The following is a 142,743-nucleotide window of genomic DNA, read 5'->3' as shown; positions in this document are numbered from 1 at the left end:
CAGAGCAGTTTCTCACCTTCCTCATCCTCACTCTCCCCTGACTTGTGCTGCCTGATGAAAATTAACAGAAGAGGGTGTCACAAACCATGCCATGCCATCAGAGGACACTTGGGATCTTCAAGAGCTGAGCCCAGACAAGCAAGGTTTGTGCTCCCCTCCTGAGTATCTCTTACTCTGTGAATGAAGGAAACAGAGTCAAGGAGGAGTAGGAAGGTGCTCTCTTTAGGAGAGGCAAGAAGTGCTAGAAGCACAGCTCTGCCCCTTTGTGGGCAGACCTTGGTGGCTTACTCTGCTCTGCCTGACACCAGTGACGTGTGGCTGTCATCAGCCTCTCTGGTGTGAATGCAGAAGCTGCCAGCCTCTTTGTGCAGGTAGTGCTGGCAAACACCACCTCCCAGAACCATTTTCTTTCTAGGCTGTTTAAGACAGTGGGGAGTGACATAGTCAGGCACCCAGTGTTTATTGTCAACCCAAAATAGGTCATGGAATATATCTCGTGCACGTTCTCCCACTCAATGAATGACTGCAGTCATAGCTAGAATTAGCTGCTCATGCCTAATGTTAAAAAAAGTCAGCTCCCAAACTGGCAGTTCTGTGGCATGCCAGGGTGGGTTCAATCAAGAAGGCCACTTGAATGGAGATGACCACCGTGCATCCAAAGCAGCTGAAAAGGAGCCACTGAGCTTGGGGATGTGCCCAGCTAAGGTACGCGTGCAGTGGGGAATCTGGCGGGGGGATTCTCTGACCATAGTTATCCTGCTGTAACTCCCCTCACGATACTTACTCTGGGGAATTTTAATCTGCAACATTATGCTTATTAGCTTTTGCAAGCAGGTGAGTCTGGAGGCCTTACACAGGGAGCAGCAGACTGTCCCCAGCCCTCACCTCCCTTCATGATGGCACTGGCAAGAGGCAGCTTTGCATTGTCTTGCCACATCCAGAGCAACGAGGAATGGAGTGGACATAAACCAGACACAAAATCCAGGGGAAATCATAGCATTTCATAGAATCAGAGAATGGTAGGGGTTGGAAGGGACCTGTGAAAATCATTGGGTCCAACACCCCTGCCGAAGCATTTGGTAACTGACTTCTGAGCAGGTTTAAGTGGTGAAGTTTCTTCTTCAGAGCATGATACAGAATACAACAGGATTAGGGGTTGTCCAACTTTGGAAATGGTCAGTGGCACCTCCTTGGACAGCAGCAGCTCACTGTGGAGCCTTGCACCAAGGCACAGGTGACCAGGCTTTTCCAGTTAAAGCATGGGCAAGACACTATTTCAACTCCTTCTAGTAGCCTCAACTTGGAAATTTGAGCACAAGGTTAACCCATAGCATGGAAGCTTCAACCTAAGCAATTTAGGTTGTGGTACAAGAGGAAGCCCAGTCTGTCCCTGGATGCACCACTGCTGGCTCCTGCAAACTACTGACTACTCACATCCACCCACAAGAACAGGTTGGCAGTTCTCTTGCATCCTGAGCCTTGTACTCACCACTGTGATCCTGCCCTTTGCAGCTGTGCTCGTGTTGAGGGGTTCCAGAATCTGAGAGAGACAAGGCTGGGCTACGAGCCTCTGCGTCTGCCAGCAGGTTGAAATCCATGGGGCAGGGATGGGTGGCAGAGTAGGAGGAATCTGAAAAAGCAGCAGGGTGATTAGGGAGATGAATCTGCCTGTGTGACCTCTCCCCACCTTCTCCAGGAGGCACTTGCCAACCCTTGACGGAATGTCTAGGAAAAGCAAAGGATCCCTGTGTGATCCTTGGACACTTTGAGTTTTCTGGCTAGAAAATGAACATTCCAGGCCTTCTGCTGAGCTTCCCTATAAATCAAAAGTCATCTAGTGACACTTCTATTTGCAGCCTTCAGAGAAAGAGCCTCCAATTTATAGGTGACATTCAGACTGAAATAGCAACGCCAGGAGCATGCTGTGTAACGGAGATCTGAGGAAGTGGTTCTGAGCCAGCCAAGGGCTGTTAGCACCTTCCCCAGACATCCTACCTCTCCCATCCTAACTGCCGAGCTTCCCTCCTCTTTTTCCCCTGCTTCTCCACAAATGAGTCAAGCTCAGGTAAACCTGCTCAGAGAGCACTAATGCAGAGGTACATGTACACATCCCAAAAGAAAACCACTGCTGTGCATGGCACTGAGAGGAAACCACATCTGCCTGCACAGTCACTGGCATAAGCAGGGACCCAGGCAGTGCAAGTGCACTCCTTTGAGGTACATAAGGACCTCTGGAGCCCAAATTAACATGGGAATCACATTACACACCCTTGGGTGCCTGCAAATGATCTTGGCTGCAGCAATAGCTCACTTCCAGCCTTAGGTCATTCTGCATGAAGGTTCCCCATGTCCCCTGAAGTGACTGTCCTGTGCTTGTAAACCACTTCCCCTGGCTGAAAGCATCCCAGCTAGGAAGCTGGCAGTGCTGCTTTTCACCACTGGGACTCCGCTACCACCTCTTTCCACACCTCTCTGTCCCAGAATCAATTATTCTCCTCATAATCTTCCAAAGAATCTCCATATTCTTCACCTGTATTGCCCAGAAGAGATTGGCTGCGAGCACCACTTTGTTCTGGACCACACTGAATGCTCACGAAGAGGCAGGCATGAAGCATTAAGTGCTGCAAGCCCAGCCACATCACCTTATAATGGTGCTGACCCTGTGATAGCCCCTAATATGACTTTCAGATCATAACTCTGATGTGTGCAGTCCAATGGACTGTCAGCAATGCAGGTGTAATAGTTTCTGAAGGCTGGACCAATTTGAGAGGACCACAGCAGCTCCTGAAACTCTGATCATCTCAACTAATACCTCATCTTCCCAGCTAGGGAGCCTCTCACTCTAAAAGACAACAGCAGCTGATGCACTCTGCCGGGATCTGGGACCCCCAGGCTTAAAGGGGTTTGGACCAAGTGATTGGAACTTCCAAGTCACAAGTGGAGGTCAGTTGTGAAGAATGGATTCTAGGTGGTGGACTGCCTGGCCCCTCAAATCCATGCATGTCAGGGAGGGAGTCTGCTGAAAGTAGTATTTTGTCTGGACTGTGCTAGCATTTGGACATGTAAACAAGAGATTAATCACATAGCTCTTGCACCTCCTTTGGAGGTGGATGACAGTGACTAAGACTGTATTTTCAGAGCTGTCTAAAACCTTCTGTCAATTTGAGCAGGGCTGCTGCCAGGGCCCTTGGCAAGGCTGACACCCATACCTGCAGCGTGCTTCCTAGGCTGTGGTGAGAAGGCAGGAAGCCATTTCTAACAGTTATCTGAATGGTTTCTGCAGCAGGTTTTGCTCACAAAACCTCAAGCAGTTTCCCTTGATCTCCCCTTTACTAGACCTCCATTCCCAGCCTTTCCCAGGCACTAACAAATCTGACTCAACACTGGCCTCAATCCGTACTCCCAAAAAGCAGCATCCAATGAAGAGACCTGGTGCTGGTTTCCCAGACCTTCGCCTTGCTCCAGGCTTCTCCTCTCCTGTGGGAGAGAAGTGGTGGGGGCTCCATCTTTGCCATGAGGCTAGTTTCCATCTCCACCTCACAGTGAGCCTGACCTTTGATGTCTGCCGGCTGTGTAAGCTCCTGGCAGCAGCAGGGCACTGCCCTGTTGCTTTTTGCCATGTGTATGTACACGAAGTGATGTGACAGGGGCCGTGTTTCCTTTAATACCTTTGCATGGAGTTGGGGGAGTCCATCTGCTGCTGATATTGCCATGGCTTTTAGCATTACTCTCGGAATTATGCAGAAACGCGCAGTGAATTAATTCCACGGATTAAGTCTTGATTAAGATGTGTGTCACTTTGCTGTCTCAGAATTTATTAAGAGCCCTTCTTGAGGCTGCGGCAGATGGAATTTCTGCCCAATGTTTGTAGATGATAATTTCCCCTCTTCTACAGCCATTTGCATATGATTGCATCTGTCAAGCACAATTTCCTCTCTTCTAGGGCTTGACTCTCTACTGGACCAGATTTAAGGAGGAATTGCCTTGCTGTAACTGAAGGACAGGGTCCTTGTGTGCAGGGTCCTGTTTGCTTTGAGACTCCTTTTTGCACATCTTGCACTGCTTTCATTTGGGCAAACTGAAGCGGAGATGGGAAAACCAGAGGAGAGTATTTTACAGTTGGTTCCATAGGTATGAATGATAATACAAGGTACAAGGCTCAGGGGAAACCAGTCCCAGTACTGAAAACTAAACTTTGTGCCTCATCACTGCTGGCACAATGTAGTGTGCTTGTCCTGCCTCAAAGATACAGCAGGCACTCTAGATTAAAACCAGTGTTAAAGTCTGGTCCATATTCAAATTGAAACTGGGACGTGCAACTCGGAACAAGGTTGCTCTCTGAACTGAATTTAAACCTAGGAGGATTTCAGAGAGGAGTAATGACATACCTACTGCATGTGCCCTGCATGGTGGCATAAAGACAGGCCTTCCAAGCTTGCTGTGAGCAGGTCGTGGAGAAGCAAAAACGACGAGAGGGGAAATCTGCTCAACACGATTATGAAGGACCACAGGAAAAGTCTATGAGGGGGACAGCACAAGAGCTCTGTACCAATTTATTTACCCAAAGGCAACCCCATGCCACTGACACAAAAGCCTGCAGGTATTACTCTAGATTATACATCCCTTTTAGATTTAATTAAAGGAGCTTTCTTCCACACTGCTGCAGGCATAGACATTAAGAAAGCCAACTCTAAACCCTCATGGCATTTCTGCTACATCATTTGCCTGATCTCAGAGTTACTGCAACTGGCACCTCAACAACGTCTTTAGACAAAATCAGATTTACCATCTCCATCTGAGTCTTCATCTCACTTTCTTTCAACATAAAAGAATTGTTTCTTTTAAGGACAGTTCCTGTACTAGTAATATGCAGCGAAGCTTGCTCTGGCACCTGTAACTCCTTCCATGGGTGTATGTAATTGCTCTCAAGACAAAGGTCCCCCAATCTGTAATAAACATGTCTTTTCTTCCAGTTGCTAACCTTGCTTCCAGAAGAAAATTTTTCACAATGGGAATAATCTCCCAAGAGAAGTAGTGGATTCCCCTACATGCGTCAGTTTTAAGACTCAGCTTGACAGGGTGCTGCGCCATCTCATTTAAACTACACTGTCACCTAGAAAGGTTGGATCAGATGATCTGTGGGGTTCTCTCCAGCCTGGCATTCTGTGGTTCTGTGAAACGTGCATCCCCTTCCTGGCTCCTGTGCGAAGCTGCCAGCAGCCGCTTGCTCAGGACCTTTCAACCAAACAGGGAACTCCTGTCCCTGCTGCATGGGCACAGTGGAGAGCAGGGGGAAGACAGCAGCTCTGGCTCCGGGCTTTTTCTCCTTTCAAATTCACCCCCTATTTCTGCATCATTGTCAGGCTGCCCAAGCCAGAGCCATTTAGGCAGGAGGAGGGCAATCCTACACAAGGAGGGCAACATTGTTTACAGAAAAAAGAGCAAGAGAGGTGTGACTCCTCTCAGGCTCTCAGCAACACACTGCTCCATCACCCAGGTGCAAAGATACCTTTGCTTGGTTTGGTTGTGAGTTTTCTGTTTTGGTTTGGCTTTTTGTTTGGTTGATTTTGTTTGTTTGTTGTTGGGGGTTTCTGGGGGACAGAAAAGAAATATAAAGGCTGATTGCAAGCCAAGTAATGCAAATTACAGCGATAGCTTTTCATAGAGTCATAGAATGGTGGGGTTGAAGGGACCTCTAGAGATCATCTAGCCCGACCTGCTAATGCAGGTATGCCTACATCAGCTCGCACAGGAACCTGTCCAGGTGGGTTTTGAAAGTCTCCAGAGAAGGAGACTCCACAACCTCTCTGGGCAGCGTATTCCAGTGCTCTTTCACGCTCAAAGTAAAAAAATTCCTCCTTCACTGAAACCTGTGTTCCAGTGTGTACCCACTGCCCTTGTCCTATCACTGGCCACCGCTGAGAAGAGCCCAGCCCCATCCTCATTACTTCCACCCCTTGTTGGGATTTGTATGCATTTATAAGATACCCTCTCAGTCTTCTCTTTTCCAGCCTAAAAAGCTCCAGGTCTTAGCCTCTCCTCATCCAAGAGATGCATCAGTCACCCAGTCATTCTTGTTGCCCTCTGCTGGATTCTCCCCAGTAGTTCCCTGTCCTTCTTGAACTGGGAAGCCCAGAACTATGTGATATAGATGTTGCCTGCTGAGACCTGCTTTCAGATGGACAAGTGTGTGGTGCTCAGCACCCTGCATGACTGTCAGGGAGCAGGCCAGTTGATCTGGAGAGGAAAAGCTGTCTGTTGAGTTGTTTTAATGTTTTTTGGCTCCCCACTGAAATGTAGACATGCTTCACAGGGGACCTGATAGTTGGGGTCCCTAGGCAACAGCACAGGGACCACCGGTGATCCACAGGTAGGAGGTAAACTCAGGTACCAAGCTCCCCCCAGCAGACTGGCACAGCCCTGGAGTTCTGTGAACTTCCCTCATTGCCTGTGCCTCCAGCCAGGGCCACAGTAGCTGCAGCCTCTGCTCAGAATTGCTGATCTCCACAAAGGATTCAGGGTTATCCCTTGGGCTGAAAGGTGCTCTGCAACCAGTTGAGGGGGTTGTGCCTTTTCATTCTTCCATCCCCTGAGGTGAAGGTATGTCTTCCTGCTCGATCAATCCCACAAGTCAAACTGCTGGGAGTAACTAGATTCGTGATGGCAACTGGCTGGCTGTTTCACTCCTCTCAAGCTCATGTTCCCAGTGGGCTGTCTTGCTTTTAGCAGAGATAAACATATGGGACTCTATTCAACTGTACACTTTCAGAAAGATGATCTGTCTTGGTACTTTGGTCCCCAGCAGGAGCTGAGCTAAGGTGGAGCAGCCCCTGCCTCTTCCTCTGCCCCATATCAAAGGGGAAATGGCTGAGGCTGTGCACCTGTACCCTCCTGGGAAGTGCTTTTTTCCTCTGGATACATGTGTTTGCTGAGGGGTTGGTACCATCAGAGTCCCTGTGGGCTGGGATTTCAGGTGCCACAGAGAACACAGCACACAAACTGCATGGCAAACCAAGAACCACACTGTCTTTGCCATCTGACAGGAGTGCTGCCTGTGAGGGGGTCCTTCTCTGCTACTAGAAAGTAAAAAAGATGGGACCAAGAAAAGAGTTAATCTGTGTTTCTTCAAGATTACAGAAGTAAAATTATGGGGAGACCAGGGTCACCCACTGCTAAACATCTCAGTGCAGCTTTAAGTCTCTAATCTTAATGGAATTGCAGCAGGAACCAAGAGCGACCATTAATCACTGGAAGATAAACAGCAGCAGCCAACCAGTGACCCAGAGCACGGAGCCATTACAGGACAGGAGAGCAAGCTGCCTGCCTCTAAAAATTTCAGGCTGTGCACAGCCCCAGGCTGGTTAAGCAGCGCTTTCGGGTGCATACTCAGAAATGGATGAGTCACAGGTTATAATAAACTTTATTTCTCAAATTAGTCCTTGCAAGTTGGGCACTAAGCCCTGAGCTCCATCACTGGGTGGTTTTGTGATGGTGTGTGTTGCTTTGAAGCCTGAAACATGGTCTGGGGGGTTTGCCTCCCATCCATAGGAACTGCCAAAGCTCTCTCGGTCATTTTGAGACACTTATTGCTGCCAGAGCAAGTTGCCTGTTTTGGCTGGCACTGCCCTGCACATGCTGTGGGCTGCAAGAGCATCATTGGTGGTATGTGGTGCCATGCTAACTGCAGCAGCAAATGTTGCCTTTCTGAGGAGGGGGTCCAGGCTGTTTCCACTCTCTTCTCTTTCCATACATGGCTCCACAGAGAAGTTCCTGATAATGTGAAACAGAGAGAGGAGGGGGAGATAAGACACTATGGCTGACTTGGCTTACGATGTAGGTAAAGCCATTCAGCTGTTCTGGGACTCCATCCTTCATCTCAGAAATTATGTTGATGAGCCTATCTGAGCTGCTACAGGCCATGAAGCAAAATTCCTTTAAGTGCTTCCAGATTCTTAGATAAGAGGTGCTAGGGAAATGCCCAGCCTTGCTGGACACTGCCTAATGCATTCCCCAGGGGCTGGTGGCAGCTTGCAAGGTGAGAGCAAGCCACTCACTTCCTCTGCTTCAATAGAAGCCTCCAGCTGCAGAGGAGAGTAATGTCTGAAACTTCTGCTCTGGGCAGCAGAGGGTTAATGAATTTCCTGTATTCCGGAGGATTATCACAATGGAAACATCCCAAGGATTGACAGCTCCATACCCATGTCCGCAGCAAAAAAGGTCCACAATGGAATGTGTCCTGTTCGCTTATTTGATGGGCTGCACCGTGCCCCTGCGCCAGGGAAACGCCCTGATGTAACCATGACCTGTACATAATGCATTGTCCTCTTGGATAGGTGCAGACCCCACTGAGCTAAGGCATGGGGGGTCTGCAGAGACAGAGAAATGCGCTTGGGCTTGGCTTTAAGCAAGGTGTTACCTCTCAATGCTGCCCTTAGCCCACCTGGATAGTTTTTGAAATGGTGCCCAAAATTTGGAAATGAAGAGCTAACCCTAACACAGAAAGAAAGTCCTGACAGACTTTCTGCCAAGTTCCTTTTTTTCCTAGACTAGATGTTCATACTTCTTGCATTCCTGTAAGCACTGCACTGCCGGTCTCGCTGTGTCCGGCTGAGTTTCCGGTATCCCTTGGACACTCTGCTTCAGCAGGCTTTCAGCACCTTGGCTCTATCAGCCAGAACTGGGATTTTCTTTCTGACAGACTATGCAGTTTTATTAATAAATCCGTACTTTGTTATAGCTTCTTTTGTTTGTTAGGCATCTGGAAGAAAATAAATCAGCAAAGGCTCTGTTTTGCCCAAACACTTTGCAATCGTACAAAGCTAGTGTGGTTGAGGCTTCATGGTGCAGGCGTGCTGGGAGTTGAGAGTGTGGTCTGCAGTTATGGGGAAGAAATGTCCTTCAGGGAAATTAATCCCTTTGCTTTGAAGAAAGGAGAAAAAAAGACTGATTTTGGTAAGAAATTCTACCTAGGAGAATCTTGCAACCTAAACAAAGGACCTGCTAAAGCAGAGTGCTAGCACTGGCCTGGGCTGCGTGTACCAACTCAGCTTGTCCCTGGCATGGCCTACTCCTGCAGCCCCAGCAAGCTGGCTTCAAAGCCACCCATGCCAGCGCTGCAAGATCTGCCTGCACAGCCACAGCATATGAGGGACTGTAATGTTCCCTTGAACTCACAAACTGAGCAGAAGCAGAGCAGAATTGAGAGGCACAGGCAGCCTGTCTGCAGCTTGGGTGCCCAGCATGCAGTGCTTGTGCAGCAGCAAAGGGCAGCAAAGCCTGGCACCAGCAGATCAGTATGCATTGCTGTATTTGTTCAGGTGAATCTATGAATTTGACTAACTATCCCAGCAAAGGAAACTGACCTAATTCCTGGGGTGGTGGCGCTTGCAGCAGCATGGCAGGGTCGTTTCTGTATCTCTGTGGCCATAAAGTTGGCCCATTTTTGGGAGGCTCAGATAGGAAGATCAAGGACTGAAGCTCTGTGACTCTGGCTGCTGTCAGGAGTTCTGTATGCAGATGGAGGGCAATGTATGACTCAGACATTACCAAAGATGTAAATTACTCTCACAATTAGTAAACAAGCTCAAGAAAGCCCCTAATCAAGTGGGTGATGTAGAGGGTTGAAGGTCAGGAAGGATCTGGCCATGCCATCGGCATGTCACACCATTATGGCTGACTGACCTCAGTGCAGTGTAGAGCTGACCACATCCACCATCCGTCAGCACTTCTGCTAGAAATCCTTTCTGGAGAAGTTCAACTTGATCATAAACATTTGTTCTGTGTCAAAACTTGGCAAATCCAGCAGCTAGAAAGTTTTTTTTTCCCTTTTTTCCTTTTTTTTTTTTTTTTTTTGGAGGCGGGGGGGAGGTAGTGCTGAATCATTGTCTTAAACCAGCCTGGCCAGGGGATTGTAGGGCTACACAGGGAAAGGTAGTGACTACTCAGGGAGCCCTGACAGCCCTACCAGCCACCATGGCCAACAAGTGTCCCTTTCGTTAAGGCACCGAGGGCCCAGCAGCAGCTGGCTCACTCCAAGGCATGTGCTGTCCCATAGTGCAATCCCACAGCGCCGGAGGGAGCTGATGTCTGCTGTGCCTGGCTGTAAGGTTTCCTGATGATTTGTCTTCTGTTTTTGTGGGGTTTATTGTTTTCTTTTTTTCCCACCAAGCAATTTAATTTTTCTTTCCTTTTTTTTTTTTTTTTTTCCAAAAAAAAAAGCTCTCTGGCAGGAAAACCCTCGCAGGACACAGGCTGCCATGAATAAAACAAGCAGATTATCTCAGCCCGCAGTATTCCTCAATCTCCTCTTCCTCGGGATACTGCAGCTGGTAGGGCTGGGGCAGAGGGAGGGTGGCTCCAAGAGAGATGCTGGAGCTCACACTCCCCCACTCCGCCTTTATGGACCTTGCAACATGCCCTGAAGGTCAGCCTGTTTACCCAGACATTGTTTGAAGGGGCCGAGGGAGGCGATTAGCCCTCCCTCCCCGCTGCAAACACTGCCAGGCGCGATCCCGCAGCGTGTTGCAAGCCGCCTATATCGGCAGGATCGGGCCCGCAGATCGCCTGGCTTTCGTGCGGTGCTCCCGCAGCGACCCGGGCAGTTGTGCGTACCGGGGGTAACGAGGAGGAAAGGCGGCTGGGCGAGCAGAGACCGCTGGCAGCCCTCTGTGGCCCCAGGCTCTCACCCAGCTGCCCCGCTCTGGGTTGTGGCACACCGCCCCATGTCCTGACATTCGTGGGCACAACAGACATCGCAAGCAACAAAACAAGAGGTTAGAATTTCAAGATCCCGAAAAAGCACTATGTTACAAAATGCAATACGTGTACAAAATCCGCCTTCCCTCCACCCGCCCAAATCGTTCGTTCTTCCATCTATTGGAAGCTGCATCCCAAGCGGAGCCTTGTGAGGTAGACAGTTCGGGGAGGTAGGAAAGGAAGGTTCAGAGCCCTAATTACTCATCCAGCCTTGTCCTCAGGCCGTCTCGTGAAAGTGGTTCCGAGAGAAAAGAGGGTACAGGCAACTGAGCTGTCTCAAAACACTGCCGCTTAGGTCACGTCACCTCCCTTCAACCACCCGGCGAGCCTGTCTGCTCTGGGGAGAGGACCTGACCCCCAGAAATACCTCTGGCTTCACACATGCCCCTGTGACAGCCTGCAGCAAGCCCCACCGGCAGATCCAGGGTGGTGGGAACAGCCTCCCACCGTGGCCTAAAAGCACATCTAAGCTAAAGCACCGGATTTTTGGAAATGTAAATTAAGCGGCATCCCCCTTTTAAATGGGATGCAGAAGTGCATACTGTCACTTTGGAATTTCTCCCCGGTTAGTTATGGATCCATACTCAGACTAACCTTTATGTAAAGATTTAATTTTTTTAATTACATGCATATAATATACACATGGAAGAAGCAAAAAAAAAAAAAAAGTAACCCAGACTTGTAGAACTGGAAGCTGGGAGTATAGTGGCACCAAAAATAAAACTGATGGAACAAAATGGGAATTTCATGTGGTTTTCATTGTCAAGTCTAAGCTCAGAAACAAACAGGAAATAAAATTGGCTAAAACAAAAGAGATTTCTTTTTAAGCATGTTCAAATCTAAGTGGGGAGCTGCTTTACTTTGGAGGGATTCTCTGTTTATGTGTTTTTCAGAAAGAGAAGTAAATAAAAATGTTCACACAGATCAACTTGATTTACAGTTAAACCCTCATTCTTCTTACTGGTCATTTATGACAAGCTTTTTAAAGAAAATTAGGTTTGCATAAATGGCAGCACTGGAAAAGGTAGAAAGGCAACAAAATGATGTGGGAAAACAGTTCTGCTTGAGATGAGGTTGTGAAGAAAACAAATGAGAAAGAAGAAGACAGGCAAAAGTAACTACAAACTCTTTAGGCATTCATTTTATTTAATCTTTGTGCTCTTTCAGTTTTGGAAGGCAGCTCTCCAGGCACCGAGTCTTCTAAGCCCATGCCATGTCACTGATGCTGCCCAAGTAGCAAATAAATGCATTTATTTGGCAAGAGTAGTCTGCAGGATCAGGGCTCCATGAAACAGAGCAGAATATGTGCTAGATCCTGCAGATGGAAGTGTTTCTTAGACTCTCAGATTTGAGATTGTGGAACTTCTTTGATTGGGGTTTACAAACAGTTGTCTCAATCACAGTAACTCTGATGGGGGGTTTTAGGGGTTAATTTAATGCGGGCAGGATCCAGCTCACTAGATCAGCTGAGATCCTCAGCAGCTACAGCCCTGTTAATACATCTCCAAACACCTTGAACAGCTAAAAAATCAGATAAAATTAACATTAGATTCTGCAAATTCAGCTCTGGTTCCCCTCCTCTTTTGCACTAGTTAAAAGGTTTGTTTAAATGTTTATTTTCTGGTGGAGTTGGCATTTGGGAGAGAGCAAAGAGTACAGATTGAGGGTCAAAGACTAGGGGTTTCTTTCTGACTCACATCAGATAGCTCTGCCAGAGCTTAGTTTCTCCTCAGCACAACAGGGATATTTCCCTTTATGCTAAAGCATCCAGAGATCCACCTATAGAAAGGCTAGGTAGCTCCCAAGGTAAGGTGCAGCTCTTAGAAATGAGGGCTCCGAGCTTGAACTTGTACCCTGCACATCAGCAGGAAATTTCCTATTCAGTGTGCAGAGGACTGGCCCTCTTCCCAAATCCTCTGGGCAATAGTCTGGCATAGGTGGGGAGAGAAGAGGACCTCCCTTGCTCAGTCCATGTCTCTTTCTAAAACCTAATAACAACAGAAACATTGCTCATCTTCTGGCCAGCTAGATTTCCTAGTTGCTTCCTGAAAACAATTTTTAATATTTAATTATTGCCAAAAAGCAGGAGATCCATCACTAACCATCCTGTAGGAATTTGTGGCCCTGGCTAGATTGCCTTACCCGTCCTCCTCTCGGATGGGAGGGAGAGATGAGGATTTCAAGCAAAACTGTTCCTACAGAAGCAAATCCCTCTGTGCTGAGTCCAGCCCCAGTCCCTTATGCTGCCAAGCCTCCAGGAACAGCCTGTGGACTCCCTTAAATGCCCCAAGGAAGCCCAGAGCTAATAACCAGCTTCATTCAATTCCCAGTCACATTATTATCCAATCTGCCAGAGGCATTAATATTCAGGTGTGAGGCAGGAGGAGGGCAGGGGTGCTGGTGAGGGGGGAACAGTACACAAAGGAGAGGAAGGGAAGCACTGCAGGCTAGCCTCAGAAATCATCTTTCTCTAGCCAGCCCATTTCAGCCAGGAGTTGACAAGAGAGTTTTTCCTACAGCCTCAGTACTAACTTTTATGCCAGTTTGCAGTGGCTGTTCCCCTACCAGCAGCAAATGCCCAGGTTTGGTGCAGCCTGATGCCCTTGCCCCCCTGTGGCCCATGGAAAGAAGGTGAGCTTTGCCCCCTCTGCCATCAGGCCCTAAGTAAATAGCAATCTCCCATTTTCAAACAGCTGAGCCTGCTCAGAGATGCCTTCTGTTTCTGACCCTCCTCCCCATATAGCCCTACAGTATCATGCCGCTGCCTTCCCAACACAAGGTACACAGCATGAAACCAACAGTTCTCCCCATCTGCGACTTCATTCCCAGCCCAGGTACCTCCCCTGTCCCTAGAGCCAGGGCACATGTGCCAGGTCACGAGACAGACCTCATGTCCCCAGCTCATCTCATCTTCCTTTTGGAGCGGTCTCCTAGATCAGGTTTCTGGCTTTTTCTTTTTGGCAGACTCCAAAGTCAGCCTCACCTCTCAATCTCAAGGTTTTCGGTAGCATCTGACAGAGAGAGAGAATGCCACTCTCTGCCAACTCGCTGCAAGGTACATTAACCAATACTTTTGCAATGCACTCACAATTTGCAAATCTATTAATTGCCTTAATTAAGCCCTTATAGAAATGTAATAAATATGAAATGAGGTTTGTGACAATTTCTCTGACAGCGATACTGCGTTTTAAGCCAGTGCCTTGGACAGGCGGCAACTCAGAAATACAGGTGAGCTTTCACAAGAGGAGTCTTGGCTGCAAGTCACTCAAGCCTAGTTAACACCAGTAATAAGAAAACTACCACTCTCAGCCCAACCCCTTTCCAGGGTGTTGGGGAACAACATTTTCCCATGAGGGCTCTCTGTAAGGGAATATTTGGCATGGTGTGACCATTTGCTAATTAGAAATAAATAAATAAAAACTTCAACCAAAACCCCACTTAAAAACTCTGCTTCATGTCTGCAGACATTTGTGGAGACTGAAAGCAGCAACCAGGCTCTGCTGGTCCCCTAGGAGCCAGCATGTATCTCTTTGTCCCTCACAGCAAGGCACCGTTGAAGCCTGCACAAATACCCATCCCTCCAGCTTGCCAACAAGTCAAGGGGCTGCAAGGGTGCACAGGAAGCCAGGGAGGCCCTGATCCCACTGCCGAAAAAACATTCCTTTTCCTGCCTTTGGAAAGTGGGTCAGGATCAGGGGTGACCCTCCCAAAAGGTAAAGGTACCTTCAGCTGTTGTTTTTAGCATCTCACAAAATTGCACAGGGCATAAAGCCATTTCATCCCAAACACTCTCCAGGCCACAGATAAGGCACGCGGGACCCACTCGATTTCCGGGGGGATGCCATATTCCCACCTTTGCCTTCAGCACTAGTCTCCGATTTGGAAGTACCCGAATCGTAGGCCCATCGCTCAGGAGGCTGCTTCACTCTGAGACGAAGGAACAGGCAGGCAAGTGAGGGACTGGTTCCGATTCCTGCACTCCCAGCTCTGCATCTCCTAAATAGCCGGGACGGGTGGGAAACGCCATGTGGAGCCCGAAAGCTCCAGCTGTAGGACTGCTACTCCGAGCGGCCCAGCCCTGGACAGAAGCGGGAGCTGCACCGACCTCCTCCACTGCCTGAGAGCGACAGGGGGGGCCGACCCCCACCCAGCCGCTCTCCTCAGCTGTCCAGCCGCGGGGGCGCCGGCAGAGGGGCCGACAGGTGTGCCCTGCTCAGCGGCACCGGGCCCGCCGCCCCCCCTCCCAGGGCCAGCAGCTGCGGCAGAGCGCGGGCGTCGGCCCCCGCCCCGACCGCCCTCCCCAGCGAGAGCCGCGGCAAAGCCGTCTTTCTTCTCCACCCTGAGGACGGGGGCAGAGGGAAAGACAAGAAGGTGCCGCGGTGGCGGACTAGCCCTTCTCCCGAGGCCGCACTCGTTGAGCGGGAATAGCCGGGGAAGCGGCCTGTACCTGACTCCGTCGGGCGCCCGCTGCAGTCAGCCAGGCTTCCCGAGCACCCGGCGGGGCGCCGGTTTGCAACGTGCCCCCGGCGCCGAGGAGGCGACAGACCCCGTGTAAGCGCCCGGAGTTCCAACAGCGGGCTCTCACCACAGCCTCCCGGCGCCGAACGGCCGCGCTCTGCCGGAGCGACTCGGAGCCCTCGGGAGAGCTGCCGTGAGGGTCAGCACGCCCCTCGCTCCTCCACCCGCAGCCCGGCCAGGTCTATTATTCCTGGGCAGACCCCTGGGAGTCCCGGCCGCCGAGGCGCCGCAGCCATTGGCGTCCCGAGGCAGGTTCGCCCCGTCCGCGGCGGCCGGCTCGCCCTCTCCCCGGCGCTGCAGGGAGGTCGGCTCTGCTGTAAACAACAGCCATCCCGTTACATAAATATCATTTATCCAACTGTCCAAAAGCCGTCGGGCTGCCTTCCTTTTCCTCAGCGACGGCTCCCCGCGCCCTTCTCCCCCGGACCCTGCAGACAGCTGAGCCGCAGCGCCGTTATTTACAGCGAGCCCCGGCTAATTTAAACAGCCCCGGCACCGCTCGTCCGAGTGGAAAATGACTAAGTTTAGCAACGGCGAGAGGCTCCGGACGGAAGGGGCCCGCGGCGGCCTCGAAGGGACGCCCGGTGCTGCGGCACTCCCGCAGGGGCCACGGGCCTTGTGGAGCTGGAGCTGAGGAGGCGCCGCGCCCCACCGCTGAGCAGACGGCGGTGCCAGCGCCATAGGGTAGCTCCGCCACAGGCGGCCCCGGCAGCCCATCTAGCTGGCAGGGCAGGACTCAATCCGCCCGCTCTCCCCCTGCCCCTGGCTGCTGCCACCCCTTGCCCCGTAGGCGACGGCGGGCCCTAGGCGGGAGCAAAGCTACCCCGCGCTGCCGGGCACAGCGCGCCCAAGCCGGGGATGCTCTTACCCTGTGCTAGCGTCGAAAGGGCTGTGGATGGACGGCGCCGCACGATCGGGCTGCTGCCGAGAGGCTCACGGGCAAAGAAGGGGAGAACCTCGCCCGGGAAGCCGGGCACGGAGGGCCACTTACAGCGACTCCAGATGCGGGCTCAGCTGGGCAGCCTTAATCCTGCGAGAGGGGCGAAGCTGGCCCGCGGCCCGGGCTGCGCTGCCGCTGTCAGAAAGTAAATCCCCCCGGCTCCCCGGGCACTCTGCACTTCTCTGACGACCCGCGACTCACGGGGAAGGCGGAGGGCACCGGCCGACTGCCTCCCATTCACGCTGGCCATTCACTTTATGGCGGGTGGCCGGCGCCCCCCGCCAGCTGCACCGGGCACCCCGCTCCTGCCCGCCCCATTCCAGCTGCGCGCCCGCCGCCGCCCGCCCCGTCCAGCGCTGCCCGCCCCTCGTCCTGCCCCTCGTCCCGGCCGCCCAATCGCAGCGCACCTCAGTTACATCCCGCCTCACCCAGGGCCCCGAACTCGCCGAGGAGGGCGACAGGCCCCGCCCCAGCCGCGCTAGCCCCGCCCCGTCCCGCTGCAGCGTGGCCATCGCCTGGGCCGTGACGGAGCCGCGCCGAGGCTGTGTAGCGGCGGGCGGGTGCGTCCCGGGCGGTGGGTTTCCGCTCTGCCAGTCCCGAGGGCACGCAAGGGGCGTCTGTGTATGTACAATATATTGTTGTTACCGCTGCCGTTACTGTTGTCTGCGTGCGCTGTTCGCTGCTTGGCGATCCGGTACCTTGGAGCCTCCGTAATGGACATCCACTCCTCTCAGTGCCGGCGCGGCGAGCCTGTCCGGGCTTTACAGTTCGTGCCACCAGCCAGGCAGGGGGTTTTGAGGAGCCCCGTCTATAGTTGGCTGCTGGAGGCACACCCCTGCACGACGGAGATGCTAGGTGATGCTAATTGCGGGCTAACACCACACGCCCGCGTTCCGGCTCTCAGCCGTACCGGGAAGCGCTTCTCGAGAACACCGTGCCGCTTGTCCCCGGGGCCGGGAAGCTGCCAGGTGTACGGAAAACGCCGCGCTCCCGCCCGCTGATGGCTCTCTGGGAACTCACATGCTACTTGTAGCTGAGACTGCAGCCTGGCTCCAGATGAAGTTGATGGCAAAATCTCGGTGCAGTAGTGCAGGGTGCGATCTCTCCCTGAAAAGTCCCCAAATGTTCGTCCCGCTGCAGCAAACCTTGGACGTGTTTGCACACGCATTTCGGTACCAGCAGTCACGTCCCTCAGTGCTCGCAGAGAGACGTTTGCAGAAGTCAGGCTTAGCCTCTCCATCCAGCCCTGGGATGCCAGAGCCTAGGGGAGAGGTTTATCCCTGCCTGGCGCTTTCAGAGTTAGACGCATGATTCTATGGTCTGATTTTCTTAAGGTCATTTCCACGTCGACCCGCTTTCTGATTTATGATGCCAAAGGTCACCCTCAAGCTCTTCTACTGACATGTTTTAGAGATTAGGAAATAACGTTGTGAGAATAGGAGTGAATTGTACTCTTGGGTGATTTACGAGACATTTAGGGAGCCTGCTAAACACATAGCGTGGCATATAGATATGTATGGGAAGACAAATGTGTACGAAGAAACACAGGATGTAAAGAGAGGTTAAGCAGACCCAGGCTTTATGGATTACAGTTCAAAAAAGCATGCACAAATGCGTTAATTCAGTAGAAATACAGGGAGTTGAAAAGTAGTCACAATGCTGACACACTTGTAAGAAATGACTGTATTTTTTAATGGTAGTTATCTGGGGTTTGTGTTACCTTTACTTTAAAAAAATAAATAATATATTTTTCTTGCCAAAAATGACAGCAAGCTAGACCACATCTTTTTCCAGACCAAATTTTAATCAATTCTGGCATAGGCTTGTCTCCATCAAGAGAAGCATATGCAGTATAGCAGCACTAGCACTTTCCACAGGCAGTCTCTATCACACCAGGCTGCAGGGAAGCTGAAAACCCTATTCAGAATCTGCAGCAATGAAAGAACCTTGGTTTGAGTTGCATGTCTCTCCCTCAACCATCAGTAGCCTCCAACAAACACAGTTGTGCTTATGCTTTCAAGTAATAACAAAACAAAGGTAATGTTAGCTGTTTCCCGTGGGCAAAGGGAAATGTGAACAGTGTAATGTCACAAGCTTGTTCCCTGTGAAGCCCAACATGAAGACTACTCTATTAGACCATCCAGGGACCTGCACTAGGTGTCTTTCATTAGGGCAGCCGTGGTGTAACTGGGTCTTTTGGGGAGGGAATGCTCTAGCATTTGTGATTGGAGTGTAGTAGCAGATCTTCCTGGTTAACACCCAGACCTTTTAGCTATAGTGTATCTTATCTTGCCAGCTGGAGAATTAACTGCTGAGGAAGATACCAAGATCTTCACCTGGGTTCAGGAGACAGATGTTCCTAATTTATATAAAATAAAAATGAAATAATAGAAAAGCAAACTAAACTCAGAGTGACCTGATTCACATCTTGGCAGAGAGATGGGATATGCCAAGGAGGGAATTACTCAGCATCTTAGACATGTTTCATTTTTGACCAGTCAGGAGGATTTTGTTCTCAGAGGAAACTCTGTCTCTGCTACATGCTATATGGGTCCACTGCTCACAGAGAAGAATTAGTGGAGTTGTTGATTGTGGATCATAGTTTCCATCTTTATTTCTTAACTGATCTTTTAGCCATGCTGCATCCATGCCATCAAATGCCTTGAAGATCAGGACTTGGGCTTGAATTCAGCTTGGCTTCCAAGCCAAAAGGCGGTCTAGAGAGCACAGGGTAGGTTTTTTGGTAGCCAGGCTCCTACTGCAGCATGCTCTTCTGGTTGGCATTTGCCAAGTGCTGTGGGCTTCATGCCCGGGTGTATCACGTAGCTATAGTCTAGCCAAGAGGTGATGAAGATATGACTAACTGAACCCGGGATGTTTCTGCCAAAAAGGCATGGCTTGGCTCAGCCAAGAAAATACAATGGAAAGCATTACATTGGGATGTTCATTGGGAGAATTTCATGTCACTGCGAAGTGCAGGAGTGTTCCTGAGACACGGGCTAAGCAGAACAGCTGGCACAGTACTGTAGACTAAGGTGGGTACTCTGCAGCTTCAATATTGTACTTTGCATAATTTCCAGAGAAGTATTTTAATATTTCTGAGCATCTCCACGTAGCTTTGTAGTGTCAGTTGTAGGTCCTGACCCAAGTGCAGGTTGCACCAGATGCAGCACATCAGTTCTCATCAGGAGAGCTTTCAACTGGCTTTGGGCTAGCCTCTACCTGATCTTGCTCTGAAAAGGAGCAGCTGCTTAGAACTACTGTGTTCAGCATTCAGTAGCATTTTTTTGGATGCTCAGCTCTGGGGAGAGTGACTGCAAGTAGTTTCTAGCTGTGACAGATGCTTGTACCTTCTGAGTCAATTCTTTCTGTCTACACTCTTTCTGGTAAGCCTCTGAGAAATGGCAAAAGCCTGCAAGAAGAAAGGATGGAAGCTTAACCTTTTTTTGACTATTTAAGCTCCCAGAAAAATTCTAGTTTGCATGTGCCCATAGGTCTGATATCTGAGCTTGTAGATGATCATGAACTGGCAGGGGCTGAGCAAGAGTAATGGACCATGCAAAGCTGGTCCCGTCCATTGGTACAGGTTGCAGAGGCAGGGGTGGTTGGCAATATGGATTTGTGACAGTTTCATCAAAAGCTTGTAGGAGGCAGGCTATTACATTGTCAGTCTGGACCTACATTAAGGTAGTTGGTGTTCCCCGTGAAGATGTTGCTCTTTGCAAGGAGCTGGATGCTCAGGTGTCTGGATGAAAGCAGGTGAGTTGAACAGGTTGCTTGATCAAGACTTGAGGGGGTAATTGTGAGTTTGCAGCCCTTCCATATGCTCCTTATGGGCTGAGGAGGAATACTCAAGATGAAAACTGCTGAATAGCTGCATCTTTGCAGTGAGGATACAGTCCAACTTTCCTGAACAGACAGCAGGAACCTGAGGGATGTACACAAACTGTATTTGTCTGATCTTTGGTTGTATTGTACCACACAGTATATAAGAACTAGTGCATTACCTTGAGAAGGGGACTGTCCTGTGTTCTGGTCCTACCACCTAGATCTGTTAGTGTAAATAGAGTGCTCCAGCTTGCCTACACATGATCTGCACAGGCTTGTGCACTGCTCTGGCAAAGTGCTGCTGGATCAGACAGTTCAGGCAACCCAGGTTTCCTGGCTGCTGCTGAGCTGGGGATGTTGGTGCCACACTGTCACATCAGCAGGATTTTCTGTGTGGCCAGGGTGGTGCTGGGCTGTCTGAGGGCAGACTAACGCAGTGCTGTAGTGTGAGTGAACTCTCTTCTCTCCAGGCAGTGCAGGGCTGTACTGGATTTTTTTTTCTCTCCAGACAATGCAGTGTTGGATTGTAAGTAAAAATGCAAAGCACACTGCAATGTTTGCTCTTTATTAATGCACTAAGATGCATTTGGGTGAAGCAGAAGGCTCCTGGCTGGCTTGGTTTCAAGCTCCGTGACAGGCTTCCATAAATAACACCTTAGCAGGGTTCTGATTCACCAGATCAGGCTGGGTAGGAAGCCTGAGCTGTGCAGCTGGCACAAGAAGGGACAAGAAGACATGGAGAGGGCCCCAGCCCCTTCTCTGGGAGGGCAGGCAGGCTTCACTGACATGGACTGACCTGTGCTGTGTTGTGTGCAGTAGCCTGAACTCCCTTCCCTGACCAGGGAGTGGATGAACAAAGTGGCAAAGACAAACACCTGTGAATCTCCGAGTGGCTGGCAGGTACCACAAGGGCTTTAGCAGCTGCTGGAACAGGGCAGAATGGAAGAAGAAAACACCAGCAACTAATCTGCTTGTTCTGCAAACCTTCACTCATTGCTTAGGTGGCTTTTGCAGTCTCTCTGTGATAGGTATTTGACCTTCTGTTTTATAGCCGAGGAACACAAGCTGAAAAGTGCATGTACCACAGCTGCAGCAGAGGCTGGAGTAATGCATCTTTCTTTGAGCTCATGGATAACCCATTGCAACATGCTGCTTCTTGTTCCACTGTTGGGGAATAAATGTGCCAGCTTAATTCAATTACAGCTTAAATTCCAAAAACTTTCTGCATGTCAATTAAAGCCCAGTTGAAAAAAGTCCCCTTGGCTCCAGCTGTGAGAGCTGGGAGGAAAGGACACATTGATTCTTGATCAGGCAATATTCAGGCAACTATTTGTTTGGAGAGTGAAGAATATGGTGACTACTATCTCCAGTGTCCCATCCCACAACAACCTCTTTGGAAGCTATGCCCTTGAGAGAGGGACGTGATTATATCTGGCTATCTTTTAGGGTGGCACTAGAGTCAGACTCAAGATTTGGGTTTGGCTGGCCTGGGAAGAATCCTGTTGCATATTTCTTTGGGCTTTTGCCCAAGAACTTCCCTCCTTCAGATGTGCTTCATCAAATGAAATTGTGATTAGGACAGTCAATGTTTTTTGACCTTCACATTTCCTTCACCTTCAATATGATTTGTTTTCCCTACAGACACTGCAAGATTTTGGGGTAGCTGCTGCTTTGATCACTCTATTACTCGCCACAATAGGTCCCGAGGCTGACATGGCTGGTCTACAAAGAAGCTAGTGCTATAAAACTGTTAAGTAACTGCAAGGACCTTATGTCTTCTGCCCAAAGTTCAGTAGGCTGAAGAATAAACAAGCAGAGTGACCCCGGCAAATTACTTCCATTAAAGTACACAGCATTGACACCCTGATGTAGAAAGCAGATGAGAAAGTTGGACCAGCACAAAGAATTGGTTTTGCTAAGTGCTATACAGTTGCCAAGCAGTGATTGCCTGTGCTGCAAAGAGTTGACTAATAAACCGTCTTAAAAGAGCAATTAAACCAAATTGTGGTCCCTGGCTGCCAGGCTAGCTGGGCTGGATGAAATGAGGCTGTAGCACACAGCTTGTAGCCCAACTTGGGCAAGGCCTCCACTGCATTCAGGTTTGAGGAAAGGTACCAGGCAGGACCTAGAAGAAGGAAGAAGCTGTGTGCACACCTCTGGGTGCTGTTGTGTGTACTCTCTTAACAGCTGTATGCTTTGTTTAATTAATTTGCATTTTTCTGCCAGCCCACTCATGGCCTGCCCTCGGGAAGCTGTTCTAGCAATGACAACAGTAAAATTGACCTAAAGAGGTGCCTACGAGGAAACAAACTGCTTGCTGGGCACCGCGTCCTAGATGGCTCCAGAGAAGAAACTGGGAGAGGCTGTAGCAACAGGTTGGGAAAAACTTCCAAAGCATGGAGGAGAAACACTGCTGCAGCCACTGCTTCACCTTTGCCACGGGAGACGGGCGGTCCTTTCCCTCGCTGTTTCTCCTCCACGAACACCCCCAGGCACGGCACTACAGGGCCCTTTCACGATCACCCGTCATACTCAGGGGGGCTGAGCTAGGACCCGCTCCCTCACAGACAAACACCGAGCCACCTGCGGCATCGGACCAACCTAGCCCAGAGGCTGTGCCCAGGACACCCCTCACGCCCCTGGGCGCAGCGCCGGCTCACGGCCCAGCCCACAATGCTTTGCGAGGCTAGCCCTTCCTCCGGCTTCCGCTCAACCATCTCAAGCGAGGCCTCACCCTGGGATCAGAGGACTCCTTCGCGATTGGCCAACGGTTGCACTAGTTCTACCCTCTCTTCTCTGATTGGCTTTCTACCGCTTGTCACTGGAGGGTCCGCCTCCTCCGGTTTCAGACCGTGACCCCATTGGGTATTTTTGGGGACAACTGGCCGCATCGTGCACGGGTTGGCTTTGTGGGCTGTCTGTCGGCGCAGTAACCAGGCAGCGGGTTGTGGTGCGCATGTTTCCACGTCAGTGAGAGCGGTGCGGAGCCGGTTTCCCTTGCCAGTGCCCGGGAGGACTCAGCGCTCCGAGGCCTCGCCGGGACTGCAACTGCCTCCCACCGTCGCCACCGCTGGGAGGGAGGGCGGGACACAGGGAGGGCCAAGTCCTCCCGCTCTTGGCGCCGCCCGCCTGACCGGTATGTGAAGCGGCCACCGCCGTGTGGAGCAGGAGCCGCCATTTTGGATGCGGGGGTCAGTGCTGGGCGGCGAGTGCCTGTCGCGATACTGTCGGAACGCGGGGGCGGCCGGGAGGGAAGCTGCGTCGCGGAAGCCTTGCGATGCCGATGGGGCGCGTGGACAGAGCTTGGCAGTCCCGGTGGCGGGCAGAGGGTCAGCGGCAACCCGCAGCGGGGAGGAGGCGGCAGGGGTTGGCAGCCTCCCTCCGCCTCTCGGCGATGACGCGACACGCGTTACGTCCCGCCAGGGGTGCCCGCAGGGCGGGGGTAGATGGGTCGGGCTATGGGGCTGCCTAGCTCTGGGCAACGCAGGCTGCAGGCATAAGGGAATAGCACAGTGAGGGTTCGGAGCCCTGCGGCTTGTGGCCCCTCCGCTGCGCCCGGAGGGGCCGGGCCGGGAGATGCCATGTGTGCACTGTCCCTCCTCAGGCATCCGCTTACCGTGTGGGAAGTTGGCTTCTTAAAAAGCCGTGGAAACAGAGGCTTTCCCCAGCACATAGCTAGTTTCTTAGCTGTTGCAGAACGAAGGCTCAGATCTAACGTCGAGTGTATGGTATGAGTTCTACTGGTACCACGTTTCTTAGTTTCAACGGTATAAAGTAACTGAAAGACAGACAATTCCTATCTTCATATTTACTCTGCATTTTGACATGTAAATGTCAGTTGCCTTCTCTTCTTCTTTCCCAGGCTATCTCGCTGTTGCAACCAAGTGTGGAAACTTGCAGGAAAGTCTGTTGCACCTTGCTTTCTGGTGTGCCTCTGCTGTCATGTCTTGTTACTGTTGCTTGCCTTTTAAAGGGTGCTTCAGATTGTCCAGAATTTTCCCATCACCAGACTGCACATTTCCTTGCCACGCTTACAACTTAATACATTTTTGTTATTTTTGTCCAGTCACTGGGAATTAGCCTTTAGAGAAACATCTTGAGTCCTCTGAACTTTGGCTGCCTGTGGTGTTTATTGCAGAGTAGTTATTACATGGAAAAACTCAAGCAAGTTAGATTTCCTGGTGCAGACACATGCACCTTCTATGTGTGATTTAGATTGCAGGAAAGGGAATTTTTCATTGTCCTGTAGGAACTGTTAGTGATTCATGGACTGAAGTGAGTTGTGTGTTCTGTTTTGGTGCAGATTATTATATCAGGACTGGAGAAGTCAAATCTAGGTCAGAAACTATATAGATCATGCATTATCATAAACAATGCAAATTCAGGTCAATAGAAGCTACTTTGAAACTGTACCTTTCTTGCATATGTAGTGATTATGTTGTTATTTGTTATTTCTGTATATGGGAGTAGTTTCACTGAGTTTGAGTCAATTACCATAGCTGAAGGCTAAAGTTTTTGATAGGAAGAAGTAAGTCGATGGACATCTGCCAGACTCTTTCACCTGTGATACTGACTCTTGCTTGTTTCCAGAAGAATTGCAGACGTTTTCCTACAGGGAAGGGAGTGTTTCCTTGAAGTGTATCTGACACTTAGTGGTACCCCAGGAAAATTCTGGGTTTGTGTGCACTGTGGTGTTTTGAGGTAATGAGTTCCACATTAGAGCAATGGCATGTTGTGTGCACATGTGATATAACATTGGCAAACGTAAATTTTCTCAGTGTTTTTATATGAAGGTTTAGCATTGGACACTTACTTTGGCACTCTCGGATTGCTGATAATTACTGTCCATAGAACGTTACTGAATGATTTGAGAAGCACGTGAATGTTAGATTGGTTTTTTTTGTGACATGCTTAGGCATCTGCCTTTTTCCACTTGTAGTGTTCCTAAACATGTTAGCAGTGAGCCTGTAAATGCTATCAGCATCCCTCTTTCTCATGGTTGTCTGGACAGCTGTGTGGGCTGGGTTTGGAGCTGTCATTTTCACTGTGCTGTTTGTCAAAGTTCTGAGGGCTAGTCTGCAGGTCTAGGCAAAGGTATGAACATATTGTGAGAAATAAACTAGAATTTATTCAGGATTAACTGAAGAGATAAAGATCTAAAAGGCGTTTAAAGTTTACTAGATGCCTTTCCTGTTTTTTTTCCCTTCTCCCTAGCTCAAGACCACAGAACTTAATCCATTTGTTTCTGGACTGAGTCCACTATTTTGTGTTTGTTCAATGGTTGCTTTCAAGAAAGACATTCAATCTTGATCTAAAGACATCAAGAGGTGTTGGAACCATGACTTTGCTAAGGAGATTATTTCAACTTTTATAATTATCTGCAGCATTATTAATTCTGTTAACCTGTCCAGCCAACAGTTATATAATATTTCACTCTTCAAACCACACCTTTGTAACATGAAGCCTGAGGTTTTTTGTACATTGAATAAACATGTAGTGGTTTTGCTTGACTGCCTCCATCCTCTGGTAAACCCAACTGATCGTTCAGTGCTGGTATAGCAAATCTTGCAACTCTTCTCTCTGCAGCTGCAGAGTGTTAATTTTGATCTTAAAAACTTCTTTCAGTGTAGTACATCTATGCTGAGTTGTTGTGTGTGATGAAGATACAGTTGAAAGAATTCATACTGAAATTACCTGGTAGCTTAAAGGGCTTTGGTAAGTGTAGAGTTTAGAGCAGCTGTTTCCACTGTTTCAAATAAACTTAGAGGGATGGATGGTCCTTGTGGTGAGTTTAGCTCACAAGGTGCATTTCTGGAAGTAGCTGACCTTCTCCTGCACACAAAGGTTCTTTGTGTGAATAAAGGCAGTTGACGATGGTTTACTTTGGAATGCATGTGTGCTATTGCTTCGTTAGCTGCAAGCTTAAATGTAAAGCAGGATTTCCCCTATCTGTATCCAGTGTTTGTGGACAAGTGGGCTGTATGTGTGATGTTCAGAGATCTGAGTGTTCATGCCTATCTCCAGCACGATAGTGTATTTCAATTGCATTGGATCAGTAAACTTTTTTACTTCTGAATAAACTTACATTTAATGGCATCTGCAGTGAGGAAGGGAGTGCATTCTCACCAAGTTATCTCAAATAGTTAGTGATGAAAGAATGTAACTGCAAAAAAGTGCTTAAAGTTTGCAGGATGTTAATAGCCCTTCCAAGCAGCATGGGTTTTTTGCACCTTGCTTGAAAGGATCAGCACATTCCATTTCCCAGCAGGTTAAAATGAAAAGGTGTAATTTGGAGGTTTGTGTTTGTCATCTTTTTATGTTGCTGTTTGGAGATGGCACCAGATAGCACTGTAAGACACTCATATTCCTGAAGGACTGAGTTTAATAAACTTTTCTGCTTGATTCCTTTGGGTTAAAAGTATAGGAGAAGAAATAGGAGTCCTGCAAGCAGATCCAGTAGTATGCAGAATAACCTGTAAGCTTTGGCATCACTTTAAATATTGGCAGAACTATTGAGTATCTGTGTATGTGCAAGGCATGTGATACATATGTCTGGTATTTCTTTATACACTTCTCCAAATCAAGCTGGGCGAGTCTCTCTTTCCATGTCAGTTTGCTAAATGCTTGGAATGGCTCTACAGAGTTTACATGCTTGATTTTGTTTTGTAACAGTGAAAACAGGAAAACCAGATTTGAATGTATGAAGTATTTCCCAAAAGTACTTCTGTGAATCAGTTTTTGATCTCTGAAATGGAAAAAATATGGAAAATATCGGAATTACCAAAGGAATAAAAGATAAATAGTAAAGAATTTTACACAGAGGAGAAAAAAATCTCCCATTGATGCCTTGTAGTAAAACAAAGCCAACACACTAGTGTAGGAAAATATTGTGAGCAAGGATGTTTTCGTGCAGTATTTTAATGCATTCATACAAATATGCAGTAAGTTACTACTGAGAACAGGCATCTCTCAAGCACTAGACACATGAGTAGGAAGAATATCTGTGCTGTTGTATGCAGCTATAGAGGGAGGATATTGCACTTTGTTTTTCAGGACAAGCTACTTGGCAGAACTATTTGTTTATTTTTGTGAATCTAGTAGTGAATGAGAGAAACTACTGATTGGATCTGTCATGGCAGTTCCTATATTATAAAATATTTTGGTTTTGCCCCTAATTTATTTTGTAGCACTTAGAAATACTGTATGTACAATTAATCCAATTAATTAAGGAACAGTTTTGTCATAAGATTATTCATCCTGTTGCAAAAAAAATCCCCAACAGACTAAGCCAACAAATCTTATATTGGCTTGATAATGTATCTTGTTATCTCCCTTGACAGTGTATCTTGTTATAATAATTTGCCGCCTTTCCATTACATATGGAGTCCTGAAGGAAATTAGTCTCTTGCACACAGAGGATATTTGTGTATTTGAAGTGTTGTTGATAATTTAAACATGTTAATCAATGTGGATCTTGACAGATTTGTGATGTATGCGCTGAAGTTTCTTTGGTGGTGTTTCTGAGGTTTGGAGTAACCCAAGCTGTTATAGCTTTACTTATGCTACATGGGCAAAAATCCTTCTTGTATTCCCTCTGTTCCACCACTTGCTTTTTTGCCCTTGTATTCCATCCAGTTTTGTTTCTAGTTTTGCTCATTTAATTGTGGGGTCTTACCCATGACTTTTTTACTTGCCGACTTGCTTGAAAGCTTTTTTTTTTCATGAAGCAAGTGTGAAATCAACATCTGTTATAAATTACTTAATTTTGTCAGAGTTTAAAATCTGAGAGAGATTTGCTTTGGCCAGTTTATTCCAGCCACTGATACTTATTTAACAGAGTACAAGACTGACTTTGTGCTCTGCGTAGAACTTTGTGACTTTGTGTAAAGCGCCGGAGACGTGTTACTGCATTGTCATGGATGCCTGTCCTGGTACCCCTGACCTTAGCTGTCTGAACTTACATAGACTGCAAAAAAACCCAAGGAAGTGCCATAGCAAAGCTGTCTCTTGCTTCACAGATGCACTATCATAACTAACTCTTTCCTTTCATGGTCTTGAAAATACACTCTGGAAAAGCATCTTTCTTTTGTCTCCCTTCTGACAAAATGATGTCTGCCTGCACATAACAAAGATCCAAAAGAGTTTCCTGCATCTCTATGGGCCTCCTGCTTGACTAGGGCCACCTTGATATCTTGTGTGAGGAAGAGCTGGAGATTAATTTCAATTACTTTTATTTTCAGGACAGTCAGGATGGTGGATAAGAACATATACATTGTACAAGGTGAAATCAACGCAGTGGTGGGAGCCATAAAACGTAATGCCCGATGGAACACTCACACACACTTGGTAAGTTACCTTGATTCGTTGCTCCCTGTTCATGCTGCGGCAGAAACCAGCTGATTTTAGAAAAGTCCTTCCATATATTTTTTTTTTTTTTTTTAAGCACTTGTTGGAGTAACTTTTCCCACTGTTTTATGTTGAGCACTATCGGCTTTTGTGTGCTAGTGGCTGCAAGAGGTACAAAGCTAGACATCTTCTACCTGTGTACCCTGTAAAAGCAAACCCCCCACGTTGTATTCAACATGGGAATTCACTTCTTTAGGCTTTTTATTTGCCTGGTATTTTGCATACATGTGCTATTTTGCAAAGCACAATTATTTTATGTCTCTTTTGAGCCCTCTTGGAGAAGACAGTCTTCATCATGAAAGCCATAAAATAAAAATTGGGGAAGTCATTACATAGAATATTTAAAAATTTTTCATGTAGTATCTTTTTTTTTTTCCCCTTAGCTCTGTTTTGTCACTGCTAGCTGTGTTCTGAACTGAAACCTGTAAATAGTTTCAAACCTGTTTTGTGAAAAGCCATGAATACAGTGTTTTTATTTCTAATGATCCAAAGTCAGTTTAATGGCTTCCACAGTGTAAATATGTGCATGTGGCATACTGTATCTGTGGTGCACTTTAGAATGTCACATGTATAGCAGATGGCTGTCATCCAGTGCAAATGGTTGCAGTTTGTCAAAGGGCAGGGCCCTTTTTCCTTATAACACTCATTTCTTCATTAAAGCTTGCTGCCACCCAGTAGGAGGTGTGGCTGCTGGGTGTACTCAGCTTGGAGAAATTGCTGATCCTCCTTATTTTAATATTGTAAAGATAGGCTATAAATTTTGCACTGTGATTCTTTCTTCAAGTTATTTTAATGGCACCAAATGTCATTGTATTTCTGTTCCCATTACAATCTGCATAGATTAACATTATAGCAAATCCAGATGAGCCATTTCAATATAGTATGAGGTAGCTTTGCTCTGAAATTTATTGAACAGCAGAAGGCTAATCAGAAACACTTCTAAGGGCAATAAAACCAAACCAAAATGCTCAGTCTTGAACCTGTGCTTTGATATTTGAGCTGTATGACATTGGGGAGCTCTATTAGGGAAATAAAAATGCTTCTCTTGATTTTGATAGAGTAAACAGGCTGACAGTGATAAACTCAACCCACAGTACTTATTTCATATGTAGGTAAGATCTTTACACACCCATTATTAAGGTTTCAGGAATGTGTTTGCCTCATTAATGACTTCCTATATATATAACCTATAGGATGAAGAACGGGATCCCCTGCTGCATAGCTTTAGCCTCTTAAAAGAAGTGCTGAATAATATAACAGGTAAGCTTATACAGAAATCACCAGGTGTGTGTCCCTGCTAGGATAAGTGCAAATAAATGTACAGGTCTACTTGTTTGTCTTATTTACTATCCAGAGGTCATATATTGAATAACAAGAGAAGAGCAAAACCAAAAAATATATAATTTTAGACAAATAATACAAACATAAACCAGTACACAAATACCACTGCTGCCATTATGTGCATATATATGTATGTGTATATATTTTTTTGTGTGTATTAAACACACGCATTTTTATATATAAGTATGCATGTTTCTTAAATTGAAGCTTGTAATAATGTATAAAATCTGATGTATTATTATGCATAGTCTTTCTGTGCTTTGTTTACACTTTCTTATCTGTGAATGATGGAAAAATCTGTTTAGAAAGTAGCCTCCCATTATCTGTTTTTACATTCTTTGGTTTGTTGGTTTTCATCATCTGTTGCCTCTAACAAGTGAAGCACAGACTACACTTTCCATTTGGGTCTCTTGAGCCTTGATGTGAAAGGCTTACATTGTGATCAATTGCACTGAAAAGAGCTGGAAATCTATAGTGGTTGCAGAAGTAGAACACACTGCCATGATGTATATCCTGACAGTTGTCTTTTTCTCCCCAACCCATCTTTTTTCCCCTCTTCTCCCACATTTTGTCTTTTTGTAGTTTCAAGAGTGATTAAGTGTAACCTAAGTATATGTTGAGAGTCTGGAAATGAAGCTAATCCTAAGATGCAAGTGGTATTCTGATGGTTCTTCCCAGGATTTGTCTTCCTGATTCTAATATTTGAAAGGAAGCTTTATTTCTGTTCCCTTTATTGCAGCAAGTGCTCAACTTAATGTTGGGTAATAGGTTGGACTTGATGGTCTCTGAGGTCTTTTCCAACCTTATTGATTCTATAATTTTAAGTTTGAGATGGACTTTCTGCATTTCTAACAGTGAAGTATGCCTATTCTTGTGCCAGCATTGAACTGGGAATCCTATATAAAGTATGTTCTGTAGAAGTACAGTAGTGCTGCTTCCAGGTGCTGACAAGAAGTGCTGAGGATATGTGCCAGTTCTAAGTCCTTACTCCTGCCTTTTTTTGTGGCTGCTTGCAAGTGTTATGCTTCACTTTTCTTTGTCAGTTGAACTTCCCGTGGTTGTGAGCTGGACTCTTCTGTCAGGTCATGACATCTTAGACATCTCCTGCACAGCTTGCATTTCTGGATGTTATGCTTGTACCAAGACTACATGATGGTCTGGATTTATGTTTCTTTCGTAAGTGCACTCTTCTCCTGTAGGATATTCATGAAGTCAGCAAAAGGGGTTTGGGAAGAAATTTTCCTTCCTTTTTTTCATATGAGAGAAAATTTTCTTTAAAATAAGAGTTCTGGAGTTCTTTGCCATTATTGCAAATATCTCTTCTCATCAAGAAGAGCAGGGAATGTCAGGATGCTCAAATAAATGCAGTATGAGTAAATGTCAGGGACTGGTCATTTACCTAGAGTAGCTAGATAAGCTAGATACAGTGTTCTGTTGACTTGTGGAAAAAATGCAAGCCCACTATCTGCTTGTGTTACAGAAAGCAATACTTAATGTATTGATAGATTTAGGGGCTTCCCGAAGTCGTCATGTAAGTGTTGTCCATGCTGAGGTTATAATGCTTGTATGATGATGGTAGTGTGTTGGTTTGACTACATGGGGCTCTCTTAAACATGTAATTTCAGCCTCAGTGACTGCTGTTTACTGACTAGTGTCTTGAGATAGGACATCGTTGCTGTGCTCCATTTTTTTTTTGTCAGTTTTAGGGATGGACTGGTTCCCAAGCAATACTTTGAATGATATGGTCTCCTGCCTCATCTTCCAGGCAATGGAAAGTCCAAGCTTAGTTTTTTTGTGGGTGGTGGATTTTTTATTTTTTATTTTTTTTTCTTTAATTTTTTTTTTTTCCTTAGACCTTCCTTTCATGTCTCTTTCATTAGCTCATGGAAACGCATTTCTTTTATATTTAAATTTATTCAAGCTGTAATCTTTGACATTTGAGTTAGCTTTTAGTACAATTTTGCATTTATAGTAATATATATTATGTATTTTCTCAATCCCCCAAGAACCCATTTTAATCTGTTCCGGATGCAAATTTCAGGCTGCCTTGTCCCATCTCCCCTCTTGCTCTCGCCCTCCCTTCCCCTCCCCCATGGAGCATGTTTGATCAGGTGTGGCAGGAATATCCACTGTCAAGCTGCGCCCTTTATATTAGTCAATATTATCCTTCCTTCCCTCCCACTCCCTTCATTCTCCTCTGGGCTTTACCAGTTGATTTATAATTTTGGAATTCTCATCGGAGTCTGTAATACAGTTTGTTCATTATTTAACCAAAACCTGTTTAATGAGCAAAGAGAGGCAATGTAAATGTTAGGCATGTTGCAGTGGAGTACCTTTTGTTCTCCTCTGAGCTAGTGGGTATTAACTCTGTCTTGACTGCGATGCTGAAATACCCTGGCCAAGGGTATAAAGATGCACTGTATGCCTCCAGTAGCTAAACATTCCTGTTCCAAAGTATTGCTCCTCAAGAGTAGCTAAATTACATAACATATTTTATTTGGTTTCCAAAATAGTGAAAGCTTGCCTGCAACTAGGTAGTGATATGCCATCCCGATGTAATGTCTAAATGGGTTCTTGAAGGAAGCATCTAGAGAAGATGCTCTTGCTCAATACTAACCAACCCATGATTATGGTAAGAGTACCTAGCTAAGGGGCTTGGACCAGAATTGTGTGAAGTGATGTTGCTCTTTGAAATTCTGATGGAGAAACTTAATTTATGGCAATTCTGTGCAGACATAAAAACAGTCTAATAATTCGAAAAGAGCAGTGTGTCTGCTTGAATTCACTGTCTTTTTATTGTATGCCATTTTTACAGTTACATGGGTGCATGTATTTTAATTTCTCTTGATAGTAGTTGCTGGAATAACAGAAAGGTAAAACAGACATTCTGTTGTCTTGAGTGATGCCTAAGTTACTCCAGGATAAATTTCGTATCTGGATGCAAGTTTCAATAAGATAAGCACTCTAAGCCCAAGTTTGATGTGGTGGCTTGTGTTGCAAAGGCTTAGAAAAAGCAAAAATTGGTGTCCTGAGTTGTGACCATGTGGAAGCAGTGACTATCAAGCTTTGCCTGTGCATGCAAAATTGAACTGCAACTACATCTTCAGAAGTTATTTTAAAACTGATGGAAGCCTTCGTACAAACCTGTGTCTAGGGTCACTCTCGCCACAATTTTCGTTCAACTGCTTTTTAAAGTGAGCTGAGTATCTGGAAAATGTGTCTGGATGTTGAAATATTTGTTCCTTTCCTCACTTTTATTATGGATTTAGGTCGACAAAAGGAAGCTTCTTTTTGATGTTCTCTGATAAGTGAGCATCTTCTCTTTCATGAGTGTTTCCAACTTAGGATGCTCTTGAGCTCACTAGGCAGAGGTTTTATAACCATGTGTGGAAATAAGAGTTAATCATATGCCTGCATTTCCATGTTCTACTGAGGATTAAATTTTCTTAAACCTTGGTGTGACTGTTGAAGTCTTCAGATCATTTCAGTATGATGTAGAGGTAATGAGCAGGTGTGTCTGTAGTAGTTCTCCTCACTGTGGAATTTGTGCATTGCTCTGACCGGGGGATGAGCCACTAACCAGTATTTTTGTGACTGAGGTAACAGCTTACTGGTATGTAGGATCACTCTAGGAAGGAAAATGACTGAATACAACTGCCGTGTACCAATCATCACTGTAGTGGGAGAAGCAGGTGTTTGTGGAAAGTGTGTGCATCGAGAGTCTATTTAAATAAGGTTTAAACTAGGTAAACACACCTGTGAAGAGGTACTTGTGTATATTTTAGGTCCATGAGTACCAGACTTGAAGGTTTGAGTCCTTTTATCCTCTGGTGGTTCAGAGTTAGTGCATTTAAACAGAAGCTGCAAAGTAAGCTGTTAGAAGCACTCTGATTTCATGCACATTCATGACATTTTAAATGAATACTTGTACAGTGGGTTCAGAAGAATCTTTTCCTGGCTTATTTCACACAAGGAGCTGCTGCAAATCTCCATCTTTAGAGGGTTGGCTGGGGCATTAAGAGCTGGCTAAAGGTCAAATGGCTGTAACTGTAAGAAAGCCTTTGCCCAGTGTACTGACTTAATATACTTGTTACTGTAGCCATCAGTTTTCTGGTATGTAGATTTGATTGCATATTCATTTTCTTGTTGCTGAGCTCTGGAAGTTCAGTTATAAAACAATAAAGGAATTTTATCCTGATTTGGGGTTAGTGTCTGAACTTTTTCTGGAAGATCTAGTTTTAAGAAGTGAGACATTTATAGTAAATATAAATGTGTGGCCTCTTCTTAATGTTATTGAATAGAATCTTGAGATGTTTATTGTGGTCTGCTCAAGAAATCAGGAAAAATTGTTGTGGGTTTGTTTTAAAGATGTTATTAATATCTTGAGTTTCTGCAAGAAGTGCCTGGACTTACCATGAAGTAATAAATACTAATGATCTGTAAGATGTGATACTTCCCTTTGTTTGCATTGAAGGATTGGATGTTATCTAGGGCAGACATTAAAAAAAAAAAGCCTAAGCTTTTTTCTGTTGTCTGTTAGCCCCATATAAAAGATCTAGAAGACTCACTGATGTCCTGGATGGTGTCTGTTCCTGTGATAACTCAAGCCATTTTTAAATAACAGGTTTCCTGGTTAACTTGGTATTTTTGAAGACCAAGCAGCTCAAGCTAACATCTTGCTATTGTTGCATTCTCTGTAAAATTTTTGAGAAGAATTGAAAGGATGTAATAAAGTTAGGAAATTGATCAAGTAAGTTTTTTTTCCCTAACTTGAACTTTAGAGCTTCACTCTAATTAGTGGATGGCAATACAATGCTAGTCCATATTAAGTAACTTGACACAGTGTACAGAAGTGCTGATTTCTGTCATCTTCTTACTGTAAGAAATAAAAAAGATGAAGGTGTCAGTCTTAACTTGATGCTTTGGTTGTAGGCTGAATCCAGACTTCATTTTTGCAGTTTGCTTAGACAATGCAGTAGAAGTAATTTTAAAAGCAAGTTTCAAGTCTTCATGTATCCAGGCATCCATGCAAGTGCACAGAAAATGTAAGCCAGCGTGCAGTATTTTTGCATTGAAGCTGCAGATAGTTCCAGATGCTCTCTCTGAGAGAGATTATTTTTAATCTCATTGTATCATTAAATGTCTGTCTTATGCCTGAGGTATTTGAATTTCCCGCAGGTAAGAGATTTCTATTGATGGTTTTGGCATAGATTTTCTTGATGTTACTGAAGAAATAATAAACCAGAGTTGTCCCAGGTGGTTGCTAATTTTGTATTTTCTGAGGAATTTTCCTGGAGTGACACTAATGTGCCATAAGAGTGGTAGCTGTAGCTGTACTGGGAAACCAGGGATGTGAACTTCTAACAACAAAATTGTCCTAATTTTACTTAAGATTTTGTTTATTTTCTGCATAAAGGAATAAAGAGGAGGAATGTGCTTGATGGAGACTAACAATGTTTGTGAAGCTTATAGATGCACCAAGACAAGCATTATAACCTTTTCCTAGGCTTGTCTGTTGTGTGCAGGACATAATTTGTGCAGTGTATGAAGAATCAGTTATGAACAGGGTCACTCTGAACTCTCGTGGATTCTGTTGAATTGTTCATTGAGCCCTTTGACATAGTTGCTGCATGAAACCAGCACTCCTGCGATGGAGAAGCTTGTCATTGAAAGGTTGTGTAACTAAGTCTGAACAGGCAGGAAGGGCTAAACTATGGTTGTGTATGATCCTTATTTTGAGGGTTCTTTAGCTCTAGTGTTCATCTTCTATTTTGTATTTCTGACTACTAAGAAACTTACTGAATAAATCCAAAAGATGTGGAGTTACTTTAGGAATATCTAGACAAAAAATACCTTCACCAACTCAGTAAGATGATCTCCATACAAGGTATTTCTGCATTTCTCTTAAAGTCAGGTCATTTGAACTGACCCTTCTTCAGTCAAGTTCCACCACCCTTGCAATACCACCTAATCATTGCTTTAATACAGTTCCTTGGGCTCAATGTAAGACTAGAGCTTAGAGCTTAATGGTGTTACATCTGTGCATGGCTAATGACTGGCAGGTACAGGCAGGAGGTGGTGCTGTTGGAAGGAATTGTTTCCTGACCCCTAATCCTTCAGGACCCAGGGATTTAGATGGACAAGCACTCCTGGCTGTTGCTTGGCAGAGTTCCCACAGTGGGCTTGTTCTGTAACACCAGCCTTCTGTTACCACTGCAGGGCTGGGCTCTGAAGAACTGCCACATGTGCACGGTGTGCAACTGACTCTCTCTTGTTCCACGCTTGTTGAGCAATTACTTTCCCACTTGTTGGGTACTCCATTATTTCCTTCAGTTACTGCTTCTGTGTGAAGTGGAGCCATAAAGGAAATGGCCTAATGTACATACATTACAGGGCAATAAATTGCAGTTTGATTTGGTAGAAAGGCAGTACCAGATGCTCTGTTGAAGTTAAGGTTCATCCTAAGTCATCCATGGAGTGTGGTGTTTTTTTTATGGCAATGTCTCTGTTTTCATCAAGACTAGTTAAAAGGAATTGTGGCTAATTAAGAGATCTTAAGGCTGTCTGCATTATAGTAAAATCCCTCTGGAAGTAGGAGTGTACATGAAATTGCTAAATTCCAGTAGAAGTTCAGTAAATATATAGCTCTTCTGTCTGTCACTTTTCTTTCAATTGTCTTCTCCCCTTGCTAAACTAACCTGTTAAAAGCAGCATCTGAGGAGCGATATACTTCAAAGAAGCAATAACTTGTGTCAGAAAGTGCAGGCGCATTATTTATGGAGTTGCTTAATGTTACAGGACTACCAAGAAGTATTTGTCATATTGTAGAAAAAAAAAAATTCTTCCAGCATGTTATGGACCTCCTCATTGTAACTTCTTAAAAAAAAAAAAAGTTGGATAGTCAAGATCTTGGTGGATGGTGGTTTTTAGTTGTTGGTTGGCTTGGTGGTGTGGTGTTGTTTTTTTTTTTTATAATTTGCCTTTAGCAAGTGATGCAAACCAGCAAATTTATCCAGAAAAGTTTTGGTATATATTGCTTATAATATAGTAGCTTAAAGGTAGGGTTTGAAGTCTTGAGGTCCGCTGAATTCTGAGGTGAAAGAGATGTCGCATCATAGATGAGTTTGAAGTGCATTAATTCCAGTGTTGGTGCTATCAACAGATAGTTGTGAATGGAAATCTGTGAATTTGTTAATACAGTGAAGATCAGGCTAAATTGTGAGTGAGTTTATATGTAAATCTTCTAGGGACACTGATCAGTAAGTGTTGTCATAAAATTGTAGGAAATAAAGGTCTTCTTGAGGAGCAACCTTTATCAACTAGTCAGTTATTGCAGAAAATTGAAAGATCTACAGTAATACTGTATGGTATACTGTACCCATGTGAAATGCCATTGGAAGTGTTAAACCAGCCTGCTCCTGCTTTGAACTCTCAATTATGTTTGGACATTTCTTGTTTAGTCTAAGGACATGCATAGACATAGGCTTCTCATCACTTGAACTTGGTAAATTGAATGTGTCCATGCATGGTGCAATTGTGAAGTTAAAACTTGTCACTTCAAACTACTTTTCTATTCTGTCATGATGTGAAAGAAGGAGGATGTGTATGGTTATGTGACAGTTGAGGAGCAGCATGATGCATGGCGGGGGGGGGGGGGGGCGGAAATCCCTCAGTGTGAGATGGATAGAAATGTAAAAGTAAAAGATGTTGGGTGAAAACTTGCGATAGAAGCAACTTTTGTGGGTGATTTGGCTTTATCTGTCTTCTTGAAATGGATAAACTATTTTCTCAACAGCTTGGGCCTAATGTATTTTGCATTGTAATCGAGGTTACACAGTTGTGATACCCCACAGCTGCACTTGATTAATACTTGTCTGAGTATACTAAAAGCTTCAGTGATGGTGGCACTTTATTTGATCCTATGTCTATACCCTAATATAAACACTTCTGGAAGTTCTAATTTCCATTGCTGTCCTTGTACCAGCAGTAATCTGAAACTTACTCCTAGCCATACTGAAACAGTAAAACAGAATAGTCTTTTAGAAAGTATATGCTGCCTTTGCTTGGTGCAGGAGTCTGAATCCTTAGATAACTGTAAATGATTTTTTGGTGAGTGCAGTTTTCAAAACAATGCTGTTCACTTTTGATTGTGTTTAAATGTGATTCTGTGAGGAAGATTTTTATTAAAACCTTTGTGCCCCATTACTTACCAGAAAATTGTCATTTTTCTTGATACAGTGACAAAGTCTGCCAAGTTGACTGTTGACATTTAATTTACCTCTTGATTAACTGCTTAAATAATTTAGGTGGCAAATTGTAAATATAAGGTAATACTGAAATAAGTCATGATGTGCTTGTTATCTCACTCATGGCATTTTGAAGAACAGTCTATTAGACCTGGGTATAGCCTAGGGAGGGGCTTTAGTCTAGAAATAAAATGAGTGGCAGCAGTAAAATATGTTTGCTTATGTAAGCATCTTTAGTAACTGCACTTAGGAACTTGGATGTTCTTCAAAGCGGGATTAAACAGTTTATAGTGGCCTATAATAGTTCTGTAATAACTCTCATGGCAGCATGGGAGGAGACATCATTAGTTGTTTTTCACTTCAATCTGCGGTTTTCGTATTTGTTATTCAGAAATACTGTGTTTTTCTTTGTATGCTCTAATTTTAGTTACAACATTTGTTTTTTTCAGTGTCTGAAATGAAAATACATTTGGGCAGAGTGAAGATCCAACAAGCACTATCAAATTGTACTTCTGTGCTTCTCCCCTCTTAAATATATTCTCCCTCAGTGTGAAATTAGCATTTCAGATGTGATCAAGCTGGTACACGGAGAACACAGTCCTGGGAATATTTACTTTGGTGGCATTGTTGATGATGAGCACAAAAGTGTAGGAAATAACCTTTGCTCAAGTATTTACCAGTCTGTTAAAATATGGATGCTTTTCCAGTTGAAACAGGAGTATTGTGATGATGTAACAAAACTAGATTTGGGGGTTTGCAAAGAGATAAGGTCTAAACCCCAAACTTTTCTGAAGGTGTATGTGATGTGGTTTGTTTTTTTTTTTCCACATGATAGAGGAGTCAACATTTTTACCATGAAGGCTTCTGCTACATAAGGGGAAGAAATACCCTTATTTGGGAAATAACAAAGTCACCTTTCTTGGGGAAGAGGCTTTGTCAAGTGTATTGTAGAGGAAGAAAGCAATAGGACAACTGTAACAGTAACTGAACAATAGTTCAATAATTGAAAAACCAAAATTTTTCAGAGAAAAAAATAATGCTGAAGAAATATGACATGGGGAGGATACCATCACAGGCATCCTGGAATGCTTAATTTAATGGTTGCTTGGTAAAGCTTTGTGTCAGAGACAATATGACCTTAATGATTGCAAACTGTTTTCTTCCTTCTGCTTTTACTAAAAATCTATTAAATATCTGAAAGTAAAGTTCATTCCTATTCATTTGCCTTTAAGTTGTACCTTCTTTTTGGATGATGGTTCTTAATGCTGTTGAGTTTCGCAGCTCATACTGGTCCTTGTTCACATGCACAGGACCCATGTGCTGCAGCGGAAGGTCACACACTGCCTTTCACTCTGCTGGAACAGCAGGTGATGGTACCAGCTGTTCACATCCCCATATTAGATGCCTGAATTTGAGCAGCTGTATGAGGCTGCTAATAAACTCCAACATGTAAGACAGTTCATATTTTGCCCACATTTCACTTGATCCTACTCAGCACTAGCCAGTATTTTTTTTTTTCCACATCTTTCAATGCTACCCCTAAGATGCTCATTTTCCTTCTTGCTGTGCTTGTCTCCCCTCAATATGATGATGTGCCATTTAGATAAATGAAATGTGTTCCAGTGGGAAAGGGCACCAGAAACATGCAAAAATGCAGGGTTAAGGAAGCAGGACTAATCCTTCTAGCAAAAAGATGTAAAAAATTTTGGATTTTAGTGCTATAGTGAAAATAATCCAGACTGTTCTAAAGGATGTACTTCTCCTTAAGCAATACTAGTTTTGAATACAAAGATAGGTGGGTGGGTGTTTGTTTGTTTTAGAAGAATGGATCACAAGTGCTTTTGTTCTGAGGAACCTCTATCTGCATTCAGCCTGCTGAAGAGGTCTTACGTGAATCTGCTATTAAAAGAAGGTTGCACTGTTTTTTAATTCCATCTTGAGTAATAAAATTGGCCTGACCATGAGTTTCGATATATCCACAGTTCATTTCAACTTGTGCTTTTTATTTAAAAAGCTTATTTGTGACCTGTTAGGACCCTCTGTTAAGCCAGTTAAATAAACGGTGGAAAGGTTGAAACTGCCTGTGTGTGCTTTCCAGAAAAGAGGAGGAGGGAGCCAAAGGAGGGATATTTACAGTTTGAAACCCTTTCAGCTCCTTGGTTCACTTCTTCCTCTTGCATCACTGATTTAGCTCACATCTATGTCTCTGGAAGACTCCTACTACCTAGAACTGAAAAATAGCTTGGTTCTACTGATGACCACCAAAGTGATGACAAAGTCTTCTTTCTGATAAGATTCTGAAATGTGACTGTGGTATATTTTTCACTATTTCTAGTAGTTTTGTTGTTTTGGTGTCCCGTCCCATCCCACCCCCCTGCTATAGTCTCAAAAATGCCCTTTGGAGTAGAAGCCATATTAAGGTAGGAGCTGTGAAGAGTGCCTTTTAAAAATGAGGAGATTGAGGTAGGAAAGAGTTGATTAGGCCCTTTGCTCAAAGGCTCTCAGGGAACTTAGAAATTCAGTAAGAGCCAAGATAATTATCAGAAGTCAATTGTCGCCTTACAAAATTCTGAAAATAAAAGAAACTATCTGTGCAGTCAGGATTAGAGGAGGTAGCTTATCAGAATTATAAGAAGAAAGTGTTAAAATAGTGTAAGAGACTTAGCTCAGAAGAAATAAAGCTGGCTTTTCATTAGATCCACCACTCAACTGATTTATTTTTTTTTAAATTTATTTTTTCCTTTCCTTTCCCTCCCCGGATGAGGAGTTGGCTTTCCCATGGCAGATTAGAGCTGTAAGCTTCTCGTTTAGCATCTAGCCTTTTTTTAGGCAACCTTACAATTTCTTTCTAGACACCCAGTATTAAGTGGTTGAAAAATCCAGTGATTTATAACTGCATGATTCAGATTTCTTTATTTTATTTTTTACTGTTCAGGTGTCTCTGTCAGCCATAAAGAAAGCACTTGAAGTAAATAGCTGTATCAAATGAACTACCTCTTGTCCCCACAACTGCTTCCAAAATAAACGGAGAATAATGCATTACGTGTTTTATCTCCTTTAACGCTAAAGGCAAGCAAGAAAGGAAGCATGGATTAACATATAGTGATTTCTAGGAGCTGTTCTTGCTCAGATTCCTCTGTGCTTGGGCTGAGTGGCAGGGACATGTGGCTCAAGTGCATCTGGAAATATATCACTGGCAAAATTTGGTCGGGTAAATATAGCAGGAGCGGGTTGTCAGGGTAGGAGACAGATTGTTCTGGGAAAGGAAGTGGTGTCTGTCTCTTGTCTGAATAACAATTTCCTGTATTTCTGAGAATTACCTATCTCTTTCAGTGTAGCAAAGGTACCAGCAGGATCAGACACATTTGCAGTGTTCTGTTGATAGAAGTGTCACCAGAAATTGTAAAATCAGTAGAATTTGCTATGGAGAACTGATGCCAATACATCCCATGGTATTTAAACAGTAGTGGCAAACACTTGGTTCTTCTAGTTTAAGCTCTTTTGGAAAATATGCAGGGACATCAAGTGTGAAAAGTTATCTCCCAGAGTTTCAGGGCATGGTAATACTAAAGAATCCTGACTTTTGCTTAGGTGCATAATTTTTTCTAGGAAACAAACAAAACCCCCACCAAGTCCATATTCTGGAATTACTTTGTTTGGTTTGATAAATGATTTGGTAACAAGGGTAGAAAAAGCCATTAACAAAGATTTCCTCCAGCAAGAACTGATAGGTGAAGGCATAAAACTTCTCGAATGGTTGTGATACTGAGTCAAAGCAATGCAAATTTTTTTTTTTTTTTTTTTTGAGAAAAATGAGCCAATAGCATTGGAGTGGCCTACAGAAACCTATGCAAGCATAGGAGGGTGTAGGCTATATTTTACAGAGAGAGATAATCATGGGCAATGACAATTGAAAGCTTAACAGATGCAAATAGTACAAAATGGAACAGTAAATTATAAACTTCTGAAGTTTCTCAGGGGACGTTGGAGATGACTACAGATTAGAAGAAAACAACTCCAACCAAAGCCCTGCTTAAGCATTGGTAAAGTATTGCATAACTTCATCTGTACCATTTGCAGCATAATCTTGATTCAGTGGGCTGGTTTTTTTTTTATCTGCTTGCTCAAGGATTTATGAAGGGCGGAACTCCTGGAAATTTTGTGTATGGTAGCTGCCTGTGGTTAGTTACTGCCTGTGCAGCTTGTCCTGAGAGGTTGCACATTGCTTCACACTGTAGTGAGCTCAGACTGCTGTCCTGTGATGTGGCTGTGTCTGGGGTGGGGTTAGCAACCGACAGGTGCACAGCATACCACATGAATGTGGAGGCAGAGAATTTGTGTCCAAGGGCATCGGGGGTAAATAACTGTAGCTGTAAAAACTGTTACAAGAATGCTAATGTTTTCACTGAACAGTGAAAATTTGCCCCATGGACTTCCACATAATCTTCAGTTTTTATCCTCAGAAGTCCGAAGAGATAAACTGATGTTGGAGTTTTCTTTAGCGTATAGGAAAAAAATCAGCAGTTTCATGGGATATACAACTGATTCAGACTAGAGGCTGTCCAAAACCACTCTGTACTTACAAGCAGTAGGATAAAATAAGGGATTCTGTGATTTTTGAGTAAAACCTGCATGACTGAGTAGAGAAAACTGTTTTGTCAATGTACATTGTTTTTGGAAGCCCTCAGGATTACTTCATTATTTCTTCTGATTACACCATGTCCAAATACTGTGCTGCTTGGCATGACTTAGAGGGATAAAATCTCCTCATTTCTCATTCACAGCACCTAATCCAGACTTGTTACTCTGTTTATTAGCTGTGTTACATAGCACATCTGATTTGCCTTGCCTAGGCCTTTCACCATGCAAACCTCAGCAGAAGAAATGGTGCATTTTTATTTTTAAAAACAATATGTCTCTTATCTCAGGTGTTCCAGCTTCCAGTAACTGAGATTTGAAGTCTCTCTCTTAAGTGTCTGTTTCTCTTTCAGACTGCCCAGATGTTGTTCCTTAGAGGCCTTTTAATTTAGTTCTTTATTGCATTTGGTTTATTTTATTTTCTTTGCATGGCTCACCCTGGAATAAAACTGAAAGGGCTGAACTTTGTGTTGCAGGTAAAATTTCACATCAAAGGACACTTGCATTGTCTGATAGTCTGGTACCAGTAAACTGCTGTTTGTTTTTCTGTGCATCAGCTGTCAGTGTGTATGGTGACTACTTTTTAATCCAGAATCTAATAACAGAAATTAAATCAAGCATAATATGTTATCTTTGCTTATGTGTCTACCAGCATTTAATAGGAGGATGTTGTTCCTTTCCCCAATATTTGTATAAAGTTCTGCTGTGAGGACAAGAAGCTGAGATTGTCTACAGTGCATTAAAAGTGTATTAAAGGAATCAGGCTGCAATATTAACAAGAATTGCAGTTACATAAATTAGAAAGAAATCCACAAGAGCCAAAATACAAGGAGAGTATGTGTAGGGCTTTGAAATTGTAAAGAATTAGAATTGTAAAGAAATTGTAAAGACGTATAGATGTGGTGCTTAGGGAAATGGTTAAGTGGTGGACTTGGCAGTGCTGGGTTAACAGTTGGGTTTTACGATCTTAAAAGTCCTTTCCAACCCAAATGATTCTGTTACATGCAATGAAATATGGCATAGTATAAAGAGGCATACAAGAAGGATGTTAGTTTGAATAAGCATAAGAAGCGGGGAATCAGTATAGTAGTGGAGTTTAAATTTCCCACAGTGTTTCTGAACATTAATAGCAGAAAGCCAGAGTATTCATAGGCTGAGAAAAGTAATCTATTTCCTTTGACTTGTTAGTGAGCCAGATGACTGTCTTTAAAGTAACAGAAAATGTACAGATTTCTGTTGCTTTAGTTTTTACCCACCTCTTGCACGGAGTGCTCTGCAGTGTTGCAAAGCAACCAAAAATGGATTCAAAGTTGAAAGCAGGAAGAATAATAGTAGGTAATTTGTGCTAGATGAAATTGGAAGGGAAGGAACAAGATAAAGATTTAGTAATAAGTGAAAATCAGAAAAATGCTCAGACACTGCTGCTGTGAAACAACTATAGAAGGTTTTGGACCTGATTTTGAGAGGAAGGTGACTAGAATAGGAGTTTTTTTTCTGCAGGGATTCCTTCAGGACACTATTCCACAATAAGAATTGTTCTGGATGTGTCTGCATGACAATCTATTCAGGATGGCTGTAGAATTACACGTGACTCTGATCTGGCTGTGTGGATAGGTGTCGTTGGATAAATAGAAAGTATTTGATCTCTGTAAGTATATCTACTTCATGCAACAGTCAGTTGCAACTGCCTAGGTGATACTGAAATCTTACGGTATTCAAGCCGTACTTACTGGCAGTAAATGCTGAATTGTTAACCTGATAATCTCAGCTGATTAACTGTGTGTCAAAAATAATTGTTTCCTTTGGAACCTTTAAACTGTTTTACTGTTTCAGTTACTGATTCTGGGACAAGAATATGCAAAATAAAATAATGAAAGGAACAAACAAGGACATACAGAATCAAAGTGAGAACATAGTTACTTTGTTCCTGACCACCCCTTGAACATCTTCAAAACGGTAAACTGTATGAGAATGAAGATGATCACCGCCTTGTGAAATACCTTATTGTCTGGTACTTTCTGAGCTTCATGTTACTTTCCACTTCATGAAAATCACCTGAAGCATTATCTTAGTTTTATGTTTCAGTTAGAGCCCACAAACTCAAACCTCACAGAACTGTATTAGCTACAACAGGCTATTGTAAAATATTTATGCTGCAACCTCTTTTTTTCTTTGAGAGAAGAGTCACCTATGCTTAGAGACAGAAATGCAGTGAAAGCAAGGCAGAACTTGGAAGCAGGACATAGACCTTTCAAGTATATGTTATTCATGCATAATTGAGGGTTTATACTTGCAGAGGCTGCCTGAGTTTCTTTTAGTGTGCAAATAGCACTTAGGGCCAGATGTAAAGACCGCAGAAAATGCTCTGCAAAAAGAATGCCTTTCCAAAACTTTTTTTAGCTTTGTCTTCCATTGCTCTCATTCAATTTCCCCCTTTTTTTATTACTTTCAGGGTTTTTTTGGATTGCTTGGTTTTTGTTGTGTTTGATTTTTGTTGTGTGTTATGTGTTCCCATGTAAGCCCATTAAGACTCTACTCTTTCTGTCAAACTTTACAATCAATGTCATTTTCAATAGGAAAAACTCTGTATTTGTCTGCCAGTTCTTCTCACTTCCTGTTCTTAATATCCCTTGCACAGTCAGCACTGAGATTTGGTGGGGCTTAATATAAAGGGGCTTAGAAAGGCAGGTGCTTCTGGATTTGAATTTATGAGACTTCCAGACATGGAGTGTCATATGTGCTTTATTTTTGCCCCCCTGTCTTCTTCTGTAATGCTCTGTAGTCTGTAGTAGGTTGAGTTGTAGCATTCATTAAACCATTCCTCGCATTCCCTACTTTGAAAGCTTATCAGGACTGCTTTGATTTAGTTATCTGGAACAAAAAAAAAAAAAAAAAAAAAAAAAAGGGCATTTGTGAAGGTTGGAATGGAGCTCTGGAGCAGTAATATATTGGGAGTTCAGATTCAAGTCCCAGTTGTATTATTCCTAGGGATTTATTTGCCTGTGTACACACAGGAGCAGAGTGATGTGTATGGAAGGCTTGCAGGAATGCAAATTGGACACATTTTGTTTGGACCTGTAGGGGATTTTCACTGCTTCATAATTTTTCAAAGGTTTGTTATACATCAAGCAGCCACTGCCTCTTCTTTAAACCTTTAAATCCTCCCTATTTTTCCTGTTCTAAAGGTCAGATTTTTTTGACAACTGTGTGCAGGAACAAGATTTGTTAAATCCCTTCATTTTTATTCATACAAATATCAGCATTTAGTGAGAAAGAGTCACCCTAGGATTCAGAAGCACCTGAAGCTCAGTACAAGCCTTCTGAAACTAAATTCAATTCAGAAATGCACCTCTTCAGGACTGAACCTGCCGTATGAATACTGACCCTTGGCACAGCACAGAGAATGCACATGCATCTCTGTGTCATTGAGTGGGCTGGCTCCACAAGGTGACTTGTGTTCTCATAGCTGTGAAGCCATGTCTTTAATCTTGTCCTGGGTGCTTCCTGGGTGTAAGGCTCAAGGCTGAGAAGCTGTCATATCTGAACATACCATATTTACTTATCTAGCACTAATGCTTTCTGGTGAGACAGAAAAGTACTTTATTTTGAGCCTTTTTTGTTCTGATCCAGCCAATGAAGTAACAGTATTAAATCATTTTTTTACAGTTAAATACAACACAACTTTGAAAAAGCTATGTGATGTGCTGCTGATCTTTGGGATGTGATTGAAGACTATGTATGCCCTTTTTTTTTAGGGGTGACTGGTAATGTTTTGCTTCTTGGAGAGCTAGTCAGAGGCATCATTAAGTAGCTGTGAAGTCTTCCTTCATGCCTTTCTTCAGTGTGGGTGAAAAGAAAAGGTTTAGGAAAGAGAAGCTCTGTTAGTTTCAGTTGACTTAAAATAGTTGACAGATGACATCTGGCAGGTCCTACTGTGATGTTTTATGCAATACTGTAAACAATTTTTGGAGCAAAATGCTGTACTGGCAGGGTGGAAGTTTTGGTGTGTAATTGTCCATAGGAAAAATAATCTGTTAACATAGGGATAATGGTCAGGGGTTTTGCCTTTTTGTCATCTGCTAGACTTCATGGGGTTGCTGTGTGTTTCCTTTGTTTAAGCCTGCCGTAGCAGTTGATAATTTTGGAGGGAAGTGCAGTAGACAGCTGCAAAGGCTGATCTGGACAGAATTCTGAGGTCTTATTTCATCACAACAGGATTCTCCACAGCTAGTCTATCTGCTCCTCAAGGTTACCTGTGATGTTTATGTCTTCTAGTACAGTTGAGCCAATTAAGAATGAGAACTGTGTTCCCCAACCATTGTCACTGTGTCTGTATAAACTTATGGATTGTTAGATGTGCAGAAGTCATTCTGCTTACACAGCACATTTTGTGTAGAGTTGTGTACAAAGCAGTTTTGTAACTTTGGTACGCTAAAAGTTGCCAGTATTATGTACAACCTCAGGCAATGCCGATACGCAGTGTATTCAAAACCTTTTCTGTTCAGAACCATTTCCATCACGGCTAGCAAGACAGTACACTTCCATGGTAACTTCTATGATGTTTTTCCTTTGAGTTTTTTGTATATTGATGAAAAAGCATGGAGTGGGGGGGAGGGTTGTCAGAGCTGTTTTCATGACTTCCCTCATTTACTGTACTTAACACACCTGATACAACACAAATGGTTAGTCTGTGATATGGTGTTAGGAAGAAGAAAGAACATCTGTGATAAAATCTTTAATGTTTTTAACTGTTTCAAAGATACTTCTCTGGAGATGTTCTGCAGGTAGACAAGAGTTTCTCTGCTGCTTTAGGTGTTAATTGCTTAAGCAGGTACAAACTTTGCTCATTGCTTCTTGTGAAGTCGTCAGCCTCATAAGAGTGGCAAAGAGTTGTTTTGGAACCCTAGGAACTGACTTCGGAGGCTGTGCTTGCTCATTCTGTTTAGAAAAAGGTCTTGATCCTGACTGGCCTCAATGCCAGGATAATAGTTCCATTATTGAGTATGGTGTTCTGACACAGAAAAGTGATGGTCCAAAGTATTTTAGTATGCTGCCTGCTAGCCAAATGAAGTCCACTTAAAGTCTGGCTAATTAAGAACTGTTTTGGCAGGCATATATGATGTGTGTTAACTCATCACTTCTCCTGTGCAAATGGCTTCAGTCTGCTAGGTGACAAAATGTGGTGGGCAAGGATGACTTGAGCTTGATACCAATACTGTGCTTAGCATCTTACTGCTGTGTTTATATCTGTCATACTTGAATTGGGTAAAGCCCATGTTGGGTTCCACCTTGTCCAAGATGAAGATTGTGTATGGGGGCTGAAGAAAAGAACATAGTCTGTTTTATCAAAATAACAAGACAACTATCACCACCTTGGAAAGAGACCTGCTGTGTGGAGGAAGTGTGTTCAGACAGTGTTGCTAGAATAGCTTCAACAGATTACAATGGAATCTGTTGAAGATTAACCTTAGTGCTTTATAGACAAGCCAGACCTTCAGAAGGGTTTGACCTGACGAGCAGTTTTAAACATAAGGTCCTGGTTAGTCAGACTGAGAAGGAAGTGAAGTGCATAAAGCTTGGCCTTTTTGGTGATTGCATTAAGAGGCTTTGGTATTTTGGAGACTTTTATTTTTTTTCTTCTCAATGACTAGTTTAAATGTGTTCCACTCAGCTTACTGGAGCCTCAGAAAACCAGTGGGGAAGGCTGTTTGCGGGGCATTAAGATAACAGCTAACTGAAAAGACAAGAATAAAATTAAAACAAAACAAGAGGTAATTGCCTTTTGTGTAGATAACCTGGCCTGCAGAATCTTGATTGTGCTGATAATATAGGCCAGATGTGACTTGAAATAAGCCATGAGAAAGAGATTTCTACATGGATAATGAGCTGTCTGAAAGCATAAAGGATTAATATGTTAATTTGTTAGACAGTGGGATGCAATTTATTTCAATGAGATGCGCATTTTACTGTTGTCTTTGCTGGAAAATGTTTGGCATGACACTCCCACCCAGCGCCTCTTGCAAGACCAATGGGAAGGTTTCCTTGGTGTTTGTGTAGCAGCCAAGGCTGATAAAAACCGCCTGACCTGACTTGTCTGCAGCTTCATCCTGGCCAATTCTCTTAGCTGTTTGGAGATGATTTAAGTCTATTGAAGGTGTTCAAAGGACGTCTTGTAATTTTCTCTTCCTTTTTTCAAATATCAGTCAGACTGATGAATCCCTTCTATTGCCAGTAACACACCTGTAAAGAAGAACGTAGTGTATAGTCTCTAAATTAGTGCTAAAAGCCTCATGGGCTGGTGAATGACCAGGTGTTAGAAAGGATAGTACTGAATTTTCTTTTAAGCCACCTACATAGCACAAAAAGGTCACACTTTTAAAGGTTGGGGTTTGGTGGTTTGCTTGTCCTTTGTGTTTTGGTTTTTAATTAGCTTTCTATTATCTGAAAACTTGATTCCCATACTTAAATTACTGGAATGATGGCATAATTCCTGCTACTGCTTATGTTACCAGCAACACAAATGTGCAATTCTGGTGCCTACATGGGCTTGGGAGTGACTTGTAGGTGAGGGCAGAAAGGTAGTATTTTGGAATGAAACTTTACCTTTGTAACCCAGACTGGAAGGAGCACAAGTCTGCAAGCTTCCACATGACTTGGGGCAAATTGTAGTGGTTAACAGAAGTCATTACAATGAGCTGCCTTGCAGTGACTGATTAGAGGCTCTAAATCTGGTTTGGGGTCTCTGAAGTGTTAACAGAAGCTTTGTGTAAGATACAAAAGCAGCTTCTGAACTGCAGCCTCTGTATTGCTGGATTAGCTTTGGCCAGTAGTTGCATCTTAGCCTGGAGAAGAGGAGACTCAGGGGTGACCTTATTACTCTCTACAACTACCTGAAGGGAGGTTGTAGGCAGACGGATGTTGGTCTCTTCTCCCAGGTGGCCAGTACCAGAACAAGAGGACACAGTCTCAGGCTGCGCCAGGGGAGGTTCAGGCTGGATGTTAGGAAAAAGTTCTATACAGAAAGAGTGATTGCCCGTTGGAATGGGCTGCCTGGGGAGGTGGTGGAGTCGCCATCACTGGAGGTTTTCAGGAGAAGACTTGATGGGGTGCTTGGTGCTGTGGGTTAGTTGTTTGGGTGGTGTTGGATTGGTTGATGGGTTGGACGCGATGATCTTGAAGGTCTCTTCCAACCTGGTTTATTCTATGTATTCTATGCAAGAGACTAAATGGCAATTGGCCTGCTGCAGGGGGTTTTGATAGTAAGGTAAATCAGATTGCTAATAATTCCAGTTGTGGCTGGTGAAGCAATGGTGAACCAAGATCTCTGTTCTTCTGTAGCACATTTCAACCTTAGCTGCCTACTTTTGCATATCAGAAAGGAGATGTGTCTGTTTGCTGTGCTGTGCATCCCCTGCTTCTGGATGGTCGTTAGTTGCAGCAAACAACAATTCTAGCATTCATGGAGGCTCAAATCCAACTTCATTATTCTTTGCTCATATTGAGTCTTCTCTCACAGTTTATTTAATCCCTTGATTGTTTAAGCAGTCAGTATTTGGAATAGCAAGCATGGAATCTATCAGGCAGATTACATGGTTATTGGTTTTGGGTTTTACTGTGTTGTGATGGAGTTAGACTTGGTGGTAAAGAGAGAAGAATTGAACTGGCTACCTAAAGAATTTCCTCTTTAACAAAACTGGGGCAGTTTCCTTTTTAAAATGAAACATTTAATGTTTTGAAGCTTGTTTATAAGCCACCTTTGGGAGGGGGGAGTGAGGGGAGAGGCTTTGATTGCTTTATAGGAAACTCCAGTTTAAAGACTAAAATATAGGATGAATTTGTGTTAGAAAAGTAGTAAGTAAATACTGCTCAACCATTAGAAGTAAAAATGTGTCTCATCTAGTAATGCTGCCTTCCTCTTCAACCCCAAGTAATTGCAGCATGTCAGGTTTGAGTGGACTAATACTAGCTTTGCTTCCTACTTAAAACAAAGTTTTAAACAGAAGGCTAGGATTTAGTTTCGTCTGTGACACGCAATTCCGTACGTCCTCTGAATGTGTAGAGTGTTGAGTATAGAATGGATTTCAGAGAATTTGTCAGTAAGGTTCTTTACACTGAGATAAATTAAAAATGGTGGTGTAGGGGTTTTGTCTTGAGATGAGTTGGGTGTTAAGGGAAGATGACTTTTTCAGGCTTTGAAATGAGAAGGAATCTGCATAGCCTAGGCACAAATGGCATAAGTAGATTTTTAATAAAGAAGTTCTCCTTTAGTGACCAGAAACTTCTGCAGCTCAAGATATGGATGGTTACAGCAGTGATAGTCACCTGTTCACAGAATCAACCAGGTTGGAAGAGACCTCCAAGGTCATAAAGTCCAACCACCCAACACCATCTAATCAACTAAACCATGGCACTAAGTACCTCATCCAGTCTCTTCTTAAACACCTTCAGTGATGGTGACTCTACCACCTCCCTGGGCAGCCCATTCCAATGGCAAATCACTCTTTCTGTGAAGAATTTCTTCCTAATATCCAGTCTAAACCTCCCCTGGCACAGCTTGAGACTGTGTCCTCTTGTTCAGGTACTGGTTGCCTGGAGAAGAGACCAACCCCCAGCTGGCTACAACCACACTTCAGGTAGTTGTACACGGCAATAAGGTGTATTGCATCCCCTAAGCATCCTCTTCTCCAGGCTGAACAACCCCAGCTCCCTCAGCCTCTCCTCATAGGGCTTGTGTTCCAAACCTTTCACCAGCTTTGTTGCCCTTCTCTGGACACGTTCCAGCAACTCAGCATCTTTCCTAAACTGAGGGGCCCAAAACTGGACATAGTACTCAAGGTGTGGCCTAACCAGTGCTGAGTACAGAGGCAGAATGACCTCCCTGCTCCTGCTGGCCACAGTACTCCTGATTCAGGCGAGGATGCCATTGGTCTTCTTGGCCACCTGGGCACACTGCTGGCTCATGTTCAGCCTACTATCAACCAGTACTCACAGGTCCCTCTCTGCCTGGCTGCTCTCAAGCCACTCTGACCTCAGCCTGTAGCACTGCATGGGGTTGTTGTGGCCAGAGTGTACAACCCGGCACTTAGATGTGTTAAATCTCATGCTCTTGGACTCTGCCCATCTGTCCAGCTTGTCAAGGTCCCTCTGCAGAGCCCTTCTACCCTCTAAGAGATCAACACCTGCTCCCAACTTGGTGTCATCTGCAAACTTACTAATGGTGGACTCAATCCCCTCATCCAGATCATTAGTAAAGATACTTAACAGGATGGACCCAACACTGATCCCTGGGGCGCACTATGTGCTGGGTTAGGAACTGGCTGGAGGGCTGAGCCCAGAGAGTGGTGGTGAATGGTGCCACATCCAGCTGGCTCAGCCCTCCAGCCAGTTCCTAACCCAGCACATAGTGTGCCTGTCCAAGCCAGGAGTTTGCTATGGGGGACAGCCCTCCTGGGCCCCTTTGTTTTTAAGGGATGTTTCCCAAGGTACCTTCTGAGTTAGTTCCTTAAGTAACCTGAAGGCCACCCTCCAGAAGTCCAGAGTGAAGGTTTTCTTGCTGCCCCTCTTAGCTTGACTGTATATTGAACACTCAGTTATCTCATGGTCACTAGACCCCAGACAGCCTCCAACCACCACATCTCCCACCAGCCTTTCTCTATGTAAAGATATCCTCCATACACTCTAAGAACCTTCTAGACTGCCTTCTCTCTGCTGTGTTAAGTTCCCAACAGATATCTGGCAGGTTAAAGTTACCCACTAGGACAAGGGCTGATGATCTTCAGACAGCCTCCCCCAGCTTACAGAATAATACATCAACCTCTTCATCCTGGTTGGGTGGTCTATAACAGACTCAAATCAGGATGTCGGCTTTGTTGGCCTTCCCTCTTAATTCTCACACACGGACACTCAACCCAGTTGTCCTTAATCTCTAGTTCCATCGCATCTAGAGCCTCCCTAATGTACAGGGCCATCCCTCCACCCCTTCTTCCTCCCCTGTCTCTCCTGAGGAGCCTGTAGCCATCAATTACAGCTCTCCAGTGTTACAACACTGGAGGTAACCATTCCTATTCCTGTTCAGATGACCCCTATGCCGAAATCTCAGGTTGGTGTAAAGGAAAGTGTGAACTGGTTGTAGCTCATACTTAGTTCTGAGATTTTTGTGAACAGTAAAATAAATAATATTGCAGCATAGCAAATCATTCTGCCCTTAGTTCTAATTAACCTTTCCTAATCCAGGAAATTATTGTAGTACACAAAAGTTGATTAAACCTAACCTTCAGGATCTGCCAATAATGCAGTCATGTGATGTGGTGAATGGAATGTGGCAAATAGCTGATGAGTTACTCTGAGGGGCATTGGATATGGGCCTTGTGCCTCCAAAAATTAGACAGTCTATTAAAACAGTCATGCGTTAAATAATACATCACCGTGTCCCTTTGTGTTTCTTTTTTCTCATCAGGTGTCAGAAACCATTAGGATCAAAGATTTCTTTTTCAGTTAGATAATAGGCATGATAATAGGCGTTATGAGGTGGAGGAGAGGTGGTGGCCAGCAGTCCTGACACTGATTAAGGGTACCTTCCTAATTTCCCTCCCCCCCCGCTCCCCTTTTTTTTTTGCTAGACAGAAATCAGTGGTTTGTGGGCAATAAAATTAGGTTTTCATGCCAATCTTGTAGTATCAATAAGTTGTTTTCTAGCACTAAATGCGGATTGGTAGGTAGAATAACTAAATGAAACGTGAAGTGTGAGATGAAGGACAGTATGTAAAAGAGGAGATGTGTATGTACTTTTGCCCCCAAAATTCAGACTCTACAGGTGGTGTTTTGGTTTTTTTCCTGCTCTTCCTTGAGTTTTTAAAGATTTTTGTAAATTAGATACTCAAATGCAAGTCATGCAGAGAGCAGTACAATCATGTGTTTATTTATGCATGAAAATACCCAGCTTCCTGTTATTGTTGTGCTGTTGTATTACGTGCAAGTGCTTCCCCCTGTACCCCAAGCCCCTTCTGTAAGTAATCACTTTATCATAGTATCAGTCAGGGTTGGAAGGGACCACAAGCATCATCTAGTTCCAACCCCCCTGCCATGGGCAGGGACACCCCACAGTAGATCAGGCTGGTGAAATTTTATCTACACTGCACTTTCATCTGTTTTAAGGGAGAAGGTGAATTTAAAGTCCAGTACCTTTTCTATATAATACTATGTATAGATTACTTTTCTCCTGTTTTGAAATTCCATTTTGAAAGTTAGTATTGAATAATAATGTGTAAACAAAACCCCAATGAATGTCTCATTCTCATTCATTAGGTTGTTTCTCTTCCTCTCCCTTAGAGATGAGATGATGGAGCAGGTATCGGTGGGTCATCAAATTGTACGTTAATGCTTTCCCCTAATGTCCAATTGGTTTCTCAAGAGGACTGAATGCCTCTCTTTCTTGAATACATATATGGATCTAACATGAACTGAGAAATGGATAATCTTCTACTTCTTCTTCATACATCCAAGCACCACTTCTTCTGAATCATGAAATATTACTGCTCTGACTTCACAACTAGGTATTTCTCATACCATGGTTCAGCTGCAGTCACTCCTAGGGTAATGGGAACAGAGCAATTGGGGAGATAATCGACGGTCTCTTTTCTGTTGTTGGAGGGTATACCTGGATAAAAGTAAAATGTACATGGAGTGGATACGGGAGTCTTTTTTTTCCCCCATCTTTTTTGTTTTAAGTAATAACTTCAACTGTGAGGCAGTTGTTTTCATTATGAAAACAGTTACTCCTCTATATGTGCTCTTGGAGGAAGAGATGATACAGTAAAGGAATTCATCTCCTGGGAGAAAAACTCTCATATACTACTCAAATTATGGAACTATGATCAATCTTCAATATTGTGCAGTCCATTAGTTCTCAGACTGTTGATTACAGTATGTTGAGGGTCTTAGTGCAGTGAATGCAGAATGATACTCAACAGTGATTTCAATGGAAATATTTCTCGGAAGTCTGGTGACGAATGCTGTCGATGCAAAGTGTTTGCTACTGCTTTAATGTATTTAATAATATTATTTGTACTTTGGTAGTTCTCAGAAGCTCCAAGTGTAGTTAGACTAGTTGTTTTTAAGTGTTGAGTGTGCATAAATATTAGAGTTGAAAGTAGCACAGAGCAGGAGAGGAGGCATTGCTGCCACTTTACAGATGGGGAACTGAAGCACAAAATTAACTTTCTAGGTTTCCTTAGGAATTCTGTTGTACACACTCCAAGGAGTTACATCTGTGTTTATTGTGGATTTAATCTGGTGTGAAACTGCAAAGCTACCTTTTCATATGTGGCATGTTGAAATAAATTGAAATGAAATAGGGTTTCTTTACTGGAAGTTTTTACTTTTTGCTTCATTTTAACTTAGCCAAACAGAGAGCTAAGAATAGGAGATTAAAATGAGATTTAGACATATGTGCTTCTCCATTCCCCTCTTCCCCTGAGATTGTAATATGCTTCTGGTAGAGAAAGGAAGTCCATTGTGGGCAGAAGAATTTAGTAACTTTTTTTTTTTTTAATATTGGCTAGAAAGCCTTTAATAATCTCATTAGTTCCAGTGGTGTCAAGTCTTCATGACAGCGTATGTTTGCAGTCAGCCATTTCTATCCTAATATATTTCTGTTATAAAGAACAGATATTGTTCTGTATTATATTGTGGTGGACTGCACTGAAATTTTCTGAGCTGAGCCTGTTGGACATGATTTGTAGGTACAACTCTGTGAATGCACAATGCTAGAGAATCAAGTCTATGGATTTGAGCTCCTAAGCAGATGAATTGAAAAATAACAGTTCTCTCCTTGACTTCCTCTGCTTTTAAAGTGGAGATGTGATGGTGGCAATTTCTTCGTTACTTGCAGATTTAGGGCACCATCCATTTTAGACATTGAGCATGTTGATCAAAGAAGGAAATGAGGTACTTCTCATGGCTGGAAGATGAAGACTGGACTCTGCAACAGCTGTGGCTTCTGGAGTAATTTCCTGCTGTCCAGCTCGTGCTCTGTATTAGAAGATGACTGCACTGGGCAAAGTTGACTCATGAGCTAAAAAAAATCTAAGGTCATCCTGGCATAGGCTTTTTGCACTTGTGGTGGGAAGAAAAGTTTTGTGGCGCTTTGACATTATTAATGATAAACTTAGTACTGGAATGGCTGGATGTGTTTTATTGGGGCCATGTTGCTTGTTTTGAAGCGATTGGTGTGAGCTAGAAATAGCATGGTGTAGTACTTCCTCGCCTGCGTTTGCTCAGTGCTGCCGTGGGGCTGCAGACTCAAAGCCCTAAGGAGCAATCTTGACAAGGTGTCTGTGTCTTCTTCCTGATCGATGAACATGCTAGATGAATTATAGGGAGCCCTATCTGACAAAGACAAAATCAAGCAATAAAATAGAAGCATCTAAAATTATCAATAAAAGTTCTAAATGACTTTCCATTCATTGATTCACATTCAGCCAAGGTCAGGGAAGATGTGACGGGGACAAAAAAAAAAAGGGCACCTGCAAGATTTAAATTTCAGGACTATCTTCTGAACCTGCAAACCCACACATATAAATTATTCTTTCTGAGCTACTTAGTGGTCTCTGTAGGGTGAATGAGGCCATTTTGTTTCTGCTGTAATTTTTCAGTTTGTATATTACATTTGGTGTAAAGTGTATTTGGAGAGAGACTAGTCTTATTTTAAGAATGACTTCTTTCTTAATCTCTGAATTTAGACTTTGTAGTGGGAATTCAGGATCAAGGTGATTATTCTTTCTTCTTGTTGGGTTTTGGTTTGTTTTCTTCCCCCCCCCCCCCCCCCCTTTAATTTTATTTCTTCTGAGAGTCTGCAGAGGACTTTTGAGCCTTTGTCTAATTGTTTAGTGGTTTTGACCTTAATCTCTTACACAGAAAAGGAGGAGGAGGTTGTTTTTGCAGCTATTGCTGTTCTCACTGGCCTGTCCTTAATAAGTGTTTGCAAAGATGATAGCAGCTTTGTCATGAACAGTTAAAGCTGCCTTCTAACGTAGGCATGCATTTGTTAGGCTTTGGGGACTGATGCGTAGGTTGGACTCTAATCATATCTGGTTGTCAAGAGAAAGCTCTATCTGATTTCTGCGCCTGATCAGTCACTGACTGATATGACAGCCCATGTGTCTGAAGTGTTGAGCAGCAGGTAAGTGCTGACACTTTGATTGGACAGGCCACAGTTTGGGGATTGACAGCAATGTCTGCAATGACGTTGGAAGAGCAGCCAAGAATTTACTTTCAGTGGACAAATGGGATTAGTTACTATGTTTAGCTGACATTAAGCTATAAATTATCTGAAAGGTGGAAAGAGATTTTGCTCAGAGTTCATGTAGAATTTCCATTTACTGAACTGACTGCACTGGGTCTAACTGTTTACACGAGTCTTCCTGTGCTGTGTTTTATGTTTCTCATGGATGTTTATAGTACTTAATTTGTTTCACCATGCAAAGAACCCAGTTAGGCCTAGTCATCCCAGGTGCTGTGTAAAGCCATAAATTCAAGACTCGAGGAATGTTACACTACCCTTGTTCTGAAAGTAGTTAGCTATTTGCCTAAAATTAGGCTGATAAGTATGTGTTGAGCGTGGTGGTGTTTTCACTTATTGATAATTTAATATTTAATGCCTATTTCATTGAAATGTTAATTCTTAAAGGTGCTCACACCCACATGTCTATTACAGTAATTCATAGATTCTTTTCAGAAGTGGGAAACACTCTGGCTTGCTCAGCTCTGTGGAGAAGGTAGATTGCCACTGGTGTGGTGTAGACCTCTCCAGTCTCAGATACCAGCTTGTAAAAAATTTTCAACACTGAGTTGCTTTTTATCTGTAAGTGCAATAAACATTCTCAGCAATCCTCAGCTTGAGTTTTGGAGGATTTTATTCCTAATATTCAGCAAAATTAATTACCTCTTTTAAGATAAAATATGCAAAGGAAGTACAGCAAAGCTAACATCTTGAAGATGTAATAAGAGTTGGCCTTTGGGGAGATGTTTATCACAGTCTTTAGATGACAACAACTTTCTTTTTCAGGTCATGGATTTTTGCCTCTTAATTCATCTTTATGCAGTTAATAAGTGTAGAATTTTTTTTTTTTGTCTAAAAGGTTTTATTCACTTAAGTTACTTTAGTTGTCAAAATTTGCTGGTATTGCTTCTTAAATTTTGTTTATTTATAACTAGCTCTGAGGGGAAACAGGGGAGATCCAATCACTGAAGAATAGACTGTAAATATAAAATAACTATTAGTTATCAGTTTTAATTAAAAAATTGTTTTGCTAGTTAATTTCTATCTTTTGTGGCAGGACGCTGTTTGAGTGGTTTGGTGCATTAACGTGTTGTATGTGGCTACTTTGTCAATTGTCTATTAGTTGTGCAGCCACAATTCATTTTTAAAATGAACCTTAGGAGAAGGAGTTCACAGTGCTGCTCTACAAGTTCTGCTGGCTGTCCTCTTCTGTTGCAAAGTTTTTGCACATGAAAAGGGACAAATTTTGAACATTGCTGTCTTACAGCTGAAAACTGCTTTGCACACATCACAACTTTGGGTTGTCTGAACAGCTGATTTTCTGTTGAAGTGTTCTGTTTTCATGTAACTTTCTCTGTTGAATGTTTTCCTCAGTCTTTGTCATGTAAATTTAATTTTGTGTGTGCATTATGAAGGATGCCCCTTGACTTGAGTGAGAATCTTTGAGGGGGTAGAGCAACTGAGTAGGAGAGAAAGGATAAAAGGTTATTTGCTTTTACAGTACACAGGTATCACCTCCTTTCTGTATGCTTTTTTTTTAATGTATCTGTATTGTTGATGCTGGTGAAAATTTATTTCAGGAAGAGTCTGTTAATGAACTTTAAAACTGGCATGTTGCAGGCTGCAACATTTGTAGTTCTGGCATTAGTGCACCAGATTTTGTAAAGATTTTTGATGCACTGATTAATGTGGTATTCAAAGTATTCCATATTCTTGATGAATACTAGGATTTTTCACTCAGTTCTTTCCAGTTACTCGTTACTTAAACTTTTAGTTGTTCAGACTGACTCGAAATTAGAAACCACCAGCATGTGTATCCTTGTGTATATTTCCTGTGCAGAACTTAGTGATTCCACCTACAGAGTAAAATTTTAGATCCCAAGAGTTGGCTTTACACATCTTCACAAGTGTAAAGCGTACTTGCTTTCCAGCTTCTAGAGTTAGTTGTATGCAGATATTAGCTGTACCAGGATTTTCAATATTTTGACTTGGTAACTTTCTGATTTCTTCCTTTTCCATATGAAGTGCTTTTAATTGCTGTTGTTTTTCTTAATTTCCCATGTGACTTACCATCTATCATAAATGATGCTAACAACGTCCTGCAGTCCTTTGGCTATTTGAATTTTGTATCCATGTCTCCTCTTTTATTTGAAAGAAGTTGATACTGCTGAATTTGTTTTTCAAAAGCAGGAATGAGAACCCTTCTATATTAGTGAGGTGAACCAGGCTTCTTCGTCATCTTTTTAAAATCTATTTTATTTTTAAGCCCTAGTACTTGAACAGTACTGCATAAGAACAATCATTCATGCAAGTGCAGTCATCTAATGCATGACTATTTAAAATAACTTTGAAATGCAGATAATTGTAGGTGTGAGAGGCAAGTCTTTTCACTGAGTTAGATTTTTCTCTGCAAACATTTCTCGCTTAGACTAAAAGTCTTGTGGATGTCAGCTTGAGACAGTAGATGAGACTTAATATAATCTACTCATGTAAGTGGTAAATGAACATTCCCTTTTGTTCCTGTAGTTAGGGATCACTTGCCCTTTTTTTTTATTTAATGGACAAAGGCTTCCCTCTGCAGTTTGAGTTTCACCCACTACCTCACGCTGACAGTAAATAGCCTGCAAAAAATGTCATTTGCTGGGAGATTGTTTTTCTGTTTATTGGAGGTGACATGAGCAGTGGGGCAGCGGCAAAGAGGCCGTGTTGCCATTGCTAAATATACATCCCTGACAATCTGATAATAGGTTCCAGGAAGTTCAGTGGAAAATTAAAACAAAGCAACATTTATAGCTGATTGAACTTGAAAAGCAGTTTTCATGTTGAATGGCAAATATGTGGACTTCAGCATTCCAGGAGACTGATGCAGCTCCACTGGATGGGCCTGACCTTGTGTGCAGAATGGACTGTGGACACAGCAGCAGGCAGAATGGCTTCATCTATAGAGGACTTCATGGGGAGGAAAAATTTGCTATGGTGCACAGAAATAGTTCTCACATATGCCTATATTTATACAGTGTCCACAGGTCTGAATAGCATCTTTCCTATGAGGGTTTTTCAGCGTGTTAGCACTACAAGAGTGTCTGGTACTGGGACTGTCTTTGTCCTTTCCAAAGTGCTAATAATACCTTGCCATCTATCCCTCTTCTGAAGCTGCGAGGAGAGTTTGCTTTTACTAGTTTGGTAAAGTAAGGTGAAAGTTGCCAAATACATTTTCAGAGGTAGCAGGGGACTTGGGTGTTAGAGGGCTTGATTTTCAGTGTCTTGCTTTCATCATTTAAAAGACTGTCCTCCACCAAACCATAAAAACCTAGAAAACAAACAACTTAGAAGATGTTCAATGTGTAATAGTATTTTGATTGTTTATAAATACCAAACTGGTCAGGAAATGAAGCTTAGAAGAAAACTAGTTTCTTTCTTATAACATTGTCGGCTAAGTTACTCCAGTTACAGCTTTTACTGCTCAAAAAGCAAATTACAAGTAGAATGGTTACCTGTCTTTGAAACCTGTCTTATAAAAGCATATTTGATGAGGACTGCCTTAAGAGAAATCAGAAAGAGAATTTTAAAGTGAGGTACTACATTTAATATTTTTTTAGTATGTATTTCAGACTAGAGTAAATTGGGCTAAAGTAAATGTGAAGAGACAGCTAATGACTCCTATTTGGTCACAAGAGTATAAGGTTTACTGCTTTCTTTTGGCTGGTACTCTGTCTTAGAGTCTGCACATTCACTATTAAGGGCATGCATAGATGAAAATCTGTCAAGTGGTCTTAGAAGTCTGGTGGATGTTATTTTGCTGTTGGACTAACCATAATGGTGTTTGAAGATAGCTTAATATGAACTTAAAACTTTCAGACCTGAAAGGTGTTTTTGGTTCTTGTAACAATAATTTTGAATAATGAGATTGGAAGTTCAGCTTTGTGGATTTTTAAGTATTCCACTCAATGTATCTTAGCTTGTCAGCCTGCCATTCTAGAGTTAAAAACGTGGCTATATTGCATATGTCATTACTCGTCATGAAAAATGTGTCTAAGAATCTGACTATATCTTAATGTGCATTTGAAATGTAAAATGTTTCATACATTCCACAATAGTATGGCCTGCTACACAAAATTCTAAAGCAACTGGAATGGTTTTGTCTGCATGGCCTGGAGCATATCTTTACTTTTTAAGAGGTGCACGGAGACTTGAGTTCTTTGATCACTGAGGGCCAATGGAGTACAAAACTTGTGCGCTTTGCATCTTGTTGAATTTTTCTCCTTTGTCCTTTCATTAAAAACAACCCAAAACCTCCCCAAACCAAACAAACAGGTGTAAGAGTATGAGCTGTGCAGTTCCTTGCTGCCAGATATTTCTCATGTGAAAGAACAGCAGATTGTTTACAAATATAGAAAATGTCAACTCCATCTCTGCTCCACTCTGATTCTGGAAGGTTTGGACAGTGCACTTGGTGGGTCCCTTCCCATCTGCTCAGTTGCATATGATGCAGTTCCACTTCAACTCTGTTTGCTGGTGTTTAGTTTATAAACTTAGATAAAATGACACGGTTCCCTCACATCACTTAGTGTAACACGAGTTCAAGACTTTCTGTCGTATTTAAAGCAGAGGTCTTTCTCTGTTCTCTTGATTATGAACCACTTGCTTCCCAGCAGTTGTAGCCTATTCAGCCACCTATTGTATCCAGGCTGAGTTTTTCAGGCTGCTGTTGTGCCTGGAGGACCTGCTGAGCTGTTAATAGCTTGTAACAGGCCCACACTCCAGTTTAACCCAATCTCGGACTTCTTTTTGTTTGGTGGTGTTTTTTTTTTTTGTTTGTTTTTTTTTTTTTTAAATTGTTTAGGGTCTAGAGTTTTTCAGCGAAAGCAGGGATACTGCTGACTCAACTTCCCTTCTTCCATCTACTGTTTTTCCCAGCCAGTCTCCAGGATGCAGCTGTTTGACTCTTGTAGATTCTGTGGTGCTGTGAGCTCTAAAAGGCTACTCCTTTTTCAGCACTCAACTACATCTAAATTTGCAGTAGGCTAAGACTGACTTCAGGAATTTTGTGTTAATGATTAGGGTTGATATTCTTACATGCCAATGAAGGTGGGGCCAGGGCTCCTCACTCTGGGATCTTTGTTGATGCTATGATAAAATGCATCATTCTGTCAGAAAATCAGTTTATTTACCTCTGTCAGTCTTCTTTTTGTGTTTCAGTGTAACACAAACATTATAGGAAGGGTTTTCTCTTTCTTTTGAACTAATCTTGCTTGCAATAATCACTCTTGCCAAGAATAAAGCAGTTCAAATCTGTTGGGAGTCTGACATCCTTTTTAACCTCAGTGCCATGTTACCCTTTCAGATTCCCCTGCTGCTCCCATCCTCTCTGAACACAGCTCACTTTAGCTGTTAGTTCCACAAACTCATTTAAAATGAGTAATCTATTATAAGTAATGAGGTGTGTGCTTTTATGTGAAAGAAAACAAATCAGCTGCTGCGCAAGCCTTTCAAATTCCTGAGTGTGCTTGGAGGTGTGGGTTACAGGAGACGCAGATAGCAAGTGAAAACAACTCTATGCTGGGCTCAGCTGCTCAAAGTATTTGTGGTGTTGTGTGTTTATTTATGAGGCTGTCTTTGCTGGGGATTCGCTGCCCTGTGTAGTGGTAGGGAAGACTCGCAGGCAGAATGAGGAAGCCCTCATTAATCTTCATGCTCTTGTTTAGAATTTCTTGTGCTGCCTGCTGCGGCTCCTGTTGGAGCGAGGACTGGCCTCTTGCAGTGAATTGAAATGGCTAAGATTAATATTAATCCCTTTAATACTGCAGCTCATGATATAGTCATTAGGTGACTTGGAACTAATCCTGCCCACCTAACTAGTGTGATTTATTAAATACACATGGAGGATTTAGTGTGAATACAGCTTGGTGGAATAGGCATCAAATAAATACCACTGTGTATCTGTGTTAATGCTGGCAGATTGGGACACAATTGCAGAACAGGCTAGGAAGAAACAGGAGTGCAGGGGTACTTAACCGTACGGTTCAATGGAGTTTACCTTTTGTTTGGATTTGTAGTAATGATTTTTCTGGCTGCACACAGCATGTGCCAAGAGGTAACCACAACCTGAATGACACATAAAAACTAGAATTAAGAGATTGGGGGCAGCATGGTTATAGTTATACACTGCCCTCAACAGCAGAAATTGGTCGGCTTTCTTGCTTTATTGTGAGGAGATGGAAAATCTTCTGCTGTGATTGTCCCAATTCAGTATGCCCATTAACATAGCATCTGTAAATATTCAAGGTATAGAATAGGAAGATGGGCAATTAGGACTAAGATAATGAGCATTAATCAGCTATTCCAAAATAACAGTTTCCTGTTACTACGGTTTGGGAAAATAGCTGTTGTTTTTTTTTTCTCCTGTGCATGATAGGGGTCTCTGTGGAGTTCTTTTTGATAGGTTGTTTACTGGTTTTGGTTAAGAAAGACTCGTTTAAAGAAACAGTAAAAAACAGTGGCCTGTGCAAGGGGTGCCTGTGTATATAGCTCTGAAGAGAAGACTTCCTGACATCAGCCCTGGTGACATGCTCATTGTAATATGCTAGGGAGGAGAGATCATGGATATCAGTTGATCAGTTTCTAGATGCTGGAGGTGGAAGAGCATGAGACTTCAGGAAGTTATCTAAATTCAAGTTGATCAGTGCCTCTTAAAGCTGACAGTCTGCAAGGTGCTGCGTAGTGAACAGTACAGCATTACTTGCTTATCCTTGAAGAAACCTTAGCATGCTGAAAAGGCTACACAAAAGCTGTCAAGGAAAGATTAAGATCTATATGCAAAGATTTTTAAGCTCTTTATGCCTCTCATTTGCTTTTTGCAGTTTAAATCTTTTTAGTTAAAACCACAGAATGTTAAGCTTTTATTGAGACTGTTTCTTTTAAGATGCTTTCAGTAGCTTGTGCATGGAGAAAGGATAAACAAGGACCCAACACAGCTGGACCAGTAGTATTTACCAGAGTAGGAAGTAAACCTGGTTGTGGCCAGATTAGTCCTTCCCATATGTGGTGCAGAGGGGCAGATTTGTTAAAACCAGAGCTGCAGGCTGGAGAGGCAGAGCTGGGTGTCACAAAATCAGGAGTTACTTAGTAGTAGATTTTATTTTTTCACTTATCTTTTTAGAAAAAAAATTGGAGTCCTATGTCTAAAGAGTATTTGAACTGAAGAGAGATTATCACTATGGAAGGAGGCCTTGCAGTCGGTCCCACTGACTTCTTCAACATTAATTAAAACAGAAAGTTGCATTTCGAGTTGAAATGCTTACCTAGGCAGAGATTTTGAAGATGTTTGTTCATTATCTCACTAGTGTTTAACACAGATTAATCTTTCTGTGCAATGGCACAAATACTGAGCGCTTGCTAACTCTGGGCCAGTATCTTCTTCAAAGTGTCAAAGTTTGATACAGTGGTCACGTTAACCCTAAGTTCTTATTAACCATATTTATTCTAACCAGCTGTTTTCTTTTTACTTAAAAAGAAGAAAAAAAGTTTCTGTACCTGTTATCTCTTCCCACCTTCAAAGACGTCCCTTTTTGGACTGAATGTTGCCTGAGTCCTCATCCAGTTCTGACTGTACTAAGATCTATGTTCCTGGGACATTAGCCTTTAAAAGGGTATGTATGACAACTCATGGTGTGGTTTTTTGCTTTTTGTCACTTGGGATTGGAGTATGAAGCTGTCTGGCACCTTAAGCGTGATCTGTTTTGTTTTGAGCCATGTAATAGAAATCAGAAAATGCTTAATTACAATGGCAGCAAATAAATTTTTAGTGAGATGAGTTAAAATGTCTGGTTTGTTTCAGAGAGTATGGGACTCAGCTCGCTGTTCAGTTGTCTTTATCAGTCAATGTGGGAATACAGCTGTGACATCTCATAAGAGATGCAAGGTCATGCACTAGTTCTTCAGAGACCATATACAATTTCTGATAGAATAAATCTGGTTGTAGCAGAGGAAATTCAAAGTATGCTAAATATGAAGCTTGCTGAAATGTATGTTTTGGTCTTGTGTGTTTGGTGGTTTTCGTTGTATAATGTTGTTGGGTCTGAAATACAATTGCCCGATAGAGAATGGTAAGATTGTAAAAAGAATTGCTGTCCTGTTTAGTGATAAATCAATTTATATTGTTTAATTTTAAAGAAGTATTATTTATTTGTTGTTTTACTGAGTAATAGTAATAGATCCCTGGATTTCTTCTCTGAAGTACCTTCTCCCCAGACTCACCCCGCGCCGCCTCCTTAGCACTCTGCAAGTTCTTCAGAGGCTAACAGGACAGTGCAAAAGTTTTGTTTGGAAGTCCAGTGTGTATAGGAGAATCCACTTATACTCTGAAGTTTTATGTCTTCTGGATAGCTGAGTTGATTGTTACTCTGAAAACATACTAGAAAGCTAAGAAACTGCTAGGACTTATTCCAGGAAATTAAAATGTTAATGTAGAGCAGAGCAAGATACAGGATTATTCCTTCTAAAGCTTAATAATGAGGAGGCAGGGGGTTTTGTTAGCTTACCTGATGGCTGTTCATGTATTAGTCAAATTATTTCTGAGATAGCTGCTTCACTCAGAAATTTTTACTTTAAATACACAGCAGTTGTGATTTCTGTTAGTGTGTGTGTGCTGGGTTTCACCATCCTGGGGGTGTGTTTGAAGAGCCCTCCTTCACCCAGGGGACAAAAGAAATCTCATCTAGGTGGAAGTGGTTTCTCCCTCTTGGGAGGAGGGGTCCCCGGGTCTTAATTGGTCTGTTCTGCTCCCCCTTCCTGTCCAGCAAGACTATAAAGGGGAGGACGTGGCAGCCATCTTCTCTCTTTGCTCCTGCTTCGCCTGTTTGAAAGGACTCACCGCTGCTGCCTGCCGCCTGGTTCTGCCATGTGGTCGGGCCTGACCTCCTCCCTGCCTCATCCACGCTTCTCTAAAGGACTGAAATCCACATATATCGAGGGAGATACAAGGCCATCCAAGTTTGGTTTTGTATATTCTCCTACTCCTCCTTATTCCTTACCCTTGTAAATCCCCCCTGTTACTGCTATATATATATATATTTATATTTTGTTAAAAAATTTATTTCTCCTACTTCCAAACTGACTCCAGACTGGTTTTTGATATGTTAAACTCCAGTTAAGGCTTAAACCACCTCAGTGTGAAAAGTGTTTTGCTTTGTTGTAGTTGCTTGCTGTCCAGATTGTCACATTTATATATGCTAATGTTTGTTCAGTGGTTGCAGGAGCTACTAAAAATACAGTGAAGCAGAAGTTGGTAGTGTTTTGTTGCTTGTTGGCTTTTCTCAAAGTTAAGGTAACTTCCATCTTCTTTCTAAGAGTTACCTTTAGTAATTTAGAAATTCAAAAGAGCCAGACCCCAAATCAAATGCACTTTAAGAGCTTTCCCAGATAGCATAGTTAATAATTATTGCTATCTTGAATTATAGTGCAGTTTGTAATTGGTTCTGAAGTCTGTCTTGCTAGGCAGCCACACCAATTCATGCATAAAAGTGAACGAATAAAGACTACAGATCCTGATATGCTATTAAGTAATTTGCCCCCTCCTCCTTGCATATTATATAAGGAACCTTAAAAGGAACAGCTGAATAAGCTCTCTAGTTGGTTTCTGGGTTTGATGGCCTCAATCATTGGAAGTCATGAGTAAAGCCTGAATCATGAGACCTTAATTAATTTTGGAGTTATTTAAAATAGTTTGAGATTCGCATCGAGGTTTCATTTTTCCAAGTGGTCCTCTGTAAATCTTAAGGATAGACAATTAACTCACTAGTAATCAAGGGATTCTCCTTGTAGCTAAGTCCTTGTTTTCTAGTAGCATGGCTGTTCAAGGTAGGATTGTAAGAATTACAGGATGGCTGAGATTGTAAGGAACTCTGGAGATCATCTGGTTCAACTCCCCTACTTAAGCAGGGCTCAGGACCACATCCAGGCAGGTTTCTAATATCTCCAGGATTGGGAACTGCACAACATACTTTGAATTATTGGAAGTTCCCTACCCACACCACTGAATCTGAGCTTCTTCCACTGTCTCCTCATTATAATCAAGTTTGTGACTGGCACTTAATATTCTTTTAGGGGTTTTGTTTTCCATGGTGTGTGGAAATGGATTTTGTTTTGCCTGGGAAACACTGAGGGAGACTTAATTGCAGTCTTCTGTTATTCTCTTTTAGGTTGGGGTAAAGAGAGAAACATCTTTTAGAGGGGTCATGAATTTTTAACAGGAGAAATTTCCTTTAAGCATAGGGGGAAATTCTTTATGAAGAGAGTTAAATACTGGGGCATAGGAAGAGAGTGCAATCTCCAACCGTGGAGTCTCTTTAAAGTTTGGCTGAACAAGGTCTTACGCAGCCTAGTACAACTCGAGAGCAGTCCTTTGCAGGAGCAGGAGATTGGACTAGATGACCTCCAGAAACCTCTCCCAGTCCAAGTCTTTCTGGGATTCTGTGCTGGTTGATTTTGCAATTCTTAATCTCCATTGTGTAGTTATCTCTCATCAGCTAAGTGCTGCCTGTTTGTTTAAAACATAATCAAGTTGATGTTTAAAATCCCTGTGCGCACACACATGCTCTTCCCTGTTCACTCTCTACATGTCCTCTTTTTATGTACTCAGATGGCATTGATGTCTTCACTGTCCACTCAGGTGACTTCTGTGCTGACACATCTAGTCTGAAATGGCAGAATCAACTCTGCAAGACTACAGGCTTAGTTTTCCAGTATGTTCCAAAAGATGTGAGAGCAGGGGAGGGAAGGTTTACTTCCATTTTGATTTCCCCCCATCCCCCACTATGGCACTTCATCTCTGCTTGAAATGTGAAGTGGATCTGAAGGATTCTGCTGTTCCCTAGAGCATGTCATTATCTGTTTGAAGGAACCTAGCAGGTGAAGCTAATATAAAAGGAGCATTTCTTTTTCTCCGACTCTCTCAAATGCACACAGTTGTGGATGTTTGTACTCAACAGAACCAGTGTGAAATTTAGTCACAGCCACAGCATGTGTTCCAATTTTCCAGGGAAAGTTTCTCCCAGCTGTGGGTTAACCCCTTCTGCACTACTCTTTCCATTTCTCCTGCATTTTGCAAAATTGCAATGAGCAGTTTCTGTCATCAAATAAACCTTGACAGCTAGAAGCATTAGATCGTACTAGGGAAGGGGATAAGATTAAGTACAGTGTTGATGGGATGTATGCAAAAGATTTAGCTTCTCTAAAAAAATGGAAATGCTTGTATTTAAGGAGACAACTTGTACAATCCCTGCACCCCTCCATTTTTTCCCTTTGCTAGTGACAAATCTAAACTGAGATTAAACTGCTGCCAGTAGTATGCAAGTGCATCTTACCTACTGCGTGCACTGCTGCTATACTGTTGCAAATGTTCTTACCTTAGTAAAGCTGCATTCGTCTTAGTGCTTTTGCCATTCTGACTCCTAGCCTTCAATTATATTCTTGAGAGATGATACAGATACCATATTGATGAAGGATAAAGCGTGTGCCTTTCTTTAAAGCAGTCTGTTGTGCTTAGAGTGAGGATTTTTTTCCTGCTCATAAAAGGAGTATGCTTACCGGTATATTCTTGCTTCAGTTTTGCAATCACTTTTTAAGAGAGCTATTGTAGCAAGGGATAAATATGCTTGACTTTATTTCTCTGTATGAGGAAAAACATGTCTTGAATTACATTTTTGAGTTATCAGTGTATCCTTGTGTAAAACAAACAAACAAAAGCTTCCCATCAGCATGCTGGTATAAAATGAGTGTGCTGGCTTTCTTCTCAAGAGGGAATGTATTCTGTATTTCTAAGTTAAAATCCTAATGTTACTGTGGTAAACAACCCTAGTTTTTAATGTCTAGTAATAAAGCAATTCCAAATCATACAATAGGATTTTACACCATTTTACACCATTCTCTGACAACTGAGTCATTTTACACCATTCTCTGACAAAAGCAATGTCACAAATATGGAAAATAATGCATACTCAGCACTGGCCATAGTAATCATTGTGAGGCAGAGGATGAACAAGATAGCTGCAGAGGAAACATACTAGGGAAGGGGACTCATCAAGGTTGGACTTGATCTCAAAGGCCTTTTCCAACCTGATTTACTCTACTCGGCACTCTCTTCAGCTGCTCTTTCTCTTTGGCCATATGAAGTTATGTTGTGGCTTCCTTTGCCTGCTGCTGCTTTCACTAATTTCTCTATTTGGATTCTTTTTGTAGTGTGATTCAATACTTCTCAGAACACAAAAATGACCTCTTCAGAGGGCCTGCTGCCAGATCACAGCAGTTTCAATTGGAAACTTAAAAGATGAAGCAGGTGCTGGAAACTCTTCTCCCTTTGGTCTGATTCATTGAGTGCCAGCCTTCAGCTGAGGAATGGAGAGGGGAGGAGAATTGATTTTGTGACTAAAATCTTGGACTGATTAATATTTGCAGTGCTTCAAACAGTAGCATGAAGCTCTGTAAATTAACTGAATTAGTGGAACTTGAGGTGGTTATAGTGTCACTGGAGGAGTTGTTCTAGATCTGAAATTGTGACTCAGGACTAAGGTGCTGCTTGTTTAATGACATAGTATCTTCAGCAGATGCTTTGTTAGACAGGAGCAGCATGCGCCCATATTTTTAGTTTTCTGTAAGTCCCTAAATTTGGTAAACTATGATTTTATATGGTGTTTGTTCTTTCTTTTGATTTGTTTGGATAGTTTTGGGTTTATTTGGTTGATTATTTCATTTTGAGTACTGTGTCCAGTTCTGGGCTCTGCAGTTTAGGAAAGATGTTGAGTTGCTGGAACATGTCCAGAGAAAGGCAACAAAGCTGGGGAGTGGTTTTGAGCACAAGCCCTATAAGGAGAGGCTGAAGGAGCTGGGGTTGTTTAGCCTGGAGAAGAGGAGGCTCAGGGGAGACCTTATTGCTGTCTACAACTACCTGAAGGGAGGTTGTAGCCAGGTGGGGGTTGGTCTCTTCTCCCAGGCAACCAGCACCTGAACAAGAGGACACAGACTCAAGCTGCACCAGGGGAAGTTTAGGCTGGATGTTAGGAAGAAGTTCTTTACATAAGGAGTGATTTGCCATAGGAATGGGCTTCCCAGGAAGGTGGTAGAGTCACCATCACTGGAGGTGTTTAAGAAGAGACTGAATGAGGCACTTAGTGCTATGGTTTAGTTGATTAGATGGTGTTGGGTGATAGGTTGGACTTGATGATTTTGAAGGTCTTTTCCAACCTGCTCTGGTCTGGTCTATTCTATTCTACTCTAGAATAGAATAGAATAGATTTGATTTCAGGTTGGGTTGGGTTGGGTTGTTTGGTATTTGTTTGGGTTTTGGTTTTTTTTGTTTTGTTTTGTCTTTCCAGTTCAGTTACAGCCTGAATCTGCAGCTTTTGCTTAGAACACTGATTTAGAAAATCAAAAATATTTTCTAGGGATGGTTCTGGAATGAGTTCCTGCTTTGTATTCAGTTATTGCTACTGCTAACCAATAGAAGATCTGGGAAAGGGAAACTTCAGTGAGTGTTAGAGTGGCTACATTTGTAAGCTAAAGTGTCAAGAGGTGTGGGTACATTTGGGTTTTTTTAATGGTGAATGAGTGCTTCTGCTGTGGAATTTTTCAAGGGCTAGTGTTAATTCAAATAGAGCCTTGTGAGCTCTGGTGTTTCTTAACCTCTAGTGTGTAACAACAGTAACAGTTTTGGTGTAACAGCAAGTGCTGAGCCTCGAATGAGTTTATCGGTTGAATTTGGACGTTTGATTCCAAACCTCGATTTAGCAATTATGGTAATCTTTGAGTGCAGGTCGTTTACTTCTCTGGTTTATCACTCAGCATTGACAGGTGAGAGTGGTGCTAGGAGGAGAAAAGCCCACATCTGGTGAAGAGATGTCTGAGGAATGGTTTTTGTAATGATGAATGAGCATGAAGGATTAAAATATTTCAAGAAGTTTATCTTCAGGCAATGCTTAGATATTAGCCTGAGCTTTTTTGGAAATCTAATTGTGATGTTAAAAGAAGTTTTGCAGAAACTTCGTATTCCAATGTCTAAATAGTCTGGACCAGGACCTGTGTGCAAGTGTTTTCAGAGAAAATACTAGCTTATACATCATTTCCACTTATTATTGGAGAGCAGTGGAAATGTGAAAGTGAAACATCAGTTGTATTTTTCTAACTACCCTTGACAGGAAAAACTTTTCCTTCTGCTCATCACTGATCCTCTTGTCTGTTGCCTTTTTTTTTTAGTCAAAACCATTCTTTTTTAATACAGTGTGATAAAACATCCATTATTTGTAAGCTGATTGAGCATAAAGTATTTCATTATAAAATGGTCATCCATCACTGGAGGCTGGGAGCTGCAAAAAACATTAACTGTGCGCTTTTGGCTGGAATGCAGTTTCTCCAGAATAATGCAGCTTCTGTGTAAAGTATGCAGCATAAAAAAAATCTACTGTTCAGGAAAACAGGTGCTTGCCCTTGCTCTCCCAGAGCTTTGGGATTTCATCCCAAGTTTTTGGAAAGGCCCTCAAAGTCCTTATGTTACCTAGAGTCACTTTCTGGTTTTAGGCACTGGCCTCAAAGCTGAGCAAAATGCTGCTCTGTGTCGTGTGGTTTCATTCTGACAAGGCTGTGACAATTTACTAGCTGTTTAACTGCTGCCTTTCAGGAAATCATTATTTTCTTCTCCTCACTTGTGAGCTCCCCTGAAAGTTAGGTTGCCTTTTTTTCTTCTTTTTTTCCTTTTTAAAAATAAAATTCATTAATAATGACATCCCAGAAGGTGCGTGGATAAGCAATGCCAAGTTGTTTCTTAATGTCCCTATTGATTTCTTTGGTACTTCACAAAATGAATACTGATTTTCTATGTAATAGATTATTAAGATTATTTTGATCTTACCTTGTACTTGTCATATTTCCTTAACTTAAATATGAACGTGACAAGTAGTTTCCTTCACCGAGAGTCTTAGTTAACTTTTTGTTTTGGGGGAAACATGGGATGATAGGGCAGGAAGCCTTTATTAGATTGCTCTTACAATGAGCTGCTTTTTTGAGATTATTTTCAGGTAGTGTAATGGCACAGCACTTAAAAAGGCCAAATGTGTCCCCTTTTCTTATAAGGAATCGAAACGTAAATGAAGTGACTTGCCCAAAAGCATGAAGAGGAGACAAATGGCAGAGGCTGAGACTAAACTGGTTTACTTGCCTGTGATCAAGGACACTGCTACTATGTGATGCTCAATTTTTTTTGCACATATGCTTATATCCTGTCAGAGCAAATTCTATAGGTCTAGGCTTGAAAATCAAAAGACAAATTTTCTGTCTTTGCTTTTTACCAAATCTTGGGAGCAAATGCTGTTGAAGTATAATGGTTCCATCCCACAGGTCATGGCAGCAGAAATGCTAGGGGTCAGAGGTTAAAGCAGAGTTATGTCCACTGACCTGTTCAGTGTGTGTTCTATATTTGTTGGGGAGCCAGGCTGTGTTGTGCCCTAAGGGAAGGAGAGAGGGATTGAAGAGGCCTACATGAGTGTGTGAACTGAGGACTGGCTTGAACAAACAGCCCTGTTTATCTGAGTCAGTTGAAGTTTTGTGCTGTGCTGTCACTTTTAGATCACTCTTGCTAGACAGCACTAGTCAGTGATGGCCTTTATAGAGTTAGGACAGGATCACTCATTTGAGCTTCAGAAGCACTTTAGTGGTTCTGTCTGTCATGGGCATGATCAAAAACATTTACAACAGACTAAAATAGATCTATTTGGCACTTTCTTAAAGACTGTAACCAGTATTTTACCTTGATTTCGGTAAAGCATTTGACACTGTCTCCCACAGCATCCTTGCAGCTAAACTGAGGAAGTGTGGTCTGGATGATCAGGTAGTGAGGTGGATGGGAACCGATTGAAGGAAAGAAGTCAGAGAGTTGTGGTCAATGGGAAAGAGTCTAGTTGGAGGCTTCTATCTCGTGGAGTCCCTCAGAGGTCAGTACTGAGACCAGTACTATTCAATATATTCATCAACGACCTGAATGAGGGCACAGAGTGCACTGTCAGCAAGTTTGCTGACAACACAAAACTGGGTGGAATGTCTGACACACCAGTGGGTTATGCTGCCATTCAGTAAGACTTAGGCTGGAGAACTGGGAAGGGAGGGATTCAGCAAGGGCAAGTGTAGAATCTTGCACCTGGGAAAGAACAACCGCATGGACCAGTATAGGTTAGGGACTGACCTACTGGAGAGCAGTGAAGGAGAAAGGAGCTGGGGCTTCTAGTGGATGGAAGCTTGACCATGATCCAGGAATGTGCTTCTGTGGCTAAGAAGGCCAATGCCATTCTGTGGTGTCTTAGGAGTGTGGTTAGTAGGTTGAGAGAGGTTCTCCTTCCTCTCTACTCTGCCCTGGTGAGGCCACATCTGGAATATTGTGTCCAGTTCTGGGCCCCTCAGTTCAAGAAGGACAGGGAACTGCTTGAAAGAATCCAGTGCAGAGCCACAAAAATGATTAAGGGAGTGGAACATCTTCCTTACGAGGAGAGACTGAGGGATCTGTGGCTCTTTAGTTTGGAGAAAAGGAGACTAAGGGGTGACCTCATGAATGCTTAAAAATATGTAAAGGGTAAGTGCCAAGAACATGGAGTCAGGCTCTTCTCAGTGATGCCCAGTGACAGGACAAGGGGCAATGGGTGGAAGTTGAGGCATAGTAAGTTCCATGTAAACATGAGGAAAACTTTTTTCACTGTGAGGGTGACAGAACACTGGAACAGGCTGCCCAGCAGGGTTGTGGTGTCTCCCTCTCTGGAGATACTCAAACCCTGCCTGTATGTGTTCCTGTGTGATCTGGTATAGGTGATCCTGCTCTGGCAGGGCAGTTGAACTGGATGATCTTTGGAGGTCGCTTCCCCTGCTGGTCTGTGATTCCCTTCCTAAGGTATAGTGCTAGTAGCCAACGTACCAAGATGTTACTCATACTGCTTTTACAAGCCTGCTGCTCAGGATACTTGTTATCTATCATCTGTTAAATGACCATTTTGGAGAAGCTGATGTGTGACCATGGAGTTGTTAATGTCAAGCCATACGGTACCTGAATCTTTATTTGGTGTTTACAGTCTTCCTAGGAGAGAGATGAACTGTCAGTATACAAATGGACTGTTTATGTTAAAAAAAAAGTGTCTAAATTGGGAATGTTAAGGATGTCAGCAGAAAAAAAGCTGTCCTGGATTGCAGCTGATCAGTAGCCAAAGGTGTTGCAGAGGAAGCTTTTACTCAGTCTGGTGCTTGAGAGTATCATGTTGCCACATGGAGACAGTTTAATTCATAGGCTACCCATAGTTGTTTGCATTGTGAAATAATAGTGAGGCTTGATGAGGCCCTGGGCAGCCTGGTCTTGTTGGGGATGTCCCTGCTGACTGCAGGGAGGTCGGACTAGATGACCTTTGGAGGCCCCTTCCTGCCCAGACCATTCTATGATTTTAGTGTAAGTAGGATTTGTATTGTTGTTTAGACCTCCTGATGTGATCATCAGCATTCTGGGTAAGTTTTTAGAACTGGCTAGAGCACAATGAGAAATCCAAAATGCCTAAAATTCATTAATTTCTATCACATCAGCTTCTTCAGACAGTGCAAGTAGAACAAAATCTATAGTCTATAACCTTACAGGTTGCAGGAAAAAAATTGGCTTTTGCAAGTTTTCTTGGTCAAAACAGTGGTTTAAGAAAGCCAGTTATGGACCTTGACAACGAAGATCATCTCTTGTTGGAGAACAGCTAGTTCAGGCTGAACCCCAAATGGCATCGGTCTTGCTTCTTGGAAGAGGAATCATTCCAAACTAGCTGTACATTTTTTTTTTTCTGCTGAAGGCAAATAATTTCTGTTTAAATAAGTATAGATCCCCAGAGTCTGGAGGAGCAGGCAGAATAGGAATCAAAAAATACTTCACCTTTCATCTTTTAATAAACTTTGCTCTTTCCTTTGGGATGGTACTTTGACCCTAGTATTTAATGTGGTTTGTTAATGGAGGCTGATTTACTGTCTCCATATTTAGATGTGGTAAAGTAGCAACATTTATCCTCCCAGCTGCTAGAGAAAGTAACTGCTTGTGTATTCCTCTGTCTGGGCTGCTGTAAGGATAACTAGCTTCTTTTGGGAATGTGTGGGATCCCTTCATTTCTTCACATAGGTTTGCTGGGGTTTTTTGTCATTGATTCTTCACAGTCATTGTACTGTTTTACAGTTGATGCATGATTCCAGGACATAGAAAAAACTTACTTATTGTATCAGTTCTGAACTCCAATATTATTTCCATCATGCCTATCTTGTTCAGTAGTTACCCAGGTTGCATTGCATTCACAGATCTCTTCAGCTGCAGGAAGTGTAAATGAGTGTTAAATCTCAAGCTTCTGCTTCCCTTCATGAACTGTTGGCACCTTGTGTGAGTAGATTGCTCTAGCACACAGCAGTATGCAGAAATTAATTTCTTTACCTATTCTCAAGTACCTAATACTCACTTGTTTTCATCATTCTAGGAAATCAAGGTACCTTTTAATGTAGGTAGTCTGTAGGGGGGAAAAAAAAAGCTGCCTAATATTTTTGCTGTTGCAGTGTCTTAATGGCAACATCTAGATTGACTGCCACAAACTCAATCTCTTCTTCCTTTGCTTCTGTTCTCTTTTCACTCCCATGGGTTTTTGAGATCTGGACAATTGTGTTTTGCCATTACACTTGGGAATTTTATTTCCTGGCAGTAACATGCTGAAGTACAATGTTTCCTAGATTAGTTCAGGTTGGATAGAAAAATTTGTGTAAATCATAACAGGGAGGTATGTTAAACCTTTCAGAAATTTTTGTCATTAAAAGGTTCTCTTTCCTCTGGGGCCATCAGCTTTTTCTTCATTTCATTCTTTGGATTTTGTGTCACTCACTGATGCTGTTTAGATTCTCTGACAACACACAAAATGTCTCGGCTTGTTTGGGATTTGTTGTTCTTCAATTTACTTTTAATTTTTCCCCTTGGCACTCATGGGTTTCCCTTGAGGAAGGGGTAAACAGAACAGGGTAACATCCAGATAGCTAATTGATGATTAAACTGTAATCTTTTTCTCAAGCCTCTTAGAAATAGTGAAGCTTTCCTTTTCTCAACATGGTGAATTTGCAATGAGAGAGTGGTGGACACACAAAGCTGTGGAGAATTACTGTGCTTTAAAATACCAAGGAAGAAGTTTTAATTTCTCCTGGGCTTTTAAATTGCCTATTTAGTTTGGGCCTGGTACTGTGCAAGATGTGTAAAATATCAGAGTGAAACAAGTCCACTGACTGAGTAGAGTTCTGTAGAGTGTTACAACCTAATTGCTCTGCCTTCGACATGTGCCAATTTCTTTTGGAGAAGAAAAGGAGTGCTTAAACATGACATACATCAAACTTGTGCTGTCAGTAAAATGGATGGATCAGTCCATCCTCTGGACTTGGTAGTGTGCAATGCAATTCCCCATAGGTTTCATTTGGCCTAGTTGGCCTTGTTAGAGTGGCCATGCTTTCATTCTCGTATTAGGAGGGAACCTTGGGAAACCTGGCCCTAATTCACAACAGCAGCAAGATCAATAACTATCAGCGTTTGGGCAGGGGTGGGTGAATTTGTCATGGGATGACTGCTTTTTGCTTTGGTTTAGTAATTTAATTTAGAGTTGAATGTCATAGGATCAGAGGAGTGCCTGTGGGTTCTGAAATTCAGGGTTCATCAGAACTGCCCATTATTGTTTGCTGTGGTTTTCTGTAAGAAATACTTCAAAACTATTTCAGCTGGTTCTAAAGGAAGACAGAAGGTGAAGCTTACCTGCATTTTACTCACCTTTTTGTTGTTGGATGGTGGGTTGGGTTTGTCAAGATGCAATTATTCCCCACTCTGCTGTCTCCTCAGTGCTACGATATAAAGGCAGAATTAAACAACTTTTACTTTCTTAATAACCTGCTACTCCAACAACTTTTTTTTTTCTGCACTTAGCAATCTGTATGACTGGTGTTTAAAAATTCAAAGAGAAATAAGTAGTTGTGTCTATACTTTTAAGTCCGTCTGGATAGAAACCATGAAAGCTTATGTTTTGTGTAGCTCCATACTTCCTGTTGATGGCATTTATTTTCCTTGTGAATGAAATGAGTATCTTCTATTTCTCATAATATCACTCCCTCTGAAACAGAATAGGGTGGCTTGGAATAACAGCGGAGACACAGCTGGAGTTTCCAGTTTAATTTTGGATGAATATACTCTTGCAAGTACCTGCTCATGAAAAATACCCAGGGTTTTTTAATGGGCAGTCTGAACAGCTGAATTTGAAGCATGGCATCAGATGAAAAGCTGGATAACTAATGGCTAACACTGGTGGGATTGTCAGAGCTCCTGCTTCACTGGTAGAAATGAAGTATTTTCTTCCATAGGAAGTATTTAAGTGCTGTCCTGACCAGAGAATATCAACAGTCAAATGCTCAGTATGCATTCTGTCATTCTTCTCCAAAATAAAAATCTCAGTTCTAAGGGGTGCTTGAGATCTTGGCACTTTGGAACAATAATTTGTTGAAGTCATGTTTAATGAAAGGGAGAAAAACACATGAAGCTGGAGTGTGACAAATGAAAGCATTTGTGCCATTGTAATGAAATTAGGCAAATAGAACAGGCTTGACAGCTCTGGGTTCCCCCTGTCAAACTGCATTTGTAATTCTAGCCTTGCATTCATGTGTAGCTGTGAATGGCACAATTTCCCTCTTGATATGGTGGGCCTGAACCCCTGAATGACCAATTCACAGAGAATTAGCTCTAAGGAGTATATTTTACAAGCATACTGAGAAGGTTTGCAGTTAATTCTCAGGTCTCCTTCACTGGCTTGACTGCCCCTAATTTTGGGCTGGTGTTGACTTAAATCATATGTAAAGCTTTTGATAACGCTTCCAGTCAAATATTGATTTCAGCAGTATGCAACACTTGCTTCCCTACATCCTTATGGTGAACATGTATGCTGTGTTGTGCAGTTCCAGCAGCCTTTTAAATCAGCTTGCCTTGCAGCATTTCTAGAAATAGACATCTAGACTCGTGGCTCCTCAGCTTTTCCCTAGCTGTCAGAATACAGTTCTCTTAATCTGTTAAAACCTTAGATTTTTAAGTAGCACTCTGTTCTCATTTCAGATGAGAAAATCTCTATAAATCTGCTATGCATTGCACTGTGTTGCAAGGAAAGAAAAACAAGACCAAAACAAATCTCCTTACAGGGAGAGATGGAAGAGGATTCTTTACACTTGAAACCTTGACTGTACTAGAACTGTGCAGAGGGCAACATGTGCAGGAACAAGCTAATTGGGATCATCTGTCTTAGCTGTTTTACACTTGTTCCCCTACATCAGTTGGCTTTTAGTGAACTGGAATTAAATGTTGGACAAAACTTTGAAGCTACAAGAAGTTGGGGCATGTCTTTCATTGCAGGTGCAGGAGGCATATATTCCAGTCAGTCTGGAGAATTTGTTTGTGAAGTGGTTAAATAAAGACCTCTTCCAATCATCAGATGTAGAGCTGCTGGAGTTGTAGTTTTGCTGAGGGGTGTAGAATCAATATGCATGTACTGTTGTTGGCCTCTTATCTGACTGGCTCTATATAAAGCAAATTCAAATTTTAAAGGAGCAAATTACTGTAGTTCTGTTTGCTAGATGTGTTAATCTCGAAATTAATTAACAGATAATCATGGGATTAACAAAAAATAATATCTTGTTTCCCAGTGATCCTTCATTGTAATCTGGGTGAAAATAAGACAAAGTTTAATCAGTTAAGACTTCAGGAATATTTTAAAAAATATAGAGTATGGTTTATTCAGTACTTTTGGATGGCTTCATATAAGGCAGCTACAGTTTTGCCCTTTTTACTTAAAACTTTTCTTCTTTAGGCTGGAGGTTAGGAGGAAGTTCTGCACAGAGAGAGTGATTGCCCATTGGAATGGGCTGCCCGAGGAGGTGGTGGAGTCGCCATCACTGGAGGTGTTCAGGAGGAGACTTGATGGGGTGCTTGGTTGCATGGTTTAGTTGATTAGGTGGTGTTGGATGATAGGTTGGACGCGATGATCTTGAAGGTCTCTTCCAACCTGGTCTGATCTATTCCTTTCTATTCCGTTCTTTCTATTCCGTTCTATTCTCTCTTAACTTGCTGAGAGACTTCAGGGACTTCTCATCCTTGGGTGAAAAGGCAAAATGTTTAGTTGTTTGGTAGATGGACTGAGACTAAAATGCTTATGCAGTCCCATAGGCCAGAAAGGCAGTCTTTGCAGAAAGCATGTTTTTTGGTGAGGCAGGAAGCACTTGCTGGTACCTCAGTTTTCTGTGGCATAGACTCATCGAGCTCCTAGGCAGGAGCTGTGAAGAGCTGGACTTCTCCGTTACAGTGTTGCCTTTTATCTTTTTCTCACTTTGAGAAGAAATGAGAATTCCTGTTGGTTGTACAGTTCAGCATGCAAGCAGTGAACATAATAAGGCATGCTTGAAACATTGCTCTTGTCTGAGCTCGTCTGTGTTGGAGGTGCGTGGGATACAACTGAGACAGCCTTTCTGAAGGCTGGGCGTCAAAGGCCAACAGCTGCTGCATAAGAGGAGTCCAGGTCATGTGGTTTGAGTTGCAGTTGCCTGTCCTGGGGACAAATGATGTTGAAATAACTTGTCATAAATAATTTTTTCTTGTTCATTTACTCTGATTTGGAACGCATAGCCGATCCTGATAAGAGTCATTCAGGAGTAAAGAGTTGAACTGCCAGAGAAAGCAGCTTATGTGAGCGTTTTAGATCAGGAATGTGCCAACAGTGTGCTAACAATAAGAAACCTCTTCCAAGGGGAACCTGCTTCTGTGCTTCAGGAGAAAGGGGATGCCCAGCATCCCCTTCAGCTTGTTTGCTGAAGTGTCAGAATTGCTGGATGGGATTGCTGAAATGGGAGTTAGGTGCTTCAACATGAATTAGTTGTTTAAATATCTTCATAGACATGTGTGTTTAAGCACAAATAATCCATAGGAGGAATGGAGGAAAGCACTGTGGTCTCAAAGGAATTCTGTCATATTAAAATTGCCAGCCTGAAGATTTGGCTTTCTGATATGCTATTTAAGATATTCTTTCCCTTTTCAAGCTACATGCACTGCTTTGGATTAGCTGAGCATTTTTGGGTGTAGTGTTGGTGCTGGTATCTTTTTGCTTCCCTGGGAGTTGGACTATGTGATCTTCAGAGGTCCCTTGCAACCCTTACCATTCTGTGATTCTGAGATTTTGTTTAAGGGAATTGTATAAAAAGAACAGGGAATGCTTTCCAGCTACTCCCCAAAGCAGCCCAGGCTGTATCATGTTTTAATATAGTTTTCCCTGGCTTTGAATAGACAGAAAAGGAAGGCTGCTTGGAGAAGTCCCTAGTGAAATTTTGCTCTCCATGCGTACACTTGTTCAGTTTTCCCCCTTGTAATACCTGAGGCTGAAGTCACGGTTTCAGGGCTGGTGGGTTTTGGGGTATGTGTTTTGGTTGGTTGGGTTTTCCTCAGAGTTGAAATAGTTATCTAAGCAGAGAACTACCTGGTGTTTTCTAGTTCAAACACTGAGAAATGTCTCTTGCTAGGAAATATACCTGGAGAAACTTCTGTCTCAGCAATTCTCAAGTATCTCACTGGTTATGGTGTCCTCACTTGTAATGCCTGAATCTGAATCCAGCAGAGCAAGAACCAGAGAGCTGAAAAATCAGAGCTGCTTTTTTTTGGAAAGCTTTTGTAAAAGTTAAGCATGTACTGCCAGGCATTCAGTATTGACTTTACATGGCCTTTGCTTTGGCGAAGGAATTACTAAAGTTATAATTGATTTTACTGAACGTTCTGAGTCTTTTTGCAGTTAGTGTCACTTTGATGAAGATACAACTTGCTAGGCAAAACAATTGCCTTTAAAGATTATGACTGGGCCTTACCAAAATACTGTGAAAAGAGCATTAGTGTGTTCTTGCTGTTCTGTGCTCTAGATAAAGTTTGAGCTCTGGTAATAAAAGTTAGCATGGAGTATACCTTGCAGTTCTAGTTACTCATCTGAAAGAGCTGGCAGGTTGGTTCTGGGCACTGTCACATTCAGTATATAAGACCATGAAAATCTTTTGGCGACAGAGCTTCTGAGCTAGCTTCACTGAGCAAAATGAGATTTGAGTTAAAAGGACTGATCTTTGATTAACTGACATGGTTGCAAAATTTTTACATGGTTAAAAACTTCCAAATAGCTTTAATACCATTTTCAGAAGCTGAGCTGGTACTTCAGCCAATTAGAGTAATCTGCTTCAAGACAGGATATAGCAAGAATAGCTACAGCATGAGTGTTTTTCTGTGCTCCCAGTCTTCCTATTGAAGCAAGTACTGCTACTGAGATAGAGTTCTGCATTGAAAAGGGAGCTGGTGACCCCTGTAATTCCTCACTGCCTGCAAATGTTGCTGGTCAGAAGAGCTCATTGTAGTAATGAAGTGAATACTCCACAGATGCAGACAATTAGCAGTGTGCTTCGTGTTTCACTGAAATTTAGATCATTTAGACAGTAGTCCTTTAGTGGGTACATCTTGCAGTAAAAATATTCTCATCTTGTTTAGTATGGGGGTTTTCAGTTTTGGTGGTTTGGGTTTCTTGGTGTTTGGTGGTTTGTTGGTTGGGTTTTTTTTGTTTTTAATAGCACAGCATCAGCTACCTGGTCTGAAATAGTTCTACGGCATGTAGAGGAATCTAATCTTCTAAGCTTCACAACTTTAGCTGAAAGAAAAAGCCAAAACTTCCCCCAGTCTTATAAAGGAAATGTCTAATTTTTGTCTTGAAAATGGGTTGATGGAGAGCAGAACCTCTATCCTCTGCTAGCAAGTTTGTCTCATTTCACCAATGCAGCTGTGTACATTTGTTGAGGTCCCATTTTTCTTACTAACCGAGGTGCAGTTTTTCCATCCTGGATCTTGCTGGGTCAAAGAAAACTGGGAGAATTGACAGGATTTTGTTAGTGCTGAGTGTTACAGAAAGGATCAGTTTGAGGGAAGAGGAGCTTGAGTGTTGATCCATAGTATCTTACTATGTTTAATATCATGCAAGTGCTTGTAACTAGACAAATGTTCTATAAAACACGCTTTCATCAATGTTTATTTAAGTATGTCTTACAATCATCTGCATTTCCATGAGCTATTGAGAGGTGATGTAATTGTAATGTCACACCCGGATATTATCTGATAAATTGGAGGAGTTGATCTTGAGCCAAAGAAATTGAATCATCACTTTCCTTTTAACCTCTCGCAAGTTAGTAGTCTTGGCCTGATTTGAACCAGTGGCTGAAAGGCAAGAGACTGCATAATGACTCCCAACGTTCTTTTCTTCAATTGCAGTTTTGCAAGAAGTTAACAGCAAAACTATTGCACTTTGGTATTAACTATTTAAACCCCCCAAAATGGCATTATTCCTGCTTTGCATCCTCGCCGTAATTTGTCACAGTTATGTTAACATGCTTTTTACTTTGATACTCAATGCTTTTCATTAGAAACTATGATGAAATGGAATTTCCCTGATCTTAGATTCAGTAAGGTTTGCATATATTTATTTCAATGAGTTATGCTGGTAGACAGAAAAGCAGCAGCTAGTCTAAAGAGTTAGGAATTACAGGGTTTCTTTCTCCCCCACCTTAAAGAAGCTCATAAGTGCAATATTGGATCATCAAAAATATAAATGCCAGTGTTCCTGTGACACTATTAGCTGTTAGACTTGTTAACTTTTATTAGGAATAGAATGTAGCTTTCAGCAGTTTGAGCCAAGTATTTGTCCTTAAATGTTTTTGGTCCCAGGATTATTACAGTTACTTTTAATGCACTCTTCTTTGCCTGTGTACTGGCTGTATTGTGGCTGCCTTCACCTGCTTCTTAATGCATTTTCTCCTAAATCCTCCTCAGGACTCATCTTAACTTGATTCCTTTATTCCTTGTGGTGCTCTGGGTTTGGTTTTTTGGTTGGTTGGCATTTTGGTTTTGGGGGGTGGGGAGGGGCAGTGGTGGTGCTGTCACTTTCCCTAGTTCTGGCTGTTCTTTTATGTGCCTTTTTTTTTTTTTCCATTCCTAAATCCTCCATTGATAATCTTGAAAAGTTCAGAAAGCTCCTTAGTTGTCTTTCACCATCTTAACAGCTTAGAGCATCTATCTTCTTGTATTGCAGCTTTAGAGAGGATACTTGCTGTCCAAAGCAGCAAGTAGAGAAGAGCCCTTTTTTCTCCTTCGATTGAGAGGTTTATACAGATACTCTGAAAACTATACAGAAGGATTTTTAAATATGTCTTGTGGTTTTTTCCTCTTTTCCAAGCAAATTTCTAGTGTTGCAGAAATACAATTTATGTTCAAAGAGCTGCAAGAGATCCAACTAACCCGGTTGTATATTTGTACTATGCATATAATTAGCATGAGGCTATATATATAGTAGGATGTTACAGTAGTGAGGGAAGGTGGGCAAGGTCTATGTAGTTAACGTAATCACACAATCCCAGGAGCACTAAGAAGATGCAACCGTATCTGCCAGTTAATTAAAGCAGGAATTTAGGCAGCAGTGGTTCTGTGGTGTTTATATAATGTTCTTTTGAGTATCATCAGAAAGTGAACTTCACAAATCATTGCTCTATATACACGTGTGCATGTGTGTGCGCGCATCTGTGTGTATATATTTAAAAGCAACCCTGACCTTCCCACTAGCCTCCTGAGACTAAGCAGGCCTCCTTCCTCTGAGATTAAGCTTGCTGTAGATTCTTAGAGAAAATGTATCCTAATGATTCAAGTGTAATTTAATGGCTCTTTGAAATTATTTTTATTTTAACAGAGCTCTCTGAAATAGAACCCAATGTCTTTCTTCGGCCTTTTCTGGAAGTAATCCGTTCTGAAGACACTACAGGCCCCATCACTGGATTGGCCCTCACCTCTGTGAATAAGTTCCTGTCATATGCACTAATAGGTATGTTATGTGGCATCCTGGGATTTACCAAAATGCCAGGCAAATGTATCTCCTTGAGACATGTCTTTGGCCAGGATACACGGATGCCGTCTTAATGAGGAGATTGTGGAAATAAGAAAGCTATCATGAAGGCTGGGGAAATGGGCAGCTGCACTTTGTTAATATCATATCTGCTGGTCTTCCACGGCGCTGCAGCAACGGATGAAAACAAAGCCAAAGCTTCTGGTCTGCCCTGACTGCCTTGTGTGCTTATGGCCTTCTGCTGAACTGTGGTGGTCACCAACTGCTTTTTAATACAGTCTGAGCAAAAAGGCCAGGGAGGGGAGAATCCCATTTTGCATTGTTCTAACATACATAAACACAGTAGAATGTGTTTAGTTTTGTGAACTAACATTTCTGCTCTAGACTGAGGATGTTTTTTGGCCTGGTCCCAGACCCTGTTCAGTGGTGTGCCAGTACCCTTTGCTTGTCTCAATTGTTGTGGCAGAGACAGTTTTGCTGTTGCTCAGACTTTCAAATGTGCATGTTCTCCTTTATATTTGTGAAAGAACAATAATGTGCATGTGGTCAGTTCCCATGGCTCAGCTGGCTTGTGGTAACTCATTAGCTGGCTTTCTGTCTGCCTTCTCCGTTGTTACTGGTGCTTGATTTTTTGGGGGGTGTAAATTCTGTTAGTACTTTCTGATCATACCTGTGTGAATTACAAAACTTGTTTATATAGTCTCATTCAGAGAGAATTCTTTTACTTGTCTTGCTCTCCTCAAATTCAGATTTCTCAGTTGTTTTCCTCCCTTACATTGTAAGTGAGCACTGTTGAATTTTTGATGCTGTTGTTTTAAAGTTTTTGTTCATTGCAGTCAACATAAGGTAAATTAGAGAAAGAAAGGGCTGAATGTAGGGTATTTCTGTGGGAAAGACCTCAAATTAAATTAAACAAAACTGAAGACTTGTAGGGGGGAAAAAAAAAGAGTGTAATGGAAATGTAGTGTATCAAGACATCAATTAGTGGGCAGTATTTGGTATAATTAAGTGGCAAAAAATAATGAAAATGATGCAATATTGATGTCACTTCATAGGTCAACAAAGAAATCTTAATAAATTAGCCTGTAAACATGCCTCTGAAGGACTAAGCAATGATGCAAAGTGTATTAGTTTCAACATAGAGTGAGGGTTGAACTCTTCTTATGTGGTTAGAGTGGGATCAGAACACCAGAATGGTATCACATGTCCAGGCAAATGTCTGTATAGGCAACTGGCTAGAAATTCTTGATTTGAGGCAGAAAGAGGGGAAAATGTGGTTCAATGTTCCAGTGTTTCTCTAGCTACTTGTTATTTAGAGTATCAGTTAGGTCACTCCAGCAAGGGTACATTCCTGTAACTGTTGGTGAGCATGTGTCTTTGAGGTCGATAGTGGAAAAGACCCTCTGCCTGCTCTTTGTTGTGGAGAAGAATTTGTAATCTAAGACATCTGTTGCTGCTTCAGGTGACATTCACAGCGGCCTTGTCCTTTCTGCTGCTCCAGATACCAGTGAGGCTGGGATTAGTGGTGCTGACTGAACATCTGGCTAGGGTTGTGTTGTTAAATTAGAGCTTTTTGGTTGTATATTTCTCCTTGTAATATAAGCCTAAAGGTAATCTAAAGACTGCCTAGGAGATGCTTAAAGCTGTCCTTAATATATGAATCTGTTTCAAACTGTATGGCTCAAGCAGGGACAGACTCTAGCATAACTACAGAGGGGAAATTTCAGTGTGGCTGATATTTGTGGTGCATTTTGGAGCTGCATAATTGACAGGTGAAACCAGCACTTTTTTCAAAAGCATCATTAACTGTGTCTGTTCTGTGAGTGGATGGCTTTTGCTGTACACACTGGGTCAAAAACCAGTGGGCAGTGAAAGAGCCAAACTCTTCTGATCTTTGCCTAAGATGGCTTTCTCTTCCTATTTCCAAAGTATTTCTTTGCTAAACCTTAGGCCGTTTCACTGTTTTTCTTACTCTGTCACATGTCAGTAGGTGGCTATCTGTCTAGTTTTCAGGCCAGTATTGCTGACAGGCATTTTTAAAAAATAGTTAGAAGATAATAACTCTTGAATAGCCTTTGAGACATCTCATCTCTATTAGTCTGAGATGCAAAGATCTGTTCTGAGACTGTTGGATGCTGCAGTCACTATAGTGTGCAGTCACAGCTCGGTTAGATAAAATGACTTGATGCCCACCATGTGTGTGGTTTAGTTGGAATAGTTTGTCTTACAGAGATGATCCTCTGCTCTGCAGTAAGTACTACTGTTTCAAGAGCTACAATCAATAAATTACACAGCAATTTTTGAAGTACAAGAAGAATGTGCAACAATGCTAAACTGTGGTTTGTTTGTTTTTTATCCCTCAGATCAGTGATTTCATTATTCAGCAGTTTTGCACTAGCTAGCTTGTCAGCTTTTTTGAGGAGCTCAAACCTTAGCTACAGGAAGACTAGAGGCTGAATTCCACAACTGTATTTTCCATCTTTTCTTCAGAAAAGGAATATGCTTTTCCTGCTGTTGCTAAAAACTATACATCTGTATGCGAGCAACTGTTGTTTGACTTCCAGTGAGAGGACTTGCTGTTTGAGGAGTTTGAAGCTTGTTCTTCCCTCTAGCTCCACTATCTCCTTAGTGATTTATTTTAGTTCCATTTAAGGCATTACTGAGCAGGCTTTTGGCTTTCCTGAATTTCCCTGATGGTTGAGAGCCTGGATTTTCAACTTTCTGCCACTGATTGTGAGAGTACACCCCACATGGAATGTGGACCTCTAGAGGGGGTTTCTAGACCTTTGCATTGTAAATGGCAATTTTCAAACTGATATTTTGGTTCATACAAACTGGGGGTTTTGTTAGTGATTCTGAGCAGGCATTGACACATCTTCTAATACTGGTTACTCACAAGGGAGCAAAGAAGCAATCTCATCTTTTCTGTATCTTGTTTCTGCAAAGCAGAAGTATCTTTGCTTTTAATTGAACTCAAGAGGCTTTATAAACTGACCTGAATTTGTGGAGCTGTTCCAGGAAGCCAGGACTGAAGTAGTCAGGCATGATGTGTGTTGGGAGATAGGTATGTTTATTTTTTAGATAGGGGCTAGAACAGCAAAGCAGTAATCATAGATCTGTTAAAGCAGCATAGGCTCTACTTGCATTTCCTTTTCACATGAATAATTTCTCTGTGACTATGACTAAATGTATTGCTGTCCTGGTTTCTGATGTAATGCAGTTACTTTTCATACTAGTAGCTGCCATAGTGTTGTGTTTTTGATTTAGTATAATCCTAGAGCAACTCACCTGTACTGGAAGAGGTGATAATAGAGTGAACTGTGTTCTACCTGTGGGAGCCTTTTCTCCAGCAAGTGTCATCTTCCTCTTGATGTCCACTTACCTGCTTTCCACTGTAGTTGTTGAGTTTAGTTAATAGTAATGCTAATGTAGGTCCTGGCACTGTAGCACCCCTGGTCCTTGCCAGGTTTAATTGAGGCAATTTAGAATGATCCTACATCATTATTGGTGGCTTGGTTAAGCTCTTATTTCCATTTGTGAATAAGTGTGCATGGGGCAACAATACGTGTTGGCTGATTTTATTGCCTCCGCTTTTATTTTATTGCTTTTGGTAAAAGACTGGTAGCTTCCAACTGTGTTATGAGCCAGACAACTGCCTTTGACAGCCAAACCTCTTATTTAATGCTTCCAAGTATCAGAGTTTGGCATCCCGATGAGTGCTGCTGCCAAAGCAGGTAAAAACTGACCTACTGGTCTTAGAACAGTGTCCTGGGTAGCTTAATGAGCTATAACTAGCGAATCAGGAGAGGAACTTAGTCTCAACTATGAAAGATTATTTTGTGTGTGTGAGAGACAGAGAATAATGTCAAAAGTAGGCCAGCTCTACCCTTACTGGGGATGTGTAACAGATGGCAAAATGCTATTCCTATGCAAAGGTATAGGATTCTGAAGTACACGGATGGCGTTTCAGTTTTGTGGAACTGTGACGTCTTTCTCGTCCTGCAGCCTTTCAGAATCCTCACAATGTGGTGGTCTTGGAACTACAGTAAGGGCAGCTTTCTTTAAGGCCTAGAACTTAGTCCCTTACAGATCTGAACACAACTGGAGTCAGAGGGAGTCTGCAAAGTTTCTCTGTAGAGTTCATGAGGTCTTGCTTGATTCTTGTGTCAGCTCTGTTCTTGCTGGAGTTTGAGGCCCCATTGCCAATTAATGAGGTATTAGCCAGTGTTTAGGTTGTCTCTTTTCTTTCCTAATGACTGTTTAGGTAGGAAGGTAACAGGATTCTTGCCCAATGATGTATTGTTTAAGTGAGAATGAAATCAAAGCTGGAGGCAGCTTTTCCAAAGCCACTGTAATGTGGCACAAGATACTGTTACTAGCAACAATCTCATCCTAAACATTCTCTCAACTGCACCATTGTTTGTAGCTACAAAAGTCTGAAATAGAGAGAAGGATCCTTGATGAATGATTGAAGTGAGAGGCCTGCAACTCCGATATCTGAACTGTGGCGTGTCTGTCCACTGTTTTCTCTGGGGAAAGCTACTGGTCCATTCCTTCCCGAGCTCTTATTCCTTGGGAGGGATACAGAACAAGAGACAATTTTTCCTTCTCAATCTAGTGGAACCTGTTTGGCATTTTCTCTTCGTGGGAGTAAATTTGAGGCTCCCTATTTTTAAGAGCTGTTTTCTCTTCATTCCCAGGGAGCAACTGAATGCATTTAACAGCTGATTGTGCTGTATTGTAGGTAACAGGACACAGTCTTATGAGTTGATGTGTTAAAACATACAGAACCAGTAACAGCTGAATTGTAATGATTTTCTTTGATAGGTTACTTCTTTTTGCAAATGTAAATATACTCTTGATAAAGTGTTTCTGAAAGCTGCCTCTTAAAAAACCCCTTCTGTTACTGAAGGGTGAGTTTTACTCCTGCAGTGTCAACTCACTGAGTCACACAAATTAAGGAAGCAGATGGCAATAAAGTATCTCTGTGTAGATGTCTCCCCACAGAGGTGGTAGGCTGTAGGTGGCCTTTCTCTGTCATGTATTTTTGTTCTTATTACTCAGATCCCAGCCATGAGGGCACAGCGGAGGGGATGGAGAACATGGCAGATGCTGTCACCCATGCCCGATTTGTGGGCACAGATCATGCAAGTGATGAGGTTGTCTTGATGAAAATCCTGCAGGTAAGTGGATAGAAATGGTAATTACCATAATGGTTGCTGCCCATTGTGGAATATATCTTGTTACACGGAGATGAAGAGAAAGGAGCAATGTTTTGGCTCTGTGGGAGCTTAGTGACAGACTTTATTTTTAAACAGATGGCTCATATACCTGTGGTAAAAGCTTTTCCAAATGAAAATAATTAAAAGTCTAAATGAAATTATTTTTAAATTAAGGGCTTGATAAAGAGGTAGGGCTGAAAATCCTACCTTGTATGTGGTCTACATTAGTGAGGAGTAAATTAAGCATATGGCTCTCTTAAACTTGTTTTTCAGACAAAGCTTTTGTAGAGCCAGACCTGTGAACTATGCACCTCTTTGGTCTCTGTACTTTTCAGCAGTTAGCTGGTTACTGAACTTCAATATTGGGTTGCATGCAATATATCAGACCATTTTTAGAAGTGACTTGGGAAATTGTTCTTGTCTCCTGGTCTGTTACTTGAGGACAGCATTCAGTTTGAAGTGACTCCTGGAAAACCTTTATGACAGTCCTTGAGGAAGCTAACCTTCTCTCCAAAATGTATGCAAGTGTCATTGTACTTCTGGGACATATGTATGCTGTTCTTTGCAGGTTTTGAGAACCTTGCTGCTCACTCCAGTGGGAGCCCACCTCACCAATGAGTCTGTGTGTGAGATCATGCAGTCCTGTTTCCGGATATGCTTTGAAATGAGGCTCAGCGGTACGTCTGTTCGTACTTCCATACTTAAGAAATGCTTGAATTGCCTCAGCGTTAACTAGACCTGTTGTAGAACACGCAGCCATGGAAAGCTGCTGCGCTTTATATGATTGTGCCTTTCTACAACTTCATGGAGGAAGATTCGTTAGTTCACTGCACAACTTTTGACTGCTTTTTTCCCCAGCTGTGTGGCGCCACCGTGTGATTCCAGCCCCTCTCACAGTAATGTGGTGTTGGAACTGGTTTTAATAAATTTGCCGTAATCTCTGTAAACAAGGCTCGGAGGGGAGTCTGCTTGAAGAAGCCTCTTGATAATATCACACTGAGTAATGACACCTGTGTTATTTGTTTTTGTCTTCACAGAGTTATTGAGAAAATCTGCAGAGCACACTCTGGTCGACATGGTGCAGCTGCTCTTCACAAGGTAAACCTGCTTGTGTTTGCCTCAGCATTGCCGAGATGGCCCTCTAAGGACAGAAAGATTCCATGCTTCCACTTAAGGGCCCTACAGAAAAATCATCCAAAATGGTCATTATTTAGAGGTGGAAAGGGATGAAGGATTTGGCACTTTTCTCTTGGGCTGACCCTGTCAGACTGCAGGGAGATCAAGGTAGGGATGGTTGCCTGGTTTAAGATGTCCTTTGAGGAGAGATGGACAGCCAAGTAATGAAGAGCTTTAGGATAGGGAACCAGTTTGAGGACATAGAAGGCAAACTTCACTCTAGAAAAAAAGAAGTGTTCTAAAAATATAGCTCTCTTCAGGAGAGAGAGTAGAAAGGGTGAATAGCCACATGTTGATTTCAACCTGAGAGCTTTGACCTCACATATCAAAGATAATTTTAAACTCTTGAGATCATGTGTCTTGGACAAATGTTCTGCCCTTTTCATCACCCTTCAGGTAATTAAGATCACTTTTTTAAACTCATTTATTTAACTGCAAAACTACTTCTCTAGGTAATGAAGTAATCATAGACTTTCTCTGGGTGTTGTAAAAAGGAAATGTGCAGATATAGAAGTAATTCCAGTAGAAAAGGATTGTAGTGAAACTGACAACTTGTGAAACACAGCTCTTATAATATTTTTTTTTTTCCATTATCACACTCCATTCCAGAGGGATCTCAATTATTTGTGTTTCCCTCTGTGTACCCTGTGTCATGCAGTGCACTGGGTGAATGTGGGGCAATCAATCTATGCAAAGAGGAAAGGCTGCATTACCTTTTTTCTCCAAATACATGTGTGAATTTTGCTTACTGCTTATTCATTTCTTACTGTGCATCCTGTCCTCTGTCCTTAATCATGAGGCTTGGAGACACCATCACTCTCTATGCCCATAAACATTTGGATAGAAAAGCAAGGCAGAGACAACAGCAGCTGGTTTGGCCATTTTGCTTTCCAGAAAAAGGGACAGCTAAAGCTGTGCTGCAAGGCTTTTATTCCTTCAGCAAGCAGAGACACAAATGTAGTAAAAAGAACAGAAGGGAAAGCAGGGTGTATGGACCTGTCAAGCTGTATGCATTTGTCATTTTATAGCATAGGTGAGAGCAGTCTACCTCCTTTACTTCTGAGACAGGAGCTGCTCATCTGAAAGTATTCAATTTAAACATGGATCCATTGTGCACCATAATCATGTATGTACAATGCAGAATAGAAGATAACTGTTGGGGTTTCTACAAAGTCAGTGAAAGAGTTTGCTAAGACCAGTGATAACATGTACCCTGCAAGAGTGCTGGTGTGGATGACACTCTGGCTCAGCAGTTGTTTTTAGCAGTGTCAGAGAAACCTGTTTTGAACCAATCTCCTTAGTCCACTGCTGAGAACATACACAAAGGATAAGAAACTGTACTTGCATGACCCTTAACATCAAAAGTCAACATAACAAAACTGCTATTAGCAGTAATAGCATGTGAAGTACCTGTCATCCATGCTTGGGGTTTTTTACCCCTCAGCAGCTTTTGTCAGGAAAATAAATGAAGAGCATCTCTTTGTGGGTTTCTAGTGTTTGCACTAGAAAGACCAGTCTTTTTTTTTTTTTTTTTTTCCTGCCCCCCCTTCTTGTTAACCTCAAAAAGCTTATATATTTTGGCTTGTTCTTTGTCTTTCAGGTTGCCTCAGTTTAAAGAAGAGCCTAAAAGCTACATGGGAACGAACATGAAGAAGGTAAGATTTGGCTCTGTGATGGCTGTTCTGCTCTTGTCTCAGGCTTGCACCCATCTCTATATTGTTTGTTTTCACACTTGTGTTTCTTCATTCCCTCAAGTCCCTAGCAGACTGAATGAGCATGTTTAACTGCCTAAATTGAGAAAGCTTCATTAATTTAGTGAGATTAAGCCCACATAGTCCAGTAGTGAATCTTGTTAGTGATACTGCTGCCTTAGTCAGTCCCAATTCTGGGAACATCTATCAGCTGCTGCGAGTTAGAAAACTCCAGCAAGTTATGGGACCTGATGGTGATGTCCTCTGATCATTTGCTGTTTTCTACTCTCTCTCCAGATTCTTTCTCATCTTTCTTCATTTGTTGCAGGTGTAATACTTAGCTCTCAGGATATATTTGTCCAGTTCTCCTTATGCAGAAAGAAAACTTTTTGAGGCTGGTGGAAGAGCATGAAAGCATTATGGAATTGGACTGTTGTTGAAAAAGCTTTGGTGGCTACTAGAAGGGGCAGAATTCTGTAGGGCAAACCCTAGTTCACATGGATGATGCCCTCTCTGTTAGCAGCCAAATCCAAGTGAACTGGTCATTTTCTCCCGTTCTCTAAATGCACAGTTTTCTGAGGGTGGGAGGTCCAGGTTTGTTCAACACCACCATCTCCCTTCATACAGTAAGATTTTTAGCATCTGGAATCACTATGACAAATAACCATAAATGTGACCTTACCTGATTATTAGTGTAATAATTTCTTAAGTGGAGAGAAGTCTGTGTGAAGACCTCCATATACACTTCCATGCATATATATTCTTTATTCTCTCTATATAAAGATTGCAAATAAAGATAAAGCATTATACTGTTAAGAGCAACAGAATTGCAAGGGTGTTAGAGAAGAAACTTCCATCTTTGAACTTATGCTGAATATACTATTTATAATGTTATAACTTTCACTGTTGGGTTTTTTTTAGTGGAAAAACGTGGCAACATTAATTAAATTTACATTTCAGAGCCAGCATAGCAGCGTTTTGAGAGACTGAGGGTTTGCTTGTAGAAATCTGAAACTAGCTTGGGGCTTTACTTCTTGTGTAGCAACCACAGTAATGATTGCTTGTTTCCTTTGCTGTGGGAGAAAAGTGGTAATACTTGTGATAGTGGTAGGCTGGCCTAAGGAAAGCTTACTAATGTACTGCAGGTGTCAGAATTGCCGTGGTGTGTGCATAGAAGGTGTGAAGTGAGGGTGAATTTGAGTTTAGGAAGGCTGCCCTCATCAAGTGATGGCTGCTTGCAGCTCGGTTAAGTGATGCTCTGTCTTGTCTGATCTGTGCAGTTACTTTGTGACTGTCTCTTTGCTCTGCATGCCAGGAGTCTGCTGTCCAGTCTTGCACTCTGCCAGGTTGTTATTCTCTTCAGGTTTATTTTGCTTTGTTTAAACCATGCATTTGCCTATCTTTCACAGATCTCTTCATATGTCCTCAACAAACTGGAGCTAAGTAGTGGGGAACAGCCCAAAGCCCTGAAACAATTAGAGAGGGTATTGCTCTTTAAGAACCTGAAGGTCTCTCTCTCCCTTCTCCCTTCTTACCTTACTCCCCTTTTCCTTCTCTTGTAAACACCACCTGAGAGATAGATGTGTGCAGCAAATCTCCCTCCACTCATTTGACACAGCATGGCTTTTGGGGACAATGCATGCAGTGATTGCTTTGCAGTGTTGTGGCTGCAGCTGGGGCAGGCTTGGGAAGGAGAGAGACCCTTGGTTTACTGCAGCATTCAATGTCTTGGTGCGTGTCACCTAAGACACTATCACAGCATCCTCTGAAGGAAACAAGTGGGAGTAGGAGGGCAGGGAAAAGATTTGAGTCCTCTACGACAATGAAAAACTGAAGAAAAGAAACACAAAAAATATAGCTTGCTCTCTGAAGGCTCAAGTGTTGTTTGTCCTAGCTGTTCATATTGGTTATAGCTGTAGCGGCATACCTGAGGAGTCTCTTGATCCAGCATGCCTTAAACAGTTTTACTCATGGTGAATTTCTGAGCTTTGTTACTTGGAAGAGAGACACGGAGGTCAATACTTTCTAAAGCTATTTGAAGACTGCTGCACATTTTCAACATCTTAGGACATGTTTCTACTGAAATTAAATATGGTTCCCAGCACAGTATTTGCTGTTGGAGGGTGAGTGGGGCTGAACTGAATTGTGAAATGTGTTAGTTCTTACTAATTCCCCTAGAAATTATTTGTAAAGAAAAGTTGTAGGCCTGCAGACTGCTGGTTTTGGAGTGGTTATAGAGACCCTGGGATACTCGGTTGGATGGGACCCTTTTCAGTTTTCCACGTTGATTCTTAAACTTTATGTAGGTTTAATTTTTGTCTGTCATTAGTGCTATTTGGTCTGAAAGGAGCTGAACAGATCATTTAGAAATGCATTTAGTGGTCTTCTGTCCTGTGTCTGTGATCAGGGTAGGTTGGAAAGACAGTGTCTATAGACTTGCAGAGTTACACAGAAGAAATGAGTACGAAATGTTTCCTTTGCAGAAAGCATTGTGACTAAACATTGGGTTCTGCAGTGGGAATTAGGAGGAACCTAAATCAGAGTTCTCACAGATTTTGGAGGTGTATTATGTTCATAGTTGTCATATAAGCATTTCACCGGGTAATCTTCACTAGTTATTGCAGTACAGGCAGGTAGGTAAGTGAGATGATTGGACTGTATTGATGTCTCCAGGACTTGGATCGTGGACATGTTCTCTCTGCATGCTTTTGTGTCTTGAACGCTACTTGGTGTGCTGACCGGTTCTATGCTGCATTTAGAATGAGCTCATGTTTTAGTATAATCACTTTAGTTACTAATCATTGGCCCCTGCGCTTTTCTCTTGAGGCTTACAGTATCTTATGGAAAAACAAACGAGTGCAGGTAAGGTGGCTTGTAGAAAAACGAGATCTCACAGACCCTTTAAAAAGAATCTTGTAGTACATACATTTTTCTTCACCTTCATAGACTTAGTTTTATTGTTAAAATCATCTATCAAAGGAAGCATTTGGAGTCTTCTAATTATTTTCTTCTTCTGCAATTCAGTGTATATATTTCTTTATGCAAAGGTAACCCAGATACGTGTAATGGAATTTGTACTGAGTTCTAAGATGAATTAACTGTAGCTCTCGGCTCCCTCTTTACTCTGATTTTTAAAGGGTGTATTTTAAATACTAACTTCAGGTGGCTCTACTGCAGAAGTACAAGCTTGATCTAATCTGAGCAACATTAATAATTATAAAACTAATGCAACTATAGTACCGTGGAGCATTGGAGAGGAAAGCAAAGCTTTAGATTATCTTTTAAATGCCATTTACCTGTAGTATGTAGTCAATAAGGCAACCCTTAGGTTTAAAAATCTCAGCCTGTTAACATTCAATCAAGCTTTCTAGTGAAATCAAGAAATTGTCTTGGCAATGAAGCTAAAAACTGTGATTTTTTTTTTCTCACATTTTTAATTACATAAAAATCAAGAACTCATGGGATTGTTACCTTTTCATTCAATACAAAATACAAATTAAAATACTACTTTGCTGTCCTTTGATACATGTATTGTTTGAAAATTCCTAAACTGTTTGTTAAATGAACATATCAACCCCTTGGCACTGGTGACATACTTCTAGTAAGCTTCTATTACTTCTTCTAATACTTCTCTTTGGTTTTGCAATTGAATTATTTTTTTAAGCTATGCAGTTGTCGTAGTAGCTTGCTACCTGTTACTTATAGGGGACAGAAAAAGAAAAAAAATAATTAAAAAATCAGTGGAGAAGAATGATATGGGAGGCAGTCCCAGGTAATTCCCATTTGTAATTCTAATAAAAGAATACCTGTTTGTGTAGAATGTGGAATACTGGATAGTATGAGATAGGAAAAAATCTGCTGAGCCATCTCACTTGTCAGTTAAATTGTCAAAGAAAAATACCCAAAACAAAAATTCCAGAAAACCGAAGACGACCAACCAAAATTTGGGAAAACAGAACACACAAAGCCCCCCCACAAACAAAAATGCACCACACACACAAAACCAACCAAACCCCCCAAGCAAAACCTCAAAAAAAAAAAAAGCCCTCAAAGAAACAAACAATAAACCAGCCAACAACAACAACAAAAAAAAAGAAAATAAAAAAGGCATGACAAACCAAAGCCAACCAAAAAAGCCCCCCACAGTCAAAAAACCAAAACCCAACCAACCCACAGCAACAGTCCCACATAAATTTAGATTCTTTCCTGAATGTGTTGTTCTTTGATTAAATATTTCACATTCTTTAAAAATTGACTGAATCTTTTTGCTTGCTTGACTGAATGGTTGGTTGGTTGTTGTTTGGGGTTTTTTTGACTCAGTCTCTGAAAGACAGCACAGGTTTGTCAAAATGATAACAGATGGGCACTTATCTTAGAAATCTCAACAGGAGAAATCTCAGAAGGTTGGAGCACCTCCCCTATGGGGATGGGCTGAATGAGTTGGGCCTGTTCAGCCTGGAGAAAAGAAGGCTTCAGAGAAGACCTTATAGCAGCCTTAAAGTACCTGAGAGGGGCTTACAAGAAAGCTGTGAAGGGTCTTCTTTACAAGGACTCATTCTGATAGGATGAGAGGGAATGGATTGAAGCTTGTGCACAGTAGATTTAGACTAGATATTAGAAAGAAATTCTTTAGAGTAAAGGTGGTGTGACACTGGAACAAGTTGCCCAGGGGAGTGTGGATACCCCCTTCCTGGAGGTGTTCAAAGCCAGGGTGGATGAGGCCTTGACCAATCTGGTCTAGTGGAAAGTGTCCCTATCCCATGGCAGGTGGGTTGGAACCAGATGATCTTTCAGGTCCCTTCCAACCCAAACCATTCTGTGAATCTGTGAATACAAAGTACAGAACAGTCACTAAAAATGGGTACTGTGTCTGAGGAAAAGTGCTTTTTTGAAAGGACTAGTGTTGAAGTAAGATGGTATTTGGTGTTGTGTGAAAGGAGAGGTCAGAGTGAGCTAGAATTCCGTCTGGAAAGGGGAAAGAGATAGAAAAACAGTAGCCGAACCTAGAAGGTTTTTTTGCCTTTGAAGAGGAGTAGTAGCTGAAAGGAGGGCAGGTGCAGGAAAAAAACCCCACTAAAGAATATAGGTGTCTTCCAGAGAATGTAAATCTGATGCTAGGAATGTTACAGCCTAAAATATAACTTAATTGTGATGAACTTGCAAAGAATACCAAGTAAGCACAGGTAAGGAGACTTGCTAATTGGCTTACACTACATGCAGGGTACCTGTTCAGTGGTTAATTTTTTCACCCCAAATTGAAGAGGTCTTAAGCATCAGAAAAATTGACTGCAGCTACCAAACCCAGAAGTTCAATCCTCTCTTCAGAGGGAAGTTGTTTTTAGGTCTGCTGCTGCCATTGTCTGTGTGACTAAATACCATATTCGTTTTAGGAAGTTCTGGAGCATCTCTCCACGCCAACAATAATGGCACATTGTGGCAAGTGCCACACAGTCTGCATTGCTTCTGCTGTGGTTCTTGTTTTCCCAACCAAAGATCTGTATAGGATCCTGGTCGAGAAGGATGTCAAGGGTTAGGTTAGACTTAGATCTGAAGAAGAGTAATGACAGAAAACAGGTGAAAGCAGAATGTGGTTTGTTTCTGTACCACAGGGGTGGTACCATGAGTGAGCAGAGTGTTAGAAAACACAAATTAGTAGTGAAAGATACCTGAAGGAACATGATCGTGACATACTTATGAAGAGGCACGTGACAGAACTGCAGACTGAAGTATGGGACTAGGTGCTGAGGCTTCGTCCTCAGCCTTAGTGTATAGAAGTTGACATTTTAACTGAACATAAAACATAACCAGTAGTTGCTTATTTACTTTAATTAATGCCCTTTAGCAGTCTGGAAACATTGGCAAAAGCAAAGAGATTTGAGATGTGCCTGTAGGTCTGAGAGAATTCTTTATCATGGAGTCATTAAGATTGGAAAATACCTCTAAGGTCATTGAGTCCAACCATCAACCTAAGACCACTATGGCCATTAAACCATGTCCACACATTTCTTGAGCACTGGGATTATCCTAATGCAAAGTTGTTGATATTGATAGGGAGGCAGAGTAACTGCAGTAAATTGTCCCTTGATTTGGGCATGGAGTTTTGGCTGATAATGTGGATACTGGGGAGTCAGGGGCTGGTTTGCATGGGTTTGAGATGCTGAATAATTTGTGTGATAAATTAAGTGCTATTGCCTGACTTTAAGGGTTTTGAGACGGCCTTTTGTGGGTTGGCTTGCATAATGATTTGTGCTGTGTGTTTCTGCTGTACTGATGTTCATACTGGTTATTGGTTTTCAGTTGAAAATGAGAGCTGGAGGAATGAGTGAATCCTCAAAATGGAAAAAGCAGAAGAGATCACCAAGGCCTCCTCGACATGTAACCAAGGCCTCTCCTGGGACAGAACAACCAGCTGCCAATGCCAGTAACACTGCAGGTAAGCTGAAATATGTTTCCACAGACTAGACTGTATCTGTTCCAGAGCTTTTTTGGAAGCTACCGTTATTTAATTTCTCTTAACATGTTGTTTTGCATTAGACTTTTTTAAATCTCAGTTCTCAGTGAGTACAGCAATAAAACTTCATGTAGCTTTTCAGGTCCAGGAGAAAGAGTTTGAAGGAGATGGAGTATGTATTGATGGAGGCAAGCGTGGTTCTGTGTCTAACATGATAGCATTTTTCTGCCTTCAAGGTGCCTCACAGGTTTATGGGGACCTGGGGAGATAGCTGAGATTATGGGCAGTGGAGGAGTTGAAGGGTGCAGCAGGTACACGGAAGAGACTGAGAACAAAACCACTTGACAAGAGGAGAGCTAAGCGGAATGGAGCGGGAGGGGAAAGCTTCCTGCAACAGGAGGACATATTCTTTCCTGTGTTACTGAAGGATCCACTATAGTGTGTGGATGTGGTGGTAATGAAGGAAGACCAAAGTGTGGCAGAACTGAGGGATGTACAGGAAGTTATGTATCAGTGCTGGGTGAATGAACAGATGTCTTGCTAGACATGTGAAGGCTGAAAGCATGCACCCACGATCCATAAAATTTGAACAAAAGTTTATATTCATTAAGGACCAGGGAAATATGGGGTGCACTTAAAACTCTTAATGGGAGAATAGAGGCCTTGATATGGTTACAAGACATGAAGAGTTTGTAGGGAAAAAAGTAGAGGCAACAGCAGAAGTACCTGAAAAGGGATTGTGCGCAGGAAAATAACAGATACATACGTGAATCCCTTCTTCATGTGCTTTGATTCAGCCCGCAGAAATGGTATAGTAATTAGTGCTGTAAGCTCAAGAATATAATTTTGGGGGCTTCCATATCCTATTGTTGTATAGGAGTAGACTAAATAGTTAGAACTGTTTTTAACCTCCCCTGTGGATAAATGAGTCCGTCTAGCTGCAAAGTACTTTGTGTCTTGTGCACTCTACATTTTGACAGCTCAGACATAAACTTTAACAGTGAAAGGAAGCAGACAGGAAGATAGAAACAATAGCTGCATAAAATACCCAGTTCTGACACTTAGTCTGTCACAGAAAGCTATTCTGTAAATGATCCCAAGTGTGTTTCTATACAACAGCATGATTGGTGAAAACTAAATAAATTGTAAACGTGATCAAATTGCATATAACTCAGAACATCCATCCAGATGAGAACTACATAAATCACCATTACATTTAAATTTTCAAATAGGTATTGAATTCCATTAAACAGCATTATAACTCCTGTGACATTTTAGGGGGAAATTTGAATTGCATTGCAAAGTATTAACACTGACCTTGTAGTGCTGGGTAATACATTAATGATGCTTTTTAGGCCAGAATCATAGGTTTAGGAGGTGAAGAAGAAAATATTGCAAAATGGATTGTACATTCCATTACATTTCTTAAAAATTAAGTCATGTCCTACTACTTAAGACATTTCCAAAATTCAGGTCAGCAATAAAATACCACTGTGCAAAACCATAGAAGTTTCATGTGTGAATTCATAATGTAACTCTGGCTTGTGCCTTAATTGCCATGCCCTGCAGTATGTCTTCTCTTTCTAAAATAATTTGGGTTATGTTTTTTAAATTCTCCTCAGAACCCTGAGAGCAGTACATATATGTGGCTTGGGGGTTTGTTTGTTTGTTTTTTCCTAAATCAAAACTTAGATTCTTGGAGCATTGTCTCATATTTAGAAATTGAGCAGTTAAGGATTTTTACTGTTTCAGACCCATCTGAATTCCATATTTTTAGGAGAGTTAATGAAATAGGCAAGTTAAAATTCTCACTTTGAAGGAATGACTGATTCTCAATGACTGACTTTAAAGTGGTTGTGGCAATTGTATCAAAGAGTACAGTACACCTTTTTTTGACTATTTTCAAAATCCTCTACTTATGGAAACCCTCTGCACCTTTGTCTAACTATGTGAGCTACCTTATTTACTGAGTCTGTAGATTCCAACTATGGTGCTTGATTTGGAGAACTGCTAGTATGTCATCTGGTCACCTATTTAATTCATAAACACCTAGCAAAAGAGAGCTTAGTTTTTTGATGTTCTCTACATTAATGTGTAACTATCTGAGACTGAAGTAATGATCAAAGAAAATTTTGTTGCTGTATTCAATGTATGAATTTGTGTCTGAGGGACGGAATAATACCAATCTCTTTGCTTCTGTTTCTCGTCAGCAAGTGGAGTTACTTTCATAGATGCTCCTTCTCCCAGCTCTTCTGGGAGCTCAGAAAATGTTTCATCTGTGGTCAGCCCTGCTACAGACAGTGGTTTGGAGTTGTCCTCACAGACTACCTCCAAGGAAGACCTGACAGACTTGGACCAGGTCACTCCTTTGGGACTTAATGCAGGAACACTTTCAAATGAGGCCAAAGTTACTGAAAATCAGAATCAGCCTGAACTCCAGGTACATGGATGTAATTTATAAAGAAAATCTCCAACTCTAGATGTGGATTTAGCACACTTACTCTTTTTCTCTCTCTCCTTTTAGTCATATTTCAAGGCTTAGGGTCAGATTAGAGCATTCTTTGCTGTAAGTGATTTGTAAATTCATGAACATTCATTCTTTTTCTCCGAGACCATCCCTGTTGGCTTAGAAATGATAACTGTGCAGCACAACAATGCACTTACTAGCTAGTTTTATTCCTGCCAATACTATTAACTTTAATTAAAGGAGAAACATGCATGAGATCTGCAGAACTCATCTTTTTAAAATAATTTTACTTGAGTTTGTAAAAGTTCACCTATTGGCATTTGTGCACACGCATATATATATTTCACTGTTGTGAAATGCAACAAACTTGAAATGAGGCCTTTGCCATTAAGTTTTTCCTCCTGTTATCTCCACTTTCCCTGCTGAGTAATACTGTTGAGAATGTGGATCACAGCTGCAGATACTCTGATATTAGAAATGCAAAGAAGTGGTAGATAGAAATAGTGTGCTAAAATATAAACCGAGGCCTAACCTCGCTGATAGGTTATAGGAGTGTTTTCAAAGTAAAATCCTCAGTCTCACAACCAGAGTTAGGTAAAGTGGATGAGAACTAGATGGGAGTGAAAGGGCAAAGGGCTGCAGATTATCTAGAGGCACTCTTCTCTTAAGCCTTATTTTCCTGCTCCTCTTGCATTAGAAATCTGTGTATTTTTAATAGTTCTAAAAGGATCGTGAACAAATAACCCTTCCTTTTTGCTTGTCTAGTGCTTGTTAACTCTTGTTTTGCTTCTTTCATTCTTAAATGACTGATATTAATGAAGAATGAAAGTCTGAGGGAGGAGAAGATCCAGTCAGCTTCTGTCGAGTCTATCCCTGAGGTCCTAGAGGAGTGCACCTCTGTAGCAGAACATTCTGACTCTGCCTCAGTTCATGACATGGACTATGTAAATCCCCGAGGTGTACGTTTTACTCAGTCTTCCCAAAAAGAAGGTGAGAGTTGGGCAGTGTTGCTAGAGTCCTTCCCCCTTTCCACTATTTTGATTCACTTTCTGCTGAGAAGGTGATAAGCTCCTTCCTACTCCTCAGTGGGTCTGTAACAATTTAATTTCCAACGCTTGTTAGGCACCTGCAAGAAGTCAAAGTGACGTTCAGAGCGCTAATCTCTCTTTTTCCTTTAGGAGCAGCACTAGTCCCATATGGGCTACCATGTATTAGAGAACTGTTCCGCTTCCTTATCTCACTCACCAACCCTCATGATCGCCACAACTCTGAGGTGATGATCCACATGGGGCTGCAGCTGCTAACTGTTGCGCTGGAGTCAGCATCCATTGCAAACTGCCAGTCCCTCTTGGGGCTTGTAAAGGAGGAGTTGTGCCGGCACCTATTTCAAGTGAGTCTGTCTTAAGCTAGCATGGCATATGGCAGTGGAGAGTCAGACCAAAGAATCTTTGGGAATTTAGTAGTCTGAGGTTTGGCAAGTCTCAGTCTTCTGCTGCATTACAGTGAGAATTCGGAATCACACTAGTGAAACTGTTGTTGCAAAGCCAGAGAGGTTGTCATATGCTGTTTTCTTCAGACCAGGGCCAGGAAGGATGAAGGTGACTTAAATGAACTATTACTGTGGAATAACACTGTTGATGTAATTGGTTTTGTGATAATTATGGATGCAAGTTCCCAGTGTAGTAGTAGGCAGAACCTTTGGAGTACCAAGGTATTAGCTGCACAAAGGACATCTCAGAGGCAGGTCTTCTCCCCAGTTCTCTCTCTACTAAGGGTCTGTGGACTCAGCAAAATAACAAAGCTGTAAGAGAATAAGAATGCAGGAAGGAGAAAGGAATGAAGTATATTCATCCTCACTGAGGATGTGAGATCAGGGTAGAATAAGGGTTGAAATACCATTGCCATGGGAGGCAATGTGTGGATCTTGAAGGTGTTAACAGGTGTTGCTTGCAATGCCAAGCACATAATGACTGGCCTTTGTAACTCTTAACATTTGGATTTGTTTCTTGTTCAGTTGCTGAGTGTTGAGCGGCTCAATCTATATGCAGCCTCCCTCAGAGTGTGCTTTCTTCTCTTTGAGAGCATGAGAGAGCATCTGAAATTCCAGCTGGAGGTGAGTTTGAGTATCACTAAATGCCTTGTAACAAGTTTATTTGGCTTCGGTTAAATACATGTAGCTAGGCAATAAGATACAGTTGAAATACCAATTTGCTTTTGTGTAAATGACACAGTGAGTTATGGGTAGGCCATGTAGGCCTTTTCTTATTGCATGTTGTCTTTGAAATTGGTGTACTGCACTACCTGCCTTTGTACTGTTATTGTAGAAAGATAAATCCAGGTGCACTGAACAGTACAACTACTTGAAATCTTTTTACAACCTCCTTCAGAATGAGCCATTGTTAAAGATGGAGTGTCAGGTGGGAAGATGAAGCTGAAATCTATTTCTGTAGTCCTCAAAGCTATTCACTGTTCTGCTTTCTTTTTTCTTTTCTTAAACTGAGCTGCCATGTGTTTCTGCCAGATGTATGTCAAGAAGCTGATGGAAATAATCACTGTGGAAAACCCGAAGATGCCCTATGAAATGAAGGAGATGGCTTTGGAAGCCATTGTTCAGCTGTGGAGGATTCCTAGTTTCGTGACTGAGCTGTACATTAACTATGACTGTGACTACTACTGCGCCAACCTCTTTGAGGAGCTCACCAAGCTGCTCTCCAAGGTGCTGAACAGCAGGGGCGGGGCTGGAGCAGGTCACTCAGAACAAGGGTCAGCATAGATGCAGAATTTCAGAATGGGGAGTGGCCAAAAGATTTGGGGTGAATAGACTGTAGAGATTAATAAAGCCATTTAACAGAAGAGGAAAGAATAGCTATTATGCTATAATCATGTCAGAGCACTGAGTATATGCTAAAAAAACTGTGTGAGGAAAAAATTAGGTGTTCTGTTGAATGCTTTAGGCTTCCCTAAGCTGTTGGGGAAAATTTCTTCCCCTGTTGTGATGGGAAAGGTATGAAAGTTGACTAATACTTACATTTTATTTCCCAGAATGCCTTCCCAGTTTCTGGACAGCTGTATACCGTCCATCTGCTGTCTCTGGAAGCACTGCTAACAGTGATAGATAGCACTGAGGCACATTGCCAGGCCAAAGTGCTAAGTAACATACATCAACAAGAGAAGGAAGTTGTCAAATCCAGCCCAGAAACCATGAACAACACCAAAGAAACAAGCAATAGTAAGATCACTTTCTTTGATGTTTTGATATTAAGCTTAGACTTGTGATAAACTTGCAGATTTAATTTTGGTAGCTGATGTAGGCAGCTCCAAAATATATCTTTTTCAGTCTTCCTGTTGCATCTTTTATGACTACACGCTGATGTTAGTAACTTTGCTACTTGTAAAATTTATGGATGCTAAAATGTGCCCCTCGTGTGAAACTTTATATAAAGGCCATGTGACATCTGGCTGTCACACCAGGAGAGCATGCTGTGGAATTCATACAGAAAAAATACTGAGGGTGCTGAGAAATCACAGTTATTTGGGGCCCCTCCATTTGAATAAGCACACGCTCAGTTTAGAGTCATTGGTTTAACATTTCTCTGTTGCTTCTGTTGCTGTCTTTTCCCTTGGCTTATGGGTTTGTTCATGTGGGGGGGTGTTAACTTTTACATTTTTAACTTCTTCAGATAGCGAGAGAGTACTCAGTGAGGGAAGATCTTCCAGTGCAGTCTCAGAGCCAGCTGGGGCATGTCCTCCCACCAGTGGCTGCCTTATGGCTGACCAGATGAAGGAGGGCTGCATGGAATTGGAAGCAGGAAATGAAGCAGGTAATATAGTATTCTCTATGGCACCCTGACACTCTGAGTGTGTATATGCTGAGAATGGTCCTGATATTTGCTGACTGGTCCTGCTGTACTATAGACCCCTGTAGCCTCTGTGTGTGTGTGTGTATTGAAAATTAGAAAGATGGATATGGTGAATATCTGATTATTATGTGTGCTCTATGTGCTTCCCAACTGTTGCATTTCTTCTGGGAGGGTGTTTGATCTGGTGGGTCATCATGAAGCAAAAGTGTGTGAAATTCTTGCAAGTGCTTGTTGTAGTGTGGTGGTTTAACCCAGCAACATCAACAAAACAAACTGTCACAGTGCTTAGTACTTTTAAGGTAGTCACAGGCTCTCCAGGAGATCACTAATGCAGGTATTCAGAATAGCCAGAAAATTTAATATGGTGGATGTGTGAAACTGCCCATGACAATAAACCACTATGCAGTTGTGCTGAGGAAAATGTGGATGGCAGGAGTATAGTAACTGAATAGTAGGAGTGTGACTGGCATTTACAGGGCAGCACATTGTAGCAAGGCTCCATGACTGAAAGCTTTGATGGGACACTGTAGTGGGCTGAGTGCTACTCTGGGGATAGGTTTAACAGTAATGATGCTTTGTCCCTCTAGCTGAGAAGCATATCTCCAGGAAGCCTACTCGATTTTCCTGTATCCTTCCAAGCTCCCAGGAACTTATGCAGATTAAGAAAAAAAAGAAGGTATGATTTGGAATGTATTACAAATGGATCTATGAGTGTTCTTCTTGTTTCCCATCCCATGTGGGTTTTATATAACTTAGAGATGTTGAGTTCTGGTCTCTCCTGGTAAGAATTAGTCACTGAAAAATCTGCTACCTTGCGAAGCCAGCAGTCGTCATTAGGTGTTCTGGTTTAGTTGTATTAGAAGTTGGAAGAGGTCTTGGGGACATTTTGTTGCACAATGTGTAAGCTAGGTCCATCTGATTTCTGGGTGGGAAAGTTGCTGACTTTTCTTTGCCTTATATGGAGATAATTAGGGACTTCCATCAAAAACCTCAGGCTCCCTACTCATCAAAGCTGTAAATGGGGCTGTACCAAGAACAGAAATGAGCAGTCCAGCCTGGTATTCTGATTTGTTTGCCTTAAGGATAACTGAAAAGATTGCCTGGATTGTGGCAAAGCCATGCTTTGTATAGATGTCTATTTCTTTGTACAAAGAAATAGACATGTATGACATAGACATAGAAATATACATTATATGGTCTAAACAGAGCATAGCTTGGTTCAGCTTTTCCATTCCCTGAGTGGTTCCAGTCTAGGTCTAGTGTTTACAAAGGTGCTCCATGCTGATGGCTTTGTATTTATCTGCTGTCTTGTGTCAAACCTCAGGTATTGGCCTACACATTCACCTCCATGATGGCCAATGAACCCAATGGGTTACATGAGACTGTGTTTTGTGGGGGTGTTTGTGTTGGGTCTGTTGGATGTTTTTTGTTCATAGATGTTCTTTTTGCAGATTTTTGTTCTCTTTGCACAACAGATACATGAGGTAGTTGGGTTATTTAGGAAGAAAGAGCTTACTAAATTTCAATATGAAAATGACAGACATTCTGTTTAAAACATGAGTGGCTGTAGTAGTAGGAGCCAGCTGATGGAGTGGAAAAAGAAATTAATGTCTTTGAATCACTCATTGGTGGTAAAAATAAAGGTTTTTGATTTGTGCCTGACTTCTCTCCCTTCGGGGTAGGTGTTTTTATTTCCCATGATTCTACTGGCAGTAGTGCTCATCATGTTCATTTGTTAAAGCAAGTTCCAGCTGGTCTTAGGAAAAGAACAGTGCCTTACGCTACAGCAGAGGATGGAAGGATGTTCATATGTCTGCTGCTTTGCCCAGGGAAAGTCCTTTCCTGACTGTAAATCTGCTAGTGTTTTCATCTTGAGCATATAAACAGGGCACACAAGACATTCAGCTTAAGTAATGACAGCAGCACGTTCTGCTTTCTCCAACCTCTGAAGTGCTAAACATTACCACAACTGGAAGGAAAAAAGATAAATAAAATTATGCATCAAGTGGAAAGTTTTCTTTGTTTCCAAAAGCAATGGCCAGAAGCTCAGAAGCACAGGACTGATGTGATTATAAATGCAGTGCAAACTGCCAGCAGTCTGGTCTCCTTTCAGGTGGTCTTAGAAATATAAGCAGTTTATAGAATACCCTAGGGCTTGCATTACAGGGTTTGCAGCTAAAGAGAAATGCGTCATACAGTCCCTTCGGGCATGTTATACTGGTGCAGTGCAAGGTAATTTTGTAATGCACTCACTAGCTCCATGTGCACTCCAGGCTGTTTCAAGGTCTGTGTTTCACAGCATTTTGAGGATGATCACACAGGCAGGGGAAGCAGAGAACAGAGGGCTGGTGGATTCTGACATACAGAGAAACCCAGGGGAGCTAGTGGTCATGGTGGTCACAAATTTAGTTCACTAGGTCATCGCTAGCAGTTTGACCATGATAGGGAACTGACATTTATTCTGGTGCCTTTAGTAAAGTTCATACAGTTTGTGCTTTTGGTTTTTCTGAACACCACCAAGAACATTCAGTTAACCCTTTCTTAGGTGTTTTATTTCTCTGTGACACTAGTCTGATGTCCTCAAATATGAATCAAGCAAGGCACAGAGTAGTTGACTTCCCTTCAAAACCAAAATTGCACTTTCTCTTCCCAGCCTACCTTGTAATGCTGGAATGTCACATGTTCCTGGGACCTTGTCTCACTAGCAGAATGTTTTCTGGTTCTTAGATTAAGCTTTTGTGGCACTTCCTCCTTGCACCTGCTGAATAAGTGCCAAGGATTCCTGCTGCCTGTCTTCTGGCAGTGAGGTAGAGTACCAGAGCCGGAACCCAAAGAGGCCAGAAGAGGGTGTGGAGCATTACTGCTGTTGTAACTGGGTAGAGGCAATCTTGCCACAAGCCTGAGGTTCCTAAGAGACCTTCCTCTGCTCTGTTCACATACTAGGGCAGGTGAGGCATTTGGATTAGCAAAGATAATTGCTTGATGAAATGTCAAAGCCTTTCAAAGATGGCAGCTCATACTTGCTCTGCTCAGTATTATTTTATAGCAAATCCTTGTGATAAATGCAGATTTTTCTGGCCTTGGTTAGCCTTCTCACTGGATTACAAAGTACAATAAGGTTGATCATACTGAAGTTCATCTATTTTATACTTTTGCTTTTGGTTCAAATGCACTTCAAGCTTGTAATTATCAAAATGTCTCCTCCAGCTCTTGATAACTGGCACAGAGCAGTTCAATCAAAAACCAAAGAAAGGGATACAGTTTCTGCAGGAGAAGAACCTTCTTGCCACTCCCATGGACAACAATGAGGTGGCCAGGTGGCTACGGGAAAATCCTCGCCTGGACAAAAAGATGATTGGGGAATTTGTGAGTGACCGTAAGAACATAAACTTGCTGGAAAGCTTTGTTGGGTGAGTAGCTTTCTGTAGCTCTTTTATCAGAAAGGAGTGAAAGTTCAAAGATTTCTGTGGTTAAAAAAAATCAGTAGAAGAATAACTCCTGGGGCACTGGATTTGTGTTGCTTGGTTTTCTGTGTACCACTGCGCCTCAATTCTGTGCAGCTCTTGCATATGCTAGCACCTTTGATGCGTATAAAAGTACAATACTTAATCTCTTTTAAGTGTCTGTGAAGACTGGAGTGATGATTACATACACAGTCACCTGTAGGATAGTTGACTCTGTTACTATCTTTTTTTAATTCATCCTATATTTCTTCTCTCCCAACCCTCCCCTCTTTACAGTCTTCTCTGTGAAATGTAGTATTCTGATGCTGAAACAAATACGATTGTAGTAAGTTTATCCTACCTATCCCATCCTGTTTCAGTTCTTCATTGCATTTCATTCTTCTTGCAGGACTTTCAGCTTCCAAGGTTTAAGGTTGGATGAAGCTTTGAGACTTTATCTAGAGGCCTTCAGACTACCAGGAGAAGCGCCTGTAATCCAGAGACTGTTGGAAGCCTTCACAGAACACTGGAGGGTGTGTACTTGGTGGGCAGAAAGTTCAAAACTATGTGCATCTGCTTGCCCTGATGGATGTGTCAGATCAAACTGCCTATATAAGCATACTGTGCCCTGCAGGCAGCAGCTGTTGTTTTGTGGGGTATGGCTGTGACACAGATATTTGGTGTGCTGCTTGGAAGTTGGAGCCAGAACCTTGGATTTTTGTTTGTCCAAGAGATGGTTCAGTACCATGGGTAGGAAAATGACTCTTGTGGGTCACTGACATCACTGTTCCGGTAGGATTAATTGGAGCATATGTTTGCCTTTCAGAAATCAAATGGGTCTCCGTTTGCCAATAGTGATGCCTGCTTTGCCCTGGCCTATGCAGTCATTATGCTGAACACTGACCAGCACAACCATAATGTCCGCAAGCAGAATGTCCCAATGACTCTGGAGGTGGGTGTTACTGTTCTAGGCACCTGTCTTCCCTGGTTCTGATATCAGTGTAGTACCTCGTTTTATCTTGATGGCATTCTCTTTTTTTTCCCTGGCATTTGTCATTTGTTTACACAATAAGGTGATGTGCAGCTGTGAAGTTTGTTACAGTTGGAAGGGGGAGCTGTGGGCAAGAGGTAGTCTGAGGAAATACAAGCTTAGGAGACAACTTTCCAAGTTCATCAAGAGGCTTCTGTGTGTGTGAGCAAATTGTGTCTTAAGACATAGTAAGAATGAAAAGATTGTTGATCTGCTGTGGGATTCTGGAGGGCTTGGCTCTGTGAGTGTCTACACAGTGCTGCAGACCTGTCGTTCTGATGTCCCACCTCGATTAAGCATGTGTTACCTTGTGTGTCTGTTTTGTCCTTGTGAGCAGAGACAGGGGTTGCTGCACACTACTACTACTAAGAATAGCATTTAATCTTTGAACTTGGAGGCTGATGAAGAATGCAGGAAAATTTCCATCTGGTTCCATGAAAAACAAGCAGTTAAAGGTGGAGCTATTAGGAATAAATGTTGGTGTAACTTTTGACAGGAATTTCGCAAGAACCTGAAAGGCGTGAATGGAGGCAAAGATTTCGAACAGGACATATTGGAAGACATGTACCATGCCATCAAGTAAGAATCTACCTGTCATTTCCTTGTATGTAGAGAGCAAACTAGAGTTGTTTGGTCCGTGAGATCTCTGGAGGGTACAGAGAGAGAGACTCGCCAGTCGTGCCTTTTGCCCTCACACCAGCTTCCAGCTACATGTGAGGCTGTGGTAACAAGCCTGTGACGGTGATTGCACTGGTTTTGTATCTTTGGATTCTTGCCATGGTATTTTAATCCACAGAGTTCAAGCTAAAAAAAAAAAAGAAAAACGTTACTTCTGTTAGTGAGCAAGGCCAGCACATGTGAAATGCTGTGTCTAAGAAGGCTCTATTCTCCAGATTGTGCCTTTAGACTTCTTTATAAATTTAAGTGTTGTGCTAAAAATGGTGTTTCATCCCCAGTACAGCACTGATGCCTTGATATAACATGTCCAGGTCTTGATTTCATATGTTTGCTTTTGAGCTCTTCATAGGAGGCTACTGTCTGTTCCAAGCTCTTCTCCAACCCCTGAAGCTCTTGGCACACTCACCACTATTTGATGAGAATGCCTGGTGGCTGAAGCCCTTTTGTGCACAGACTAGCTCTGGACAAGAAGCTTTAAGAATAGCTCTAAAATCTAGCCTATCAGTAAATCGAGGCCCAGCCAATTTGAAGCTGAGAGGATTACGTCTCTGAGGAGACAGGATACGCCTCTGACTCTCAGCCAGTTTCAGTCTGCACTGGCTTGGGAGCAGGGCAGTGTGATTAGTCTGACCCTCCTCCCTTTTGAGCCTTTTCTGGGAAGGTAGGGATGCTTTGTGTGCTAAACCTGTACTAAATATCTAGAAATTCTTCAAGAAGTAGCTCTGGCTTTCTAATAGAGAAGGAGTCTTGATTGATTTATTTATCTCCCCTGATGGTGTTTTTAATTTTTTTAATAGTACCCTGAGAATGTGTGCCTCTATCCCAGTCTATTCCCCTTTATCATCCCTTCAGCACATACTTCTGCTTTTTCAGTATGTTCTATGGCTGTTGGTATATAATTTCAGTATTGCTCCATCTCAGATAGATTGCCCCAGTGTCATAGCTGAGATTGAGGAACTGTTGTTTTCCTTGTATTATTAGGGAAAAAAACCAAAACAAAGCAAAACCCAGACTGTAATCTGTAGAGAGTAGTTCATGATCAGGATCTTAGCATTTCACTTTTGAGTACAATTCATTTCCTGAGACTTTCCAAGTAAACCCATTCACTTGCCTCTGTCAACATTAATCAAATACGGGCTTTCGGAAAAAAAAATAAGCTCTTGACTGCAAACATATTTTCCTGTGTAATCTCAGCAACGATTGCTCTTGTCAAAATGCACAGCAGCCTGAAAATGAGGTTATTTCTTATGCATAAATCAGGAGGGTCTTTATAGTTGTCATTAGCACATGAAAACTTGTTTCCCAAGTGAAGCAAGTTATTTTTCGAATGTTGCAGAAAGACCTCTGTTTTTCAGGTGGACTCAATCTGCTGTTCTTAGTAGATTTTGGGCTCTTGTTCAATTAGTTGGTCATTTGCAGCAAGTTCTCTCTTGTACAATGTTACCTAAGTTTAGGGAGAATGTATTTATAGTTGATATCTTTTAAGCTGGAATTGCAAATGCTACTTGATATTAATCATAATTGTTTTATTACTGTACATCTTCCCACCTCCCTATCAGGAGAAGACTTGATAGGGTGCTTGGTTGCATGGTTTAGTTGATTAGGTGGTGTTGGATAGTAGGTTGGACATGATGATCTCAAAGGTCTCTTCCAACCTGCTCTGCTCTCTTGTACTCTGCTCTCTTGTACTCTGCTCTCTTGTACTCTGCTCTCTTGTACTCTGCTCTCTTGTACTCTGCTCTCTTGTACTCTGCTCTCTTGTACTCTGCTCTCTTGTACTCTGCTCTCTTGTACTCTGCTCTCTTGTACTCTGCTCTCTTGTACTCTGCTCTCTTGTACTCTGCTCTCTTGTACTCTGCTCTCTTGTACTCTGCTCTCTTGTACTCTGCTCTCTTGTACTCTGCTCTCTTGTACTCTGCTCTCTTGTACTCTGCTCTCTTGTACTCTGCTCTCTTGTACTCTGCTCTCTTGTACTCTGCTCTCTTCCACTCTGCTCTCTTGTACTCTGCTCTCTTGTACTCTGCTCTCTTGTACTCTGCTCTCTTCCACTCTGCTCTCTTCCACTCTGCTCTCTTCCACTCTGCTCTCTTCCACTCTGCTCTCTTCCACTCTGCTCTCTTGTACTCTGCTCTCTTCCACTCTGCTCTCTTCCACTCTGCTCTCTTCCACTCTGCTCTCTTCCACTCTGCTCTCTTCCACTCTGCTCTCTTCCACTCTGCTCTCTTCCACTCTGCTCTCTTCCACTCTGCTCTCTTCCACTCTGCTCTCTTCCACTCTGCTCTCTTCCACTCTGCTCTCTTCCACTCTGCTCTCTTCCACTCTGCTCTCTTCCACTCTGCTCTCTTCCACTCTGCTCTCTTCCACTCTGCTCTCTTCCACTCTGCTCTCTTCCACTCTGCTCTCTTCCACTCTGCTCTCTTCCACTCTGCTCTCTTCCACTCTGCTCTCTTCCACTCTGCTCTCTTCCACTCTGCTCTCTTCCACTCTGCTCTCTTCCACTCTGCTCTCTTCCACTCTGCTCTCTTCCACTCTGCTCTCTTCCACTCTGCTCTCTTCCACTCTGCTCTCTTCCACTCTGCTCTCTTCCACTCTGCTCTCTTCCACTCTGCTCTCTTCCACTCTGCTCTCTTCCACTCTGCTCTCTTCCACTCTGCTCTCTTCCACTCTGCTCTCCAGTTAGAGTAAGGAACTGTGAGACTCTGGTTATGAATCACCCATCATACATTTGGTTTCTTGATTTGATGTTGTACTACTTGGTTTTCTGATATTTGATGTTGGCGTAATGCGATTATTTACGTTATTCTTCTCTAAGGTGCTTGTGCCTACTGTTGACAGCAGTGCAGAAACAATTTAATTTTTTTTTAAATGTTGGAGTAATGAGATAAGTGGAGCACTCTAATAGGGTGAGAGTTGGGATAGGGAGGTGAAGCTATGCCAGTGTGCTGTCCAAAATTTTCTGTCATTTAACTGCACTAAGTGTGGTGGTTTCACTTGTAGTGTTAGTCAGCTGCTTCTTCAATACTATCCTTACACGGTTGCTGTTAGGTGCTGCTGAAAGCCACCAGACCATATCCAGGATATAAAAGAGGAGCGGGGGAAGCAGGTAGGCCCAGGAAAATAGAATGTGTTCAGGAGGTGGCAAAATCACTCTAGAGAAGGTGTCACTTAGCTTTGGGGCCATGTAGTGAAAGCACTGTGTAAATGTTAGATTTGCCTTAGAAGGGAAAATTCACCCTTTCTGCCTTCCTCCCTTACAGAAATGATGAGATAGTAATGCCAGAAGAGCAGACAGGTCTGGTGAAGGAAAACTATATCTGGAATGTCCTGCTACATCGTGGTGCCACAGATGAGGGAATATTTCTCCATGTGCCTCCTGGAAGCTATGACCATGATCTCTTCACTATGACATGGGGGCCAACGATTGCAGCACTTTCTTACGTTTTTGACAAGAGCTTAGAAGAAACAATAATCCAGAAGGCTATCTCTGGTTTCAGGTAACTCTTGCATTCATGAAGACCCAGAAGAGTTAGTGTGGCTGTTTTCTCCTGTTTTACTCACTCAAGATACCACAATGAATATCAGCTGTCACTTTTTGTATCAATTGAAGAGCATTTTATTGTGAACTGTGGTTCAATAGTTTTGTTCTGTCATTTGTATTGAGTCATGCCCTCTTGACCTCTTGGTTGCCACTCACTGTCTGGCTTGACTGCTATGCTGTAATAAAAGAAAGTGCCTGGAATATGTATTGTTAAACTCCAACCTAGTTATATTTAAGATCTAATATAGTTACGCTGCTTAGAAGTGAGGAGGAAAAGTCACTCTTAACTTGCACAGGGATGCTGGCAAAATCCCTGTATATGAACAAAACCTCTCATGTGTAAGAGGCCATAGCTGTGGCAGAATGGAATGGGGGCTTTTTCTTTCTCTCTTTTCTTTCCCAGATGATCAGTGTTCAAAAACCTTGCTGTCTGTGAGAAGCTGTTTTGGAGTGATCTTTGGTCACGCTTAGTTTGGACCAAATGATACCTTGAGCAAACTTCTAAAGCTCTGTTAATGTACTGCTATAGCCATGATCTCTTGGAAACTAGACTGGCAGTGCTGCTGCCAATCTCAGCCACTCTTTTATGTCAAGACAGGAGATTAGGTATATTGGCTCAGGTGCAAGCAGTCTATCTGTTCAGACTCACTTCTTAAAAGTGATCCTTGCATCAGCACAGACAAATATCAGGATCTATGGATGAGGATTAAGATTATTTGAAGGATAATAGTAGATTTCTATAGGTCAGCATTCATTGTAAGTGGGTGGAAAGGAAGATCTAAAAAGTCAACAGGCTGTCTGATTTGCTGTCCTGCAGACAGATTTGTCTGTGCTGACTTATTACAGTATTTTCTATTTTCTTCCTTCCCCAGGAAATGTGCCATGATTTCTGCTCACTATGGCCTTAGTGATGTGTTTGACAATCTCATAATTTCTCTCTGCAAGTTTACAGCCCTCAGCAGTGAGGTAAGTTTGCAAGGAGGGAGGAGCAGCATGGCTTTTAGGATATCAGAGCTCTTTTCCTCATTAAGCACTAATACTTGCTTACTCTAGTTCTCATAGTATCTGTAGATGTCTAATCAGCCTAGTTTTCTGCGGGAGGCAATCAAAAGTGTGTTGTGAAGCAGGACTTCCATAGGTCAGATATGCAAATTTCCTCCTACTCACTCACAAGTGGCAGTTTACACAGAGCACAATGCCATTATGTAGAAGAGTTTATTCCATCTACTTGATCTGAGGAGACTTAGATCTCCCTATGACAAACACAGTGGTCATCCATGATCCCAAGTAAGTTTATGCATATCAGCTGTTGAATATTTAGTTACAGGGCTTATGTGGTACCAAGATGGGCTGCTTTGTAAGCTGTTTTAAAATGTAGGGGCTGTGCATCCACCCAGCATAAAAGGGTTAGAAAAACAAATGCTTTGAGTTATCAATTGGTATGTGGAGTCTGGTAATAAGGTCAGCTGTTAGCCTCACTTTTTGCAAACCCTAAAGACTAGTTGCATGGATTGTACTGTGAGAATTGAAATTCAGGGTATAAAAGTTGGTGTAAGCTTTTTTTCCCCCCCAAACAGACAGTGTGGCAAGCAATGATTTGTGCTAAATAGAAGGCAACAATTCCTTTAAAGGGTTAGAACTCGCAAAGAATCTCATAACATTGCTCTAAGAACACAAAATACCCACATTCAGCAGAACAGAATTGCCATGCATACCAAAAGAGGAAACAAGATCATTCAGGACTGAAAACTTGGGAGTAAAAAGACCAGGACAGGTGATTTTATTTTTTTTTTTTTAAACTTTTTTTTCCCAATCCCTTGAAGGGATAGAAGAAAGGGAATAGTCCTGCAAATTAATGGGATTAGGCTGCATCAAAATTGGATTGTTTGAACTTGGTGTTTAGTATCACTTGCATTCTGACATTGGTGACAGAAGAATGTACTAGACTGACTGTTAAAAGACAAAAAATCTGAAACGGAGAGGTTGTTTTAGATTCACTCTTCCTTTACAGCTCAAAAATGAAGAGATGAAATACTTGACCCTCTCCAGGCATACCAGACCTTGAGACTACCAATAGATAACACAAACAGAGGAATGTCTGCCATGAAACAACTGTTTGACATAGATTTACATAGTAGAAGTAACTAGACTAAGCCCTCAGAGGCACCAGCTATTGCCAGCTGCATCTCATCTAGTTATGAGAGTGGAATCTGGAGCAGTCTGAGGTCTCTGTAAGTTAAGCAAGCATGTCTTTAAGTGATGATGTAGAATCAGGGACTTCTGGATTTGAGAAGGGCTGTGAGTTCTTATCTTTGGCCAGATTCCAAGTACATCAATTACTTTCTGCTGTCCTAAATTCCTGTGAGCCTTGGAGACAGTAGTGGAATACGACAACTGAACAAATATTTGAAAGACAGTCTGGTGAAAAGGGAGAAGGAGGGCTGTCTTCAGGGGCTGAGGAGACAAAACAAAGAACAACTGTTAGAAAGCAATGGAAGAACATCAAAGTGTCATTTAGCTGCTAGTCACTTCCCAGGTCACATCATCCTAATGATCAGGCATCCTCTCCAAGCACTGCAGTTGCTATGCATGGCTGCTTTGGTTGAAAGAAGAGAAAGGGAAGGGACTCATACTGACTCAGTAGTAGCAGCAGAACTCCTGTGTGTTTTAATTTAGAAGTCATAGCTTGTTGTCACAGTGTAAAACTAGGCATATTGCCCTTCACACTCTCAGACTTCATGTATTTGTGTGGTTTCCCCATAGCAACAATGGCAGAAACAAACTGGTTGTCACATTTCTGCCAGACTTCCGTACTGGCCTTTCTAATGGAGTTCACCTCTAGATCAAAGACTGATTTTGATAATAGTTTTGCCAGCAGTCTGGCTGAAGCAAGAGCTAGGTTTTTCTGAACTTCAGGTCTGGGATTGGAAGAGCCACGTTTTCAGTCCATCTTATTGCCCATCTTTCTCTCTCCTTCCATAATGAATGAATAAGTATGGATTTTGTCCACATGAGCAACAGGATGGTAAAGCCCACTTCTTGTCAAAGGAGCCTTGTAGTGAGCTTAAGTAACTGCAGAAGCACAGAGCATGTTGGAGTGTGTGATAATAGCTCACGTGCTTGCAGAGTTTTTTCTTGTTTGGCAGCACAACTTGGTTTAAATGGGCTTAGCACAATTTTTGTGTTTGTGAGTGCCTTGAATCATGGAATTGTGATCCAGCAGCTATTGGCAGAGACTTCATGTCAGGCTTCTTCACTCTTACCTCGAATCCTGCTGTTGAGTAGTATGGTAGGTGTGGCTTTGCAAGCCAGTAATGCTTTTATCCATAGTTTCCTTCTTCAACAATGAACTGGAGTAATTGCTGCTTCCAGCAGAGATGTGTTGTAGAAAGCTTTGATCCTGGAATGAATTCCTGTAGCAGAATAAATCAATGCTAGTGAGTTTTCAGCTAGTGAGTTTTCAGCAAGCACTTCCAAAATGCTCTGTACTGTTGTTGGAGATCATATGTCTAGGTGGTTCAGTGATTCAGCTTGTACTGGGTAAGCTGTCTTGTCCTTGTTTTTGTACAGAGTGAATACGAGCTGAGGAGGTGCCCGAGCATTGTACACACGATTGTTGTATTTCCTGTAACCAGTTCTGAACAGTCTGCCCTAATTTGTGTTGAAAAGAAAACATCTCTTGCTGACCGATTGCCACTCCCTTTTCTTTCCTGCAGTCTATTGAGAACTTGCCCACTGTTTTTGGAAGTAATCCCAAGGCCCATATTGCAGCAAAGACTGTGTTTCACTTGGCCCATCGCCATGGGGACATTCTGCGGGAGGGCTGGAAAAACATCATGGAGGCCATGCTACAGCTTTTCCGAGCAGAGCTGCTGCCCAAGGCCATGGTGGAGGTAATAACAGCCAGTTCCTGGGTAACTGAAGATCAGGGAAGTGGGAAACTGGTTTTTCATAGAACCAGTTCAAAGAGGAGGAGAGCTCTCTTGCAAAGGCCTGACTGATAAAGTCTGTGCAGAGCTGGAAAGGCTGTAAAAGGTGTAGCTTTTATGTGCCAGTACCAGCCTCTTTGGTATAATTTCATATACACATGTGTTTGGGGTTTTTTTTAAATTTACTTTTTGTTGGATTTAAGAAATTCCAGCATTTGTCTTACTCAAACAGATTTTTTTTATACTGTGCAGAAGAGGGAAATATTACAGGCATGAAGTATTAGAGCATTGGTATTGCCAGATGGGTGTGATGCTTTTCTGAAGGAGTAAGGGGCTGAAAAGCTGGGGTAGGCAGCTGGCACATGGGTGGCTGGATGTAGTGTTTCATCACTATGTGAAACCTACAGGGCTGGCAGGGAGAGGCTGCAAAGTAGACAACTGATCGTCTAACATATTCTGGTCTGTCTTCCAGGTCGAAGACTTTGTGGATCCTAATGGCAAAATCTATCTGCAACGTGAGGAGACACCATCTAACCGGTGAGACCCAGACAGTTGTTCTTCTACCAAAGCTGGAGAATAATATGGTTTCTTGTTTTCTGACTGATGCTGGTGTCTTCTCATTTGCAGTGGTGAATCTACAGTGCTGAGTTTTGTTAGTTGGCTTACCCTGAGTGGGACAGAGCAATCTGGTATGAGAGGGCCATCTACAGAGACACAGGAGGCAAAGCGAGCAGCTCTGGAGTGCATAAAGGTATGGGCTGAAAAAGAACCTGTTTTTGTTCCTGTGGTTAAAAGGCAGCAGCAGCATAAATAAATAATCCTGTTTCTAGGCAATATTGCAGGTTCCAGGGGAACTTGGGAATCGTAAGAAACTGCAGAGGAGTGTGTCTGTATTGACAGCTAAAGGGTCTTATGCACTGTTATGCACAAATGTAGCCACATGAGAACAAGAATGATGCCCCCCAAGAGGCTGTAATCTGCCCTTGGCATCACAGTCCTATAATTGAAGACAAACTAATGAATTCTCAAATGAGCAGTCTTGTCCAAAACAATGTTGAGGTGTGTGATGCCAGCATGTGTGGACAGAGCGGTTACCTGTTAAAATCTGTCTAACGCAGATCATGTATGTTAAAGGTAATGGATGTTAAAGGAGTGAACTAGATGGCAGGAGTTTTCTTCCAGGTAATTGTGTTGAAGCCCCTATATCTGTCTTTCCTGGGAACAAGCTGAGTTTCAGGAGAATCCATTTGTATGCCTTTCACATTCCCCCCCCACACACACACGCTTCTCTTTTCTCTCTTTTGCAGCAATGTGATCCTGAGAAGTTGATCACAGAAAGCAAATTCCTCCAACTTGAATCTCTTCAGGAGCTCATGAAGGTGAGAGAGATACTGCTCAAGGAATTGGACTGGTGTTGAAACAAGTATGCTGTCATGCATATGTGCTGTGTATTTGCCTAGCTTCTCTGTCCCCACAAAAGGTCTTAGACCTATTTAGGATATGAAGTCAGTCATTAGTTCAGCTATTCACATGTAACTATTGTGCTGGCTGCCATAACTGCTTTGGTGGCAGAGGAAGACATTAAATTATGTAATGCATTTTAAAAGCCTTGAGCAGGTCATGGTGTTTGAAAATATGTGTGGCTCTATGTAGGATCTTAAGCTTATGATTTTTTTATCTTCCCTGGTATGCTGTGTGCCTGATAAAAACATTTTGAAAAGGCCACTTTAGAAGCAAGAACTGTAGAGAAGTAATCGACTCTGTGCCCCTAGGTAATGTGGTACCTAGCTGTTGTGGGAGACGTAATAAGGCTGGACTTACTAGTCTATGAAATAGAGACGCTTATCTGCCTGGGAGAGGGTAGTTACTTTTATCTGGTTCTTATAGTGGCTTCTCAGGCTAGTGTGGAGTTGGAGACTACTCCAGGGTGTGGGAAGAATCTGGCTGCTGCTTACTACTTCCAAAAGCAAATACAGTAGTGCAACCATTACAGTGATGCTCTATGAGCTGGCAGTGCGTGTGCTGCCTAATTCCATGGCTCCTTAAAGTGTTAGTACCTTTACCTTCAGGCTGCTGGAATTGCAGTTCACTGACTTCATCAATAGGGCACATGACTCTATTGAGGGTTGTGCTGAAAAAAAGGGAAAGGTTTATCGAGGCTTACTGCAGAGGTTCAGAAATACTGAGTTTCAAAATGAAGATAAGTGAGCAAACCCCAAAGAACAGTACTTAAAAGAGCTGAAGCACAACTTACTGTTTGGATCGCACAAAGACTGCTATGTTGTTGACCCACATGGAGAAGCAGTGATTTAGATCCAAGGAAATGTTATGCTCTTACCCCTGTTATGTCAGGCATTCTCCCTTCAGTTGCAAGCTGATGGCTTAATACAATTAGTTCCAGTACTTATAGTCATTCCTAAGTATGTCTTGCCTTTTCTGTGCTTCCCATATTCTTGGCAAGAAGCTGCTGGCTTTCAGTATTCTCCTCTACCTGAGAGACTTCATCAGAATTTAACATCTTTTAAGTTCTACTGTATCTTGCATAATTAAAAAAAAATAATTCCACATATTTAACTTGACCTCTATCCAGTGTGTTTTTGTAGACTATGCATGACCTCACCAGACAGTAAAGGGCAATTTTGCTTAGACTCAAAGGATTCTGTTGGTCCTCTCTTATTGCCCCCTCAGTTTCGGGGGCTCATGATTCACAAACATTTCCTGGCTTTTCTAGGCTCTAATCTCTGTGACTCCTGATGAGGATACATATGATGAAGAGGATGCTGCCTTCTGCTTGGAGATGCTTCTGAGGATTGTGCTAGAGAACAGGTATGACCTTGAAATATGTGCAGACTCACTGTAAATGTCCCTGCTTTGCTGCAGCTGCTGCCTGGGTCCAGGGAATGACTTCCGTATGTGTTTGATTTGCCAGCTGAAGCAGCATGTGGCTGTAAGTTCAGGGCTTAGCAATTCTAGTCTACCATGTGCAAACAGAGGGGCCGTTCACCCATGAATTATTGCTTGGTACCCTGAGATTTGGAGAACATAAACTAAACTCTGGAGGGGAGATTGCCTGATCCAGAACCCCACCTGATTGCTGTGCAGTAATGAAGTAAATCAGAAATTCGACAGCTTTGTTGTCTCTGTGTGTCTGTTCTTAGGTCTCCCATCTGGAGTGTTTCATAAAAATGAGGAAATACTGGCTTGTCTGGAGCTCTGGGAGAAGTAGCTGGGTTCCTCTTGTTTCATCTTCTTTCATCTTACATTTCCCTCATCCTTGTTGTGTCTAGGGACCGTGTGACCTGTGTCTGGCAAACTGTCAGAGACCACCTCTATCATCTCTGTGTTCATGCAGTGGAGTTCTGCTTCTTGGTGGAGAGGGCAGTGGTGGGGCTGTTGAGACTGGCCATTCGGCTCCTTCGTCGGGAAGAAATCAGTGTGCAGGTAAGGGATTTCTGAAAGTCAGTTACTGGGGTTCTGTGGCTACACCTAGCAACATAGTAAACCAATTATTGTTGGATGGACCCACACTGTTGCAGGTAACAACAAACAGCAGTTGTAAATAGCTCTAAATGAAGGGGAACTTTGCTGAGGAGTGGAGTGGAAATTATAGGATCTGTTTTTCTTACCTCCTTCTCTGGCTAGGTTCTCCTCTCATTGCGTATCCTGCTCATGATGAAGCCAAATGTGTTGTCAAGAGTTAGTCACGAGGTTGCCTATGGCCTTCATGAACTTCTGAAGACTAACGCTGCCAACATTCACTCTGGGGATGACTGGTACACACTCTTCACCCTCCTGGAGTGTATTGGGTCTGGGGTGAAGCCGCCTGCAGCCCTGCAGGTTACAGCAAGGACAGATAATGACACAGGTAAGACAGGCCAGCTTTTGCTAGGAAATCTGATGCCCGCCTGCCAGATAAGCAGCTGCTTCCTCAAGCTTTTCAATTAGCAAAGGGGACTGCAAGAAAACAAAGCTGATATTAAACTACATTAGTGAGATTAAAGACCAGCACCTGCTGTTCAGTCCTACCCTATGGTCTGTCCCTGTCTCTATTCTGCCATCTCTTCCTACTTTGTGAGCAGCAGTCCAGGTGCTAGTCCTTGGGGGAGCAGTGGGAGGAAAACTGGTATCAGTTGTGGCAGCTGTAGAAGATCTTTGCTCTACCCAAGGAGCATTTTCTGCTGGTTGTGGTCTGGTGCCTTGGGTAATATAGCCCTAATCTCTCATCTGGGCTTATAATGTAAACCCAGCTGTTGTTTCTGTCATACTTGCTTCTTTTGTGGGACTGACTCATTTCTGTCCCCATTTTAAGGATCTCATAATGTGAGTTCTTCTTCATAATTCTATTTCCAAATCCATTTGTTCAGAGTGCCTGACCCATTCCCACAAGGCCAAGACATTATTTCCCTTTTCTCTTGACTGTGTTAGAAAGATGGTCTTTTCAGCCAACTTTCTGTGTCACTTTAGCCAGTTGGCAGTGTATTTGAGGCTGACAGCTTCAGACTTTCAAAGCAAGCATCAAGAAAATACTTTTCCAGAAGCCTTCATTTTCATCTTTGCTTTTCTAGACTTCCTTGCTAGCTCCTAATACTTTGTGCTAGATAGATGGGAGAAACTTGATTTTGCAAACACCTGTGACCTTTATCTTTTGGGCTATCTTCTTTCCTTGTTTTTAACTGCTTTTTTCTTTGTTCATTGAGCAAACTACTTTGACTGTGGCACCTTGCATAACAGAGCATTAGCTCCTTTACCTTCTCCTGAAATGTTTGGTGCACTGTGTTCATAGCAAGCCTCTCTCTCAGCTGGTGAGTTTCTAGATAATGCTGAATGATGGAGAGAATGAATTTCTGCTTCTAAATAACATTATGTTGATAGCTTAAATTTGGCCCTTGCAGAGATTTCTGTGCTTAGGACACATCAAATTGAAGGTTATCCTAAAGGTCAGGGAAAGTAGATCTGACAGGTGTGGATCATGCTAATGTAGATTGCTGTTCATGAGAAGACTTGACCAGTATTAGTGTGGAGATGAGTGAACCTAGAGGCCCTATGTGATTCATGTCATTCTGTGTTGCGCTTTTGGAGTTGACTTGTCTGAATCTACTACCTCCAGTAGATCCTACGGTGTGTGGTGCATCTGGTTCTTACAGAGGGTCAAAGCGTTGGACTGCTTGCCTTTTTAAAATTCAGCCACAGTCAGGCTGACAAGTGACATAGCAAAGGATGAAAAGCCCTTTCCCTGTGAAAGGGAAATCCAAACGTACCTGCAGAGCAGAAATAGTGCAGAGATCTGTGTTTCCTGCTGTCTCCTACCATGCTGCCCCCAGTTTCTTCCAGGACACACTGGTGGTGTGCTGATCTACCTAATCTGAATTGCTGCTCCCTTACCCACAACTGCTCTTCCTAGTTCTTGATTTAGGTTTGATCTAAAACCTATGCCTTTTGTCTTGAAGGTGCTCAATCAGACAGTGAGGTCTCCTCCTCCTGTCATCCAAGTGACATGAGCCTGGACCGTGGCTACACTTCTGATTCAGAGGTCTACACGGACCATGGGAAGCCAGGCAAGATGCATCGCTCTGTGACAGATGTGGATGTCATGAACAGTGGCTGGCTAGTGGTGAGTAGCCAATGAGCTTCTGGTGCCTGACAAAGACTGCTCCTAGCATGATTGTGAGCAGAGTGTGTATAGAAGGGACAGAAAGGATATGACAGTAGAAAAGAGAGCTAAGATGAACTGATGGTGTGAAGAGAGGATGGTGAGGAGGTGCAGATGCAGAGGAAGCTTGGAGGCAAGTGAGGAAGAAAGGGAAATGGATCCTAGAGAAACTTTACCTCTAGGCTTCAGAAGAAAGGCCCTTTCAGCCATGTGCATGAGGTGCTGCTTGTTAATGTTACACTCTCCTGCTATCCTCTTGCTGTGCTTTGCAGGTGGGTAAAGATGACATCGACACCTCCAGATCTACTGCTGTGGTCAGCCGGTTGGGGCCATCTCCTCTTGTCAACCAGTACAGCCTGACTGTGGGGCTGGATTTGGGCCCACATGACACCAAGTCTCTCATGAAGTGTGTAGAGTCCCTGTCCTTCATTGTACGAGATGCTGCCCATGTTACACCAGAAAACTTTGAGCTCTGTGTCAAAACCATCCGCATCTTTGTGGAGGCGAGCTTGAATGGGGGTAAGACGGCCCTTGGTTTGACAGTCAAGATTGGGTTTGGAGTAGCCAGTCAGCAAGAAGTGTGAAATCATTGTCAGGAAATGGGTCTCTAACCCCAAGAAAATGGTCCGCTGGCTCCTGCTGGCAGGAGGGACCTTACTCTTATCCCTCTCTCTGGGATGCAGAGGAGGTCTGGAGCTGATCTAGAGGTACCAGTATCAGCTGTTGCTGAAGACTGTTCTGAGAAAGAACAGTAGAAGGAGGTGGCTGTCATTTCATAGGACATGGTACTCCACTTGGGATATTCAGAAGGTGTGTGTTGAAAGGCAGATGGTTTGTGGTGGAGTGTGTAGATGGTATGTTGCTGCCTCTTGCTTTCCAGGCTACAAGTCCCAAGAGAAGAGGGGGAAGAGCCACAGGTATGACAGTAAATCCAGTCGGTTAAAAAAAAAGCCAAAGGAAAGCTCCACACGGCGACCGCGGGTCCTGAGCCAGCACCAGGCGCACACACACAGTGATGAGGATGAGGATGAGACCATCCCTGCCAGCTACCACACTGTGTCTTTACAGGTTAGTCAGGACGTAAGTATAGAAAGGATTTCCTCCTCTCATTTCCCATACTCAGGGCCCTGCTAGCGAGTCACTGGAATTCTTCCTGGAGCAAGGCAGGGCTGCATCCTGGGTTGGTGGGCATTGGATGACAGACGGTGGCTGTGGTGGCAGTGTGTGGTTCTGCAGCAAAAGAGGAAGACTGCAGTTTGGACAGGAAGAAGCAGAATAGCAGTGGAGGCAGAAGTCCTCTGAAAAGTGAGGAGGGTGGGATCTGGAGCTGTGAAACACTGTAGTAGGTAAGATGGATGTGGATTGAGGTTTGAAAGCATGGGGTTCATGTAGGATTAGTGGGGAGCCTGACAGGTCATCAGAGCTTGTGGAGAGAGGAGAGCCCTGTGGGCTGAGGCACTGTGGTTTCAAGTATGGAAGACTGGGTGAGGAAGTGATTTCTCTCTCCAGCTGGTACTTAAAAGGTCTGAAGGCACAAGCCTGCTGACTGCCAGGCTGCTGTGCCTCAGTTAAATAGCAGAGTGGCTAGACTGCTGTCACTTGCTCATACAGAGCTGTTCTGAGGGAGCTTTGCATCTTCCTGTTCTTCTGTTCTGGGGGAAAAAGAAAAAAAGAAAAAAAAAGCATTGCAGAGGTTTGTCCCTGGACTGCACAGCTGCATCACTGCATTTCTCCATCTGCCTGGGAATGGCAGTGTTTTGTGCCAGGAAAGACTCCATTCTGTCTCCTGGTAGGATTGGGATGCTGTTCCTCAAAACCAGGATTGACAGTGGCTACTGAACCAACACAAATCTTGCTGAAAGTGCCTGGCACTTGACCTCTTGGAAGGCATAGACAGCAGGGCCTGACACCATCTCCATAGCTACACAATGGTTATGTACGTACAAGAAGCAGGCCTGGGTAGCCCTGAGCCGTTCTGCATTGGTTTGGGTGAGAGCAGGGACCAGAGTTGCTTCAGAAATTCAAGTCCTGTGTGTTGCTTAATGTAATGCTTGATTTGCAGCTCCTGGACCTCATGCACACCTTGCACACACGAGCTGCCACCATCTACAGCTCCTGGGCAGAGGAGCAGCGCCATCTAGAGACAGCAGGCAGGAAAATCGAAGCGGATTCCCGAACACTGTGGTCCAACTGCTGGTGTCCTTTGCTACAGGGTAAAGTCAACTCCTTGTGATGAGAGTGAGCAGAGACACTTCCAAAATAATGGCAGCACTCAGGAAAGTTGAGGAGCCAAGAACTAACTGCAGAAAGCAGGCAGAGATTGTTTCTAGGGTCTGTTGTAATTGGAAAAGAAGTTGCATTCTGTTGGAAAGGTGTATTTAGCATGAATTAGCTGCCATCTTCCTTCAGGACCTGACATTAGATTCCCTGGCTGTGGCCTCGAACAGGTGTAACCCTTATTTCCTCTGTGTTTTCTTTTTCTCTTCCCCCTTTGTTTTCTCCTCACCCCCCCCCCCCCCCCCGCCTTTGTTTTCTTTTCCCCACCCTTTTTTTCTTCATCTTTATTTTGTGTCTTCCTCCTGAGACTGCAGTTGACCTTCAGTAAACTTTTTTACTCTAGATGGTGGAAGTAGGGATGTGATACATTCCCTGTGGGCTTTGCCCTGAATCCTTCTCTTGCAGGTATTGCTTGGCTGTGCTGCGATGCCCGACGGCAGGTACGGATGCAGGCACTCACTTACTTGCAGCGAGCTCTCCTGGTACATGACCTGCAGGCTCTGGATGCCCTGGAATGGGAGTCCTGCTTCAACAAGGTAACCTCCTAGCAGGGCTGGGCCATGTAAACAGGAGACCATTGTCATGAAGAGCAAAGCTGTGTGCAGAAGTCATAGAATGGTGTCCTACTTCATCACCACGTCATTGAGCAGCTTGTTCACCACAACAGACAAGTCCTTCCCTACTCTGATCCTGTGAAAAGTTCCTCTTTGTTTAAGCTTCTGATAGAGCTTCTTGGCTCTGAATCCACTCATTTCTACTTCCCATTGCTGCTTCTGCATTCTCTGCCTACAAGCCACCAGTCCCAAAAGCTAGCTCCTTTCTGTAAGACGGTCTACAAATCTCATTAGTCATTTTTCAGCTCTGGAATATCAGTGTGTCTGATTCTTCAGGTGCTGTTTCCTCTGCTAACCAAGCTACTTGAGAACATCAGTCCAGCTGATGTTGGTGGAATGGAAGAAACTAGGATGAGAGCCTCAACACTACTCTCTAAGGTGAGCATGCTTCTGCTGTCTGAAAGATTGGTAGAAACCACGTGCCTCAAGAAAAACCATTTAGTCCGTTAGCTTCTCAGCATCTCTGATGTGGATAGGTATCAGTTTGCCAGGTTAACTGTCTTCAGTGCTGGGCTTCTGCACCAACTTCTGCTCTTGGGGCATGCCTTCTTTTCAGCATTGTCTCTATGTTCCTGGCCTTTGGAAAAATTATCAGGAAGAAGTTTGTGACTTCACGAAGGATGGAGAGAGCGTTTCACTTGACAGAGGTTGAAGACAATCTGTTGTGGTGAAATGAAGAGTGTCACAATCTGATAGTATTGAGAGTACTATCAGTACCTAAGGTAGAGAGTCTAAAAGAGCTAAATGACAGTGATGCAAACTGAAGTGGCCTCATGCAAGGGAGACGATCCACTCCTCTGCATACACAGCTGAGAGGACTGGAGGCCTCTGGTGTGGTCAGAGTCTGTGTGTGCTCCGGGCATGCCACAAGGAGGGGCAATTCCTGGTTTACAATACCAGGGTGTCAAGCTGCAGGCAGCAGTCCTGATACGACTTGTTGACAGCAGTTGTGGTTTCTTTCTAGGTGTTCCTACAACATCTCTCCCCACTGCTGTCACTGGCCACTTTTGCTGCCCTGTGGCTGACAATCCTGGACTTTATGGACAAATACATGCATGCTGGGTCCAGTGACTTACTGGTAAGGTGCTGAAAGTGATGCTGCAGTGCTTTGAACAACTATTAATTGGTTTTAACCCTCTAAACTTGAAAGGTGGTTTGTTGTTGGTTTGTGGAGTTTTTTGGTTTGGTTTGGTTGTTTGGTTTTTTTACCCTTGTAATCCTTGAAAAAAACACTGTATTCCACAGTATCTTCCCTCAGCCTCTGTTTCCAAGGCAGCCCATCAGCTGCTCTGATCTTTTGTTCATTGCTATATGTCCATTCTCTGTGTCCTGAGGAGTATCTGTGATTACAGCTGGAGGCCATCCCGGAGTCTCTGAAGAATATGCTGCTTGTAATGGATACAGCTGGGATATTCCACAGTGCTGACTCAAGGACAGGATATTCGGATCTCTGGGAGATCACCTGGGAGCGGATTGACTGTTTCTTACCTCGGCTGCGGGATGAGCTCTTCAAACAGACAGTCATCCAAGGTACAGGGGGCTTCAGGAAAGAAGTCTCAGACCCAGCACTTCCACCTTGTCCGTAGTGCATGGATGCTGATGAAAGGATGGACACATGAGACTGTGGAAGCTTGGCATAAGGAGGGCAAAGAGAGTGGACAGGAGGAGTCAGCAAAGTGATGTGTGGGCTCACTGCTTGTTTTGTTTTCATAGATCCTGTCCCCAGCATACCAGTCGAGCAGCAGCATCAGAAATCAATAGCGCCTGCCTTGCCCCCTTCTCCCATGGGGGATGTGAGACCAGACACCCACCTGGTTCCTTTGGAGAAGTCCTGTGAAGTGGGTGCCAGTGGTGAGTCCTGTTTTCTTTATTCTGGAATTGTCTTCCCAGCATGGTGGCATGGATCTGCATGATCTACAGTGACCAGGCCTTTGGTGTTGTGGGTCTGTTCTGCTTCCAAATGGATAGATTGTGGCCTTCTTGCTGAGGTTATTGGGGTGGGCAGAAGTTGGAGCAGAATGCCTGTGATGGGCACCTGCTCCTTAAGGCCTTCCATAAAGATATGTGGAAGGGACAAGTCTGACAAGGCCCCTGAGTTGACCTTCAGACCTACTTAGCTTCTAGCTGAAAGGTGACTTTGTCAGGGCCTGTGTAAGGATTTATTTTGTCTGTCTTTTTGCAGAGTCAGAGAGACCTGCTGCACCTGCCTCACCCACCATCAGCACCTCTGCCCCTCCTTCTTTCCCAGCATCAGCTCCAATAAAGACAAGCCCAGTTACAGACATACCTCCTACAACAGCACAGCCACCACTCATCCTGCAGCCTCTTGCCTCTCCACTGCAGGTTGGGGTGCCACCTATGACTCTGCCAATCATTCTCAACCCAGCTCTAATTGAAGCCACCTCTCCTGTTCCTCTCTTAGCTACTCAACGGCCCACTGACCCCATGACAACCTCTGAAGTCAATTAGTTTGAGGGTGTCTGTCTACGAAGGAAGTTCTGTGGGTGGAGGATGCTGGCCAAATGTTCTCTGGTAGCGGGCATGTTTGGTTTAGAAGATGATGCCAACCTGGACAGAAGGGTTGCTGCCACAATCTCCCTGGCATGTGTCACATTCTGCTCCCTTCTTGTGGCAACCACTTAGAAATCCACCTAGAAATCCCTGTCTTCTTGGAGGGGTGCCCAGTTCCACTGACCAGTCTCCTTCCTGCCGTCACAATCTCAGGGTCCAGGCAATGCTTGCAGCCAGCAGCCTGGGACCAAGCTGCCACCAGTTCATCTGGTGAAGAGGGAAAATTCTTTGATGTCACAGTAGAAGGACTGCCTCTCAGATTATTCAGTCCAGTCGCTGGTCAATTCCCCAGCCATTCCCTAGCTTCCCTGCCCATGCTTCTGGTCGTGCTGCTTTGTTTGGGCTCTGGGCATGCCTGGGTTCAGCAGGTTGAGAATTTTGTGTAGAAATGTCGATCACTTACAGCACAGCTCCCAGCTTGCTACATAGGGCTTGTTGTCTGCTGCAGCTATGTGCTTTCCTTCTGCAACAAGGATCACAGCAATCTGCATGCCAGATAGGAAGCAGGGGAGCCTGGCAGGGGCAGCCCTGCTTTCCTCCCTCCTCCTGTAAAAGTAATCTGGCTTTCTGGTTGGAGGGAGCAAATTCAGAAAGCTCTGCCCAGTTGAGCAGACAAGGAAGAAATGCAGTCCTGTGAGCTGAGAGCAGAGCCCTACAGCCATCTCTAAAACACTGCTTGGAGAGCCACAACCGCAGGGTGCACACCAGTGCTGTATTGTCCACCATTTGCTATATTGACCTCTTGGTGTCCAGCCCCATTCCATAGGAGAACATCCTCTTCAGCTAGAGAAGATGTGGGGATCTGCTGACAGATGCCCAGCAAGTCTGCTGTGCTTTCTCTTGGAAGCTGTGCAGAGACCTCACCCTTCTGCACCTTCTGGTTGTTGGGATCTCGTCTCCTTCTGTTCTGCAGCTGAGGCTCCGGTAGTCATTCTCGTGCTTCTGCCTTGCAGCAAGGATGTCCCACTCTTCTCCCCCTCATGCCCAGAACAGATCTGGCTGCCTGACAAGTGCTGCATCTCCATTCTGCCTCCTCTCTTAATTAGTTGGCTAAATTCTCAATAATACCAATCTTGGAAATCCCACTGGTGACTGGGAGGAGCATGGGCAGACTCCAACCCAGTTTATACTGTACTGAGAGGAACCTGCATTTGGGGTGAGAGTACAGCCAGTGTATATATAGAGTAAATGGCTACAAATCCAATGGACTTTTTACTGTGTAATAAATACATCCTGTACATGAATGCTGCAATGTTGTACTCTGTTTCTGTTGTGGTTCTGTGGCTCAGAGCTTTGGGAAAAGTGGAATTTAGTTGTCAAGGTGCTGTGGCCAGCTGCCAGCCCCCTGGCAGGATCCTCCAACAATGCTCTGTCTGCAGGGAGCATGGAGAAATTTGCCCTGACATGGTCACTCCTGTGGAGGCTAGCCATCAAGGGGCTAAGCAGAAATGGTTCCCATCCTGGGCAAAGAGGAACAGTTAACAGCTGGATTGCTCTTGCTTCTGGCAACAGTTCAGTGATGGCCAGGACTGAAGATACAGACTAGGTCTGAGGAGCAGGTGCCAGAACACAGACCTTACTGACAACCTGGCTGACTTCAGAGAAAGAAGCATTTTCTGTCTGATGAGGAAGCAGTCTTCATTTCCACTGACAGGACTGGGACAGGAGGTGAGAGATCCTGGGCTCTTCCAAGGCTAATGCTTGCCATGGATGTGGACAACCAATTACGCTCTTGATATTTTCTAGTTTGTCTTGAGGCAAAGATCCATGCAGTGCCACAGTGTCCTCAGAGCTGTGCGAGACATCAATGCCTTCCCTATCACAAAGATTCCGAAAGACCCCTTGGTAAGGGGTTTAAAACCCCCTTTAAAACAAAACCCAAAGGGGTTTGTCTGAATTACCTGAGCTAAGGTCTAAATACTGCTGAATGGAAGAATGTGCACACTAAGAAAGTCCCATTAATAAATCCTGGTTTCCTTACTCTAATTTCCACCATTCCTGGAATATTTTCACTGCTGCAGCCCCCTCTTCCTTACCCTTCCACTGCTTCCAGATCATGTCCTTCCAGCCTTTAGATATTTTTGTGCATGCATTTGAATCTGTGCTGCCTATGGCCCTTGTGTATCCAGCCCGCCTCTGTCTTGCATTTCAGAGCCTTTGCTCATACTTGCAGCTCTTTTCTGAGCTGTCTCCAAAATGCTCACTGAAACCATTGGTCATTTTTCAGGTTACTTAACACCAGCCCTGCTGCCCTCTGATCCCCAGACAGTCTGAAAATGCTGAAATCAAGAGTCTGATTACAGAGTTTGATTCCTGATTTTGGCATCACTTTGGCTTTTTCAAGTGGTGTCAGCTAACAGCACTGCCTTCACATAGTTGTTTGGGGATGCTGTGTTTCAAGCTGTATGTGCAAACCCAGTTCCTACTGAGAGCATTACATCTTAATTCGGACAATTATGGCGCAAAGCAAAAGCCACCCGAGGAAACTGCAGGAAGCAGGACTGGAATGGAAAGAATGTTGGCTGGAAAAAGAACTGCAGTTTAAACGGTTTTTAAACAGTTTTCACTAGACTGTAAATAGGAATGGACTGGAAAACCAGAAAAAAATGTTCTGTGAATGTTGTTTGGATTTTGCAATAACAACATTTCCTGTGTGACAGAGAAAAAAATAATAGGGAGAGTGCTATCCAAAGGAGATCAGAATTAAGTGAGGGATAGCATGCATGGTGATACTTTTATCACTGAGTCTCTTGCACTCTATTTGTAACAAATTGCATAGAAGACATGGGCTGGTGGTGAGGAGCGGTGCTCACACCACTAGCCTTCAGGTCTTGTCTCAGCATATTCTTTTTATAGTCTTGGCCCTTTCTCATTTTCGTAGGTCTGACTCACTGTTTCCAGAGGAGGCTGGACAGGCATCACCACAGTTTGGATTTACGTACCTCTTCTGTTCCCATTTACAGCAGCAATTTCCACTGCTAAAACAGACTAGAAGTAAGTAGTGAGATTTACTGTGTGTCCTTAGGATGGGTTACTGTGGAGGCAGTGCTTTCCTTATGGATGTGAAGCTTCCTAGTGAGAAAAAGTCCTAAAGAAAATGAAGTCCTGGCTGTAAAACATAAACTTGTCACTGAAACTGAAGCAATGATGCTTTTAGATTAAATTTTAAACTTGAATCTGTGCATACTTAGAACACTTGATCCATAGGAAGGATGTTCATGAAGTATCTTCCAACAGGGAGCTGGCTTGTTTACTCCTAGAAATTCACTCCTAAAAGTGCCAGCTGTTGAATTCCTCTGGGAAAATCTGCACCAATTACAGCACCTAAATCATCCTGAAACTGTGGTGCCCTACTCCTTCACCCCACCTGTGCAGAAGGCAGCATGGCAGGGTTTGTACCACTTGCCGGGTGGCCAGAGAGCAATGCGAGTCCCACCAAGGCAGCTGGAGGCAGCAACAGCTGCGCTGCTGGCCTAGTGCCATTTGTTCCCATTGCTCCCTGACCACACAGCCGTGGAGGCTGCTGGGAGAAAGAGGGCCAGGCCTGCTGTCTGCCAGCGGACAGATAGGGAGGGGTCAGTTTTGGAAGCACAAGCAGCTCGGGAAAAGTTCTGGAGTGCAGCTCCTTCAGTGAGAGGTCTGGGAACTGATGTGCTGAATATCAATATCAGGCCCTGGGCCTGCAACAAGGCTGCCTGGAGTGTGATAAGATCCTCTGAGACTACAAGTCCCAGTATGCAATATTAATCCTCCAGTTGCATAAACTTGCACCCTGGCCCGGGTGAGGTGGTAGGCAGATGGAGCTCCTCTCAGTTCCTGATAGGGAAATGAGGCTGCTGTGGCCTTGCCACAGTCTGGCTGCTCTGCCAGGTGAAGTTGCACTTCATCTTTCCACATTTCCTTGTGAGAAAAAAGGAAATTTCTCTGGACAGCAGGGTGGATGGATGGCTGCTAAACTTTAATTCCAGGGGAGTGCCTGAGAAAGGAGAGGTCAGGCTAATGGGGTCAGGACAGGGCAGGAGGGTGGATGGTGGCTTGCCATGTGTGAGGCAGTGAAGTCACTGGCTGTTCAGTTAGAGTGCAAGTTCAGTCACCACTGGGGCAAAAACTGGGCCTTGTCCTCAGGAGAGATGACTAAGCCCATGCTAACCCAATAACCATGAAGAGAGACTAAGCAAGGTCTTCTGTGCCCAGTTGCCACCTGATACTGAGATAGTGCCTTTCAGGCTATACTTGCTTGAGGAGGCTACAGCCTCCTGGACATGGGCACAGGGATGGTGCTGGGGGCAGAGTGCATCACCTGGGGCTGGGGGAGAATGAATTCTCAGAGGCCCGCAAGCCACTTGTTGCTGTCCAGCTTTGGTAAAAGCCGCTCCAGGCCCCAGCTCCAAGGAGGGCACGTTTGGTGCTGAGCGGTGCCCGGCCCACCCCTCGGCGCCGTTTTTGCCGTTGTCTTTCCCGCCCGGCTGTGTCCCGGAGTCAGGGCCCAGCGCTCGGAGCTGCGGAGGCCGACCGCAGTGCCTGCCCTGCTGACCCGACCGGCAGCGGCTCCGTACAGTACTCCGCTCCCTCCAGCTGCCTTCCCCGGCTTTGCCTGGCCAGAGGGTGCCGCCGCATCCCGCTCCGGGCCAGCAGCGCGGCCGCCACGTGGCGCCCGGGGCCCTCCCGAGCGGCCCCCGCTCCCCGCCGGACGGGGCGGGCTCTGCCAGCCGAGCGGGACCCGCGCTGCCCGCGGGGCGGGGCCGGCCTGGGTTGTCCCGGCACGGCTCGTCTCGGCTCTGCACGGCCGGACCTCGATCCGATCGCCCGGCCCGCCTCGACCTCGGCCTCGACCTCGATCTCGGCCGCCCATGGGAAGCGCGGCCCGGCGGCGGCTCGGCAGCAGGAGGCAGCGGGGAGACTCCCCTGGCGGCCCCGCTCGCCCGTAGCTCGGCGGGGCATGCCCGGCCCGAGGATGCCGGCCTGGGGGATCCTGCCCATCACGCTGCCCGCTTTCACCATCACCGGCATGTGGATCGTGTGAGTGCTGCGGGACGGCCCCGAGCCGCCGCGGCGGTGGGGCCGGGGCCGCCCGGGCTACGGGTAGTAATGCTGTGGGTTGTCCTAGGGCAGGTGGCTGCGGGACGCCGGGGGCCTGGAGGATGCTGTGGGCCAGAGTCTTGCGGACCATCGCTGGGCCCGTGTCGTACTGGGGCGTTTCTGCACGCCCAAGTTGCTCCTACACCTCCCCATACCCCCACAGACACCTTGTGTGAGAGCTGCGTCCCCTGCAGTAGCGCTGGCCTGTGCCCCCCTGGCCTCATACCCCTGGCACCTCGTGGGTTCGGCTGATACTCAGGTGGCATGGCAATGGCCCTGGGAGCAATGCCACCAGCCCAGTTTCTGTAGTGCCATAGGAATCCACCCTGTGTGGAGGGATAGGAGGCACAGCTGAACATTTGTTCGTCGTGGTGGAGGCAGAGTCAGTATCAGCTGGGTGAGCGGCACTAGCCCACCCTGCTGATCCCTTCCCAGGGCCTTGGCCCTGGGATCTTAGCTGGTCATGTAGGGCTGTCCTGCCCTGGTCTGTCAGGCATCCAGTGCCACTGCTACAACAGCAATGGGTACTGAAGGAGGGACTTTTCCCAAAAGCACAGGGACCCCCAGTGTAGGTGATGGGGCTTTCTAGGGTGTGGGATGGAGCAGGCAAACCCCAACCATGTAGGTCGGTCTGAGAGCTTCACCCCTGTGGTATCCCCTGTCCTTCATGACAAAGCTGGTTGTTGACTTTGGTGTAGGGAACTCATGTTTCAAGTTTTCCCCCAGGAAGCCTTACAAAGCCCTGGTTGTCTCTTGTAGGTGATTCTGGAACCCCTTCAGCCCTCAGCAGTGCAGGTGGGAGGTGTTCTGCTCATGGTCCTCAGAGCCAGAACTGCCCTGGAAAAGGGGGTCTTGGGTCCTTTTTCTAGCCCCATCTAAGTCCTGTAGCCACCTGGGGGATGCAGTGTCCCTTGTCAGCAGAGCAGCAGGTTGAGCTGGGCTGCTGATGGGGCCATACTGGGATGCAGAGCCCTGAGAAGGAACGGGCCAGGTGGTGACAGATCCTGCTAGAGGAGGACAGTGCTGTTTGTGCCTCTTAGCTTATTGCCCCTTCCCAGGAGGGTCTGGAACAGGGACTGGGTGCTTGGTGGGCCATCTGGGAAGTGGCTGGGTCAGGGATATGGGGGAGGAGGGGAGTGCTCTTGGTGGGCGGCCCTTGGGTAGGCAGTGCTGCTCCTTGGTTCCCCCAAACTGCTCCAGTGCCCTGGCAGCTCTCTGCTGGCATCATCCTGGATGTTACCTGGCCAGCTCTGGCAGGAGAGGGGTTTACTTACTGATGTTGGCGCCTATTTTTAACAGCCACAGTGGCAATTTGAACAGTGTGTGGCCACCCTGTGCTGTGGCTGCCACACAGAAGGACTTCCTTGCTGTCCGGGCAGGTCGTGGGGCTGAGATCCCCCTAGAGCTGAATGGAATGCATGTCATGAACCTCTTGTCACACTGACCAAGGTGCAGGGGCGACTCCACAGAGATCAGCAGAGCTGATCTGTCCCAAGTGCCCTGCCAGCGCAGCAGCTACTTTTCCAGACTTTTAGCTCTAGGTGCTGGCCAGCCTGGGGCTGGGGGAAGCAGGGCAGAGCCCAGTGGCCATAGGTTGACACCCTACACAGTTCTAGCCTGGTAGAGAGCCCCGGTGCTGAGGTGGGGGGCTCTGTGACACAACCCCCAAGACTCCTCAAGAGTCTGGGGATCACGGCAGCAGGATGGAGAGGAGGTGCACAGGAGCAGTTCAAAGCACACTGAACTGGAGCAGGAGGTGGCTCTTGGCAGGGAGGAGGGTACCAGGGAGGGGGGCATGATAGTGGGAGCTCCCTGGAGCATGGGCTGGGCTTACACACTTAGGTTTTTTTGTTCTGCTTTGTAAAGCCAAGAGGTGTCACAGAGCAAGTGCTGGCCTCTGGCACCCAGCGAGGGCTTGTAACCCCTGCTCCTAGGACTAGTCGAGTGCTAACCAGGAACAGGGATACAGGGAGGTAGGTGGCTGCCTTCAGTAACCCTTGTTATTGTCTCCCCTAGGTATGCCATGGCCCTCTCCAATAACCACATTTGCCCTGTCCACAACTGGTAAGGCCTGGAGGGGCAGCAGGGGCTCTTCACCATGGACCAGCTCGGTTAAAGACCCTATAACGCCTCATTCTCCTCCAAAACTGTCCCACTTGAACCATGCCACCAGATAGCTGAGGTCTCCCCTGCACCACTTCCATGCCAAATGGGAGGTCAGGGACCAGACTGACCCTGTGAAGGAATGTGGGAATAATGGGGAAGGTGGGAGCATTGATGGGGGTACAGAGCCACCTTCTCCCCCTGCAGACATGGTGGTGACAGTGAGGGGCGTAGTTGACCAAGGGTGTGTGTCTCCTGTCCGGCCCAAAAGCCACTTTGGGGAGCAGAGCTGCTTGGGAGCTAGCTGCTGGCAGGGTTGAGATCCACATTTGCAAAGCAGTGAGGACGCCAGGGCCAAGCAGGGCTATCAAAAGGCACCCTCCCGCCCCTGTCCGGGCTTGCCTGCGGTTATGGCTGCTCCGGTGAATGGTTGAGCCCTGCTGTAAACCAGACTGGGAGAAGGAGACCATTGAACAAACACAGCATGGAGAAAGTATGAAAATAAGTGGTCAGGGAATTACAGAGGACTGTGTGTCTCCATGGGAAAGGTTGAAGCTTGCTTGCTTGCTTGCTTGAGGCTAAATCTGGCAGTACCAGGGGGACGCGATGGCCCTGCATCACTCAGCCACCCCGCAGGCAGAGCTGCCAGCAGCGCCCTGGGATGGGGGACAATGTGCATGAGGGGCAAGGGCTGGGAAAAAACCCTGTTTGCTCTCTTGGCAGCTTCTCTTGCAGGGCTTTCGGCTGCTTGTACCTCCTTAAAATTCTGTCCAGAAAAATCCATGTTAGTTTAATTCTTTCTGAAGTGTTTGAAGAAGAAGGGAAAAAAAATAGTCTGCTGCCATTTCCTGCCTGATGGCCGACTCTGCCCTAGGAAGAATGTGTGTTGGGTTGTCTCCTGCACAGCCAGCCCTTAATGATGAATAATGCTTCCCGGCCTTGGGCTGCTTGCTTTAAACAAAATAATAAAAAACCCCTCCCCAACCAAACATGGCCCCAAGAGCAGCTCCTGAGGAGGCCATGGGGCTCCATGCCTCGCTGGGGTTTCGTGGTCGGAAAACAAAGCCACCGGTAAACGAGGAGACTGAAAAAATAACAGAGCCCAGCCAGGCCCTTTCCAAAAAGCCTCCCTAACCGTGTGCTTGCTGAGCGGCTGGAGGCAATTGATGGACAGCCTGAGCAGAGGCAGCGTGGTATTGTCCTCCCAGCATGGCTCCTGTCCCTGCCTGGGGGCTGGAAGTGCCTGAGGGGGGCCTTTGTGAGCACAGGGGTGGAGAGGAGGGCTTCCTACCTGCAGGGTGCCTAGCTCCACCCGTGCTTCCACCCTGGGGATGTGTGGCAGGTCTGGCACATAGGTGGTCCCACTCTTGCCTGGGGCATGGGGCTGCAAGAACCCCTTGAGCCCAACACCTCAGCCCATGCACCTAGCAGGTCCATATAGCCTCCTGCCTCACTCTGGCCTCTCCCTTGCAGTCACAGGGACTCTGGGTGGGCAGCAGAGGCGCAGGGTAGGGGGCATTCTGTGAAACCCACGTACAATGTTCCTGGAGGATGCTGTTGGGTGGTGAGTTACTCCCTGGAGGGGCTTGGGCCTGGGGTGTGGGCACATCTCTGGCATCAAGCTGCGTTCACTGGGGAGCAGCTCTGCTGGTCTTGAAAGGCCTGTGAGCAGGAGGATCCTGGGCAGCAGCTCAGCTCTCCTAGCTGGTGCCTTTGCTCCTGGCAGGAATTACAACCAGTCATGCGGTGTGGATGGCCCTGGCTCTTGCTGCACACTGGACCACATCCCCCTTGTCAGGTGAGTAGCTGTGGGGGTGGTTATGCAGGGTCGGCCAGGGGTTGAAGCTTCTCCGAGAGCTGCCCTCAGGCAGCCCAGGAGTGTGTCTTTGGGAGTGGGGCAAGCACTACACCCCAGTCACCCCGTGCTGAGGGCTCTCTGGGCCTTGTCTTGTCCCCGCAGCAAGTGTGGCACCCTGCCTCCTGAGAGCTGCTTCTTCAGCCTCATCTGCAGCCTGGGCTCCTTCATGGGTAAGTGCCCGCTGTGGGGCCAGGAGTCACCCTGCAGAGCTCACCCCTGGGCAGCAGACAGGCAGGTGGTGAGGGGTCCCAGGTATCAGGGTGTGATGGGGCTGTACCTCTCTCCTATAGTCATCCTGGTGGGGCTGCTGCGCTACGCCCACCTCCTGGAGCGCCTTGGGCCGTCCCTTCTCAACACCCTGGGATTGGCCACCGGCTGGGTCTGTGCTGCAGGCCTCACCATGGTTGGAAACTTCCAGGTAAGGCATATCCTCAAGGAGCTCTCAGAGGCGTTGGGGGTGGGAGGGGAGCTTAGCTGGAGTGGGTCTGACAGTGCTTGGCAGTGTAGAATTTGGGATGGTTGTTTTGGTCCATCCATGCAATCCTTTGCTTCTGCTGGGTACTGAGCAGGCACTGCGACTTCTTTGGTGGTACACACACAGTTTTGGGTTCAGATTAAACTGCTGGGTTTGGTTTAACCCTTATCTGAGATCATCTGCACAATCCGTCCCCTCCATAGTCATGTGGCCCTGTGTGGGCAGGCACACGCCAGCCAGCCAGAGAGCGTTCCGGCCTGGCCAGGCTGCTGGCGTTCCCACCGTGGATGTTTGCTGCTCAGGGGGCAATGCCAGGAAACGTGTCTGGGCAGAGCTTGTGCTCCAGTGTCTGAAGCAGTCCAGGGCTTGGCAGCAGACAGCAGCTCACCCCCATGCCTGCAGCGCCAGGCACTGGGCTCCCAGCAGCTGCCTGCTCTCCGCCTGCTGCTGCTGGTCACTTCCGCTTGGCCAGAGGCAGCTGCTGACGCTGCTCTGCAGGAGAGCCTTCACTTGCCCCGATCCCCCATGTGCTCCAGCCACAGCTCAGCAGCTCTGCTGAAGGCAGGCCTGTGACCCCCAGCAAGGTTGCTGGCCCGAGGGGCTTGAGAGCTATCACCCCACTGATGGGAGAAATAGAAGGATTACAAAATTCCAGCTGCAGGTAGTGGGTCCAAATCTGCTCTTCACCTGGGAGCTGGACACGGCAAGTTCCCTGGATCTGCTCTGGGCACTGCCTGCACCCTTGCCTGGACACAAACTCATCCCTGGAGCAGAGCCATGCCAGCACCTGTGATCTCTCCCTTGCAGGTGGATCATGCCAAGGTGCTGCATTACATCGGGGCAGGGGTGGCCTTTCCCACCAGCATGCTGTTCCTGCTGCTGCAGTCCATCCTCACCTACCGCATGGCCAAAACCCGTGGACAGTACTGGACTGGCCACTTACGTAGCATCCTCACCTCTGTGGCCTTCCTCACTCTTGTCTTCAGTATCCTTCTGAAGGGTGTGGGGGGGAGATCTGGGATGGGCTGGCAAAAAGTGGTCCTTGTAGGGCCTAAGCACCTCATGTCCTCCATCCTTTGGTCAGGCAGCAAGGCACAATGCCAGGAGAGAGCTGGGCTGAGGGTGAGCAGCTTGCCACAGGTGTAGGCTGGAGGAGCAGCAGTATCAGGGCTGTGCAGGGTGTGCTGGTGGGCATCTCTTGGGGCACTGGGGTGCCCCACATCCAGTATGCCTTGGCTTGCTGCAGCCCAGTTCAGCCACTGCTGCAGAGTGGAAGGGCCAGTTAACTGGGGGTTTTAATATGACAAAGGTATATCAAGCCCTTGGCACTGCAGAGTCTGAGTTACCTCTATGAAACCCAGCACAAAAGTGCTCTACAGGTGCCAGGCAGGTGCATGGCAGCACCTCTGCCAGCCAAGGCTCAGCAGCAGCCACTGGATGACCTGCATGTGGGGTGAAGGAGGATTTGGTGAGCTGGAATCTGCAAATACTGCACCAGGGAGAGTGGCACAAGAGCAGATGGAGCAGGGCTGGAAGGATGGTCCCAAGTGTGTGGATGGGGAGCCAGGGCCTTATTTGGAGCTGACATTAGGGATAGATTTGGAAATAAGGTGGTGGTTACTGGGAGGGAAGGGAAAAATCATGCAGTGTACACAGGTCCCAAAGAGGCTGGTGTGGGTCTGGCTGGGGGTGAGCAGCACAGGAGAAAGCCTGGGGGGTGCTGATGGGCCTGGGATGTGCCCCCTGGCTCTGTCACCACAGCAGGCAAGCTGGAAGCAGTCAGGAAGCTGGAAAGGGCAGAAGTGCCATGAGGCTGTGCCAGATGGGAGGGACAAGCAGGGCATGTAAGGACAAGTGAGACAGGACTGGTGCTTGTCTGCAGTGGTCATGCTGCTCCCTAAGCACTGGGAACGGGGAGAAGGAAAGCAGCAAACCATGGTGGGGTTGGTGTGGGAAACAGGCTGAGGCATCTCCTAGTGGGATTGGGAGAATAAGGAGAAGGCTCTACTCTGTGCACTTGAGGTCCCTGCCTCTTCAGCCTCCCCAAATCTTGGTCTTGTTGACAGAAGGCAGGCAAGATAAAGGCTTCACCTGGAGGCTTCACCTCTCACCTGTGGAGGCTCTGGAATTAGGTTTCCCTAAAGATCCCCAATGGGCATGAGAGAAGAATAAAGAAACTCTGGTAGCAGTAGGACCTGGTGGAGAGGGAGCAGGTCCCTCTTCTGATGTGAAGCAGCTGGCAGCACAGAAGGATGGGGAGTGCTGCAGCACTGGGTTGCAGCAGCCCAAACCACCTTACTGAGAGGATGGAGGGCTGAGGAATTACATTGACTTTAACTGCATGTCATGGGAGGATGGGGATCATAAGCCTGATTTGAGGAAGAAGTTGACAGGTATGAGCACCCAGGGTGAGGCATCTAGGCACCTAGCTTGCCCTGAGGACTGCAGCCTGAATTCCCCCAGCCTCTTCAGAAAATCCCTTCCTGCCATCAGAACTGTGATTTACTGCGGCTGGGTATCACCACCTTGCCCATGCCGGGGCCCTCCCGATGCTGAGGGGAAGCATGTAGGGTTTCTTTGGTTTAGAGGTAATGGGGTGTTTCTTCTGGAGGGGGGCTGCTCCTGGCCACCCCAGCATTCAGTGGCAGTGGGTCATGATTCTCCATGGGATGGTTGGGGTCGATCTGTGCTTTCCTTGATGGGGATGCCCTCAGGTGGTGTGTTTTTCATCCAGGAGAGCTTCGTGCTGCAGCATGTGGCAGCCCTGTGCGAGTGGATGTTCATTATTGATGTCCTGGTCTTCTACGGCACCTTCACGTTTGAGTTTGGGGCCATCTCCACAGACACCTTCTTGGTCCTGCTGCAAGCCAGTCAGACCACTAAAAGTTACAAAAGCGAGAGTGGTGTGTCCAGCACAGGCCAAATCCATAGCCACTCAGAGGGCCTGGCCATGGCCTGACCTCAAAAGGAGGCAGCTCATGGTGGGGACCCTCAAACTGGGCTCTGCCAGTGGATCCCCTGCCTTGAGTGTCTCCAAGACCACAGCTGCCTCGGAGTGCGTGTGTGCATACACATGGACATGTGGTGCCCTTCCCTCCTGGTGGGAGCTGCAGCTGGGGCTCCTCTGACAGCCAGTGTCACCTGAAGGAGCTACCTTCTCCCTGCCTGCAGGGTTTGGGGTCTCTGCTGGGATACAGGGATGCCGGCCTGGTGCTGCTATCAGCAGAGCCAATATTTGCCCCTGCACCTTCCTCCAGGCTTTCCCCGTCTGAGGCAGCAGCTGTTCAAGGCAAATCACATAGAGGCATCCTTCTGTAAGGGACACAGGGGAACAAGGGGCTCACCCTCTCTTCTGCAAGTCAGCATGATATGCTGGGAATGGGAGGTTTGCTGTTCCTCCCTCTTCCACAGCCACAGGGGGAGGGTTCAGCAGAAGAAGCCTTCTAGACAGTTGCTGTGACTGTCAGAGAAGCCAAAAACCCAGAGTGCCTTTTCCCCTTTTCAGGAAGGTGATGGCAGCAGTGCTGGTCTGTCTGCATCCCCAGTGAGAATGGCAGTGAAGGGTCTCTCTGCCTGCCTGCAGGTAGTGCCTTGTCCTGCTGCAGGATGACACCAGCAGCCCTGGGCTGGGCCACACTGGCCCTCCTGGCTAGAGCTCTCACTGCTCAGGGCCTTCCATGCCTTCAGCGGGTGACTTTCCCTTATCTTTTCAGCTTGGAGAACTGCTGAGGCAGGTTTTAGCTCCTGTGCCACAGTGTTCCTGTGCTCCCTGGTGGTCAGTTAGATTAGGGAATGGTTCTCTGCATTTACCATCGCACCAGGAATGTCCTGTCCTCTAAGCAGTGTCTACAGAGCAGCAGGGTTCTCCATAGTGCTGCCAAGCTGGGGTGTCCCACCAGAAAGCCTGCACCCTCCAGCCCTGGCCTGCCAGCCGAGGGGTGGGCCACTGACAGCCTTCCCACCATGAGAGCGCAGGCACAGAAAGGGGAACCATTTCTGTAGGGCCTGAGGAAGTTCACACCCCATTGTGGTTCTTCTGGGACTCCTAAATCCGTCCTCCGGTGCCTTTCCCAGCACTCGGCCCAGCCAGACCTGGGTGTCCTGGGCTGGGATGTAGAGTAGGGTGAATGTGTGTGTATGTATGTGTGTGTATACAGAGACTATATATATATATATATAAAAGTTTTCCTTTGTCCCGGGAGAGGGGCGTTTGCTGCTGCTGTGAGCATTGATCAGGTTGGGCTTCCTGATTTGCCCACCTTTCCAAAACTGGCCTTTAAATCTACCAGTATATGTAGTTCTGACTTTTATATCTAATATATGTTTAAATATATATATATGAAGAGAATAGTAAATTTACAATAATAAAAGTGAAAATCAGGCACGGGTGAGGCAGATTGTCCTTCCCCCAGTGCTGGGCTCAGGGAGTGACCAGCTTTGGGGCACGGTCCAAAGGGATTTGGGGCTAAGGGTCCTGCGGCTCCCGAGTGAGAGCCGCGACCGCGGAATGCGTCTCCCTGTCCCCAGTGTCAAGCGGTTTCACCTGGGATGCCGCAGCCTGAAGCTGCATGTCCCGTTGGGGGTTCCCCTGACACTCCCATGCCGCTGTCCCAGCCGGGCGGAGCCGGACCCGGGAAGCACCGGGAGGCGGAGCCGGGCCGGGACTTTCCCGGACCCGTGGC

The 142,743-nt window shown here is 43.9% G+C and overlaps 3 protein-coding genes across 3 annotated transcripts in view; 2 read left to right on the top strand and 1 right to left on the bottom strand.

Moving 5' to 3' along the window:
- Positions 1-1,598, bottom strand: part of PITX3 (paired like homeodomain 3) — a 5,639-nt gene extending 4,041 nt beyond the window's left edge. Inside the window, exon 1 of the mRNA XM_009897673.1 lies at positions 1,490-1,598. Coding sequence (XP_009895975.1) covers positions 1,490-1,598 — 109 coding nt within the window. The remainder of the gene's footprint in view (positions 1-1,489) is intronic.
- Positions 1,599-22,994: 21,396 nt separating this feature from the next.
- GBF1 (golgi brefeldin A resistant guanine nucleotide exchange factor 1) lies at positions 22,995-129,932 on the top strand. Its single transcript, XM_054163925.1, has 41 exons — positions 22,995-23,232; positions 28,282-28,387; positions 29,641-29,707; positions 83,797-83,928; positions 89,014-89,132; positions 89,740-89,848; positions 90,209-90,269; positions 91,948-92,002; positions 93,448-93,546; positions 98,336-98,471; positions 100,700-100,929; positions 101,778-101,946; positions 102,135-102,346; positions 102,971-103,069; positions 103,478-103,672; positions 103,999-104,185; positions 104,637-104,777; positions 105,404-105,492; positions 108,024-108,226; positions 108,669-108,792; positions 109,086-109,211; positions 109,786-109,868; positions 113,225-113,461; positions 114,378-114,471; positions 117,222-117,398; positions 117,907-117,971; positions 118,062-118,185; positions 118,742-118,813; positions 120,166-120,260; positions 120,722-120,875; positions 121,077-121,299; positions 122,882-123,045; positions 123,357-123,603; positions 123,965-124,164; positions 125,147-125,297; positions 125,767-125,897; positions 126,252-126,353; positions 126,940-127,053; positions 127,328-127,505; positions 127,689-127,826; positions 128,158-129,932. The coding sequence occupies exons 1-41, from the start codon at positions 23,225-23,227 to the stop codon at positions 128,442-128,444; spliced, it is 5,703 nt and encodes a 1,900-aa protein (XP_054019900.1). The 5' UTR covers positions 22,995-23,224; the 3' UTR covers positions 128,445-129,932.
- A 3,441-nt stretch (positions 129,933-133,373) lies between these two features.
- TMEM150A (transmembrane protein 150A) lies at positions 133,374-141,594 on the top strand. Its single transcript, XM_054163478.1, has 7 exons — positions 133,374-133,565; positions 135,642-135,689; positions 137,455-137,526; positions 137,689-137,756; positions 137,877-138,004; positions 138,869-139,046; positions 140,776-141,594. The coding sequence occupies exons 1-7, from the start codon at positions 133,486-133,488 to the stop codon at positions 141,018-141,020; spliced, it is 819 nt and encodes a 272-aa protein (XP_054019453.1). The 5' UTR covers positions 133,374-133,485; the 3' UTR covers positions 141,021-141,594.
- The last annotated feature ends 1,149 nt before the right edge of the window (positions 141,595-142,743 follow it).

The sequence above is a fragment of the Dryobates pubescens genome, chromosome 8, assembly GCF_014839835.1.
Source record: "Dryobates pubescens isolate bDryPub1 chromosome 8, bDryPub1.pri, whole genome shotgun sequence".
NCBI lineage: Eukaryota > Metazoa > Chordata > Aves > Piciformes > Picidae > Dryobates > Dryobates pubescens.
The sequence above is the reverse complement of the archived record's forward strand: the minus strand, read 5'-3'. Positions and strand labels throughout refer to the sequence as shown.

Excerpts from the sequence above, each read along its gene's own strand:
- GBF1 (XM_054163925.1), top strand. Across the intron at positions 83,929-89,013 it reads CCTGTCATATGCACTAATAG|ATCCCAGCCATGAGGGCACA; the intron begins GTATGTTATGTG and ends CTTATTACTCAG. Across the intron at positions 127,054-127,327 it reads CTGGGTCCAGTGACTTACTG|CTGGAGGCCATCCCGGAGTC; the intron begins GTAAGGTGCTGA and ends CTGTGATTACAG.
- TMEM150A (XM_054163478.1), top strand. The coding sequence starts at position 133,486 with ATGCCCGGCCCGAGGATGCCGGCCTGGGGGATCCTGCCCATCACGCTG. Across the intron at positions 133,566-135,641 it reads ATCACCGGCATGTGGATCGT|GTATGCCATGGCCCTCTCCA; the intron begins GTGAGTGCTGCG and ends TGTCTCCCCTAG. Across the intron at positions 137,757-137,876 it reads CAGCCTGGGCTCCTTCATGG|TCATCCTGGTGGGGCTGCTG; the intron begins GTAAGTGCCCGC and ends TCTCTCCTATAG.